Genomic DNA, 144,179 nt, shown 5'->3' with positions numbered 1-144,179 from the left:
ATTTATTTATTTATTTTTTTACTTTTATAAACCAATTTCACTTTCTTAACTATAGATCGAGTCTGTTTTCTTGATTTACAAGTCAAACAATTTGTGCAAGTTTCAATCTCTATTTTAGGTGCTTGATGTTAATTTTGGAAAGTGATGTTGCTTTATTACAAAACTAATCGGTAGTATTAGGACTAGTATTAGAACCCTTTGTATTTAAGTCACATTATGGTTTTATATCCTAATCTTCCTATGATTCTCTCCGTCTCTTTTTTTTGCACGGTTTTAATAAAACATAACAAATGTTACTAACTTTTCAATTTTGTTCCTAAAAAATAAGTGTTATTTGTACAAAGTACGATTGTACTTACCTCTAGAATTTTGAATATTCTAGTCAAGAAGCTCTTTCGAGAACATTGAGGCATGGATTTGAACTCTAGATTTTAGTTAAATACATGTCTGATTTTACAGTCCGTTTGGTTCGCTGAAAAATATTTGAATGGAAATGGAATTTAAATTTCATGGAAAACAAATTACCAGAAAAATATATTCCATTGTTTGATTGGTGGAAAAGAAATTATTGGGAACATAAATTCCATTATTTGATTGAGTTTAGAATCGTAAGGAATTATGAATATAAAGACTAATATGCCCTTAACAATAATATATATGTGTGTAATTAATAAACTTTAATGAGGATAAAATAGTTCAATTGTGTTATACTTTCTTCCCAAATCCTTTGGAAAACAAAATACCAATCCTTTGCTAGGATTTTGTTTTCCTTCACTTTGGGAAGTCAAGTTCCAATGGATTGGAAAATATTTTCACAACTCTATATTCACAACTGCAGAACTCTATAATCACAGTTACATAACAGTGTATTTACAATTTTTGATGTCGCTGAATTCTTTTGACAATCTTTTTTTAAAAAAAAATCTAATTGATGGAGAAAAAACAATACCACTAATATTACCGTTACTTTCGAATTATAGAACGACGTTGTATTGGACCCGTATCCACCTTACACAGGTCCATGGCATAGCAGTTCGATTTTAGTTCTCCCTTCAGTCTAGGCTGCCTTAATTGATTGGGCAAGTGACTTGGGCCGTTTCTTGGTGTCCATGAGTAATATCAAATTCTATTGGACCTTTGCACAAATAAATTGGGCAAATTCGTCATGGAGTTAGTAGCAAATTATTGTGGACCATGATTCACACAGTGTTATATGGACAATTAAAAAGTATATTTTTAATAGGGGAAAGTGTCAAATTGGTCCCCTAAGTCAAGTAGATAGTGCAATTGAGTCCCTTAAGTGAAAAAGGCTTCATTCAAATCCCCTAAACCGGTAAAATTGTTCAATTAAGTCCAATATGACTTGTTTAACAGGTTAAATTGATATGGTGTTGACACGTGTCTTTCTTATTTTATTTTTTATTTTTTATATTACAAAGGAAGGGGGATACCCATACAACCTATGCCTACACTGAGGCTTGAAACCTAAACCTCCCACATAAGGGAGCAATCCGATACCAGTGGACCACAAGCCACCGGTTCTTATTTTATTTTTTTAAACAAATGTTTTTTATTTATTAAAAATATTATTTATTATTAATTAATTAATTAAAATAATAATAATTAAAAAAAATAAACAAACAAACCAAAAAAAAAACAGCCAGTGGCTGTTCTTTTTTATTTTTTTTTAGTTTTTTAATTTTTTATTATTTTAATTAATTAATTTATAATAAATCAGATTTTTACTTTTTAATAAATAAAAAATATTTGTTTTAAAAAATAAAATAATAAGGACACGTGTCAACACCATATCGATTTAACCTGATAAACAAGTCATATTGAACTTAATTGAACAATTTTACCGGTTTAGAGGACTTGAATGGAGCTTTTTTCACTTAGAGGACCCAATTGCACTATCCACTCGACTTAGGGGGCCAATTTGACAGTTTTCCCTTTTTAATATGAGTTAATACTAGCTGGGGTCCTCCGAGTATAGTGACATCGCCACGTGTAGTCCTAAACTTTTAATTTAACCATACGTGGTCCTTCAAATTTAACAATTTGTGGTCCTTCCCTTAGTTTACGTAAGCGCAAAGTTAGGACCATGGTTGATTAAAAAATAAAATTGAAGGATCATGGGTGGTTAACTTGAAAGTTGAAGGACCATGAATGATTAAATTTGAAAGTTGAAGGAACACAGGTGGCTAAATTGAAAGTTTAAGACTAAATGTAGCAGTGCCACTATACTCGGAGGACCCCGACTGGTATTAACTCTTTTTAATATACTAAAACTACATTATTTGTATAGTGAATATACACTATACAAAATAATGTAATTTTAGTACTCAAATAATGTACTTTTCTTGAATATAATGTGCATTTTTAATATACTAAAAGTACATTATTTGTGTATTGAATGCACATTATTTGATAGTATACAAAATAATATATTTTCAGTGTGTTTGGTTAAATTAGAAGGTTTTAATGTACGCGGAAATCACCATCCCGGGGAAACCGGTGTGGAGGCTTACGTGTTTCTACGGAGAACCGGACAGAACACGCCGGCACATTACATGGAATCTCCTACGCCAATTAAAGAACCGTTCACTTCTGCCGTGGATGGTTGTAGGTGACTTTAATGACATCACTTGTCTATCAGAGAAAAGGGGACATCATACACATCCGACATCACTATTGGAGGATTTTAATGATGTGCTCAAAGACTGCCAATTGAATGATATGGGGATGACAGGAGGCCGTTTTACTTGGGTAAAGGGCCGCGGAACTGATGCATGGGTGGAAGAGAGGTTGGACCGAGCGGTAGCAACGACGAGCTGGCTGGAAATATATGATGATGCACAGGTCAGTCACACTTATATGCATGAATCGGATCACTGTGCGATATTTGTTGATATCGAGACAAGAGCCGTGCGCACAGCCTTGCGGGTGTTCCGTTTCGAATCAGCATGGCTCCTAGAGGAGGGTTGCGCAAAAGTAGTTGGCGAAGCCTGGAGAATATCGTCGGGGCAGAATTTTCAAGAACGGCTCGCGGTATGTAGCGAGCGGCTATGGCGGTGGGGCGGAGAGCATCATCGACGTTTCGGCAACAGAATACGGCAACTACGACAAATATTAGCCAGAGTGAAGGAGGACCGAACTGATACGGGGGTGGCGGAGTTTTTAGCCACTGAAGGTGAGTTGGATACATTGTGCCGGGCCGAAGAGATTTTCTGGAAGCAGAGGTCCAAGCAGCTCTGGCTACGCCACGGGGACGCTAACACGAAATATTTTCATAAAGCCGCAACGGAGCGTCGCAAGCGCAATACACTGACCCGGCTCAAGGATCAAACAGGTGCCTGGCAAACCGGGCCTGAGATGCACGCGGAAATCCTCAGGTACTACGATTCTATATTTTGTTTCGGGGCAAATAGCCCGGACTTATTTGGCAGTGTCCGTCAACGGGTTACAGAGGAAATGAATTCCTCATTATTACAGCCGTTCACAATAACGGATGTGAAAACCGCTCTTTTTGGCATGGCTCCTGAAAAAAGCCCCGGGACCGGATGGGCTGTCCCCGGCGTTTTTTCAACACTTTTGGCCAGTGATAGGGCATGATCTGTCAATGTTTATTATTAATTGTGTGGAAACCAAATGCCTGCCGTCGGGCCTAAACGAGTCAAACATTGTACTCATCCCGAAAAAAAGGGTCCCGGAGAAAGTTGCTGATTCGAGACCGATAGCACTTTGTAACGTTGTCTACAAAGTGCTGGCTAAAATGTTAGCCAATCGTTTAAAGGGGTGGCTGGAACGAGTGGTGTCACAATCGCAGAGTGCGTTTGTGCCCGAGCGTTTGCTAACTGATAATATTATAGTAGCCAACGAGATTGGACACTTTCTGCGGAGGAAAACTGGGGGCCTTATGGGTTGGGTAGCGCTAAAGCTAGACATGGCTAAAGCGTACGAAAGAATGGAGTGGGCCTTTTTGGAAGGTATGATGGGGGCGTTGGGGTTTGACAGGAGGTGGACAGAGCTTATAATGTTGTGTGTTACCACGGTGCGTTATGCTATTCTTGTAAATGGGGAGATTGTGGGCCAGGTGTGTCCCACCCGGGGTATACGCCAAGGTGACCCACTGTCGCCTTATCTGTTCATTCTGTGTGCTGAAGGCTTGTCTATCCTATTGCAACAAGCTGAGAGTTGGGGTGATATTCACGGGGTGAAGGTAGCGCGGGGGGCCCCGGCTATCACTCACCTTTTCTTCGCTGATGACAGCTTATTATTTTTCAGGGCTACACAGCACGAAGCTACGAGGATTAAGGAGTGCTTAGACTTATACTGCCAGGCTTCAGGTCAACTTATTAATTACGAGAAATCCAGTGCAGTGTACAGTCTTAATACGTCAGCCGATGTGAGAACGTCAGTTTCCGAATACATGGGTGTTCGTGCAGCTACCGATCTGGGGCGCTACTTGGGCCTTCCCTCTTTCCTAGGGCGCAACAAAACTGCCACGTTCAAGTAGGGGTGTCAATACGGGCCGGCCCGCCTCATTAGGCCCGCCCCACCGCGGTCTTTTTATTTGGCGGGCCGGCCCGCGAAGCCCGCGGGCTTGGAACTATACAACCCAAGCCCGCCCCATGCGGGCTTGCGAGTCTCACGGACTGGCCCGCGGGCCATAACTTAATTTAAAAAAAAAAAAAACATTAAATAGTATATAAACATGTTAAAACCGCTTGAAATATGGCACCGGAAACTTCCATAAAATTCATAAACCTCGCCCAAATATCCCTGATCGATACCGCGCGTTCAGCAGAACTGTAGAAGGGTGATCAAAGCTAGGGTTCAACAGCACACTCGATTTCTCTCTCAGCTTCAGATTTTCCCTCTACAATTCTCGTCTGTGTATAATACATATATAAATATGTATGTTTGCTTGACTTGGAGGCGATTTAGTAATTCATAAATATGTATGAATTGATGATTTAGTTTTAGTAATTATTTGATAGAGTTGGAGGCGGATGGAGACGGGAGAACCGAAGAACTACGTACTCTAAGAATTATTGAATTAAGAATTGACGAAGGATTATTGAATTATTGGATTTCTCCCTTTCTGTGTACTCTTAGATAGTTAGATCTACACATTACTTAAGAATTAAGATCTTATATATATGATTTAAAAATATATATATATTATATATATTATTTTTTTTTTTTTAAATATGGTCTAGCCCGCGGGCCAGCCCGCAACCCGCGCGGGCTCTGGCCCTCTGCGGACCATGCCCGTTAGGCCCGCATTTTCGCGAGCCTAATTTCTTGCGGCCCTAACCCGCCCCATTGCGGGGCGGGTGCGGGCTAACCCGCGGGCTTCAGTCCACTTTGACACCCCTACGTTCAAGTATATTGAGGAGAATGTACGAACCCGTATTGGCATATGGATGTACAAGTTCCTATCCCGTGCAGGTAAGGAAGTCCTTCTCAAAAGTATAGCCCAGGCACTCCCGATCTTTACCATGTCATCCTTCTTACTCCCCTTACGCGTTTGTGACACGTTAGAAAAATTATTCAACCGCTTCTGGTGGGGAGGTGGAGGGACGGGAAGCTGAGGTATACACTGGTTGAGCTAGGCCCGGATGTGCAAATCGAAAGCGGAAGGTGGTATGGGTTCAAGAGATTGCACGAGTTCAATCTAGCTTTATTGGCTAAACAAGGTTGGCGGTTGTTCATTTATCCAGATTCTTTGACTAGCCGCATACTAAAGGCAAAGTACTATCCCACCACTGACTTTATGAGTGCACAAATAGGCAGAAACCCGAGTTATATATGGCGCAGCATCATGGCTGGCCAACAAGTGCTAAAGTTGGGCATTGCGCGACGTATCGGAAATGGCCTGGACACGAAAATCTGGGGCTGGAATTGGTTGGCCGGAACTAATAATGAACCGCTACACACACCATGCGCAGAACACCTCTGGGAGGCTAGAGTTAGGGGCCTCTTTGACGCTCAAGGACGATGGGATGTGGATATTGTTCGCGACATATTTCTGGATGTGGACGTAAGACGTATTCTCTCAACACCGATCAACACCCATGTTAGCGACAATTGGCGGTGGCTGGGGGACATTCAGGGAAGGTACACGGTGCGACACGGATATGATTTACTGATGCATGCCGAACCTGAAGCCACGGAGCTGACTGACTTCCGCTCGTGGAACAAATTATGGGGGTTACCAATCCCACCTAAAGTTAAAAAAATTTTGTGGCGTTGCGTGAGAAACATACTACCCGTACGAGAGAATCTACACCGGAAAAATGAATGGATAGGTGGTGGCTGCCCGATTTGCGGTCATACAACAGAGACAATGGAACATCTGCTATGTGAGTGTCTGATCGCAAGTCGTGCGTGGGGGACCAATGACGTGTTACAAGGGAGGAGCTGTCTGATTTCATGGACGAAACAATAGGTACCTCAAGTACGATCGAGGCTGTGAAGCTAGCGACCATTTTCTGGACCACCTGGTGTATCCGGAACGAAATTGTTTGGCATGACAGTGCTGTGTCCGTGGAGGAGGCCTACAAGCGTATTTTGCACTCCCAGACAACCTGGATGGCAACTTACGCTCCGGTGCAACGTCCTTCTTGCCGCACTGCTGAACCCGAGAGATGGACACCACCTCCACACGGAGCCATGAAGTGTAATGTTAACGCGGCTACTTTCGACACCGGCGCCAGTTTTGGGGCGGTAGTACGTGACCATGGTGGCACTTTCATTGCTGCGAAGAGTGGCTGGTTGGAGGGGATTGATGATCCGTTTCTAGCTGAGGTTCTTGCTGCCAAAGAGGCACTCTCATGGATGAAGACGCAAGGCCAGGCAAACTGGTTTTTGGAATCGGACTGTTTAAACTTTTGTAATGCTTTTAATTCCTGCAATGTTAATCTTTCCTACGTAGGTCTTATTGTAAAGCAATGCTTATCGATTGCTACTGATATGGGCTCTGTAAAAGTGGTCCATACTAAGAGAACAGCGAACCGTGTAGCTCACGAGCTTGCTCGAGCGACCGTTTCGGAGGCTGTCTTCGGGGAGTGTAATATGATCCCACCTACTTGTATTGTTGATGTTTTACGTTGTTAATGAAAGCTGCTTCTTTGTTTCAAAAAAAGAAGGTTTTAATGTAATTTGTGTAATGAATGTACATTATTGTTATTTGAAACTATAAAAAAGTTTAGCAAATATCTTGTGGTTGGAAGCTCTTAACCTACTTATTGCCTTGCTGGTAAGTAATAAATGCAAGAGTTATTGAGGAGAAAATGAGCATTACTATCAATCTATCATCAATAAGAATGTCTTTCAATACTATTTTTGAGTGGTGATAGTGAATGTTGTTGGAGAATAAATGTTTTGCTAATAGCTGTATGTATACATGAGTTTATTCTATTTTTGGTCCTAGATTTATAGGTTGCAGTTCACTTTTAATCCTTTTTTACAGAACATCCCCTTTTGGTCCTAGTATTATTTTGACATGACTAATTTTGGCCATCTATCCAAAAAATCGTTGAAATTTCGTTAAATACAATGACATTTCTGTCTTCAATTATGAATTTTTTCAAAAAAACAAAAAAACAAAAAAAAACAAACAAACAAACAAAAAAAATTATAACGGGTCAAGCACTTTGTATTAAAAAGATCAAAATGTCATTCTATTTAACAAAATTTCAACAATTTTGTTGATAGAGGACCAAAATTGGTCATGTCACAATAATGCTAGGACCAAAAGGGAATGTTCTGATAAAAAGGAACTAAAAGTGAACTGCCACTTATAAATCTAGGACCAAAAATGGAATTAAGTCTATAAATACATTTATCATTTACATACAATTTAAAAAAAAAAATATTTCTACATAAATTTGACTTAAATTTATTCAAACGTTCATTTCAAATTACCATATTGCTCAATACCACACCTAAAATATAAATAAATTAAATGATAACTTTGTATTAAATTAGGTGAAAATTAGAAAAAAGAGTCACCTTCATCATTAAAATACGATATGAATTGAAAATCAATCTCCTTTTTGGTTCATCGCCTCTTTATTAAACAATTCCTTTAATCTGTTCAATTGTCCCGTCCATTTACAGAAAGTGAAAATCTTCATCATGTTTCCTTAAATATCAACACCAAATCCTTTTTTGGTCATATCACCAATGACTTCCATATTAACTTTGAGATCACATGTTGAACAGAGAAATGTGATTCTCGAAGAGGGTGTTTTCTTTTCAATTAAATTTATGAAAATGTGATTCTCAAAAATGTATTGATCAAGAATAATTTTTCAAAGAACATATATATATATATATATATATATATATATATATATATATATATATATATATAATAATTTCAACATGCCCTACTTAAACAAACAGTGGCAGATAAAAGGAACACAAAAATAAACAAAGAGGGTTCCATAAATGCTATGTTTGGTAAAGGTTATTTTAGAATTTATAACTTATTTTAAACTACTATACAAAAAAAATTATATGCATCCTCTGTATGATAAAACATGAAAAGTTTAAAACAATAACTTATTTTAAAATGTTACCGTAAATAAGTTTCAAAATAAATTAGTAGATATTGCTTTTAAACTTTAAGCTATCTTATAAGTTATGTAGGCCAAACAAAGCCAAAATAGATTTTAACAATAGTAGATGGGGGCATTGGAGGGGAAGAGAGTTACACAGGCAAGAACAAAAACAAAAACGTACGTACTTGATTTATAAGGTAGTATTTTTATTTTTATTTTTGTAAAGGAAAATAAATAATAATTAGGTAACATATTATAGCTACCGACAGAAAAGAATCCACCTCCTAAGTTGGATTTTTTCCCTTTACTTTAAGGAATTATTTTTCAAATTTTTTGGTGTTTGGATGTTCAAAAAAAAATCAAAGAAAAATGTTTATTTCGGTCAATGAAAATGCTCAATTTGGCAGAAAATATGTTCATAAATTTTTAATCCTAATACATTTTTTGAATTCTTTATTTTGTTGTCTCTCCCTTCAAGCTACTTTCCGGATTATTATTATTATTATTATTATTATTATTATTATTATTATTATTATTATTATTATTATTATTATTATTATTATTATTATTATTATAACAAATAATTATGTTTATTTTTCAAGAAAAATGAACCAAACAAAAAAATATATAATTTTTTAACTTTAAATCTAACAAAAAAAGTCTGTTTTTTGACCTTCAGTCAAATACTAAAAAATTAAAATATTTTTTTAAAAAATAAATTATTTTTTAAAATCATTTTTCAAAAAATATTTTCTAGATTTCCAAATGTACCCTTTGTTTAATTGAAAGTTTCCCAAGTCAAAGCACAAACCACCAAAAATAAGTTTCTCACCTAAAAAAAAAAAACCGCATCATAACAATGCAAATATGCAATAACCTGAAAGAGAGAACAATTAACATTGATTTGATTTTTTAAATAATTAGTACTAAATTGTTGTAATTAGTATTTTAATTTCAGTATAAATAATTATTAGTTTTTCATTTTAAAATTGCTTCCTACACTACAAAAAAGTAACAAAATACCTACAAATTTAGATATCAATAATTACAACTTAAATACCTATAAATTTCAGTGTTTTGCCTATAAAAATCTCTTGGTAATTTTTTTTTTGAATGCAATCTCTTGGTAATTAAATACCTACAAATTTCTTAATTTAATTACCTACACTTTTTCCGTAATTTTTTTTTTTTTTTTTTTTTTTGTAGTGCTATTCTCTTTACAGTTTACACTAATGATTAAATATCCTTAATTCCAAAGGGGAAAATGACATTTAAACAATTAAAAAATCACAAATAATTTTACTCAATGATATGATATTGGGTAAAGGCTTGGAGGATCGAATCAAATATCCTGACATCAAAATGTAGCATTGATTGCTACTTGCTAGGCACGTATAAGGAAATAAAAATGAATATTCATTATACTAATTATAACTTTTAGCGTAAAGATATGAGTTATATCCGAATCTAAATACATTTGGTAAGAAATCTACCTCAAAATAATGGACACTGATAAGTTGTAAAGACTTCTTAACAAAGGACCCTCTCAAAGAATTATTAGATCTCTAAGTTAAAAGCCTGAATATCAACTTATTCCTCTAATACTATACCTATCCACTTTAAATAATTAATTAATTGGAACAATTGGTCATTTTGTAAATGATCATGATCATTGGATCAGCATTCACCTTGACATTCGTTATGCTGTGCATCCGTGTGCACCATGTAAGGTGCATACAGATGCAAAAACGATGTCGTTTTGACTAAAAATGCGCGTCACACTTAAAAAAAATCAATTTCGATCCCCCTCAACATCATTATGTTGTTCATTCATTCTGGATTTTTAGTTCATAGATTCTGGATTTTTAGTTCATTGATTCTGAATTTTTAGTTCGTTCATTGATTCTGGATATTTAGACGTAAATCGAAACTGATTTTTTTTTTTTCATTCATGCTGGATATTTAGTTCATTCATTATGGATAGTTAGTTCATTCATTATGGATTTTTAGTTCATTCATTCTTTAATTTTAGTTCATTCATTCTGTATTTTTAGTTCATAGATTCTGAATTTTTAGTTCATTGATTCTGGATATATAGTTCAAATTATGTACAACATAATATTGTTGCTGGGAATCAAAACTGATTTTTTTTTTAAGTGGGACGCGCATTTTTAATAAAACGACGTTGTTTTTGCATCTGTACACACCATGCATGGTGCACATGGATGCACAAACATAATTTGCCGGAAAAGATGAACCATAGTTCTAAACAATTCCGACGTGTTTCAACATTCAAGATAGTGTGATTAATAGTTATTCGCACTATTTACTGCACACCTACAATCATGATGCACTTATTTTTATAAACGTACAGAATGAACTTATGTATCTACTACAGAGTGAATAGAAATAGACATGATATACTTGCAGTTTATTGTTTATGTGCATTAAGATCGATTTAAGTTTATGAACATATAATAAATATTATGAACATAGTTCAAAAGGAACGTTATTAAACATGATGTACTGATCAACGCCGTTAACGACTTAATATAAAAACTGTTTTGAACAGGGTCCACCATATAATTTGCAAGATTTATCTGTTTGGACTAATCATGTTGGTTTCTTATTGAATTAAAACATTTTTGTCCTAATTCTAAAACCTCAAACTATCATGATTTTCATTTTCTGTATTTGTGTTAAATATTGTGTCTAGATAATATTTCAGTATGATTCTGTTTGAGTGATTGACTTAGCACTGTCGTAGATCAGTCAGTAGATCAGTGAATAGTCTTGGTGCGGAAATCAAATAAAACAGAAGTAAAAGACACAAAATATTGTTTACCCAGTTCGATACAGTGTGTATCTACGTCTGGGGGACCACCATCAGTGAGTCCAATCCACTATCTCAACAGCAAATCAAACAGACGGTAAGAGAAACCTTCTCACCCAATGTGTGTTACACACCACACGCGGTAATATCCAATCTTTTGAAAACTATAGAGAATTGTCGAGCTCGGAGATCCGTCCTTCAGCGTCCAAAGTCCCTTTGGAGATCCGTGCTGTTGATGTCCGTCTCGTTGACCCACTCACCACTGTTCCCACAGTTGTATGGAATACGGTCCACTAATTTAAGCTCTGTAGAAATTCTTCCCAAGAGTCTTGTTAAACTCAGATCATCAATGGTGTCTTGAGAAGATGATAACTCAAAGTATTTTCTTTGTAATTCGTGGAGAGTGATTTTTTGACATTCAAATCTTGAAAGATATTTCTTGTAAAGCTCCTCTCTATTTTTTTTCTCTCTCACCTTTTTCCCATGTAAACAACTAGTTTATATAATACTTTGAGACTTGGATGACAAGTAATCTTCTAGGGTTTCCTTGTAGACCAAGATTACTTGCCATTTTTCCTTTTTGCCAATCCTGACATCATCACGAATGGTTTCTAAAATCATCAATATGGTAACTGCATTGCTGGTCACAAGGGCTGCAAAATCAACTGCTAATTTCCAAAACCCATCTGGCGTAGTGACTGTTCGGCAAAATCATCACTCAGTGACTGTAACAGACACAACTTGACCTAACTAGTTTTGCCATAATAATTTACCAATTACAAGTTGGGGTTTACAAAATTTAAACACTAACAATGTTCAATTAAAATTTTTGACTTTTTAAAATTAACACTATAAATTTTTAATTTTAACAAATTATCACAATTACATTTATATTAATAAATATAAACTTAAAATACTATTTGATAAATCAAATTAAATCTCTAATTTCAAATTGCAACTCAAAAGCATAATGAAACAATTATGAACATTTGTATAAAATATGTAAACAAAATTATTTTATATTAATTTATTTTTGTTTACAGTTTTAACAAATAAAAAATTAATTCATTTACATTTATAATATAATATTATAATATTTTTATTTTTCACTATTTATTTTCATAAAAATAACTTATTTTGTAATAAATTTATTTAAAATTTTATTTAATTAATAAAAAATAAAAACATTATTAAAGAGGAGCCTATGAACAATCTCCTTTATATATTTGTTCTACCTTGCTTGTTAAACAAAGGGTAGATTTGAACAAATCGAGCTATTAGGTCAAGCCATTAAATTTTTGATTTATCCCATCGAAAGTATTGACTTTATCAATTTCAGAATTTTCTTTTATTAGATCCAATTTTATTCCCCTCATATGGGACCTTGTGGTCTAATGACACCCAAGTTGGACTCTCATATGGGAGATTGTGAGTTTGAGCCTCAATGGATGCGTTATTGACTCTTTGTGCTTCCAGTATGTTGAGAAAGTAATTATGAGCAGATATTACATTGTAACAGAGTCAGTAGTATTCAAAAAAGATCCAATTTTATTAGTCCAAACCTATTATTAATATTTTTTTACTTTTTTCATGTCAATTCATCAATTTTGGGTTAAGATTGAAATTCCTACTTTTAGGTATTGTTTGACTATAATTGTATGAACAAGTTTTCTTTTGTCTTGAATTGAATTTTTTTTTAAATTCTTTCTAGAAAGGTAAATTTATAAATAATATAGCAAAATAATAGGGGGCCAAAAAAGATGCTGAATATTCCAAGCAATTAAATGAGTGCTTTGATAAGTCACCACCCATGGGATCCAATGTCCCAACTTCAACCAACAATGGGAATAATATTTTAATGGTGGAGATTCTCCATCATTTGCACATTGTGGGCCTCACACATTAATACCACATTAGATTGATGCAACATGTCCCCTCAATCCACTGAATCACTCATTGCTCATTTCAATTTTATTTAAAAAAAAAAAAAAAGATTTAACCAACATGTGCCTGCATACACATACATGTTAAAGATTAATTATTATTTCAGTTCTTTCTTTTCAATTTTGTACAATTTATTGTAAAATAAAATAATAATAATAATAATAATGACTTAAGTCAAAAGTTCTTTTAATGAATAAAATAACATTCTAAATTGTATGTTCAGACTTTTAGTTACTTAACATTAAAATGGAGTTGGGTATTTCACAATTTATTTATTTTTTTTTTTTGATTAAGGGTATTTTACAATTTATGAATATCGAATAACAAATTGTGTTAGTTATATTGTTTACCTCCATAGGTCATATTAGGTTTAATTTTTGTAAAATGATATTTGTTAAATTTATGGTTCATTATTAACTAGTAACATATAATGTACTATTCATTGACCATTTTGTATTAGAAGTGCAAAGGAGTCGAGCTCCTTGCAAGTCGTTCAGTCAAATTCAAACTCAAGTCAATTCGTTAACTAATTGAGTTGAGTTTAAACTTAAAAACTGTTGACTCGTTGAGCTAACTACACATGTGTATGCGTACAAGAACATATATAGTTGAACTTAAGCCAAAGTATAATTGATAAAACTTGGAATTCAATTTGAGCCAATCGAATCGAGCTTGAATTCAAACTCAAGCCTTGACTGTAACTATTTTTATTCTAAACTTGAGCCGGCCTGCCTAAGTTTGAGTTCGATTGCTCTCGTTGCACCCTTATTTTGTATATATGCTCAACATTCCTTTTTCATAAAGAAAATAATATTTAAATTTAAGAATAAGTATTGTTTGAATTCATATCACCATGAGACATATAATACTACTTTTTAGTTAAAATATAATTTATTTTGTATAAGTGCATAAAAGAGTATTATATTTTAACCAAAAATATTACACGATTCACTGAGACGATCTCACAGAAGACTTATTCTGCATTTAATTAAGTATAAATATTATTCGATGTGATAATTTTAATGTTATATTGAAAAGTGTAGTAAGAATAGTATAGAATTCTTCTTTTTATATCTTTTAGGCTTGACCTACTTAAAAAAGTCTAATTATGAGTGTAAAAGTAGTGAGTACAAATAATATATTCTTCACAAATAAAAGTAAGTACACTTTATTTATTTATTTATTTTGTCATAAAAATATGATAAACTTTATTTGAAAAGATCAGTGAATATTAATTATCATGCAAAAAGTTCTAAAACATCAGTAGACTTTTGAATTAAATTAAATTAATTATGGTATTAGGGTGGGGGTGAGGAATTTTTGCTTTAGTTGATATTGTTCACTTTTCTTGATTATAAATCTTAAAGTGGTCCTGTATCAACATGAGTGTTTGGACCAACATTGGTACATATCTAAGTGGCATTTCGGACCACCAACATTGACAAATATCCGTTCAATTAAAGTAGCGAAGGGTCCACATAACGACGAGATATATAATTCATACTCGTAAAATACTGAATTTTATATATAACACAAGACACATACACATGTTATATATTTACTTATTTTTTAAATTAGATTTGTGTTCATAGGCACATAATTTTACAACACAAGACACATAAATTCATAACATAAGACACAATTACTAATTTGTTTTGGATACAGAATTCATACTTTTAAGGTACAGAATTTCATAACACAATATACAAAAACTAACAACATAAGACATAGAATCAGTGTCCACCGTGCACTAGGAACCATGGTCCATGATATAAAGATTGAAGGCTAAATTAAAATTTTAAAATAATAATAATAATACTCCGTAATAAAACTCTGATCCAAAAAACTTATCCAGGTCGAAGTCACTTTCTTGATTTTAAGTCATCTTCTGGATTAGGAGAGTGACAAAGGGAAAAGCTGGATAGCAAGGTCTTATTTTGTTTTACTAACTTGGAACATATATCTAACTTATACATTTACAAAATATATAATTATTTTTAATCTCATTAATTTAAGAGTTCTCATATTTAGTTTTAGAATTATTCTCACTTTTAGTCTCATAACTACCAGGTTATTTTCATATTTAGTTCTTAAACATTATTATTTTTTAGATGACGAAAAAAATTCACAGTCACTACTCAGCTCGAAAATGGCACGGGGTAAATTTCGTTCTTATGTACTATCTCACAAATTACACAGAAGAGATAAACAGAAATTATAAATAATTTTAGAGAGGATAACATTACAAGATAATTTAATTTGAATAGAGAAATTAAAACACTTTTTTTTTTCTTTTTCTTTCAGAAATGAAAGGGATACAACTCATACAAGTCCATTGCATTCTGTCTGTCGATATTAGGTGTCCCAAATCTAAAAGTTCCAAGAGGAGCTATCTAAACTACTCATGCATGCATATCTATCTTTGAGAGGGAAGGATATGAATATATGATCAGTTGCTCTCTACCTCCCCAGAAAAAGAAAAAATTATAAAATCCTATCTTAGATTTCCATCATTTTTTATTTTAAAATTTTTTAATTTCTGAAAATTTGTGGGCAGCAAGAGTTGAAATCATGGGCTCATAATTATGGCAATCATATAATTAGGGTTGGTTTGGAAGAAAGCAGAAAGAAGCTAAAACGATAGATCGAGTCACATCGTATTATAGACCTTGGTTTAAAACGATATTCAGTTCTGTACCTAAATTACTTATAGTTAACATATTATGTACTTGTAAATAAACTGGAGGTACATAATATATGTAAATTGTAATAGATACTTAATTTATTAACTGAATGTACACAATATGTTACCCGCAAGTAAATAATACGTTAATTGCAATAAATACATAATTTACTAACTAAATATACATAATATGCTAATTAACTGCATGTTCATAAACGTTAATTGTACATAATTTATTAATTTATTAATTACAACATGTACATAATATTTTAATTGTAAAATGTACATAATTTATTAACTGAAAATACATAATATGTAAAGTATATATAAATGATCTGAATTATTTGGACCAGATCCATAATGCAAGGTCGACCTGATCGATGGTATAAGAATTGGAATTGAATAGGGTTTAGAAAAGGATGTTGACAGGGCAAGTAGTGCACAGCTAGGGTTTTGGATGCGACCTGTCTGCAAGCCACTACCATTGCATGCGGCCTCAAAATGTTTTAGATAATAGATATGAGTGATGTTGATATGGGAAAAAATTCTACATTACAACACCATATATATATATATATATATATATATATATATATATATATATATAGTCATATGTATAGTCATATGTATATCCACCCCTACCCCATTTTTGAATTGCATGTGTTTGGGTGTTTGGCAAATCAAATTATAAAAACTTTCTGTTTCAATTTCTAGTTCTTGTAGTCTTTACTATGAATTTAAACACATACGCCAAGCTATGGTACGGAAATATTCCGGTTACTGTTTATAGTTGAGTTGCGGTCTTCTGGTTAAAGTTCAAATCTCATCCAAATCAAGTTTAAGCATAATATTTTAGCTCGTTTAATTTATTATTGTATAACTTTCTGGCGAATGATATGTTGATACAAGTTTGAATTTTCTTGAGTATGTAATGACTCGAATTTGAACCTTATGAATATATAGAGTAACAGGAGTTGAGTAAGCTCTTTAATACTAGCAATTCAGATGACAATTAACCAATTCCGAAGCCGCATAAAGCAACCTTTATTTCCTTGCACTTACGTAGCACTTGCCTAATGTCAGGATCAAACACTTACTACATACTACCGTCAAAAGCTATAGCTCGTAGCGAATACGTAACTTTATTTTTTTTATACCGTCGCGTTTCAATAACAAGAGGTTAGACTCACTTCTCTGAGTGACTACCCAACACTTGGCAAGGGTTGCAATGTGAACTTTCCTGTAAATTAAAATATAAGTCATATTATCGTCCTAATATATATATATATATATATATATATATATATATATTCTATGAGATTGGTAAAATAATATATATTTATGTATGTACGGAAGTTTTGGATAACTTAGTACATGAACATTCACTTTAATATGAAATGACATTACTTGCAACAAAGGAGCTGATCTATGGATCGTTGTCGATATCACAAGCATCACAAACAAAATGGCCAAAAATGGAGTGACCAAGTATAAGTGGAGTTGGTCCATTGGTAAATAAAATCCAACTTTTTGGACAAAAATGATCTCCTTTCTTACAAAAGTTTTAATCAAAATCAGGCTATAAATATATGTTTACATTCGACACTTTGACATACCAAATAATGAAATAATATAATCTAACTTATGCCATTTTAACTTTATCAAAACTTTAACTTTTGCATTTCAGAGCCGCTTGATAAACATTAAAAAAAAAAAAAAAAAAAAAAAAAAAAAAAAAAAAAAAAAAAAGAGTAACAAATGGTAAGTTCTTGATTATTAAAAAATAAAATAAAAATTCTACCACTCTATTTCAAATCTTTACCATCATACTAATGAACTCTATATCAATTATAGAATTGAAAAATATTATTTTTTTCCTTCAAAATTTTCTCCTAATATTTCTCTCCATGATGTGATTTAGAGCATCCCCATTAGGGGGATTGTTCACATTTCTTAAGAAAAAATTGCCACTATGGATGAAAGAGAAGCAAGTGAGAGAATGCTAGAGGTCCTCCCGCAAAGAATGAGATTTTTATGGTCCCAATGCAAGACAAAGAATGTTATTGGTTGTTCTTTTTTCTTGCATTAAAAGTCTTTTTCCATTTTAGTTTTTTACTTTTTTTTCTTCTTCTCTTTCCTCCCCATCTTTTCTATTTGGCACCTAATAAAAAACCACACCAAAATCTCCACTATTGATGATACCCTTATAAATATTGAGTGTCATGAATTAACTGACCCTACATATTTTTAGTTAGACACTGCATGTAGTAATTGTAACTTCTCTCAAAAGGTTGAATCCCCAACCTCAGGCCCCACACACTATGATCCAATGTAACAGATCATTTGAAAAGATGTAGATTACGATGACTCAATAACTCAACAGACAGGATCGAATATTGGTGCGCACAAAGAATCTGCCCACTTTAAACATATCGTCTGTCTTTCCACTTTCAATACAGGTACGTAGTAATTGCTTGGATTAACTTTAGATACAAAGACTATAACGGCTCTCAGATTAAGTGCAATGGCTCTTGTTCAAAGTGCTTGAATTAATTCTCGACTCTAACCATTACTGTTAATGTTTGATTGCTTTAATCCCGTACGTCATACAGTTTTTTTCATCAATATTATTATGATATCAGAATTTATTCTTATAAATGAACACAAAATATCTAGATGATATTTTTTCTTAGTGAATATTTACTGATGGATTAAATTGACCAGTCTAGTCCGACTCAAATAACCAAATAATCAAGAGAATAATAAGAAATAAAGACAAATGTAGTATTGAGTAGACAACATTGTTGTATATATCAAGACTTGTGTAATGTTATTACAAGAGATTGAATGATAATAGAATATGTTGTTGTAATAACCGTACGATGCCCATTTTATACCGGAAAATCCTAACCATCTCCGCAAAACTCGTGGTTGGCCACGAGACTAAATCCAGGTTCATACCATGGTTCATGCGACTAAGTCAAGGACCACTATTTCGGGTCACGGGCTCTCGGACTCCGGATGTACATTCCGGGGGCATTTAAAATATCTCCATCATTTATAATATTACTTTTCTCACTATAAATTTATTGACCTAAAAAAAGATTATTTGTATAGACATATTAAGTCGTCAATCAATCTAAAACTCAAAACCTTATGCAATGTCGGAGAAAAGGCCTAATAATTTGGATTGGCAAAATTCATGACAGGTCGTGTGTGATGTATGCAGCAATGATCATGTTTAAAGAGCATTTTTTTTTTTTTTGTCATTTTTTATTCAAGTTCACATACATCTAAATTAATAAAATTTGCAACTAAACAAACACTTCCGAATGAAAATTGAAGGTCAAAATACTATTTTAATGTTAAACACATATACTAATTACAGGTATGTTAGCGTTGGCTTAACTAATGATTTGTGCGTTTTTAAGTAAATATAATAATTATTAGACCTTTTGAAAGGCCAAGGTCAAGGCTATAGTTTTTGACATAATGGTAAGAGATTGGTCCTAAGAGCAAGCCCATTAAGCATAATTTTTGACGAATTTTTGTCAGATTACAAAGAGAGAGGAAAGAGAGAACAAAAGAAAAAAAAAAACTGTCAGAGAGATTTAAAAGAAAAAAAAAAAATTTTACGCGCAGTTTGAATTAGATTATTTATAATTATTTTTTAACTATACTTGAATTAGATTATTTATAATTATTTTTTAGTGAAATATTTAATATAATTTTAGTGAATATAATATATATACTTAAAAATATGTTAAAATATCTATAAAAAATTAAATGAAAAAAATGAAGAAATAGTTTTTAAAAAATAGCAAAAAAAAAAAAAAAGAAGTTAATCTAAAGTCTATATTATATCTTCGTGCTAGACTAGTCCAAGTTTTATAATTCGTATCTCGAATACTTGGTTCACATTGTCATTTCTTCTCCAATAACAAGTAATACTTTCACAAATCCACACAACTTTAATTAAATAATGAGTTTCTCAAAATATATCTAATAGGAAAGATTAATGTTGTTGCCCCTTGCTCACCTCAATTGGAATAAGATTTTGTAACGAATTAATTATTTGGAACATAAAGCATTTTCTTCACATTATTATGTCTTCAAACACGTGGATTAGTGAACAACAATAATTACTCCGAATGAACTATGATATCTCAAAGGGAAATTAGGGGATTGATAAATCATTAATCATCATAGTGAGAGAAGACTTGGTGACTTGGGCGGTGTAGATCGAGCACTAAAGTGCTTTATGTTTTCTATTAATTAGCAATCATATATATGTTGTCACGTTTATAATTTAAATCATCCATCCATCTCAAATACATCTAACAAGCCTACAACACATTTACACATGGATGATGGATCTATAGAGAGCAAGAAATGCTGCTAAAAGTAATGTTATGTTTCCTTATAAGAATTATTTTATATATTTATTTTTTTGAAATGTCATTAATTAAGTGTTGTTAATGTATCTCATTGTTATATGGACTTTAAAAAAATATTAATGAAATATTCAATAAAGGAGAAAAGAAGTCGATGAAAAATGTTGGGTGCTAGAATTGAACACTTATTACTATGTCAAAAATTTACCAATTGTTAGATTGAATGTTTACCACTATGTCAAAAACTACAACTAGTAATGAATGCACAACTTTATTTCGTTATAATTAAGTAATAGTCATCACCATTTGATAGTATGATACTGAAAGTTTGGAATTGACTTTCTAAACCACCGCCCAACACTAAGTAACCCCCTTTGGGGGCTTTTCAAAGACTTGTTATATGGAATCTTTACTAACTCATTATGTGATATGATGAATTTAAGGATAGTCACAAATTTTCATTTTATAAAGATTATAGATAATGTCACATTAGGGAGAAAACGTTATTAGATAGTGATTTGAGTAAAGGATTTTATGCTAGTGTATACATACATACATACATACATACATACATACATACATACATACATACATACATACATACATACATACATACATACATACATACATACATACATACATACATACATACATACATATATATATATATATATATATATATATATATATATATATATATAGCGGTAAAGTTCGAACGAATTAGATTAATTAAGAACCAATCTCAACTTTATATCTGTAAAGTTCGGAGGGATTAGATTAATTGATAAATTTTAAAAAATCAATAATGAAAAAGTTAAATTTTAAATCTAAACCATAAATGCTAGACCCTAAGCAGTATTAAAAAAAAAAAAAAAAAAAAAAAAAAAAAAAAAAAAAAACCTTCAACCAGATTAAAAAAATTAGTCATAAAATCGAAAATTCAAACCCTAAGTGCAATGCTAAATGTGCCATATGTTAATACTAAATGTGCATTTTGTAAAGTTAGTGTTAATTACGAAAATATCACCGTATTTTTTTAAAATATGATCTGATCCGTCTGATTTTGGTGTTGATTTTAGTGTTCAAGTTTGCATAGTAGAGACAATATCTTCAGCTTTTTTTTTTTTTTATAGTATCAGGAAGTCTAACACACATTGTTTTAAATAAATATGCACAATTTATTCATTCAAATTTTTACTTATTTATATTATATTTATGCAACTGGCTTTTTTTTAAGTCTAAATTTCCATATGTACTGTTCATCTTTATAATGAACGAATGAGATTTATTATTATTTTTCACACGAACAACTATTTTGACATGATCTTTCACATACACACATACATGTACATAGGGGCACGATCAAGTGGGAACCAATGCCTATGAGAAAACTGAGAACCATTCTAGTTATCGATCTAGGAAGATCAATGTCTTTGAAACAAAGAAAAATACTGTGACAATTTAGTAATTATCACAACCGAGCTTTGAGTTCACTCTACAATACTACCAATTGCATTTCATGATACCTGCAAGCGCAATCGTCTTAAGTCCATTTTACATATTATCAAATGAATTTAATTTGTAGTTTTACTGAAATGCACTTTTAAAGTCACAGATCTTGATCGAGTCCACTTGTAATTTTAGAAAACGCACTTGGTACTATTACGAAGCTAAGGGCACTTCACACTAGAGCATGATTTTTTACCTGATCCATTTCGTATATATTATGTTTGAAAATCGTGTTAACAGTAAATAGTATAACCATTAAGATCGAGTTGAGCATGTAAGAAATGACAATGTATAATATAATGATACTCCAGGATATATATTTCATATGATTGTGGATTAACCATAGCACTTTGTTATTCGGCCACAATTGAATTTTTTTTTTTTATTGTGTAATTTTATTTTATTTTTTACGGGTAGTTTCTTGACCATATATATAAGATAAGTATTTATTCTACTGTAATTGTTTAGTATATATATATATTTTGGTTGAAAGTTACTACTCTATTACATTGTAATATCCGTTCAAACATACTTTCTCAATTTAATGAAACACAAAGAGCCAACAACGCCTCCACTGAGACTCGATCTCATGACTTCCCACATGGGAGAGGTTACTACATGTAATAATTAGTCTTTATTTATTTTAAAAGGAAGATTTAGTGATTTTTAATGAGTGCATACTAATAATATATTAATAGCAGTAATATATTTTATAGAGTAAATACTCAAAATGGTCCATCAACTATAGCTAAATTCACAAATTGGTCATCGACTTTCAATTTTAACCAATTAAGTCCTTAACTTTACAATTTTAACACGATTTGGTCCTCCGTCTATTTAACCATTTGTTGACCGTGATCTCTGAGGATATATATGTAATTTCATCGCCACCCGGCCTCCAGGATGACGCTGCACCGGTTCGGAAACACGTTGTCTTATTCGCTCTAGTACGAACTCAACTACATTGAATCCAAAGGGAGGATGAAGAAAGGCGACATGATTTAACAGATTGCTTTCGGCAGTGGATTCAAATGTAACAGTGCAGTCTGGAAATGCAACAGGAACCTTAAAAAACCTACGATGGACCATGAAATTACATATATATCCTCAAAAATCACAGTCAACAAACGGTCAAATAGACGGAAGACCAAATCATGTTAAAATTGCAAAGTTAAGGACTTAATTGGTTAAAATTAAAAGTCAATGATCAATTTGTGAATTTAGCTATAGTCAAGGGACTATTTTGAGTATTTACTCTATTTTATATATTGGTAAAGAAAACAAAGTCAAGATACCTAACTTCATCACTACTGGAAGACTCGATCTCATGACTTCTCACATGGGAGATATTATTACATGTAATAATTAGTCTTTATTTATTTTAAAAGATGTAATAATTACTGGAAGATTTAGTCATTTTTAATGAGTGCATACTAATCTATTAATAGTGGTAATATATTTTATATATTGGTAAAGAAAACAAAGTTAAGATACCTACCTAACTTCATTACTACTGGAAAACTCGATCTCATGACTTCCCACATAGGAGAGGTTATTACATGTAATAATTAGTCTTTATTTATTTTAAAAAATTTTAAAAGATGTAATAATTACTGAAAGATTTAGTGATTTTTAATGAGTGCATAATAATCTATTAATAGTGGTAATATATTTTATATATTGGTAAAGAAAACAAAGTCAAAGATACCTTGCTAACTTCATTACTACTGAAAGATTTAGTGATTATTGAGTATTACTGACTCTGTTAGAATGTAATATCTGTTCATACTGCCTCAACTAATATTTAAACCCACTACCTCTCATATAGAAGTGTTACTTGGTGTCACTAAACCACAAGGTCCTTTACCTTATCAATAATGTTTAATACTGTTAACACTGATGATTAGAATGGACTTGAACATGATACCTTATAAAAAAGTAATAGTTTTCTATCGAACCACAATATGCCTAACTTGACTACTGCATCTATTGATGTCGTAAATTTTCTTCATAAAAATATAGATGAGTCTTTATTATATTTAAAAATTATAAAATTTGCCACCAAAATACATACACGTATTTCCACGTGTAGGCATGTGATCCGTGGGAACTTGGTTGCTAAATTGAAACTATATGTATACAATAATATGGGCACATACAGGCATACATTTGCTATATATATATTATTCCATCATATCGCCCCTTTCTATTCTCTCTCATCTACATTGAAATATTATTATTGAAGAAGAAGAAGAAAGTAAATTAAGGCGCGAAGAGAAAGCTGTACTTCCGTGAAAATGACGAATATGCTCGGACACGGCGGCCTGAATCTCAAAGAGACTGAACTTTGCCTGGGCCTTCCCGGCGGCAGCGGCGGTGGAAATGAAAATGAGTCCATGAAGACCACCGGAAAACGAGGCTTCTCTGAGACCGTTGATCTCAAACTCAACCTTCAATCCGACGGCTCTTGCTTGGATCTCTCGGAGACTAAGATGCAAGCTCCTCCGGAGCCTAACAAGGACCCCATCAAGCCCCCTGCCAAGTAAGCCTCACCACTACACTAATTTTATTATTATTATTATTATTATTATTATTATTTTTTGTTAACGAGAGAAACTCGTAGTCCATACTTCCTGCAAACTTACCTTGTAATCTTAGTCGGCAAAAAATCTGAAAGAGGTAAACTAGTCTCGAATGTCTATACAGCTTCATTAAGAATCGAACTTGAAACCTTATGATTATTGAGTTATCATATTATTAACTTGTAGTTAGGTGAATTAGTTTGCAAATAATTTATCTTAAAAGACATTATATGGTACACAAAATAATGTTTTGCTAATGGTATAATTCTCATCGTTTTGGTAAAAGCATAAATCTAATATGCTGCTCCCACAAGCTATTGCTAAGAAATATAGATCAGATCAATATACTTTTGTTGAATATTAGTTTGATCTTACGAGATTACAAGTCTAATTAATTAATTACTAACTTTTTAATATAAGATCATTATATCATGTCATCGTAATTTACAAAAAGCATATTAATTTACCCGAAAAAATAGAAATATATGCATAAGAATTCACATTGGCTATATTTGGTAAAATAGTTAGTCTATCAGTCTATTTTAGCTTGTTTGATCGTTATTATCTATTTGACTTGGTTAAACAACCAATATTATTAGTGTTTGATTAATTAGCTTCTTTATAACAACTTATTGTTCCAAAACACTAACTCTAATGAAAATTATGAAATTTCCGACCACTTAAAAGTAATCTTAAATCAAGTCGAAAGTAAAAAGTGCTCGGAAATAGCAACAAAGGTTTTTTCGGATACCAAAAGTGATCCGAACAAGGCTTTCGACTTGATTTGAGATCACTTTCAGGTGGTCGGAAATTACATAATTTCCAGTAGTGTAAAAATTCAAAAAGATGCTCAAAGCAATTTTTTTGATCAGCTTTTTGAGAAAGTCATTTTGTATGTAATCAGCTATCAGATTTAATTAATTTACCAAATATTTTTTTACAATTAACTAATGCTATCAAGTAGTCAAATCCACTAACAGTTATCGACTAACAGCAATTTACCAGGCTCGTGTCGGTATTAATGTAAAAATATATATATTTATATAATAATGCAGGGCACAAGTGGTGGGTTGGCCACCAGTTAGGAGTTACAGAAAGAATGTAATGGCCCATCATCAGAAGAGCAATAATGGTGAAGAAGGTGATCAGAAAAGTGGTAATAATTTTGTGAAGGTGAGCATGGATGGTGCACCTTACCTGCGCAAGGTGGACTTGAAGGTGTATAACACCTACAATCAACTCTCTGATGCTTTGGCCAACATGTTCAGTTCCTTCACTACTGGTAACGTAACACTCCAATTATTTTTATGTAAATATATAAATCCATTTGCAAGATCCAATAATTTAACAAGTAGAGAGTTGGTCCGACGATTAATTTGGTAACTATAAAATTGTAAGTTTTATTTTGATGAAAAACTGTTTATTAATCTTTTAGTTTGAGTTTAGTCACTTATAAATAACTTATTTACCTCATTTTTTTATCGACTAGGATAACTAGACAGTTTCAGAGAATTGAAACTGCACTAAATTAAAAAGAGATAAATTCAATCTTTTACATATTCAAGTTGAAAAAAGTAGATCTTTGAAGAATCTGATGATGATGGACTTAGCATAAAATAATATGTAGAAAAATAATGGATGTAATCCCACTTGTGATTAAACTGCAGGCAATTATGGGGCCCAGGGAATGATAGATTTCATGAATGAGAGGAAACTGATGGATCTACTCAACAGCTCTGAATATGTGCCGACGTACGAAGATAAGGATGGAGACTGGATGCTCGTGGGGGATGTACCATGGGAGTAAGTTTTATTTATACTTAATTTCCCTTCAATCCTAAACTAGACCACAATTTTCTACCATCTCCAACAATATCAATTTCACGTTATATCTTATAGACAAATGTATCCCGTATAGTTATTATCAGTCCAGTCATAATTACAAAAATCGCACCTAGACCCTAGACAGTGGCTGGCTGCTGAGAAATTCGGCCGACCGCCTAGGCAGCCTAGGTGCTAACTAGGTCGCTGTTGACTAGGCGGCCTAGGCTGTTGTCTAGGCGTCCAAAAAAAACTTCTGAATATAAAAAACAAAAAAAACGGGCGCCTAGGCAATGCCTAACGATTTTTGCAACCTTGGTCTCAGTAGTACCAAATAAAATTTACTACACATGCATATTTATACCAGATATAATGCAAAATATTTTAATAATAATAATAATAATAATAATAATAATAATAATAATATAAGTAATGTATGTATGACATAATTACAGGATGTTTGTTGATTCTTGCAAGCGCCTACGCATAATCAAAGGGTCAGAAGCTATTGGACTTGGTAAGTTATATGCTCTTTTTGTATTTAGTAATTATTGTTAATGAAACATTTATTCATATTTCATACATGCATAAATGCATACATATTCTTCATTGTTGTGACCATTTTTCTTTTTCTTTTTTTTTTTCGGTTTACTTTAATGTAGCCCCAAGAGTCATGGAGAAATGCAAGAGCAAGAATAAGATATGAAGCGATTAATTAATTATATTTATCGTACAAGTTACTTGAAATTTATCAATTAAGTATAAGTTATAGTGAGAGATATGGTAATTGTATGTTATTGTTTAGTTTGAATGTTGTGTGTGTATTTTCATTTTATAGTATGTAGATAGGTACGCTAAACATGTTTTTGGACCATTTGTACTGAACAAGAAGTTGGCAACAAACATAAAAACCCAATAATAATTTGTTTCGGTTTTTAACTTTTTATTGTTGTTGTATATATTTTGTTATTCATTGCCTTGCTGTCATATATGTTATAGTATATATATGTATATGCATGTATTATATGTACATAGAAAAAAAGTTTTAAAATTCTTTGGAAGTGATGATCATGCATGCTTCGTCAGGCTCCAGTGGTGGCGGCAAGTTTGCCGCCGCCAAATCTCCATATATATATATATATATATATATATATATATATATAGGCGGGTTCAGGTGCGGCAGTGTCTTACGTTGCTGTTATTTCTTACGGTGCGGCAACACCAATAGTTCACCAAATATGCACCATCAACGTTAGAAAATACACCACACAAAACAGAGTAAACAAAGCCCTGCATCACCAAACACACACCATTAGGTGTGAGTAAAAACATCATACACTGTTCGAAAGTACACCATTGGGGGTGGTGAGTTATATGGTGTGTTTTTTTGAGTCTGTGGTGTATTTTGTGATGTTTTATTACATTTCAGGGTGTGTTTTTATTACACTGTTGGTGCATATTGTTAACACTGTTGGTGTATTCTGGAATTTGACCGTACCTCCGCACCGTAAGATCACGCCGCATATGAGCACTCTTCTATATATATATATATATATATATATATATATATATATATATATATATATATATATATATATATATATATATATATATATATGTCGTGACCGTACCACCTCCAGCACAGACAACCTCTGACAATCGCCCACCAAAAACCATGGTAACGAACTACATTAATCCCTATAAAACCGCACCTTGAGGGAGAGAGTTTCGATCTCTGTCTAATCTCTCTCTCTCTCTCGTCTCACTCTAAAACAGCGGTTTTATTCATTTAACTATTATTACTCAAATTATTTTTGGGAATACGAAAGTCTGTCGTCAGGGAACAAGTGCATGTGCATGTTCACGGGGTATCTATTTGGCCAACTTTTATTTTTTATTTTTTTTAGCACGATTTTGTGCCCATGTAAATATGTAATATATGTCTATACATACTCAAAGACGGAGCCAAAAGAGAGCACAAGAAGTGAGTTAGATTAGTTGGCAAAGCTTGTGTTTGGTTATAATGAAGGTCATGGATGCAAATCTTGGCATCAATACATTTTCACCTTTTTTTTTTTTGCTTCAACACAATCACATTTTTAATAATTTTTTTTTAAAATATTTAATACACACACATAACATTCTTTTATATTAATAATGAGATGTGTAATTTATAATGTGTTTTTCATTCAAATTATTTTATCAAATTAATTATGTTTCATATTTTGTTATGAATATTTTTATAAAGTTTCGATGAGTTTTATTTTTTGCTTATATCCAACAATATTTATACCTATATTTCTTAGATTTTTTTTTTTTCAAATTATCTCTTTTGTTTTAACGTTTCGCTTTCACTGGAAAAAATTTCTGGATCCGTCCCCGCTTCTTCGCCCCCCTCAACGGAATTCCTGGCTCCGTCCCTGTACATACTTTCTCAAATTAATGAAACATTTTGTAGTTGTGTTGAAATAAAATTGCAGTGTATATAAAATGAAATTTAATAATTTCATATATTTGAATGTATAGTGTCCAATGAAACTGTAGTTATATCGAAATTTAATTATGTTGTAGTGAAACTATATTGTATATAAAATGAAACTGAATAACAGTTTTACATATTTGAGCGTATAATGTTGAATAAAACAGTAGTTATATCAAAATGAAACTGTAATTGTGTTAAAATGAAACTGCAGTGTATATAAAATGAAACTGAATATGTTATACAAATAGAGTTACTTTTTGCAGAACAAAACATGTGCTATTTTTTTTATTAAAAAAAATGACACTATTTTGATGCTTGGACCACAATACATTATGGACTGCGATCCATAGTATAATTTGTGTTAAATACTCCCAATGAACACAGAGGATTCAAACAAACATAATTGGGCCTAGATTCCAGGTAAAAGCTCCAGATCAGCCCACAATGGCGGTCCGGTCCGTGCCACATTTGGGACCCCTTTTTTTTCAGACAATTTGATAAAATTTTATTTGAATAATATTTTTTTAGTACATCGTAATATAAATAAATAAAACTTAATGTTTCACTCCATGTATTCCGCCTCCATAGTGTTCATGTTTAGATGTCCAAATTTTCGGACATTCTTTGATATCAAATATTATGTTAAGTAGTCAAAAATATTAAGTTTTCCCACAATGAGTGTTATGGAATCATGTTGTTTTGAGTTGTTCCTCTAGCTTTATTAAAAAAAAAAAAAATTAAAAAAATGGGTGTCTCAAGGCATTAGTCTAGTGGATGAAAAGCTCACTTAATACTTACTTTGAACGGTAAAGTAAAAGTTCAATTTATACTCCGAACATTGAGGGTTTGAATTTTTGTTGGATTTCTTTACGCAAAAATGTAAAGTCTATATTTTTTTTTGAGTCATAACTACTTTTTCAATCTACTGAAACATAAAGAGTCAATACTGCCCCATTGAGGCTCAAACCCATGGGTACAATTGTGAAAGAGTACAACTATGAGCAGTACAGAGTGACACCATAACACATTAGTAATTCTAACATTTTGGATTAATTGATTTATTTTATTACAATATGCTTTTTCGATCACTTAAAGATCAAAAGTAACAAAATAACAATAAAGATAACACTTAAAACACAGAAAACAATAACTAAAAAGAATGCAAACAGTATACATATACAAAACATGGAAATGGGTCTTGAAAGGGATCCTAATTGGGGTCTCATCTTCAGCAAATCATACAAAAAGAAAGAAAAATGAAATTTTTATTTTTATTTTTGTGTGTGAAAAAAAATAAAAATATAACCTTAAAGAGTAGGAGGGAGTACTGTGGAGCTGAGGAAAACTATTCCATTAAACTATGATTTTTGGCAATTGTTTAAAAAGTTTAATTTGTGGTTGGGGGAGATATAGGGGGATGGAATTGAAGTATCCTACATCACACTACTTATGTGATTAAAATTCTGTTTGGTTTAACAAGTTGGTTTCACATCACACAATTAACATGGTACAATACATATATAAATATTTTTTTATGGTACAACTTAAATGTATTAATACATGGGAACGTAATCGGGGAATGATATATTATTATGCTCTCAGATCAGACTGAGAGCTCATAGTTTTAGTTAATGTGTGAGCTATTAGGTTTGTTAATCTATTGATATGTTTGATTGTGACGGATAGGTTTGAATATCATAACACGCCCAAGTCAATTTTTTGATTTCTCGATCATCAATGTATTAATCGCCAATTAATTAACTTCACCAGTGGCCTCGCTACATTTGCATTTAGAATCAACCAATATAATAGCGTTTCTTCTTCACTCCTTTGGCATACATCCGTCCGCATACCTCCAGTACCCACAACATACTATTCGACAACGGACCACATAGAGCCCTCTGCACTACTAGGCCCGTTTCGAAGTTGATAAAATTTTACTTTTAGTCATATAACTATTAAAGTATTGTTAATTGGGATTCACAAGTTTGAAAATGATCAATTTAACTTCACAACTATTCAATTTTTCTCAATTTCAATCAATCCAGCTAAATTATCGGCAATGTAATCAAAAAATTTTAACGAGTAAAATGCTAAAGGGAAATTTAGTCATTTGCTTCTTCTCATCTCTTTATTCTCATTGTGTCATGCCCACCACTTGATTTGCAAATGCTTTACAAACCTTCATAGCCTGGTTCATAAAATGTCAATATTTAGTGTTTTCACTTCCAAGATATATAGTTAATTTTTTATTCTTTTTTCGTTTAACTACAGATTTTATCGATCAATCAACTTGTTTCAAACCCTAAATCTCTAATTAAACAGGAAGAGATCTACATAATCTCAACCAAACCACATAGATTCGAGTTAATTTCTTATTACTATTCACATTTGTTCAATTCTATTGCTTATTACTTTAAATAAAAGTTAGGAAAATTTGCACTTCTCGTCCATAAGTTGTAAAGTAATTGTAGAATTCGTTTCTAAATGTTGATCATGCTCACTTTTCGTCTTTAAGTTATCATTGGTGTTGTACTTTTCGTCCTTTCGTTCTCACTTTTCGTCCCTATATTATATTAAAATTACAAATTTCGTCCCTAATATTTTATTAGTAAAGAGACGAAAAATACAATATAAATGATAACTTAGGGACGAAAAGTAAGTATGACCAACACTTAGGAAAGAATTCTACATTTACTAATAACTTAAGGACGAAAAGTGTAATTTTTTACTTATTTGAATTATTAACAGTTGATTTTGTATCTAACTTATTCTTTCATTATTTATTCCATTTCTATATTATTAAAATCAAGCACATTATGCCATAGGGTATGAACAAAATTATGTGAATCTCTTCCAACTTAAAATGTACAAGAAAATCTATTACCTGAGGGCATTACTAAAATTTCATATATATGTTCTGACTATAGTAAATTATAACATTAATGGGTTAAAATATTTGTTGCAGAGAAATTAATGAGCTGGCAAGCCTTTAACCATCAACATTCAACTACTTTCTGGTCTAATCTCTAATGGCAAAAGGTCAAATTCAGGAGAAGATGCAATGAATTGAAATTTAATTTTATCTTCAATTCTTATAAGCTTACGATTGCCACCGTTCATCCCCATCTGCCCATTTTCAGAATCACGCAATCAGATTAATTATGACCTCACCTATATTAACATTTAACACATTACAAATTTCTTGCCACATTTTTTGAAATTATATATTACTCCGTAATTAGGCAAATAGACTAGAATTAGTATAATGCTTGTAAGACAGAAAACGAATTTAATTCGACAAAATATGAAACGTTGCTGATTTGTCTTATTCGATATCGAGATAAGTTTAAATGTAACTTTAACGTTAAAGGGATTTTAATAAAATTATAGCTTTCTAATAAATGAAGAAAGATAACACCCTACACTTAATTACGTAACTCCGTAAAAGGTGCAATGCCTCCGCCCTATTTCTCAACTTCAAACTTATCTCGACTGCATTGTAGCTCAATTGGTCACAGTACTTAAGTTTGAAAACAATTATCTGAAATTGAGTCTCACCGGCAGTAGTTGAGGGGGCACCTTGTGCGCAGTAAGCACAGGTCTAACCTCTGTATTCAACTGAGTTACTATGATTTATATCTTCCCAGATACTCTATCGGGTCGGGGCGTGAGGGACCCTTAGGGTTCGAAATTCAACCTTTTGGGAAGAACAAATTTAAACTTTATCTTTAGTCTTATACCAAAAACAATCATATGTATTTATAGATCTTTTTTTTTTAATTAAATTTTTGTCCCTTAATTATTTTGAATGTTGGAATGTGATCTCCTAATTATAAGGTATATATATTTTTTGATATTTTAATTATATATTGACTTGTAGATATAATTCTTCTACTAGTAGAGTAAAATAAATCTAAATACTAACATTAAGGAGGGATGTTTTGATAATTCTGCATAACATTTTTTATTCTTTTTTCTTCATTATCATCCAGCTAAAAGTAGAGTAACAGCAAAACATCTTACCTTTTTATTAAAATTGATATTTATTTGTGATGTAAGTGAAAAGATCATAATTATGAGGGGATTATTTTTTTTAATACTATTGACCCTGTTACATGTGATATCTGTTTATATATATTCTCTCAACCTACTAAAATCCAACGAGTCAACATCGTCCCCACTGAAGTTCAAAACTATGACATCCCAATTGAGGGAGTCACTTCATGCCGCTTGACCACAAGATCTTTAGCATGTTAGTTTAAATATCCAAATGCAACCAGCTATATATGGACAACCTAAGCTTCCAATAAGAGCAGTCTATTAGCTTTTTTATTTGAGCCAATCAACTATAGATAATCTAGGTTGATTTACTTTCTTGTAATCTTTTACCGACTAAAATCACAAAATGTCATTTACTCAGTACAGACTTCTGAGCTGAGTAATAACTAAGATTTTACCTGATCTCGTCACTCAAAAAATATTCAAATGTGTCCATTTTATTATTTATGGGACATATCTTATCTACAATTAAGGAGCCAAATGCATTCATTTTTTTTTGTTTTTTTGAAAATAAAAGGCTAATTCCCTTTCAAAAGAATAAAAAGGCTAATTCATCTCACAAGTAGAAACGTTTACAATACAAATCGATAGAATGGTAATATATTCTTTATCGTCAGATATAGAAACAAATTTCTTAGCAATGCTATAGAAAACTTGGATCACAGACTGTTTTACAAATTTAAAGTCGAAGTTGTTGGATGAACTCGGCGCTTCTTCACAGATCTGGTCAAACATAGCCAAGTCTGACTCTGATGTGATCATTTTATCATTTCGCTTATGAAGAGAACTCGCCAGAGAAACAAGAGGAAAAAACTCGCTAAAGAAATGAGACAAAAATAGTCGCCAGAGAGACGAGAGAGAAACACTCACTAGAGAAACAAGAAAAAACAGACTAGTCAAAGGAACAAAAGGAAAGGGATAACTTACCTACAATCAAAAGAAAACAAAATAAATGGACACTATGTTTAAAATTAACTTCTTTTAAAGTTAAATAACTATGGAATTCTATATTTGCAACACTTGTCACTCCATTCACAAGAAAGTGAAACATAAGTTTTTATGTTTCACTAATGTAATCCTCCCTCCACACACAAGTGCATATATGCGTCCATATATAGAGTAGAAGTGGAATGAGGTTTTATTTTTGTTGCTCCGATAAGTAACGATGAGTGGAGGGGACGGATATGAGGTGCCGGTGGCCGGAGGCGGCGGCGGGGCGGCGTTGTTGAAGAAGAAGGGTGCAGTGGGGTGGTGGAGGTGGGTCCGGATGGAGGCGACAGGTGAGGAGAATGTTGTTGACGTGGACAAATACGAGATTCTGCAGCGCGTGAAAATCCACGCTCACGATCTCCGCATTCTCGACCCTCTACTCTCCTACCCCTCCACCATTCTTGCTCGTCAACGCGCCATTCTTCTCAACTTAGAGGTTCCTTTTTCTTTTTTTCATTTTTTTTTTTATATATTTCATTTTTCTTCCATTAGTTTTTTTTTTTTAATTAAACAACTTGTTTAGAAGCTTATAGTTTATTTTAAATTATTAATAAGTTATAAGTTCTATTTGATAATAATTTCAAATAAGCTAATAGTTTAAAATAAGAGCTTATTTAAAAAACTATCTTTAATAGCATTTCAAAAATAAGTTAGGAACTTCCTAACTTTTTATCACTTTATCCTTATTATTTTAAATAAATAACATCATTTACCTTTCGACATTTTCTCATCTCCTATATTTTTATTTATCCTCCACCGCAACTCTTCACCACCCAACAACTCCTCTTTAAAGTTCTAACTCCAATCTCCGGTTCATAAATAAATGACATCAAATTGCCCTTACCAATTAAAAACTTTTTTCCTTTGTTTTAATTTAATATATTTTATAAAACAATTTTTTTTTATAAATTAAATATATCTCATATATTTAATAATATAAAAACAATATAATAATCATATCATTTAAATTTTATAAAAATGTCATTTTAAGTCTTTTTATATTTATCAGCTTATCAAAAAGCTCATTTTACTAAACACAACTAATTTTACCAAACACTTTTAAGCATAATCAGCTAGTTAACAGCTCTTCAACTTTCAGCTTCTAACTTATAACTTTTCAGCTTTCAGCTAAGTTTGCCAATTATACCCTACTTATTACTCATATTTAGAAAATTATTATTTTCAACTCTTAACATTGGTTTTATAATAAATTTGTTATCCAACCTTGTAACATATAATGAAAAATTATATAGCCATGTTTGCATTATAACATATTTTTTTGTAGTCATATCTTTTTACGCTATAATAAATTTTTTATAGTCATCATCTTGTTGATCATTAACTTACAAATTTTATCATGAATTTAGAAAAATTAGTGAAAATTCTTAAGAGTTTACGTATCATTTTTATTTGGAAATTTTGTTTTTTTTTTTCAAAATTTTATGTTGTCGGCAATTTTGAAGTTGACAGATCGCATTAACTTCTGTGTTTTAACTGTTCATCTGGTTGACAATGGCAGCACATCAAGGCTATTATAACGGCTCAAGAGGTATTACTATTATTGTTTTGTTTTCATTTATTAATTACTTTATATTTTAAAAGGACTATTTTTATTTTTTATTTTTACATTATTTGTTCGTGGTTAATTCTTTACTGCACAGTTATTTCTTCGAGATCCATTAGACGAAAGTGTTGCTCCTGTAGTTGAAGAACTCCGGAGACGACTGAAGCCAGTAAATGGCAATCATGGAGATCAAGCAGAGGGCAAAGGTGAAGTTGAAGGTACTGACATGATATGAAGAAGATGTTAGGGGGGTTTGGTAAATACTGGTTAATTAGCTGATTGGGTTAGTGAGTTTGATTAGTGGATAGCATTAGTTGTAGAAAAATGTTTGGTAATTAGCTGTTAGCTGTTAACTGATAGCTGATTACATGCAAAATGACTTTCTCAAAAAAGTTGATCAAAAAAGCTGTTTTGAGCAGCTTTATGAATTTTAGTGTTTTGGTGTAATAATAAGCTGTTACAAAAACTAATTAACCAAACACTTATATTGGTTGTTTAATCAAGTCAAATATTTAATAATGATAAAATAAGTCAAAATTAGCTCATAAGCTAACTACGTTAACAAACACGTCGTTATATTATGAAAATGCGATTTTCTCAAAGAATTTTATACACAAATTTATTCTCAAAGAATTTTATACACAAATTTACGCAATGTGATTGATTATATTGCATGATGAGACGCAGAGTCCCCATTTGAAGTGAAGGCCTTGGAGGTTGCTTTGGAAGCAGTTTGCAGTTACCTTGATGCCCAGACAAGTGATTTGGAGGCTGCTGTTTATCCAGCATTGGATTTACTTACATCTAAGGTGCATCTTAACATTAATAATTCTCTTTTAATTTGTGTTTCATTAACCCATTAATGGATGGATGAATCATTGTTGGTTTCTTCTTTGTTATTTCCTAGATAGATGCATATACACACACACACACACATTTCACACAAGGCTAAGATATATATTACAAGCTTTTCCTCCTTATTAGTGTGTAACTTGTGCAAATTGAAACATGTGTTCTATCTCAACTACGAGGCTAAATTGATAGTTGGATTGCATATATATGTTTTATATTATATGCTCAACATTGCGAACAATTGCTACTGCAGATTAGTAGCCAAAATCTGGATAGAGTTCGCAAATTAAAGAGTCAAATGACAAGGTTGACAGCTCGAGTGCAAAAGGTAATGTATATATATTCCGTAGCATTTTGCATGTCCCCTCGCAGCCACTGACTGTCTACTGAGCGGCTCAAACCAAAAAGGCCAATAGGTTTAGGTGTCGAACTTATAATAACCTTATGGTTACCGAGTCAAAAGTCTGACTAACTTGGCTGGAGTTGTCCGATCCCCTAAACTACATTAATTTTGGTATTTGGATTGGTTGTAGGTGAGGGATGAGATTGAGAAACTCCTGGATGATGATGATGATATGGCTGATCTTTATCTGTCGAGAAAATCAGGTGGCGGCGGTGGCGCATCGTCTTCACCTGTAAGTAGTTCCTTTCTGTCTTCACCAACAGATGGGTCAAAAAGATGTAGGGCTAGCAGCGCAAGTATGGCAAGTTTTCATGGGGATGATGAGAATGATATTGAAGAGCTTGAGATGTTACTGGAGGTAATGAGCACAGGGGCTTCAATTCAATTCTGAGTTTTCCATTATTATCTCTCAAACTATCAAATCAAAAACACAAAAAGAGGTAAAAAGTTGTTTGTTTGCTTGCAGGCTTACTTCATGCAAATTGAAGGAACACTCAATAAACTAGTCACAGTAAGTGAACATTATATATATATATTCATTTGTTGTTATTCTTGTTCAACATGAACTGCAAGAAGTATAAAGAAACAAAATTTGGTAGTTGTTTGTTCTGAGGAATTGAGTATGAAATTTGCAGCTACGTGAATATACTGATAGCACAGAAGATTACATAAACATTCAGGTAAGCAAGAAACTTCGATGTTTAAACAGTGAAACACATACATTTGCTCTAAATCCACTGCTTCCTCTTCTTTTCAGCTTGACAATCATCGAAATCAGCTCATTCAGGTACACAGACTACGGGTGCAACTGATGAAAATATTAAACTTAGAGCAATTTAACGTTACATTTAACCTCACTACCTGCTAACTTCATTGTGTGGCTACACTACAGCTAGAGCTGTTTCTGAGTACAGGAATGGTTGCAATCTCTATCTACTCTTTGGTGACTGGAATATTCGGTATGAATATAAAATTTCCTTTGAACGAGGGTCATGGGTATATGTTTAAATGGGTAAGCTGTGATGTTTACTTACGTCTTCTAATGGCAGATTGAGTACTCATACTCATGTTTTGTTTTTTGGTTCAATGGCACGGTGATATATAGGTGCTCATTGTTACGGGTGCTGTCAGCACATTGCTTTTTCTACTTATTATCGCATATGCCCGCTACAAAGGCCTTGGCTTCTGAATCTTGCCAAATCACTCGATCGGCAATTTCATGTATATGATCCAGAGTTCTAACATTAGAATAAAGCACTTATTATCTAGCAATCTCAAATCAAGTTTATCAGTGGATCGACCTACCAAGACTGTTGTCAAAAGATTTATAAAAACTCACAAAGATTTCAAATGTATGGTACAACAACGCATAAATATTAGTCATAAAAGCAAATTGTTCATTAAACTAAAGTCAACACAACATGTGTGATCAAAACTGTAACAGAAGGTATATGGTCCATAGAGAAGCATTTAAATTCAGGTGCATGCATCACTTGAGAGGAATGAACCTGGAGGAGTGAGTAGCACCAATACCGGGCCTACCGTGCTTAACAGGCTTGTACGAGATTGAGAACTCGGCCAAGTAGTGCCCAATCATCTCGGGCTTGACTTCAATCTGGTTAAAGGTTTTCCCGTTGTAAACACCAATGACACTTCCAATCATCTCAGGAACAATAATCATGTTCCTCAAATGAGTCTTAACAGGCTCTGGTTTCTCACCAGGTGGAGCCTCGCGTTTCTGCAATATCATAAGCAAAAAAGGTTAGGTTCCAAGGAAGTGTGGTGAAAGTTCAACCTCAAACCAAGGATTAAAAGCAGCACAAATTTTTTATTTTTTATTTTTGCAGGAATTAAGCTTTAATAAAGCACAAAGGTCCAGTAAATGAGCCAGTACACTGGTCTTCAAATAAGCATAAGCTAGACTGGTGAAACTCTAGATCTTTATTTTGAATGAACCAAGGCAATCTCAATTCCTAACACTTTAGGAGCAAGATAAAACAGGCTATTTGAATGTAGCACCACACCCATATTCATATTTCACATGCCTACCACGTCAATGTACTACGGAGTATAATTTATAACCTTCCGCTTTCCAATACCATGCCACCTCTTCTTTCATAGTTGTATAGTTAAATCAAGCCAACCCCAAAACAAACAAATGCTTATTATAAACCCCAGTGCCCTAAGGCTGTCCTCAACCCAGCCAAGATACTCCTTTGCTAAGTGATATGGCATTTGCCACAAACATTTATATTTTTTTTATTTGCTTATTTGGATTGCAAATTTGCAATCCAGTACAAAAGCTGCCGCAGCAGCTTTTGTACTTTTTTATAAAAATTTTGTTTCTTTACCTTTTTAATATTTAAGTGTAATTGATATTAATATAAATTAATAATGTTATTTTTATATATTGGAACCCACTTTTGAAAGTTGATTGGATTTGCAGGAATATAGTGTGAATAGTAAATGATTTGCAAATTGGGTGATGTGGAAGTGGGACCCATTTGTTAATGTGAGACAGATTTGCAAATACGGACAGCCTAATTATGATTTCTTCTCTCAAAATCTCAAGTTGAAATTTAAAACTAAGGCTATCCTTATCCCTGCAAATCCCTCTCACTTTTAAAAGTGGATCTCACTCCCACATAACTCAATTTGCAAATCATTTACTATGCACACTACATCCGAGCAAATCCAATCAACTTTCAAAAGTGGGCCCTAATATATAAAAATAACATTATTAATTTATATCAATTACATTTAAATATTAAAAACAAAGAAACAAAATTTTTTTATAAAAAAATTCAAAAGCTGCCGCAGCAGCTCAGCAGCGTTTATACTGGATTACAAATTTGTTGCAGAAGCAAATTTGAAACCAAATAAGCAAAAAAATATATAAATGTTGTTACAAATGACACATCATCTTGTCAATTGCAAATTTGCTGGGATAATCCTAGCCTAAGGGGGTATTAGGTTCAAGGGATATTTGGGGGTAATGTAACATTCCCAAAAATCTCACATAACCTAAGAATGTGGAGGGAATGTGATTCCCATGAAAGCTACCAAACATGAACTAAAAACAAAGTTTGGGATCTCACATTCCCGGTAGTAATCTCACATTCCCTTGAACCAAACAAAGAAATCTGATAGTTTACCAAATTCCTGAACCAAGCAGCCCCTAAGAGTAATTCAACAAAGAAACAACACTGAGACAAAACTAATAGACGAATACAAAACATCCTTTACAGACTATTCTTGCTCAAGTATAACAAACATCTAGAGAGATAGGAAAACCAGTCTACATTTGTTACATACATGTAATAGAGTGGAAAGTACTTTTCAGTTCCATTCAACTACAAATAGGGACATCCAAATGCCACGTCAAACAATAATGATTTTTTTTTTTGCAAAGCAAGAGATTTAATAACTAAACATCACAATGATGCCTCATATCATATATTTCATAGGAAAATTGTTGAGAATAATATATCAAATCCTATACAACAACACATATGTAAGTAGCATATACTCAATCAAGCAAAACAAAAGAAAAATACTACTCAGACCAATAATATTTTCAAATGATATTAACAGAACAATCAGTAGTAATTACACATTCCAATAAGAGTATCAGACAGCAAACTGTATATATATCAGCACTTCAACAAACACATGATAATTTGCACAATTACTCTGCAAAATTCCAATAAACAAGCAATGTTTGATAATTAAATAAAATTAACATTAACAAAATTCTTATTCATACCGCCTTGCGAAGCTTCTTAATCAATGCCATTGGCTTCCTCTTCAAGCCCCTCGCAAACCTACAAGTATATTAACAACTTCGTCATATCAGTAATAGCTGGAATTCACTATCCAAAACTACACTCAGCATGCAGAAACAAATGTTTTACATATATGTGCATCAGGAATACCTTCTGCGGGCGCGAGCAGTGAAAAGTTTCACAAGCTCGTCCGTTGACATGTCGAGCAGAGTATCGAGATCCACGCCTCTGAAGCTGAACTTCTTGAACGTCCTCTTCTTCGGCTGTCCGGGAGCCACGTCGTGCTCTACGTCCGCCTATCGACACAGATTGAATACACATTGCTTAATCGGCGTATACACATACAGAAATGAACACAATAATGTAGAGATATACTCACCATTGTTGTGGATGCGAAATCCGAAAGCTGCAGGGGTGCTCTGGAACTCTGGAAGGGGACACAGCTAGGGTTTTAAGCGGAGATAAAGAAAGAGAATTTGTGGTGCCATATAGTAGTTATATATGGTAGAAATTATAGGTTTGGGCCTTTTTGAGTTTTGATTAGATCCAAAGAAATATAATCTAGATGGATATGGGCCTAGTTCTGTTGCCTTTCTTATATGGGCCTTATTTATTCATCCATGTAAAGATAAACTAAATTATAGGATAGCTATGCCATGGGCCCATGGACCCGTGTCCAAGATGGACACGGGTCCAATACGACGTCGTTCTGTAATTTGGGTGTAACGGTGCCATTAGTGATATCATTTTTCCTCGACTAATCAGATTTTTAAAAAAAAAAAATTGTCAAAAGAATTCAGAGACATCAAAAATTGTAAATATAGAGTAGGACCGGCCCAAAGGGGCAGGCAACATGGCACTCACCCAGGGCCCAAGTTGAAAGGGACCCCTAACTTGGAGTTTTAATTTTTGATAAATTTAAGAGAAAAAAGAATTCTTACATAAATAGAGATTTGAACCCACAACTTCAAAATTATTATTTAACATTAAATCCACTTAACCATTACAATCTTTTAATATAATAATTCAATTAATAGATACTCCATAAATATTAGAGAATATTAAATTAATTTATAATTAAATTTTATATAGGGGCCCAAAGTTTGAATGAGCACTACTACAAAATTAGTCCAACTTATTTTTTAAAAAATAAAATCTAAAAATTTCAAACTTATCCTCGAATTATTTTCAATTAACACAATCTTTTGAGATATATATATATATATATATATATATATATATATATATATATATATATATATATATATATATATATATATATATATATACATTTTAACTTTATATATTAAGGGCCCTTGTTTTTATTTTGCCCCGAGTCTATAAAATGATAGGACCAGCTTTGATATAGAGTTTAAGAATTATGAATATAGAGTTCAAAAATTATGAACATAGAGTTCTATAATTATGAACATAGAGTTCTGTGATTGTGAATATGAATTAATTACCGATTTGGTCCCTCGACTATGAGGATTTTACCACTTTGGTCATCGACTTTTAAAATTGACCAATTTAGTCCCCAACTATATAATTTTTACCTGAAATGTTCCTAGGTACAAACTATCGTTAATTAGACGTTAAAACTGAGGACAGAAACGTAATTTTACTTTAATCTCAACTCTATGGCTATGTTTGCAGAGCAAAAAAATTCCCAAAATCTAACCCTAATCGCAGGTGCAGCGCCTAAAACTGGGGGAGAGGGGGGAGCTGATGGCGATGCCGAGTGATCTAAGGCCATGCTATGCTTTTTGTCGCTTTGTTCTAGCGGTGCCGTTCATCTTTGATGTCTCTTAGGGGGTTATCAGTTGTTTTATTTCTTCTACGGTTGTTGTTCTGTGTTTGAATAGTTGGGTTGGCATGGAGATGATAATAGGCTTGTGGTACAATGGGCGAGAGGGCGAAAGAATCAGAGGAGCTAAGAGGAACAAGTGAGCAAAGCAATCCGCCCGCCGCTGCTAGCTCTATCTCTCAATAGGGTTGGTAGTGGCTTGTGCTCGAGAAGGTCCACTGCCACTGCCTGTACTACCTTCTTCGACGATAGTTCAGATTTAGCCATCCACAAAACCCAAGACCCTCAATCTGACCCAAATCTCAAATCGGAACTGGATAAGGTCTTAAGTTCAATCACTACTTTCGAAAAGCAAGTTAACGGCGAATAGAACCCAGCAGAGCGTTCCCGCGGTCTCTCTCTCTCCTCGGCAAACTGCAGCGCGACGGTGTAGGCAGAGCAGCTTCGGCGGCAGGTTTCGGAGTGGTGATGGCAGAGGCGAAGCTGGGCAGCAGCTGGGCGAGGTCTTCTCCCCTCTGTTTTCTGGCAATCTCAATGATATGGGCAGACTCGTATATGTGGCGGCGACGATTCCTTTCGGTGATACAGGCTCTCTCTCTCGTTCGTCGACTAGAAGATGAAGAATATTGAAATTTCCTATTTTACCCTTGCATTTTAACGGTAAAATAGTCTGAGGACCATTTTGGTTAACATTTTCATAGTTGGGGACTAAATTGATCAATTTTAAAAGTCGAGGACCAAAGTGATGAAACCCTCATAGTCGAGGGACCAAATCGGTAATTAACTCTTGTGAATATAGAGTTCAATAATTGTTAATATGCGTTCAAAAATGATGAACATAGAGTTCTATAATTTTGAACATATAGTTCAGTAATTATGAACATAGACTTCTAGAGTTCAAAAATGATGAACATAGAGTTCTATAATTATGAACATAGAATTTTGGTGCGGTGTCATTTTTGTAAATAACTCGAACTTTGGTGCAAGTAAATGCATTATTAAGTGCAAGTAGCTGGTGCACCTTTGCAAGTAAAAAGTACAGGTAAATTCACTTACAAGTGCACCTACTTTCACCTACAAGTGCATGTAATTTTGTCATGTTAACATTCAATGGTCTGAGTTCGTTCTGTTTTGCATCGCTTTTGTTCTTGCGGGGAGTTCAGAAGGTAATTAGTACCCGTGAAAACCACCCGCAAACATTCATGCACCTAGGTGCAACTACTTATAACTATAGGTGCACCTAGCTATAACTATAGGTGCACTTAGTACTGATGCTCAGTGTAAATTTTACTTGCACCTATAATACATTTTACATGCATTTGTAATACATTTTACTAGTACTTCGATGTTCAATTATTTACAAAAATACCACCGCATTTTTTTAAAATCAGCGTTTCTCATCCATTAGATCTGGACACGTGGACGAATAACAGGCATTCGCATTTTGCTCCTGGGTGAGCCATTCGCACCAGAGTGCAACTCTCTCTCTCTCTCTCTCTCTCTCTATATATATATATATATATATATATATATATATATATATATATATATATATAACAACCAAAATGGAGTTTATAATCCTTCTTCATATTTTAATTCCAACCACAAGAAACAAAGATGGAAGAAAGATGGTTAGTACGAATCGAGTGAAACAATATTTCCTTAAAATCTTATTTGCTACCCCCAAAAGTGCGAGTAGCGTTGTAGCCTAGGTTTCCTAGGAATATGAGTGCTTGATTAATTGTAACAACTTATTGCTTCAAAATGCTAAAATTCAAAAAGCTACTCAAAGTAGCTTTTTCGATCAGCTTTTCTAGAAAATCATTTTGTATGTAATTAGCTATTAACTAACAACTAATTTACCAAATATTTTTTTACAATCAACTAATCAAATTCACGAACTCAATGCTATCAACTCACAACCATTTACCAAACACCCCTTTGGCTTTCTCAACTTGTGTACGAGTCTCTTAATAACTCAACACATCACAACACGCATCGCCTCTGTACAAATACTAGCATAAGCAACAACATTAAAACGTGCTTTCAAAAAAAAAAAAAGAACAACATTAAAACGTGCTTTTTTTAAAAAAAAAACAACTTTAAAACGTTATATGCTAGCCACAACCCAAAAGTAATAATAATAATAATGAAAATAATAAATAGCCTAAATTGATGGATTTACATTCTGGACTGGATTTTCGATTTTTCGAATGATATTTCTCAACTCATCTTGCACACCAGACCTTGCAGGCGACATAATTTTGTCAAACCAGATTGAACCGGGTTGATGAATTGCGTCCAGATTGGAGTACACATCATATATGGACTCTGCTTCATCGTTCAAACTTTTTACTAAATCCAACCATTTTATTTCCTCTTGATCAACCAATAGCTTGTTGTTTCCATCCTTCCATGCTATCATCTGTATCCATTTCACAAATACCCAAACTTCATCTTATTTTCTTACTAATAAATAATATAGTATTTTTATATATATAATAACATATTATCATATTTTTTTAAAAATCTAAAATAAAATTGACGGGCCGTTAGTTAGATAACCTATGAGTAACCAATGTTAGTTTACTTTCTCATGGTCCTTTGTTGACTAGAATCACAATGCAGGATTTATAAAGCGTACACCCTCGAATAGTAGTTTTAGATTTTCCTCATTATCCAAAAAAAATTCACAACCTCACATGACGAGTCTTGGAGAGCGTTTCTTCTAAATCTTATTTATTTGGTCCAATTTTGAATTGTTAAAATATATAGGAAATAAGATGTCAACTCAAATGCGGTCATGTCTTAACGTGCGGTCGATGCGGACACACCATTAGTTGTGTAAAAATGTACCAATAGTGTTAGAAAAAACACACAACAATAAAATGTACAAACGCACTACACGCTCAAAAAAAAATGCATCATACCTCCCACGCCTAATTGTGCGTTTCCAAACACAGTGGTGCATTATTCATACTTAATGGTGCGTTTTGTAGTGATTGTGTACCTAATGGTGCATTTTTTAGTGCATTGGTGTATTTTTTGTTGTGTGTTTCTTAACACTATTGGTGCATGTTTGCATAACTAATAGTGCGTCCGCACTAACAACACGTTAAAGCCTGGCCGCACTGGAACTAGGCCCTAAGAAATAATAAGGAAAAATAACAATAGTATACCTTGGCCGGACCATCAAGGTCATTAGTGGAGTAGAGCTTAGCATTGTCAACAAGTTCACAATAACTTCTAAATGCAGTTGCAAATCTCTTGTGAGATTTCAATTGTGACTTCACCCTCACTGCCCTCCCAGTAGCTATTGCTCTCCTGCACCCAAAAATAAAAGTTAATGGATAATTCAAACCAAGTTAGTTAGGTTATTAACTTGGTAACCACAAGGTTACAAGTTTAACTCCGACATGAATGGTCTATTGTCTTTCTTAGTTTGACTGGTTGGTTTCAATTACCTGATGCCTCTAACAACAGCCAAATAGGCATCACAAACAACTCCCACCAACTCAACCCTATAAGCCCTCTTGGTTTTAGGCGCCTCTTCTTGCTCCTCCATTTGCTCCCAATATCTCTCTATCACCGTACCATCTTCTGCAATCTTGTAACCCTCCCCCATTCGATATCGGTGTTGGTGGACGTCTCGTGCCATGGCGATCGTCTGCTCCACGAACGGTTTCCATGAGAGGGTTCCATCCATGATCACATCGCGCCCTTCGTTTAGCGCTGTCACTAGAAGTGATGATGCAGCATCCGTCGAAGATTGATGAACCTTGACATATTATGACATGTATGTTGACTAAATGTCAATTAACACAAATTTATTCATCAAAAAAAAAAAATTAATACAAATTTAAATAATATTACGAGCTCAGCAATTTGAAGCATGTCTTGATGGTGGCCTCTAGAGCTAAGGGCTCTATAAATTACGTCTGTCTCCTTGAAAGCGTCGGCCTCCACCACCACCGCATTCTTTGCCGCTCCCGACCAAAATGAACTGCCAAATTAATTAATTAAACACCACAAATTATTAGTTATTTCTTGAGAACATTAAAACTATAATTTTTCACTTAAGCTACATGTATTTTAAAATTTAAACCCTGCATATTCCATGTTATAGAGTATAATAATTAATTAATTGCTTAGTATCTTTTCTAACTGAAACTTTATTCGAAAAGTCAATTAGACTCCGAAACTTTTAAAATGTACAATTAAGTTCATCAATATATAATTTTAGTGCATTAGAACTCGAAAATCAGTTATTGACCTGTAATAACAAGTCACTAGAGTTCCGTCGACACTCTGACAAGCTTCGAAGATTCGCCGAGGACTAACACTGGCGACCGGTGACTACTGAACGATTGTTGATCGCCTTTCAAGTTTCATCGAAGAAGGCAACCCGTGGTTGCCTTCTTCAAAAGCGACCGATAATTGTTTGGCAATCGTCGGTACGAGTCCCAGAGTATTGTCGGAACTCTAGTGTCACGCTATTACAAGTCACTAATTGATTTTTAGACTTCGATATACCAAAATAACATGCCAATGACTTAATTGCACATTTTAAAAGTTCATGAATCTAATTAACTTTTCGAGTAAAATTTAAGAGCCTGTTTGACCAGTTTCCCTAAAATATACTCCGTATTAATTAAAACATGTGGAAATTAAAGACATTACTCTTTAAGGATTTCTTTGAGAACAGTGCTCTTTCCGGCACCCATGCCGCCGCCCATGAGGAGGAGCACGGGGCTTCTCTCGCTGTGAGCCACCGGCACCATCACGTCCGTACGATTGGAGTCACTATTTGAAACTGGACCGATTATATTCATCTCCTCCACTAGTGTGCTGAACATCCTCGTCACTTTTAAGTCCTTTGTTATCTTCTCAAACCTCAGCTTCCTACCAATTCAATAATTATCCAAATAAAAATCAACACATATACTTTGTGAAGATCAATAATTAATAAAATATTCAATCGTGTGATAATACAACCAAATTTATGACATCTTAAAAATAATCACTAATAATTAATAACCCAAAAAAACCCATTTCCTTATTCTAACATATGTTTTGTTTGTTTTCCAAAAAAAAAAAACCATATGTTTTGTTTTTATTTTTGTGTTAGCAGTCTATTTGGACCACAAGATTGCGAATATTTTAAGAGTATGGACCGCCACGTTCTGTTCAGCCAAGTAGCCAACCACGTAACCACTGTACATTAATTATTCCATCACGGCATCACATATATGCTTGACTTTTGTAGATTATATTATGTGTTAGTTGAACAATACATGGTTTATCTCCATGTCAATAGCAACATCAAATTTTGGAGTATATATAATTTATAATCATGATTAATTTAGTTTGAGTTAAAAATAATTATTTTTTAAAAAGTATTACAATGGTAAATAATAAAAATATTGAATTCTGATCTATAAATAAGGACGATAACGTTTTTTGGATGACGAGGAAAAAACACATAATCAGAATTGAAGCATATGTTCCATCCAACTAAAAGCTTAAGTTGATAGTTGGAAAGTACATTTATATCTATATATTATATGTTCAATACGCTCCACACGTGTTCGGACTGGGCCGATTACGCAACACGTGGACTACAATTTCTTTTTCATCGGGTGACACGAATATTCGAACCTATAACTTTTGACATGAGATTAACTCTAATACCAAATTGAAGTATGCGTTCTATCTCAACTAAAAGCCTAAGCTAATAGTTGGATTGCACATTTATATTTATATCTTATATGCTCAACAATCAGTACTCGGTAATGTGCACTAAATAGTTGATATTTCTATTATTTAATATTGTAAAATTTCTTAAAGTTAATTTAAAATTTAGAGTAAATACCAGTAGACATCCTCCGACTTTGGTGGCATTGCCACTTTTAGTCCTCACATTTTAAATCAATCACTTCCAGTCCTCCTACTTTTTGTTTCTAACCATCTATGGTCCTTCCGTTACACTTGCCCATCTAATGCCGTTTTCTCAAGGGCAATTCGGTCCATTATTGAAATTAAAATTAGCTTAAAATTAGGCATTTTAATGAATGCAAGGCCCGTAATTTCTTCAAAAAAAATACTTAATACATTAATTATGAAAGGACCGAATTGCCCTTGAGAAAATTGCATTAGATGACCAAGTGTAACGGAAGGACCATAAATGGTTAGAAACAAAAAGTAGGAGGACTGGAAGTGGTTAATTTAAAAGGTGAGGACTAAAACTGACAGTGCTACCAAAGTCGGAGGTTGTCCACATGTATTTATTTACTCTAAAATTTAATAGATTCTTTATCAATAATCATTACTACCACACAACTTTACTATCATCATCGATGTAACAAACAAAGGTCCACACATTATTACCACACTTTTATATCATCGTTTCCACTATAAAAAATAAAACATTGCTAGTTTATAGATTAAACTATAAATTAAATTATTTTATAATTTAATTTTGTATAATATTGTGAATATAAAATATAAATATTTTAAAAATACATTAAAAGCTCTTTTAAATACAAAAATCAGAATTAAAAAACTATAATAAATTATTAAAGAAAATAATAAGCGAAAAAAATAATTAACTTCACCAAAATACATATAAAATGATTTTGTGTTTTTTTTTTTTTTTTTGAAAAACTAATCACATCGCTAACTCATTGATGGAATTACGAAACTCTACTTAAAAAAACGCTCTCATAGTCTCATGCCTATCCCTCACGATTTAATTAATACATTAATATAAATGTGAACCACACTTTATTAATTTAATTACTCAGTATATTAAATGACTAATGCATAGTTGGCAAATACATACTCGGAGATCTGCATATCATTCTTATATACTCCCCCACTTATTATTATAATTTTATAATTAAGAATGTATTGTCCCCTCCTCTGCCACCCCTCCCCCACCATATGGTGTAGCATAATAATATATACCCACAAATGTTTTTATCCGAAAAGCATATGTTACCAATTAAGGGAATAATTTGTATTTAAGCAATGATAAAGGAATCACCTTGTAGCTGCCATCACTGCATCCTTGAACTTTTTCTGATCAACATCAACACTCAAAACCTTCGGAAAAAACCAAAACATTTGCTTAATCCAAAACCGTTCAATTTCTTTTATTTTTTAGGTAACAAGAAAAACCTGCTATCACTACTCAGAATTGTACACTAGGTAAATTCTGCCTTGTGACCCAAACAAGCAAAGTATGTCGAAAAAATGATTTAAAGATAAAGAGAAACGAAGAAAAAGATTACCTGGCAAATCATCAAAGGAACCTTGCTCCAATGAAATGCAAAATATGAATAGATTAATGTATCCAACTCCTCCACCAACTTCTCACCCAACTTTATAGCATTTGGGTCATCTCCAAAATACTCAAAGATCCTCTCTTTACAACCCTTGGATCTCTTCAAGTATTCTTGGGCCAACTCCCTTAATTGGTGGCACTCTTCTCCCTCTTTGAACCCCATTTGCCTCACTACATCATAAAAAAACAAACAAATAAATCAATAATAAAATAATAAAAATTATATTTTTAGCCCCTCAATTATTCTATATTAGTTGTTTTAATCCTTAAGCTTTTGTCCTTGTAGTATACCTCGTATCTTTTGAAAACAGTTACGCTTTTAATCCCCAAAACAACAATATCATTACACTATATTAGAATTTTACTAAATGCATATGTATTTTCTTCTTTATAACCTCTTCAATTTCGATATTTCGTCTACAAAACAGAATTTGGCAACTTTCATCCTAAAATATCCCTCTTCATATGCAATAGTGCACTACATTTTTATTTTCTTTTACATGAATATGTTAAAATAAAGTTCTCTATTTTACACAGTGTTGTAAAACTCCCGCCTAGGCGCCGGCCAGTCGCCTTGTGTATCACCATAATCGGTGGTCTAGGCGGCCTCCTAGGCACCGACTAGGCTATCTAGTCGGTCGATTAGCTATTGTTCTTTTTTTTTTTTTTTTTAAATGATTTATTTCACTCCAAACGACATCGCTTTGAACGAAATAAGCCTAAATTGTTCAAACTCTAAATTTTTTTAGGATAATATTTAATATTTTAGTATTAACTATTAAAGTATTAAATATTTTATAATTATTAGTCTTAAAAAAATTTAAACATATCTTTAAAAAATTAACAATAAAATAAAAAATACACGAACGTCTAGGCACCGATTAATCACCGCCTAGGTCCCAGGTGCCCGAGGAGCACCTACCGATTTTTTCAACCATGATTTTGCATACCAAATACCAAGACTGAATGAGGATTGTAAGGAAAATACTACATGAACTCCTTCTTCTTACTCTCAATTTATACTCCCTCTTACAAATTTTACACGTATACATTTTTCCTGGGACCCACATAATAAAAATATCCTATCATAAGTTGTCACATCATGGAGTAAAAGTGAGGAAGTAGAATTTGAAAATACATGTAGTAGAACTTGGATTATAATTAACAAAGAAACATTTAAAAAAAAAAAAAAGTTATAATACTCGTGTATTAACTATTAAGTAAACCATAACAAAGTTTAAGAAGTCTTAGATCCAGGGACTAAAATTACAACTTTTTCAGAAAAGTTAGGGGTATAGTATATTATAACGACAAAAGATGAAGGACTAAAACGATTAATATAAAATAATTGAGGGGTTAAAAATGCATGTTTATTTTTTCCTAATAAAATATTTGGTAGGAAAAGCCATAGTTCGTTGACTTTGATGAATAATTGCACATATATATGCATAAGATCAGAAAAGAGTTTCCAATTAAGAAAAAATGGAAATGTAGTTTGGCTATGTTGAGACTGGATTTGTTGAACAAGTGTGTTAAAAGTTAAAACCACAATAAAACTAGAGTTAATTCTACCGGAGGTCTCTTGTTTTTTGTGGCAATTCTAAATTTAATCCCAAATTATTGTTTTTGCCATTTTACTTTCCAGACTATCATTTTTTGGACATTTTTAGTCATTCTCATGATTTTTTTCTATTTTTAATAAGGATATTTCTGTCTTTTCATTTTTTTTTGTTATTTTTCCGGTTTTAACCAGTTTAATTGGTTTAGAATTTTACTAAAAATTGGTTGAAAAATATGGTTACTAAAAATCAGAGGTTACTTAAAGTTTCAAACCAATTAAACTGGTTGAAACCTGAAAAATAACAAAAGAAAAATATGAAGAGACAAAAATATCTTTACTAAAAATAGAAAAAATAATGAGAAGGACTAAAAGTGTCAAAAAAAACGATAGTTTCGAATGTAAAATGACAAAAACGATAATTTGGAATTAAATTTAGAATTGTCACCAAAGACAGAGAAACTCTGGTGGAATTAACTCATAAAACTACTATACATACCAACGTAGATTGAAAACCTTTCGACCCGTCCCACACGACCGGAATCGGATGTTTCGAGAAGCAGCGGAGCGAGGAAATTGTGGAGGTGGTCATCCTTGGAGCGCTTGGATTGGCGGTGGCGGAAGTGCAAGGCTAAGGCGGAGATTATCCCCAGGAAGGACGATGCTCCAATTGTGTGGTTAGATTCTTCTGTTTACAACAAAAACCTTACACAGATGTATATATGTTTATAAGTGAAATTAAAGATGGAAGAGTATATGGGCTAGTTCTTACCTGGTTCCATTTCGTGGAAACTGGAAATGAGTGGGAGAATAGAATGGAGGACGATTTAGTTTATTGTCTGTGTGATAGTGATAGGGTTTGGGTTTGAATTTGTAGGGACTAGGGAGCTGAGGGGGAATGGGAATGGGAGAGAAGAAGAGTTGTTTATTTGGGTTTGGTAGATTTGATTGGCAATTTAATTTAAATATTAATGGTGGCACACCACCACGACAGCTACGGCAAATTATGCTGTGCATCCGCATGGTGCATACGGATGCAAAAATGACGTCGTTTTATTAAAAACGGGCGTCTCACTTAAAAAAAAATCAGTTTTGATTCATAGCAACAACATTATATTGTGCATAATTTGAACTAAAATTCCAGAATCTATGAACTAAAATTCCAGAATGAATGAACTAAAAATTGATAATGAATGAACTAAATATCCATAATGAATGAACTAAATATCCATCGTGAATTAAAAAGAAATCAGTTGCGATTCACGTCTAAATATCCATAATCAATGAACTAAAATTCCAGAATCTATGAACTAAAATTCCAGAATCTATGAATTAAAATTCCAGAATGAATGAACAACATAATGCTGTTGAGGGGAATCGAAATTTTTTTTTTTTTAAAGTGGGATGCGCGTTTTTAATAAAACGACGTCGTTTTTGCATCCGTATGCACCATACATAGTACATACGGATGCGAAACATAACGCTCCGTCAGCTACACTCTTTGTCACGTTGATTGTTCCATTTGGCATATACTAATGGCTTATGATAAAGAGTTTGCTACATATACTTCCTAATCTTATTTTTTAAATTTTATTTCATGATAGGGCGTCTGATAAGTTACTTTTTTCATGTGATCCCAATATAAGTAGTTTACATCAAGATTTTGAGTATGAGAATACAAATTGAGAGTACATGTAGCATTTCCTATAATAAATGAGACACAAAAGACGGTTGGCTAAGTTTGATAGGATATCCACTTATCCAGTATGTCAGTATCCACACCAGTGAAAGGGCTAGGGCATGGATTGTAAATTTAGGTAGTATGTTTCACTTTAAAAAAAAGTGATTATTTTTTTATTTTTATTATTTTTTTTTTTGTTTTTGAATTCTTATGAGACGGTCTTATAGCTCATGAATTCTTATTTATGAGATTAATCAGATTAATATAAAAATATATTATTAATTAAAAATAAATTGCTTGTTATTTATAATGAAAAATGTAATATGTTTAAAGAGAAATGTAATATTATTTTAAAATCAAAATTTATTTATGGGTTATATAATTACTCATGAGAAAAAATGTAATACTAATCAGGGATAAACTAATTAATCGTTACTTATGAAAAAAAATGTGTAATACTTATAAAGGAAAGTGCGATACGTATTTATGAAAAATTCTGACTCATCTAACTGATGAGGATCCATGAAACGGTCTCGTAGGAGATTTTGTCTTTACAACAAAATTATTTGCAATTTTAAAAATTTGAAATTTGATTTGTAAGATTATAAATGTACTTTTTGGGATACTTTTGTCTTTTTTGTAGTATTATTATTATTATTATTATTATTATTATTATTATTATTATTATTATTATTATTATTATTATTATTATTATTATGTGAAATTTGAAAGTGAGTTGAACCTGAATGAATGTAAAATAAATAGTAATAAATTGCAAATGCAATGATATACTTAGTATGAAGTATGAACTAACTATTGAAAATGAAAGGCTATTGCATGGGTGCAGTCTAGTCCTATAATTCTTATACCATGAACTAAAGTTCACAATGCACTGATGACTCTGGTGCATATATATTTGTCTTATTATGTTGGTATTTTTGTGTTTTGTGTTATGAAATATGTATCTTAGGAGTATGAATTCTGTACATGAAACAAATTAGTAATTGTCTTTTATGTTATGAATTTATGTGTCTCGTGTTGTGAAATTTTGTGCCTATAAATATAAATTATGTACCTAAATCAGATTTGAAAAATAAGTAAATATATAACATGTGTCTTGTGTTGTGATATTTTGTGTCTTGTGTTATGAAATCATGTACCTTCCAAATATGAATTTTATACTTCATAATTTCGATCTAGGGTTCATAATGCTATGTGGACCATGGTCCATGATATAAACTACGACAGTCCAGCAATAAAGTTAACAACAACTAAATTAATTAAAAAAAATACCTCTTATCCTTCTATGTAGTTTTCAATGCCAGACAAGATAAAGCCTAAAAGGTAACAACTTTGCTCTGTTTAGTAGTTTTCTTATTTGATAGGATTAGCTCAATTAATTATTTTTTTTAGTGACTTGCAGCAATGGAGGTTGAAATATTTTTATTTTTAAAAAAATCTCATGGTTTAATGTATCAGCTTATATTATTAGAAAAAATTTCAATAGTTTAATTAATCTTCTTATGTATTATAAAAAGAGACAGAAGTTGATGCTAGTTTTTCACCTAACTTTTTTGGAAGGTTGTTTTGTTAACCTAAAATTGAAGTGGTTGATAATTTCAATCGCATAAATTTGGGTAGGAGAGGTAAGAATTCTATGAAAATGGCATGATTAGAGTCAATCTCAAATACTACTTTAATTGTTCCAATCTTATCAAAATTGTAAATTGTTGCATATATCTTGCATTTGTTGACGAAGAAGTAGTGGATAATTTTTTTTTTTTTTTTTTTTTTTCAATCTATAACAGGGCATTTGGTTGGAGGGAATTTAAATTCCATTCCCACCTAATTTCAAAGGCCACTAAATTTCATGGAATTAAAATCCTATACCCCCTTGAGATTTAAATTCCATGGATTTTAGGAAAAAAAAAAAGATAATGATTAGACAAAATTACCCTTCTATTTTTTAAACCTAAAATTGATGCTTGACTTTATACTACTTATTCCCTTTCAATCCACATGTTTACTAAACATTAGAATTGAAATACTCAATAATTTTATTACTGTAAACCAAACACTAGAATTTAAATTTCAACTTTATTCCATGGTTGTAGTAGGCGCTAGGCGCTAGTCGAGCGCCCGGACAGCGCCTAGCGCCTAGGCAGCGCCTAAGCGGAATCTAGGCGGGCGCCAAAAAAACAGTGGTAGACTTGCAGTTTGACAATTTTAATGAGGTTGTTTTCAACATCTATATATATATAAAAGTAAAATCCTCCTATTTCATTTTCCCGCCCAAACTTTTGTAGTAAAACTTATTTGGTAATCAAATGTAAAATAGAAATTAAATAAAATCAATATTGTTTCCATAATCACGTATTAACCTAATTGGTAAATCTATTAATTGGTAATATTTTTTCCTTATATTCATTTACTCATTTATTTATATTGAGTAATTATATATAGAGATATAGATATGTATATTAACATATAATTGTTACGACTCCAATGTTTATCATTGCCCAGGATATTTCTCCATTGAAAACTTGCAGAGCTATTAGACTGCATTTGGTGCGCACCTGGCCTATATGAAGTCCCATAGAGAAAGGGGAGTGATTCCATAAAATCTAGAGAGTGCATGTTTCATGATCAAGAGGTATTTTTTTTTTCAATTTTGCTTTTTTCTACGATTGCAATATTTATCATTGCCCTGAATATTTCTCCATTGAAGACTTTCAGAGCTATTAGATGGTGATTGGTGTGCACCTATATGAAGTCCCATGGAGAAAGGGGGTGATTCCATAAAATCTAGAGAGTGCATATTTCACGACTAAATGGTATTTTTTTTATTTTGCTTTTTTCTAGAACTCGTGTTGTATATGAAATTTGGAAAAAGATGCATTCCAAAGCTGCTTCCTATACTGCAAAAATAAATTGCAAAATAACACTTTTCTTTTTTACTCCATTGTAGGGAACTTCATGCTCATATACCAAGGGAGCATGTTGGTAAGTACTGTAAGCTTTTCAAAGAATGAAAAGTGTATGCCATTAAAAAATGTACGGTGATAAGTAATTTCTATACTTACAAAAAATGCACTCATTATTTTATGTTGTAATTCAACTATGCTACTTTATTTAAAGAAAAAAAATGACAACTTTCCTAGACAAATTTATTTATTAAAATCATTTTCATCTTTGAAGTCTGTAGATGATAAACAGTTCGTTGGTAAGTTTCATTTACAATTGTAATCTACATCTGAATTCTCTCTCTTTTTTTTTATTAACATGTTTGACGTTATTGGTAGGGTCGTTGAAATATACTCCCCATTGAATAAGATCATTGCAGGGAAGTCCTCTTAACTTATTGATTTTCTAATTGTACGTGGATACAAAGTAAATTATCTAATTTTGTTATGTATTTTTTATTAAGTAGTTTATTTGTTTATTGGGACAATCAATTGAAGGCTACAGTGTGAGATCAACATATACCAAGCGTTGAATTTTTTTTTTTTTTTTTTTTTTTTAAATTCTGACCTTCCAAATCCTATGGTTGTTCTTATGCAATTGTGTAGAGTTAAGAATGATACAAAGAGTTAATCTAAACACAAGTGTTTTAACTTTTCTTTATATTTGAAAGTGTATGAATAAGGACAAGTAATGAATGTTCTTTTTTATTAGCCGGTTATAAGATATGTAACTCTTGATACACAGCTCCTTTTCAATTAGGATTTCCAGAGTTTTGTGATTTTCTGGAAAAGTAAATTTATTATGTCTTAATCATTATCATAATGTTTTTATCATTTATTTTTGTACATATTTTGTTTATGATTGTCATTTTTTTTTTTTTTGTTTTAAGTTTACGTGTTGATTAGAGTTTAACAAGAAGCAATTTTAGTGATTTTAATTAAATACACATACTTTTCAAATTCATGATTAATGTTAGTATTTGATGGAGGAATTGGGTTTGGGTCCGTAGAGTGAATAGAAAAGTGGTCTATGGAGTGAGGAGGATGTAGGTCAGGTTGAAAAGGTTCAGTGTACAAACCAAGCAAAGGAGCAAAAGCTTGGGGGTCCAGATAGGAAAGGGGGAAAGTTTAGGGGTCTTGGTAAGAACGGTCAAGAGTTTAGGGGCCTGAAGTGTAAAGACTAGAAGGGTGTGGTGCAAAATTCAAAAGTAATTTTGGTGTCAAGGAAAAAGGGTGCAAAATCAATGAGGGGCAAGATCTAAAGCTGAAAGGGTGTTGGATTGCATGCCTGTTGCACTAGGCAATGTCTAGTTGGTCGTACTGCCTTATTACCGGGATTCGATCTTATAACTACTCATTTAGAATAATAATAAAAGTGTCATCACATTATATAATAATTGACATTATTTTTATAGTAAAAGACATTTTTGGTTCTAGACTTATAGTGGCACGGATAATTTTAGTCCTCCATAAAAAAATCATACAATTTGTGGACACTCTTATTGTGACGAGAACAATTTTGGTCCCCCGTCTGCATTCCCGTTAGATGGTCGTTTGAAATGAGGGTATTTGTGTCATTTCATGCTATCTCCTTCTCTTCAATGTTAGTCTTGGCAATGCTGACTGCGGCTGCGCCCTTCTCCACTGTGTGCGCCTTCGCTGGCGTGGTTTCCAAGGACAGTGAGACGGTGGAGAGGGATTTGTCGAGCCTTGCCGGCCCCTTCGTGAACCACCGTGAAATCGCATTCCAGCCACTGTGATGTTTAGAGTAATATCAGAGGATTGAAAATGGTCAGTCTCGAATTCTTTCCCCATTTTCTCTAATGTTTTTTATTCTTAGTTCTTTCGTTGTTGTTGGATTCTGTTCAGATTACAAGGAATTGGTGTTCAAAGGGTGTGCGAACCAGAAATCCCAGGATGGACTAGGTTTTCTCTCAAAATCTGGAGACCCTGTTTGAGACTCTGGTGTCCCAATCGTCTGCCGCTATGTTCTACAAAACTGCCGCCGGCAGCGGCCAATCGAGCATCGCCGGACTGCTCCAAATTCCGGGACGACCTCTCCGCCTCCGATTGCAACGATTGCATGCAGAAAACCACCGACATGTCCAAGAACCTCTGCGGCGACTTGTTCGCGGGTAGAGTTCAGCTAGTCGGGTGTTACATCATATACGAGGTGTTTGGTTATGGCAAGTCAACCCCACCGAGCTGCTCTACAAGCTCTACGGGTCGACCTAGGCGAGCAGGTCATGGTTCGACGATAGAGTGGAGATGGCGCTTGGGGAGATCGCGAAGGGCGTGGAAACCGGAAACGGGTTCTACACCGGCGGTTATGAATCGGTGTTCGTGCTCAGCAGTGTGAAGGCGATTTGGGAAGGAGCGGCCTGTGCGAAGGTGATTTGAGAAGTCAAAGAGCAGTTGCGGCTCCGCCTTCTCTGCCCAGCTGCGACTCCGCCATCTCGCCCAGATAACCCTCCAAAATTTAACAAGATTTCCTCTATATTCATCATTAAAATACACCCATTAATGGTCATTCATCGGATTATAGGGACAACACATAACACTCAAAAGATAGTAGTCATTAGAAGGAGATAGCATGAAATGACGCAAATACCCTCATCTCAAACGACCATCTAACGAGAATGCAGACGGAGGACCAAAATTGTTCTCATCACAATAAGAGTGTGCACAAATTGTCTTATTTTTTTATAGAGGACTAAAATTGTCCGTGCCAATATAAGTCTAGGACCAAAAATGTCTTTTACTCTTATTTTTATTATCTCTCCAAAAGAAGACAAAAATATTATAACTGTTCCTAGCTATAATACATTTTACCCATAAAATGAATAAGATTTTTGTTGTTCATATCTCACTTTTTTCCTATCGTTTTCTAACGCAATTGGTGTAAGCAAAATAACGTGGCTTTTATTATAATGTAATTTTCATATTTGATCTTTAAACATTATAGGAAAATTGTAAAAAATGTCCCTCTATAATATGTCAATTATCAATGTCACCCCTGAATTATAAGTGGTGAAAATGTTGCCCCTCAATTATCAAAATGGTGCACATATAGTCCCTCCCGTAACGGACCTGTGGTTCCCCACAGCTGTCCATCGCTGGTACTTCGAATCGAGGGAGGGAAAAAACAACTAAATTACATATTTACTCCGACTTAACGGTGTCGTACACTAACGGGGAACCACATGTCCATTACGGGAGGGGCTATATGTGCACCGTTTTGATAATTGAGGGGCAACATTTACACCACTCATAATTCAGGGGTGACATTGATAATTGACATATTATAGAGCGACATTTTTTACAATTTTCTCAACATTATATTTGTCATATTTGGTTCACAATTGTTTTTGTAGTCAAATTTAGTCTTTCTAAAAAATAAAAATCTCTCATACAAAATAATTAGAGTGATCACATTTCTAGCTTAAAGTATATCGGTTTGAACACATTAGTGTTTTTAGTAAGAATATATATATATATATATATATATATATATATATATATATGGTTTTGAATTAAAATGTGACATATTTTGATATATTTTTGTATCAGTAATTTATTTGAAATGACTAAATATGACAAAAATAAAGTAATGTTTTGAATGTCTACGTAAAATAATATTTAGGAAACAAATATTAAAGTAATTTAATAGTTGTAAGGGTAAAATTAAAAATAATTAGTGAACAGTATCATGCTATATACCCTTAATTTTATCGCTCATAAACCAATTATTCTATAATGTGACAAAAATCCTAAACATTAATACAATTAATATTAAAGTAATAAAAAAAATAGAATACTAATGTCTAGGATTTTGTCATATCATAAAGTGATTGCTTTGTGAGTGGTAAAATCATGGGTAATTAGCATTTTCCACATAGTTACTATTATGTTAGTTTGTTTTTATTTAGGATGTATGATAAGATTGAACTTCAAACTTAAGAGCTCTTCATTGCTCCAACCATGAAGAAGATGTATATCGTGCGCGAGATGTGTCTGATCCACTAACCTTTAAATGGTTGTATAATAATATTCATAACAAAGTTAAATTCCTATCTCTCTTATTTTTGTTTTTTGTTTTTTGTTTTTTTTTTTAAATCATCATTGGCAAAGAGATTGTGGCCTTGCTCGTACGAGCTTAGCTCACTAGTTGAGTAGGCAGTATTTGGGAGAAGAGACCAAGGGTGTGTTTGGTTCGCACATAGGAATCGGAATCGGAATGGGTATCAAATACTTGGTAATGTTAATCGGTTTTGGTGAAAGTATTTAACATGTTTGGTAGTAGGGTAGAATGGGAATGGTTACTAATAGTAGTGGTTAAGAATGAATAAGGGAATGAAACCCTTATTGTATTTGGGTATGGATTTTTCAATTGATGGTGTATTCGAAACCCATAGTAGTGTTCTAAAAACCTATTAACCAAACAACAACAATCACTTTCATACCCATTCCTATGGGCAAAATCCACCAACCAAACACACCCCAAGATTTAAATTTTAATAGCGATAGTGTGGAGATTATGTCCAAAGTAGGTAGATATATTGTGCGCATTGATATTTAACCATGTCTGCTGAACTATTGAATTACGGTAATTTACATCCTTCCTATAAGACCGAAATGTGGGGCCTTGGGGGTTAGGGAATCAATCTTTTGGAGAAGAGATTGTGGCCTTGAGACATCAATTAATGTAAAGTGGACATTAAAGATAAATTGAAGTGTACGACGAAATCCACTTGATTCCCAGATTCATTTTAGAGGTATTGATGCTTAAAGCCTTAAAATATGAGGATAATGATAATATCCGGACACCATTATTACACTCATAATAATTACGATTATGGCTTTAAAATAAATTTTTTGTTCTTACAATTATTTTTAATGTTCGATTTTTAGATGTGATATTATTTATAATTACAATTTCTTATATACTACCCTAGTTATTTCCATAGTTGTTTAACTCTGGTGCGATTTTTGAGGGGATTTTATCAGTGATTAGGAAAGAGTAGATGGTAAGGGAGAGACCGGTTCCTCTTGGCACTGGTGGTTGGAGGAAGATAACTCTAACACATAGGTCAAGAGTTTGAAACTGGTACTCCAAGATGGTAAGGGAGAGAGAAAAAAAAAATATTTTTTTAAAAAATAATAATATAAAAAGAAGGGTTAGGCGCGCCTGGGCAAATTATGCTGTGCATCCGTATACACCATGCATGGTGCATACGGATGCAAAAACGACGTCGTTTTGTTAAAAACGCGCGTCTCCCATTAAAAAAAAATTCAGGTTCGATTCCCAGCAACAACATATGAACTAAAATTCCAAAATCGATGAACTATAATTCCAGAATCTATGAACTAAAATTTTAGAATCTAATCTATGAACTAAAAATTCCAGAATGAATGAACTAAAATTCCAGAATCGATGAACTATAATTCCAGAATCAATGAACTAAAATTCCATAATCTATGAACTAAAATTCCATAATGAATGAACAACATAATGCTATTGCTGGGAATTGAACCTGAATTTTTTTTTTTAAAGGGAGACGCGCGTTTTTAATAAAACAACGTCGTTTTTGCATTCGTATGCACCATGAATGGTGCATACGGATGCATAGACTACTCGCGCGCCTGACGCGCCCATGTGGGCTACTGCTGTGCGCGAAACACATTCAGCTGTTCCACCTTCCCGTGGCATTGCACTGTTCCATGCACTGGGTCTTTGTAAAAGAGTCTTTATTTACTTATTTATTTATTTATTTATTTATTTATTTATTTATTTATTTTCTCTTACCTATTTCTCTCACTTCCAAGTAGGATGCAATGTTTTAAAATTCGTGAAATAACCCCTCATGAATTCGTGATATGGATGCTCTAACTTTAGCAACAACCTTATCGGCATCTTGGCACAACAATTGAGGGTATAAATGCAGAGAATTAATTCTAAAATTTGTATTATAATTTTTCAATACATAAATTTATTTATTTATTTATTTTTTTGTTTGCAATGGTGCAAATATAATGTGTAACAATCTTGATTAATCAATAAATATTTTAATATAATAAATAAATATTTCCAATATATTAGTTGCAAATTACTCTGTATTACATTATCCTCTCAATCATCGAGTTCGACGCATATGCATGATTTTTCTGGTACAATTTAAAGGCTATATATAATATATTACATAATAAAATTTACTCAGTGTAGACACTAATCATATAATAATTGCATTAAGCTGTAGTTAAGCGCTTATATAAGCATTAGAATACATATATATTTTCTAAAACTACTGCTATAACATGGCCAAAAATATGTCCTATCATATTCACAAAATACAGCACTGTCAACAAAAATAATTTCTAGCCTTCCATATCTTATTACGTGTCCATATGTCTATAAAGGAAGCATCGCATAATTATTCGACCCTACTCAACATAGTCCTTTTATTTGCCTCACAATTTTTTTTTTCTTCGGTCTCTCTGTAATTTTTTGGGGATTGGAGCCAATATTTCCTCAGAAGAGTTCTCATTCATGGGCTCAAGTGTATGTTTGTAGGTCATTTGATATACCTCCTTTGCATAGCAATATTGGTCAATATAATCCTCTTGGTCTTTTCATTTGTCAAAGATGGCACATATAGCATGCAGACAAGGAATCACATGCACTCAAATCCCATGCTTTACAAGAGCATGTTCTAGCTTCAAGCTTCACTTTAAATTGATGTCCATCTTTCTTAATCTCGTATCCATCATCTCGATTGAAATCAACCTAATAACATACATTTTCAGTAAAAAATACCATACAAGCATTTCAAAAAAAAAAAAAAAAAATACACACACACACACATATATATAGATTTCTAATCAAGTGATCGAGAACAAGGTGTTAGGTGAGAACGTGTGGTCTTTTGTTGGTCCTTGATTTTGGGTGATCTAAGAGTTGATATTTACTGTGCAATATGTCTAGTTATTTGCACTGTGCAATATGTATAGTTGTTTGCACTGTGCAAATAATGAATTGCACGGATCTAATCATGGCCGTGCAAAATCAAACATTCAGTCGTGTGGTCTTTTGTTGGCCCTTGATTTTGGGTGATCTAAGGGTTGATATTTACTGTGCAATATGTCTAGTAATTTGCACTATGTAATATGTATAGTTGTTTGCACTGTGCAAATAATGAATTGCACGAATCTAATCATGACCGTGCAAAATCAAATATTCGATGGTGTGGATTTGACCACACATTTTCACCTAACACCTTGTTCTCACCAGATTGGGAACACACACACACACACACACATATATATAGTTCCCGTGCGCATTGTACCATTAGGTGTTCATAAATGCACCAGGGTGAAATGCACAAATACACCATAAAAATGCACAACCGTGGGACGTGTGCTCATGCACCATTAGGTATGCATAAATGCACCACAACATGTTCAGAAATGCTCAAAGGTGAAATCCACAAATGCACCACAAAAATGCACCATAACCTGGTGCATTTCTAAACTCGTTGTGGTGCATTCTTGCATACCTAATGATAAATGACCGCACGTTCGTATGGGCAGTCATGCTCGCACAGGAACCAGACCCTATATAGGGGATGGTTTATGTGCGAAGGAACTCCCAGGTGAAAATAGGGTAAGATCTGAACCGTTGATCTAATCTAGATCAATGACTCAGAATGAAGGAAAATTTAAAAAAATCGCGATACCTAACAACTGGATGCGAATGATCTCCTCCCACCATTATCAAACTAATGTACCTTAAAATTCAAACATATACACTTTAAGTTTCAAATTGGCACATGAATATTCCTAGGGCAGATTAAAATTGTCATTTCTAAATTTGATGTTGTAAGCATTGAAAATTTAAATAATATTGTTGGACCGTGGTGAATATTTAATTCTTAAATTAATTACTATGATTGAGCTAATTGGACTAATATTTATTTAATTGGGTTAATTAAATGGCCCATTAAATATTTAATTGGTTCAGTTACTTAATTAAATGTAATTGAATGATGGATTGTTCGGCCCGAGATGATGAAATATTTAATCGAGTTGGACCAGGCTGCTTGGATGAATTGGGTTGCCTAATTAGCGGGTTTGACTTGGTCTTGGCCCATCAAAATTATATGTGGATTATATAATTTTGAGAAATTTGAATATTTGATATTATTTGGAAATTTAATGAAATCATGAACCTGGACACGATGGTGTCCCGATACATTCCTTAATTTAATTAAAGAAATTAAATTAAATATGGAATTAAGAGTTGGTTGGAGATTTTATCTCACCCTCACCACTATAAATAGTGGTTTCATTTTCAAAGAATGAGAGCTCTGGAATTCCGCATATCGAAGCTCTGCCGAAATCTCTCCAGGATATCATTTGGAACACGCCCGCAGTTGTACTGCGTATTAGCCCTTCATTGAAGAACAAGCTACTAACTCCGGAGGCCCTTCAGCAAGGAACTACTCGAGTTCGGCATACTCTGAACTCGGCATACTTCCAGTTCAACATACTTTGAACTCGGCATACTTCTAATTTGGCATATTCCGGATTCGGCATACTTCCAACAAAGAACTACTTCAAGTTCAGCATACTTTGAACTCGGCACACTTCCAATTTGGCATATTTCAAATTTGGCACACTTTTAACAGACATACTTCTAGTAGAGAAATTAGAGGACTTCTCATATACAGAGATTGTACCCCTTCCCGTTTGATATATACTTGATACTTCATTGTAACCGATACTTTGAATTTTGAATATATACAATTCAAGTTTTTCGCGTTTACAGATGTGAAAAGTAAGTTATTAGTATTCTAGTTCTAATGTCATAGGTTCAATTCTTAGAGACATTTTAAATATTTTTATGTTAGCATATTATTAATAAGTGATTTAACAATTACGTCATTGCCGTGTCATCTACCACATAAGCATGTTTAACGGTTTAAAAAAAAAAAAAAAAACTAACAATGTTAATAATTGTATTTAATTATTCTATTCTTAATAGTACATGAACTAATTTGATCAATGGTAATAATTGTACTTAATTATTCTATTCTTCTCTTAAAAAAAAAAATATTCTATTCTTAATAATAGTACATGAACTAATTTGACTAATTTGATAGTAGAGTAGCAGAGACTAAATTGAACATTTTCTAAATAGTATAAAGACTAATGAAGTACCTAAACATATTTTAATATATAAACATGATATAATTTCATATATATCAGAGACTAAATTGAACATTTTCTAAATAGTATAAAGACTAATGAAGTACCTAAACATATTTTAATATATAAACATGATATACTTTCATATATTATCATGAATTACATGTTGCAATATTGTTAAAAAGAAGTGAAATTCGATCATTTGACTTGTATTATTATTATTATTATTATTATTATTATTATTATTATTATTATTATTATTATTATTTATTAAGGTAACGAGACGACAATACATGATTCACTAATTTTTTTATTTTTTTTTATTTTTTGCAGAAAATGATTCCCTAAAAATTAGTTGTGGAGTTAGTATACCACTTTATATTGCGAGTTTCATGCACAAATTAACTAATATCTAAGTAAATTCATTAGTCTCAAATTAAAATAACGTGAAAGATGTAGTTTGCTGCCATTTTCCAAATTAACAATACAAAAAAGAATTAACTAATAAAGGTATTGTGTTATTACTAAAATCGGTACATAAGAATATAAGATGCTGCAATTGCCTGAAAACCTCTTCACCTACGGTTTTGCCCTCTCCTAGCCAGTCTCTGCCCTGCCCCAAATAGCAAAGTTTTACCTATTAATCCTGTATGAAGACCACACATTACTGCCACAGTTCCTCCAATCACGAGTAATCGCCAGTCAATTCCACTGCCATTGTTCCGTTGTTGGACACCTGAATTCTGGGTTCTTGCTTCCTCGCTGGAATCGGGCTCCATGCTACTACTAGATCCTTCGTCAACTGAAATTTTGGTTGTGATTTGTGCCATCAATGCACACCTAGATGCTGCTGAGGCGTCGGATTTCCTTGTATTCTGATACGCCCGGAACCCAGAATGCAGCTTCTTAACAGTTCCCCACATGCCATGCCGAACACCCAGCTTTGCTACATCCTTGGGAATTCCCATATCTTCGTAGTGGATGAGAGTGACCTCGCATGCAGTGAATTGTCCGTCTCCTTTTCGTGACTCGACTATATAATGGTGTAAAGAGCAGGTTAGTTCTGGGAGCTTCGGTGAAGGGATGAAGCATAAATGAGAGGCATTCATCGATGTCCATAAATTAAATAACCTACCTGGACTAATAACCCAGCTTGAAAAGTAGAGATCCACACGCCTAGGTTTGTCCATCCTTGGCAAAGCTGGATACTGGACACCCTGAAGTTGAAGTTTATGTTTTAGAACATATTTAGATTCAAACATCCCTATGTATATGCCAATGAAAGGATTTACAGTTCAAAGATATGTAAGCATACGAACAATAGCTAATAAAATAATGGCTAATGATATATACTTCGGCTCCATTTGGGAGATGGTGAAAATGGAAATGTTAAAGCTGTGGTGGTGGTCAGATGGGAATAGTTGAAACTTTTGCGATTGGAGTTATGGACCGCTCCAACTGCTCTCCCAAATGCACCCTTCATCTCAAATGCGAATTTCTTGTTTTGATTTGCACTACTGTTAAAGCAAAATAATTGACTTGGCATACTAGAGTAAGTTTGAATCTTTTATGTGTCCAGAAAGTAGACAAGTACACTTTTAATTCCTTGAGTGATAATAATTTGTTCATCCCAAAAACTTTTTATTCAATAAGATGATTATAGGTCCAAGCAAATCCAAGCAAAAATACTCTCCCAAAACTTTCAAGTCCAAAATAATTCATGTTTGAGGAACTCGTACCTTTGTTACACAATAATATGTTCTTCCAGATTCCCATATTCTTTTACCAATAATGTATTCACGATCACTGCAGAAAAAGGGAAACTGCACAATTTCATGTAAATTTAGTATTAGATACAACTTGAACAGTGAAATCACCACAATTGTTTATCAGTAATACTGATTTAATATCAAAAAGACCTTTTTAATCCAGTGAAGTATCATAAATCCAGTATGAGGGCATTCGTGCAATATCTTGACGTATGCAAGCATAGGATCCCATCTAGGCCTAAACTCATCATCCCAAAAGAAATCTCTTACTAGTTCTGGAGTAGCATCCTCAAACACTGTTTTGCTCCGGAGTAGCATCCCATTTGGGCCCGTCTGGGAAACAAAAAGAAAGATCCAGTAGCATCCTCAACCATGGAATACATGATTTCCCAAATATGCAATTTTAAAGCTAATACAAATATCCAAACATGAAAGTATGAAATTATCTGTTATGTTCTCCCATCATGGGCAAGAAAACATAAGGAAAAATGAGTTGTATTTTACCCTATAAAAAGGGGAACCAATTTCAATGAAAGAAAAGCAGAAATTTAATCCCAAAAAGGGTCAAAGGGAGTTTTGGGTCTCAAGCAAACCCAATATTTTCTTCTCTTCCTTTTCCAAATGTTATTCTCTATTCATTTTTCCTTATGTTTTCTTGCCCATGACGGGAGAACATAACATTGGTTTCGTTGTCGCCCAGCGGTTAGGATGTCTGGCTTTCACCCAGGAGACCCGGGTTCGATTCCCGGCAATGGAACCAATGTTATGTTCTCTCATCATGGGCAAGAAAACATAAGGAAAAATGAATAGAGAATAACAGTTGGAAAAGGCAGAGAAGAAAATACTGGATTTGCTTGAGACCCAAAATTCCCTTTGACCCTTTTTGGGATTGAATTTCTGCTTTTCTTTCATTGAAATTGGTTCCCCTTTTTATAGGGTAAAATACATCTCATAGAATGTCTAAATAAGCTAAGTAATATGTTGAAATCTTAGCATGTATTATTATCTGCCAATAGGGAGGAAAAGTAAATGAAAGAGAACTAAAATAAATTATATTCAGACAAGTTAAAAATTCAACTACCCCTTCAACAACAAAAAACTAAAATATGAACCATAATTGAAATCCAAACTCAAGGTTTTTGAAATTATCATCTCAAGATAGAATTTCAGGTCCATAAGCATTGAGTTTGGGCTACACTAGATCCAAGATTCAATTACTTGAATTGAGGAAGTGTCACCATATTAACATCTATTCACAGAAAGAACCATCAGTCCATCACACATACCCAAAAGCTATCAATACTGAACATGTACCCTCACAACATGTGGATGAATCAATTATGTGGAAATATTTTGATTTTAACATGAGGGGATCAAATCCTAGACTTTTTGCTTGCTCTTGATACCTTTGTTGCATGAGTCTTTAAATCTAATTTTATTTTTTGGTCCTATCCTGTAGGGTGTTAATTCCATAGCTCATGAATTTTGGAGGTCACTCCAACATGACTTACAATTTTGTCTACTACATGCTTTGATAACCAACTTAACCAACTATAGAGCCCCTACCCTGCTCCCAAACAAACTACATTACACAGCATCAAGGCTCATTCACAAAATATGAGTTGAAACTCAAAAGCTCAAAATTGTACACCAATTTGTTACATATGGAGAAACTCAACTTTATCTAGTAGTCATAATCCTATCTCCCACCAATGTGGGATGTAACATATGCCCATTTATTATTTAATATTTATCCTCAACATTAACAAAAGGATTTTATATGTGGTCCGCATTTGCAAAGATGAAATTTACCTCACATTTGAGATCTATTCATATGTTTCTGGCTTGTTTTAAATTTCTAAACCACTGTTAAATATTCGGTTCATTTGGAAGTCCACCCAAGGCGTCTGTCAAATTCCAAGAATTTTAGCTCCATTACTCATTAGTGAAGGGATAACTACTCCCTTTTTGAACGAAACAAGCAATAATAGCATGGAAAAAGGGGCAGCATTATAAAAGCAAGCTACAGTTTTTAAAAAATTGCATAAAAATATGTTTCTGAAGAAGGGAGGGAAAACAAACATATCCAAATTAAAGTTAAAACAAACCTCAGACTCATGACGCCAAGCTTGGTATGTCATGTTTGATGTAGAGCGCTCCATCATGCTCTGCCATGCCATCTTCCCATCTCTGCCATCTAGAAGATGCAGTAAGTGTTGCAGATCATCCTCTGTCACCACATCTTTCCGTTCAGCAGTTCCAGTAATGTCCCTGCCAGAGGAACAAAACTAATATTAGACAACAAGACAAGAGTGCTACATTAATGCTCTAAACCAACTACAAGTGCATTGGAATATGAAATTTACAAAATCTTAATTACCTATAGCAAAATTATTGTGCCTTCATACATTTTCAGTAACTGTTAGATCATATTATTAACTACACAGTTCCAAACAGTAGCATAGTTGCTACATAGCAATCCATATTTGCAAAAGGTGTAAAAAGGCAAACGAGCCTCAAAATAAACCCCAAAATAATTATAAAACTGATCTGAAGGGGTTGATCTTATTTGAACTCACCCCTATATGTGTGTGTGTGTGAAGTAATGTTATTATCAATTATTAATTATATAATTAATATTTGAGATAGTTGTAGAGTTCTGAGTTCTAACTCCTAGTTTCCAGAGATTCTAGAGTGTCAGAGTGTGTATTTAACCTCTCCTATCTCTTTAGTCTTACTCTTACAGTGCAGTTCAAACTATTAATATCCATGTCTCCGAATCCCATTTTACTCAGTCCACACATTGATGCCTCAAAAACTGCCCTTGCGTGCGCTTCACCTGCACAAAGGATACGCCTTTTGCTCTGAGACAAGAGCGTATACCTTGGGGCGTAAGTGAGCGTAACAGCATCACCTCAGAGGCTCAGACTTAGGCAAGCCTCAAAACCGTCTTTTTAACTAATTCTCAACTTTTGAGAGAAAAATTGGTCCTGTCCTCATTTTGGATTTTAAAAAAAAATGCTAAATTGCTAACAGAAGCAAGCTAGAACAGAGGTGTGACATGTTGCATAGAACATAGAACAAGACACTACATCTAACATATAACAATCTCTCCCTATATCAAATAACCTATATCCTAGAAGAAATTATATTTTACACTAAAAAAGGTTGATTGATGTACCATAACATTCAAATGACAAACTATTTCCAAACTCCAAAGCAAAATGTCTTCAAAAAAGGTTGCAATTTTCAAATGAGACAAGTTGCATAAAACCACCCATATTCACAAGGTACAGGAAAAGGCCACTAACTTCACTTTGCCAAAGCCCAAAAGTCAAAGGCATTATAGCAAAGAACAATAAATAAAATAGAACTCAAAACCTACCCAAATAGGTGAATGGCAGGATTACCACAGACAGTAAGATGTTAACCACTAGCACAGTAGCACCTTCTATAATTTCTATTAGTATTCTTCTGCCTTTTTCTTCAGCAAGTCCTTGTTTGGCCCAGTTGGAGCTTACTGAGAAATAAGCTTTTTTAAACAGTCTCAACTACAGAACTTCTTGATATAAAGTGGTTTTTACCACTTCTTCAGTTTTAAAGGGGAGTTTTCTATGTGCTTGGCGCAATTTATACTTGTTAGAGTGAATAAGCTGTGACAAGCTATGGGTTAATGGGCCAAACAATCACTAGTGCATCCGAATAGGAATTGCATCTAATTGAAGTCAGAAAGTGGTGTTGAGCAATAATATATAAAACATAAATGAGGTCTAACCGTCTATCAGCTTTAGACTATTAGTGGAGAAGGAGCACATCCTTCAATTAGTGGCTAAGCCACTTTATTATTTGTGGTCATTTGTTGTGTTACCACTTACCACATCCTTTACCTTCTTCCCTCCATTTTATCCCTATAAGCATGATTGCCATTCTCTTTCAACATCACTAATTCTCAGATTCTTATGGAAGATGAAAAGCACCTTACAGTGTTTCATCGTCGTTTACTGCATATCTCTATTTTTCATTTTTCAGTTTTCCATTTCTTCAATTTCCCATTTCTCCAGTTTTCAATTTCTCTAGGAAAAAAGGGTTAGAAATGTTGTTGTAAGGCATTGAAGTGTAGATCTACTTTCTCCATTTCTCCAAATTTGGAGAATTAGTTAAATGGATTGTCCAAATTCTAGAAAAATGGAGAACGATTCTCCATTTTTCAATTTGGAAAAATTGTTTTAGTAAACAAGTTTGGACACAAGTGATTTTCCATTTCTCCACTTCTCTATTTTTCTAGAAAAATGACTCATTTCTCCAGTTTTCTATTTTAGAAGTCATGCTATGTAATTGACATACTTGTATAACATACACATTTATGTGAACATTCGAGTTAAACTGCTGAAGAAATGCAACAGCAAAATCTATAATGTGGACACAAGTGCCTAAAATCAGTTTGATAATCATTCTAGACAATGTACAGTGAAGCCTCATAGCATTCTCTGTCAGCAATATTTAGCGAAAGCAATTAACTCAGTTTCAATTGAACGAAGGCATAGAGCTACTAAAGTCTGAATCTTAAAAAAAGAAGAACCATAACAGTTTACAAATGGCAACAAAACCCAGGAGTAGAAACTCGCTTTGTAAATAACTATCCGCAGTGTAGATATTCAAAAAAGAAAATTACCTTTAAACATTACACAAATTAAAACTCCGTAGAACTTTTCACAAACAAAAATCTCAAATAGAATACATACCTGATTGAATCATCGCCGCTGCTATCCGTGACCAAAGACGAAGGCGGAACCACCAATGTAGCCCCCTCCGCATCATCTGTGGTGGACGGTTTCTGCGACCTACCGCGGAAATTAGTCCACAACCTCCGCCCAACTGAATAAGCCGAGAGCGCCGTAAGGGCAAACCAAAGCCTGCGAGCACCAAACCCGGGGGGAGCGGTCCATACGAGCCGATTCAGTTTCGAACGCAGGCCCAAAAACACGAGGCCAGTCCACCGCGGCCGCCAGGACCACCCGATCATGAGCCCAATCATCACCGCCACCCAAATCGGCACTACGCAGAGCAAAATGTCGACAAATGTTTCCATCACCGCCGGCCTATTGACCAGCTCCCCGAGATCCACCCACCTCCCAACCTCCATATTCGTCCTCCTAAGATTCCAATCAAATATAAGAAAAATACTTCAAGTGTGCACGCATATGCAGGCGTATTCATGTGCGTATCCGCAAGGATTCAAGAGATGGAGAATCATTGCAGCTACACGGAGAGATTTTTGCAGAATTTCGACTGGGGGATTGCGATGAGATCGATCGCTTGCCGGTAGGGATGAATACGTGGCAGAATCAGGACGGCTAATCGCCTCGTGTGGATTCCGACTGGAATTTAGCGTGTAAACGCAGGCGAGTTTTGTGGGATCGAGTATTCTTGTGGACAAGTAATAATAATTATTATTTTTTTTTTTGAAGAAACAAGTAATAATTAATTTCAGATGTTGCATTGTTGGATTAGGCTATCCTTCTCCGCAATGGGAAATTGACAAATGTGACAAAACCAACATACAATTCTCAAAATGTGACGGTCTAAAAAGGTGGACGATTTTAGAAAAATGACGTTTGGGACTTGGTTTGAGTTCAAAAACCAAAGTCCCAAATGTATTTGAATTTTTTTTTTTTTTAAATGTTGACTACAAACGCAAATGGGATTTGTATAAAATAATACATCAAACGCAATTCTCACTTGCGTATCTTGAACTTAGGAGCGAATCTTCACGTAAAATCGTCGGTTGAGTCCGACCACTGCCGCCACCATACACAGCACCCTTCACCGTCAAAACCACACCCCGGTCATCTCCATGACGTCGCGAAGGAGCCATTGTCGGATGACACTAGAGGAGAATCAACCTCCTCTAGCTGAAGTTGGTCGCCGTCGTCGCCGGAAGGTAATGGAGGTCACCAGATCTTCCGCTCATCAGATCTGCTCTATTTCGCCAAAACAGGGTGCGCCGGAGGTAGCCGCTGCTGCTGGAGAAGTACGACGTAGCTATACCATCGTTCTACTGTCCGATCTGCTGAACTCGCCGAAGATGGAGGCTACCGCGCCGGATCTTATACCACCACCATTCCAGGCACACACTAACACAACTCGGAATCTCTAAATATAGCGAAGATTTATACCCTTTAAAGCATTCCCACGAAACCCCACCCCACGTTTTCTTGTAAACCCCCAAAACCACAACATTTTATAAGCGCAGGATGAGAGAATTCCTTTGTTTCCTATTTTGCGGTATACGATACGTGTTTGGGTCGATAGAGATTGAGATGAAAAGGAATGAGAGAAAAATTGGGAGTGAAAAACAGTTGTATATTGCCAATTTGTAGAGCTCACAAGTCACAACAATAACCTCCACCACCGCTCCCCATTGTCGCCTGGATAATCCATCAAACGCAAGTGGGAATTGCGTTTGATGTATAAACGCAATTCCCATTTGCGTTTGTGGTCAGCATTTAAAAATAATAATTAAATTTCAAATGCATTTGGGACTTGAGTTTCTGAACTCAAACGCAAGTCCCAAACGTCCTTTTCCTAAAATCGTCCACCTTTTTGGACCGTCACATTTTGAGAATTGCATGTTGGTTTTGGCACATTTCAGTCAATTTCCATATCCGCAATACTCTCCTCATTTTCAAAACAGAGTATTATTTTCATATTATGTAATTCTTTCACTATTTTATTGACATTCATATACAAGTAATACTTTTCAGAGTTAATTTCATCAGAGGTCCCTTGTCTTTGGTGACAACTCCAAATTTAGTCTCAGACTATCGTTTTTGCCATTTAACATCCCAAACTATTATTTTTGGACACTTTTAATCTTTTTCATGACTTTTCCTATTTTTAGTAAGAGCATTTTTGTCTCTTAATATTTTTCTTTTGTTTTTTTTTTTTTTTGTTTCAACCAGTTTAATTGGTTTAGGACTTTACTAAAAACCGATTGAAAATATGGTTATTAAAAATCAGAGATTACCTAAAGTTCTAACCAATTAAACTGGTTGAAATCGGAAAAATAACAAAAGAAAAATATGAAAACACAAAAATGTCCTTACTAAAATTAGGAAAAGTCATGAGAATGACTAAAAGTGTCCAAACAATAATAGTCTAGGATGTTAAATGACAAAAACGATAATCTGGAACTAAATTTGAAATTGCCACCAAAGATAAGGGACATCTGGTGGAATTTTCTACTTTTCATATTTAAAAAATAGTCTTACTTTAATATAATATTAATTTTTTTTTACCTTTTATCAATAGAGACTAGTTACCACAAGCGCATTGCGCGAATAGTCTAATGCTCAATGTGTATTTTTAAATTAGTGTTTTAGAATTTATGTATCATTCAGTATCTTGGCGTATATCAATGCAAAATTATCAAATTTTTCAAAAAGTAGATTTTTCAAGAATGCATAACTATGACATATGCTAGAAATGTTGGATTAACTAGTGCAATAGCAATTTTAGAAGAAAACAACATCACTAGATAATACCCTAAGCATAGTTTTTGCAACACAAAACCCTATTGGTGTGATCCATGCTTCTTCTTGTTGTCACTTCCGCTATAAATGAATTCTTGATTTGATATTGGCCTTGTTTGGTAAGATAGTTAGCCTATCAACCAATTTTGACGTATTTGACCACTATTAATTGTTTGACTTAGTTAAAACATCAATATAAGTGTTTAGTTGATTAGTTTTTTGTAACTTCAAAATGCTAAAATTCAAAAAACTGCTCAAAACAACTTTTTCAATTGATTTTTTTTTAGAAAAGAAATTATACCAAACAACTATCAACAAACAACTAATTTACCAAAAACTTTTCTACAATCAGCTAATGTTATCAACTAGTTATACACTTTAATTATCAGCTAACAGCTAACAACCATTTACCAAACATGGCCATAGTATCTTAGTGTGCTTCACTGCAATTTTAGTGCCTTGGCACAATGCACCTTCAAAAACATAACCAAATCCTCCTTCACAAAAAAGACAAAGATAATAGACATAGTTTCTCATATGTGTTGAATATATATTGCAAATTAGGTGTATCGTTTCATCAATGCCCAGTGCGTGATTTTAATTAATTGATCAAAGTTCATGTTGAATTTTATATTGTGTTTTTTTAATGCAATCTAGCATATTCATATTTCATAGTATATGTTTAGTTGTTTACCAATTATGTCAATTTTGATTGGGATAGAATCAAAATAATATGAACATTCATTTCAATAAACAATTACACCAATATTTTTTAGTTCTCATTAGTGGTCTAACTTTATTGGCTCTTATTAAGTTTGTATTTGTAGATTAGGAAATGAATGGACTTTTAATATTTTTTAATACTATTAACTATGCACTTTTTTTTTTTTTTGAAAACCAACTATTAACTATGCACTTTTAATATATCAATTGTTAAAAATTTGTAATTTTAACCCCTAAAGCAACCAAATTATTAAACTCAATTAAAATTTTACTTAGAGTTAATACATGATTTGTTCCATCAACTATTAGACTATCCTTATCCCTGCAATACTTTCTCATTTTCAAAAGTGTGTCATATATATATAACATTAAGTGTTAACAAAAAAACACAAAAAACATAAAGGTATACGTTGGGTAGCTTTTGGTGCCATTTAGGGCGGGAGCGGGCCAGCCCGCGGGCTTCGGCCCACTTTGACAGTAGCATCTATCAATTTACTGGGTTTTCTTGTCTTTTGGACGAATGCCTTAAAGACATAACTCTTTAAGATTTTTCAAGAGTGACAAAAATTCTTTACTAGATCTAATTGTTGTGGATTCTTAATGATCGTGTTTTCATATTGCGTAAACGTGACATAAAAACATCAAGAGCCCACATTAAATAATTGCTCTCATCCAGGGCAAGCTCGGTAAATTCACGTTTGGTGATAGCAGCCATGATCTATATTCTCTAAAAATATCTATGTATAAAAGTCTAGCTAAACTCGAGGGTCCACTTCTAAAACATAGTCTATAGTCCGTATGATAAAAAACTATTTATGCTAATAGGACAGAATATGCATATGAACTCATATTAAACAAATAAATCTATATATCTATATATATAATTAAAAATAAAATCCTCCGTCTACCATTTTTCCGCCCTAACTAATTGTATTGGTCAAATTATTTAATTATGGTAGACTTTAGAATAATTAATGTTGGTAATAGCAATCTTAGAAGAATATAGAATAGAAGAATATTCTGTGCAACACACATATAACATTCTGTTTTTAATGTAACAGAATATAGAAGAATATTTAATTATGGTTATATTATTATTGTGCCTCACTGTTCTTTAAATAACTTGACGTGGAATTCATGAATATATATATATATATATATATATATATATATATATATATATATATATATATATATATATATATATATATATATATATATATATAACAAAATCCTCCTATTTCATTTTTCCTCCCAAACTTTTGTAATAAAGCTTATTTGGTAAGTAAATGTTAAACATAAATTAATTAAAATCTATTAATTGGTATATTGCATAATTGGTAATATTATGTATGATATTACATTCTATAATATAAATGATAATATTATTATTCAAGTATAATAAAAACCCTATGTAATAATGTAATAATAAAATAAAAGTACAATAACAATAACAATAACAATAACAACAACAACAACAACAACAACAACAACAACAACAATAATAATAATAATAATAATAATAATAATAATCCAAACAAAAATATATACAAAATAAAATTAAAATTAAAAAAAAAAAAGAAAAAAAGAAAAAACAAAGGGGAGCCCATGATGTGGGATCATTTTGATCTCACATAAAAAATGTTTGAAAAAGGAAGCTCTTGAGCTCCTCTATATAAGAGGAGCAATACTCATCTTCTAAACATAATTGATTGCCCATCAATGTGGGCAAGTATTGAGAAGCCAAAAAGACTCTTATTTAAGAAGTCTTAGCTTAATGAATTCTTATTTTAGTTTTTTTTTTTTTTTATTAGGGGGGTTGGGGAAAGATTAACCCAAAATGTATGTGTTGTTTTAGTTTTTGGTAGTTTGAAGCAAATTGCTGAGTTATTAAATAATATTTTTGGTGTTTTGATTAAAGACAAAATGTTAAAATGTTGAATTTGTTAAAATTTTGACGAATTTGTCAATAATATAATCAAACAAGGTCATTATCTAATTATTATTATTATTATTATTATTATTATTATTATTATTATTATTATTATTATTATTATTATTATTATTATTATTATTATTATTATTATGCCATTTAAAAATTAATTGTATAGATATTAAAATTCGTTTGAAAAGTAGGAAAATGATTTATGGAAAATGAGTTATTTTTCAGATTTTTTTTAATGTTTGGCTGTATAGCAAAAAATTGTCTAAAAAAAATTATATTATTATTATTATTATTATTATTATGTAATAATATAATAAAATGTAATAATAAAATAAAATTACAATAATATTATTATTAATATTAATATTATAATAATAATCAAAACAAAACTATATACAAAATAAAATTAAAATAAAAAAAGGCCCCCCTTTGTAAATGATGTTTGATCCCACATAAAAAATGTTTGGAAATGTCTTTGTGTATTTCGTTCATTTTTCAGAAAATGAACAGGAAAATGAGTAAAATTGTATACTTAAAGATTTTAATTGTTATATATATATATATATATATATATATATATATATATATATATATATATATATATATATATATATATATATATATATATATATATATATAAATGAACAGGAAAATGAGTAAAATTGTATACTTAAAGATTTTAATTGTTATATATATATATATATATATATATATATATATATATATATATATATATATATATATATAATTTTATTGTTTTTTTAAATAATATAACAACATTTATTTTAAATTTCATGCAACATAATTTTTTGTTGTATTCAGTGATGGTGGGCAGCGATGGGTGATTGGCTGCTCCACTACTACAAACGAAAAATGACTTCCTCCAAAAAAAAAAGGTGGGGAGGGGGGGGGGGGGGGGGAGTCATTTTCCAGAAAATTTCACTCTCAACCCAAACATTGAACACCCAAAAATGATTTATGGAATCACTTTTCGGATTTCCAAACTCACCTTTATTATAATTGATTAATAATTATTATGATAACTAAGCTAATAATCTATCTATACTTATTATTAAAAACAAATTCCTTCTTTCATTCTTGCCCAAACACTCCTTCTCAAACAATAGAAAAAGAAGAATGAAAAAGGAAACGGGATTAACTTAACAACAACAACAACAATAATAATAATAATAATAAATAAATAAATAAATAAATAATCTATATCTATATCTATATCTATATCTATATCTATATCTATACTATAATTAAAAACAAAATCCTATTTATTTAATTTCCTGCCCAAACAATAATAAATAGTAAAAGTAAATTAAAAAATGAACGTAAACTAAAAAAAGAAATATAAATATGTCGCAATAATATTCTACATCATCAATTAAAAATGGAACGAGAATTATGTAAATTTGAAAATGAAATGAATATTAATAATAGACTGAAAATTAAAAATGGAAAAAGGAATGGAAATTAGGTTAATCTATATATATATATATATATATATATATATATATATATATATATATATATATAATCCTAAGAGCCAAAATTTCCCCCCAAAATTTAGGGGGCATTTTTGTAACATCATCCAAATTATATATCTTTTACGTGTATATATGTATATTATATTCAATATTGTATACTTGCTTACTTACCAAAGCTTACCAAATATATTATTATTACCTTTATTCATGCCTAAACATAAATGCATGTATATGTAATCCAAATTCTCTTAATGCATATATATGTAATCCAGCGTTACTTCCGTATATAATTTTAACTTTAGCAGTTGTTTTTCTTTTAAAAGTCTGCCTTTGGTGGTTTGCTTTGACCCGTAGAATCTTCTGCTCATATATATAGATAAGGAATCATTTAGGATAATAATTAATAAAGGAAGGGATTAAATTAGGGATTCGCAATATAAGGAAAAGAATATTTTTGCAGTATAAAGAAAAGAATATTTAAGATATTTTCGCAATTGTACATGGATATTTCTCTATAACCGGCCACATAATTTGCAAAATCATCTTTATTTATACAAATAATAATGTTCCATAACCAGCCATAAATACTCTTCTATTCCTGAACAATTTTGCCATCCATTATTTTCTATTCTTCTCTGCTATTTCTCCTTATTGTTCACTAATGGAGATTCTCAATAAAAATCTGAAGTTTGCTGAAGGAGTTCTAATGGTTAAATTATCAAAAGCTCGAAAAGATGTTCAATCTGAACTTGAGAAACTAAGATAGAAGGCAATATCAAAGGTATTTTATATTTTGCAGGCTATGAGAATGTAATTTTGTGTGATGTGGTGTCATTTTTTATTTTGAAGTTTCATTCCAATGGTTAAATCATCAAAAGCCCGAAAAGATGTTTAACCTGAACTTGAGAAACTAAGACAGAAGCCAATATCAAAGGTATTTTATATTTTGCAGGCTATAAGAATGTAATTTTGTGTGATGTGGTGTCATTTTGTATTTTGAAGTTTCATTATAAGGTTAAAACAACTAAAATCTCACTACCCCAATAAGGGGTGAAAACGCAAGCAAAGGAAAGAAAAGAAAAAACATAGGGGGGAAATGGCTAGCAAAATAAATATGCTCCATATTAATGATGACACCATTTACTAATGTGATCTTTGGTTTTACAAGCAAAATAAGCATGTTCCAAAAGTGATAATGCAGTACAAATAGTCGTGAAGAAGGGATCAGTTAACATAGGTTGCAAGAGGAAGGAGCATATGGATGCAAATAAAGGTACCATTCTAAGCATATCTAATTTTACAGTTTTAAATCAATTACTAACTAGACTTACTTTAAAAATGGTAGCTATCACTAATTCAATCCTTCTATACCTTTTTATCATGTTCAATCTTAAAAACCTACAAAAAAATCATATATTGTTATTGGAAACATTTTATTATCATATGTACATATACATAATGAAAAATACAAAATATTTAAAATAAATTTACCCTTTTCTCAGTGTCGTTGTTTTTTCGATATCCAGAAACGTGATTTATTGTTTAGTATAAATGCACACAGGTCATTCAAGTATTTTGGAGTAATAAAAACATGTACTAAACATGTATTTTACAATAAGACGGTTCAAAGGCACCACCTGTTCAATGGATTTCCTCACAGGTATGCTATGGGAGGGGCTTCGAACTTGAAAGCGCTGAGGGCAGACAGCCGAAGACGCCTAGGGTGGAGAAACGGAATTGGAGAGGTTTCGAAACAGAGAGTGATGTTGAGAGCGTCTAGGCAGAGAGTGGTGACGCTGAGGCTGCGAGATAGAGAGTGACGATGAAAGAAGCGAGAGGCTCATAGTGTGGCAATGTGTAAGGGCGGTAAAGAAGATCGGTAGGATTAGGTTGTGTCTTGGTGTGATACAAAGTGCTTTTTAAAAAAATAGGATGTGATAAAGATTATTATTTTACATTTAATTTAGATTAATAATTGTTTAGTAATCATATGTGTTTAAATTAATTTTTGAACTATTTTTAAAATTTCAAATATAAGATAGAATTTAATTATTCGTGTCATGTTAAAATAGTTTGATTTTATTTGAATTTTTTATTTATTGTTTATATGGATATGCAAATTTTGGTGAAAGTTTAGTTAACCGATTAAATCAAAGAATTTTGGTTACCTGTTCTTTAAGTGAAATTTTTTTGTTGAATTAATGGTTAAATGATTTGTAAAATTTCAGTTATCAATTAATTCGGTTCAAAACTATCGGTTAATCTAATTATGAACAGTTAACCAAAATTCCAAATATATATAAAAATAATTAAATGTATATGGATGTTTTTTGGACTTTATAATTTGTGGTTTTATATTTATAATGTTGTTATGGTGTTGTGTTTGTATTTTTTTTATGAATTTATTATTATATATGTTATTTTAATTGAATATTTGAATTTATTATTTTAAACATATACACTCAAGTATATACGAATAATTAATATACCTTTAATATCTATATTAATAATTATTCTTATCACACAGTAATTCTTAATTTCTTATCAAACATCAATATTTATTGCAATCCTGATATATAAATAGAACAGTATATTTATATTTTATTATATTGATATTTTTTAAATAAAAAACTATATCTATCTATACTATATATTAAATAAAAGTAAAATCTTTCTATTCAAATTTCACGTCCAAACTAATAAGAATATTAATTAATTCGTAAAAAAGAGTAATAAAGAGATAAAAGGTAAAAAAATCATCAATTTCACTGTATAGATTTATATATTGAAATTGATGATATTTTTACCTTTTATCTTCAACTTTGTCTGTGAATTTTCCATTGAAGTCTGGACTTTAATAGAAAATTCACCAAAATAGAGCAAAATCAAATTTCAAATCGAAGTAACTAAAGGCACGAATTTTATTTAAAAAAAAATAAAATTAAACATATCTATTTCGGGGGAAAAGCGCCCTAAAAAAACTGAAACTTTAACTTAAAATTGAAAAACAAAATTACCCTTAAATACTATACCCAGAAATTATTATAGTAAGTGCATGTTAATGTCCATTTACATTCTTTCATGAAATTATTATGGTAATTTTATGTTAATATCTATATATATATTTATACTTAACATATAAAAATATAATTTCACAATATTAATACAATCACCAAATAATTATTATGGTAATTTAGAAATTAATTGCATATATATTAGTAGTACAATTGACTAATAATTAATATAGTAATTAAGCTAATAATTACATGAATATTAGTATAATCTATATCTATATTATTAATAAATAATAAAAGTAAAACCATTATATTCTCTTCAAATTTTTCACCCAAACTAATAAGAATATTAATTAATTACGTATATGTAATTAATGTTGTCAGTACACACACACCACGAAGAGTTAGTATTTTAATTTTTATTATTAAAATTTTCAATTATTTAACATTTTGACTAGGAGTAGTTGACGGGGAATGAAGAATCTCATTTGTATTACAAAATTAATAGTATATATTGACACACACACACACACGCACGCACGCGCGCACACGTAGAGTTAGTATTTTAATTTTTATTATTACATTTTTTAATTATTTAACATTTTGGCTAGGAGTTGACGGGGAATGAAGAATCTCATTTGTATTACAAAATTAATAATATATATTGACTACAATTTTATATGGAAATTAACTAATATATTAGAATTTCCTTGGAATTTTTCATGTCAATAATTAACTAAATTTTCTTTTTCAAATTCATTAAAATTCCAACGAAATTCTTTTTTTTTTTTTTTTTTTTTTTTTCATATCATTAATTAACTAATTCTTTTTCCAATACATTAGATATTAGTTAATTTCCATATAAAATTTTGTTAAGAATTAAGCTTTATTAATTCTTTTTACCAGTTAATTAATATTCATTCTTCCGAAAGGCTGAACCCTAACCCTAATGGCCCCCCACATCCCGACCCAACAGAGTATTTGGGAGGAACCAATTAATTAATATTCATATTAGTATAGATTAGTGTACGATAACTAATATATTACAATCCCATTTGTATTTGCATAAAAATGAAAGATTCCTTTTCCAACTTATTTGCGTAAAGATGAATTCTTTTTCAATTTTTTGAATACTAATTAATAGTATTGAAGTCAATATGTTCTTAAAAAGGTAAAAAAAAAAAAGAAAGTACACACTCCTGAATTCTTAAATAGTTTGATATTGTCTGGACTTCCTAATAATTCATTGACATTAAAGGTTGGTGCACCTTTTATGTTATTGCGGAATATAGACCACTCTCTTGGTCTTTGCAACGATATGCGCCTCATCGTCACAATATTGACAGATCACATTGTCAAAGCAAGAATAGTTAATGGGACACATCAAGGCCGGAAAACCAAAGTTCTTATCCCCCGAATGTCTCTCACCCCTTCTGATATGAGATTGCCCTTCAAATTCCAGCGTAAATAATTCTCGTTGATGCTTGCATATGCCCTGACTATATATCAACAAAAGTCAGGGCCAAACACTAACTCACGTTGGGTTATTGTTGAAAAAATCAGTCTTTAATCACAGTCATTTGTACGTGACTTTTTCCCGAGTCACCCATCCTGATGCCCTGAAGATGATGGACAAAATTTTGTTACTACTACCAATGTTTTCTACAAAGAGGTTTTCAATAATGTGTAGTTCAAACAAATGATATTATGTTTTCTTTTTATATCAAAGATGACAAAATTGCTATATATCTACATAGAAAATATATATTCCGTACAAATAATTTTCATAACTAAGTTGCTAGAAAACGAGCTAATTAGCATAATTAATACAAATCATAAACTCTGATATATAAAATCTCTAAAGTTTCAACACCGGATGCGTATATCTACACTTTAGATATTAATTGGGTAATTATTTGCTAGAATTCAAGCAATGATAACATTAAAAAACTTAATTGATCCAACTCAATTCTTCAATTAATAATGCACTTTATAATATTCGATGTTATAATTTATACAATTGTATATCGATCTAAATATTTTTAAAACATTATAACAAATTCATTCCGTGCAACGCACGGGCGCAAATAGTAGTTGAAAAAAGAAATGAATATTAATAATTGACTGAAGAAAAAAAAAAGATCCATAATTGACTAAAATGGAAAAGGAAATTGTCATATTAGTGCATTTTAATTTTTCACAATAATATTACACAGTAGAATAAATCAAATCACAATTATATCATAAATCTTTCACAATTTCGTCTACAAAGATGTTTCAATAATATGTAAATACAATCGTTGATATTATGTTTTTTTTTTAAATGACAAAATTGATATATATCTAGACAAAAAATATATATATCTTCCATATATACAAATGAATTAAGATAGCAATTCATTCCTATAACTGAGTTGCTAGAGAACGAGCACATTTGCCTAATTTTTTTTTTTTTAAAAACTAAACAATGATAAATAAAATCTCCAAAGTTGCAGCACCGCATGCGTACATCTACACATTAGCTATTAATTTGGGCAATTATTTGCTCAAATTCAAGCAATGATAATTGATAACATCAAAACACATAAATAATGATTCAAATCACACCTTCAATTACACTATATAATACTTGATGTTCTAATTTAAATAATTATATATCGATCCAAATATTCTTAATATATCACAACAAATCCATTCCGTGCATCGCACGGGCAAAATACTAGTTGCACAATAATAGCGATTAAATATATGAGCATATGCAATAATAAAATTCAAAAAATAAATTGAATAACAACCGTTACAAGATCAATTTATAAATGTGACCGTTACAGCAACCGTTACAAGATCAATTCATACTGTCCACAATGATAATATTTATAAGAAATTTTAGTAATTTTAATAGGTTTAGCACATATATGACAATTCATGGAAGGAGAGTGAGAAAATTTTGTGAAATTACATTGTTCGTTTGACAACTGTTGTAATATAACATTCATCGTAAAATATGACGGATTCTATTAGTAGCTAAATTAAAATCGCCAGTTGGTAGATAATTAAATGAGAAAATGTAAATACGATTATAATTTTTTGACCGAATTTAAAATATGACCATATATAATGCTCTAAATTGATATTTTTCCAAAAATAAATTATGAAATCCTTGAGAATTCAAAAGAACAATATCAATTTAATTATGAACAAGTCAATATAATTAAGTCAAAGAAATATATTACAACAATTATATAAGAATCATAAAAATTAAATTTATTGAGCCCGTAGTCCCGTACACACTTTTACCCATATATATGCATCTGTATATAATATGATGTCTTGAATGTTCAAGTGTTCGAATCCAAACCTCAAAACCTTCATTTTGCTTGTCTTTTGTGATAAACCATTATGTCAAACAACAATTGGGGTCGAGCTTTTAACTTTACATCGGGTGATAGGTTGAGTGGAGATTTTAACTCTCAATGGTTGATTGATCGAAGACCAGTAATGTGTCGAATATGCGATCAAGTTTGTCCAAATTCTATAAGTCTTTTACATCATTTTGAAACTCACCAAGTAAGAGATGTGATACATCGCAATGGTATACCAATACCTATTGATCAATCTCAATCAAATAGGTATCGGAATCCCTACCAACCAACCCTAATGCCCCAAATTTCTCAAAATCAAATTTATCATTTTGCGCTACGTGAAAATGTGATAGCTGTTTCGCATGGTCAAATTGGCATTGGTGGTACATTTCAGACGATGACGAGAATGCCCGGGAATCTTCATTCCCAACCTTCTTTCCATCCACCGCTAAACAACAATTCATCAAGAAACCTAGAAAATAACACTGGCATGTTTTCTTCATTTGTTCCGATTTTGAAGGGACCTTCAAGAGGAAACCCTTATGACATGAGCTCTATCTCGCATCTACCTAATAATGCTAAGAATTATGGTTTAGGGTCAGAAATGCCGCCCTACTCACCCTCAATTAGGGAGGATTTAGCACAAAATTGTATTGCTCATACTAGGCCTTTGATCATGCAATTAGAGAAGCCTATTGAAGAGGCAACCATCATTGGCAATGAAGAAGTTGAAGCTGGCATGTTGGACTTGAATTTAAAGCTTTAAAAATATTCTTAATTTGTATTAGCCTACCTTATTATGCATTTTTATTTAGTATAAATGATTATTTCAATAGTTAATTTCAATGTAAGGTTTTACATTTTATGAAGTATACTCATTTTGTACTTTAGAATGGGATTGGAATATAGAATATTTTTTAAAAAATATATATATATTTTTTTTGTCACTTTTATATTGAGATTTGAATCATGAACAATAATTTTTTTTTTTTTTTTTTGTGTTCTAGAATAAAACTGGGGGGGGGGGGGGGGGGGGGTGAGGTGACCGAAAATAGGGCATCTATCTCATAATGGGATAACAATGCGCCTGAGCAGGGGCATAGAGTACTCGTCCTCGTCCCTGTGAATCCACTCCACTCCCCGTCTCGGCCGAATAATAAAAACTTCTCCACATTCATGTCCTCGCAGAGAATTCACATCTCCATTGGAGCAAGTGCCACCCATCTCTTTCATAACATGAATTTCTATACATGTTTGGATTGATCTACTCCAATTTTTTTTAGGTTAAATGTTGATAAGAATTTTATTTATTTATTATTTTTATATCAATACCAATTTTTTTTTTCCTGAAGGATATCAATACCAATTTAGTTCAATTCTAAATAAGTATAATAATTGAATTAATGACTTGTTTTGGTCCCTCGACTATGCCGTAATTACTAAATTAGTCCCCGCCTATTAATTTTAATTTTTGACCAATTAAATTTCCAACTATCCGGAAAGCGGGTCCTCAAGCTGGGGGTTGCCCGTCGAATTGGTGATGGCTCGAGCACCTCGATTTGGGGTTGGAACTGGCTTTCGGACACCACGCATCAGCCTCTTCAAACCCCCTACATTCCACAGCTAGGCGATGCCAAAGTCCGGGGCCTTCTCACGGATCGCGGGGTTTGGGACGAGGACGTGATCCGAGATATCTTTTTACTTGCCGATGTAGCCCGCATACTAGCCACACCGGTGAATGTTCAGCTGCAGGACTGTTGGAGGTGGATTGGGGATATACGGGGGTGTTATACTGTTAAACATGGCTACCGTTTGTTGACTGAACATGCGGAACAACCTGCGATGCCTGGAGGTTTTCAGGGTTGGAAATCTCTTTGGTCGCTAAGTGTACCACCTAAGGTAAAGAATTTTTTATGGAGATGTGCTCGGGATATACTACCGGTCCGGGACAATCTGAGAAGGAAGCAAGTGTGGATTGGTGGTGGTTGCCCTCTTTGTGGGATGGTGACGGAAAATATAGAGCATCTTTTTTGCTCCTGCAGGTTTGCGTTAAGTGTTTGGGATACAGGAGATGTACTGTTTGGGAGGCATCTACCGGAGTTCATGGACTCTATGTTCCGCATCCACACAGCAGATATGGGAGTAAGAATGGCAGCTATCTTCTGGGTGGTGTGGCAGTCTCGCAACGCCGCAGTGTGGGAAAATAAATCGCCGAATGTCATGGCAGCGCGTGAGCAGGTACGGTATCTACAGAGGCTGTGGAAGGAGACTTATACGGCTCCGGAGCGGTCGGCTAGAGGCTCGACAGCCACTGTGAGCTGGGCGCCCCCTCCGATTGCGTCTGTCAAGTGTAATATCGACGCAGCTTTGTTTGGGGATATAGCGGGGTATGGAGCCGTTGTCCGGGAGCACGGTGGGAGGTTCCTTTCGGCAAAAAGCGGGCGCTTGGGAGGTGTTGGAGATCCTTTTGTGGCGGAGGCGCTGGCTGCTAAGGAGGCTCTTTCGTGGCTTAAAGGCCAAGGTTTTGATAATATTGTTCTTGAATCAGACTGTTTGAATTTTTGTAATGCTTTCAATTCTTGCAATGTTGATTTTTCTTATGTAGGAGCTATTGTTAAGCAATGTCGTGCTATTGCTAAGACCATGGGGAACGTCTGTGTTTCTCATGTTAGGAGATCAGCGAATCGTGTAGCTCATGTACTAGCTAGGGCAACCGGTTCTGTGGCTGGCTCAGGTGTGTGGGTTACTAACCCACCTGATTGTATCGTTGGGTTATTGAATGTTGAATGAAGATCTGTTGTTTTGTTTCAAAAAAAAAAAATTTTCCAACTATTAATTTCGTAATCGATTTGATCCTCTGTAATTACCTATGAAGTAGCCACACTTCATGTTTATATAGATAGATCTTTTAATTCATGCTCTTACATAAAGCACTTTGTCAAAAGATTTATTAATAAATAAATCAGCCTCTTTTATATGTAAGATCAATCACTTACCTTGGGATAAATAAAATATTATATTAATGCTTGCCAATAATAAATAAATATTCATCTTCATTGAACTATATGTCTAATGTCTCTCCCGACAAGAGTTGAACTTTCTTTCATTTATTATTTATTCAATGGGCTTAAGTCACATCCCTTGTACGTGATGCCTTATATACCATGTTCCTTGGCACATTGATTTAGTACATGATCCACTAAATTAAACAAGGATTGTTCAAAGTCAACTGCTACAATACTATCTTTGATAAGTCCTCACACATAACTATATATGTTTCACACTTATGTGCCTTGACTTACCATTATATATACACTTAGTTATAAGTCTTAGCCAAAGCAATAACACTATCACAATGTACCAAACTACCAATATAGGAGTCATTGGCTTAGGACATACCAGGATCTCTAATAATAAATCCCTTAGTCATTCTGCTTATTTACATGCTGACGCAAGTGCGATAAATTTCGAAACCAGTGTAGAGTCCATGATACAAGCTAAGTTTGCATCTTAGAAGCCCAGTAGATTGCACAACTTCCTAACAAAAATGTCGGAACGTTATGATGTGCAACTGTGTGCACCATGCAAGGTGCACACAGTTTCAATTCATAATTTCTATACAATAGATTCATAATTTCTATACTATAGATTCATAATTTCTATATTACAGATTCATAATTTCTATACTATAGATTCATAATTTCTATACTATCTATACTGTAGATTCATAATTTAAATATAGTAGATTCATACTTTCTGTACTGTAGATTCATAATTTCTAAACTGTATAGTTATCAATTATGAACATATACTTCTGTGATTTCTGAATATAGAGTTCAACAATTGAGAATATGAACATCGAAAATTATGAACATAGAGTTCTGTAATTGTGAATATAGAGTTCAATAATTATGAATATGAAGTTCAAAAATTATGAATATATAGCTTTATAATTATGAACATATAGTTCAGTAATTATGAACATAGAACAGTTTACACCATGCATGGTGCACACGATTGCACAGCATAATTTGCCCAAAAATGTCAAACCACTTTTTAAAGAATAATCTTATTGGTTGGAAATCCAACCTGCACCCAAATATCATTCTAAAATAGAAGACTCACTTGAATATACCAAACCATAATTCATGATTTTCTTCAAGTATTTTTGTACTCTTATTAAAGCTTGATAATGAGTCATACTAGGATTACTAGTATATCAACTCAATTTACCTACTGCAAATGTGATATCTGATTGAATACTAGTAATGACATACATTAAGCACACAATTAATTTTAAATATTCCAATTGAGACATCGGACTCCCATTATTTGGAACTAATTTTACCATGGAATTCCTTAGAGTATAAACCGGATCACAATCAAACTGCTCTAACTTCTTTAACACTTTCTCAATATAATGAGATTGTGTTAAAGAACTTATTTCATTATTTTTCTTTATCCTAATTCCTATGATAACCTCAGGCTCTCCAATATCGTTCATTAAAAAACTAGTGTTGAGATTATTATTATTATTATTATTATTATTTTTTACAGAATTTACATAGTCTAAATCAGTCTAAAAAATAAACATATTATCAACATATAGATGAATAATAATAACCCATTTACCTTAGTTATAAAAATTACTAGCAATTCTAATAAGTGCTTAATTTACTTAAATAAGATTAAAAATTCACTTAAAAAAAGAGTTTGCTTTTCATTCTTATCTTACTAATTTACTAGATGTAGAATATATGCATTAATGTATTATTACCAGCATAACATTCTTGTTTTATTTATTATGATTTCAATGTTAAAACTTTAATTAGAACAAAATCAAAAATTATCAAAAAAAATCATTTGTATTTGAAAAAAAAAAAAGTATAATCATTTTGAAACATAATATCTACTGAATTTAATGTAGTTTTAAAAAAATTATGAGATTCTTTGGGTTGAAAATATATTTGAGAAAGTATATAACATATATTACCTTGTAAAGAATTATGAGTATTTCAACCATAAAAAAAAAAGGATAATATTTCTTATCATTAAAAATTAAAATTTCATCTTCTAATAATTAAGAGATTTATGTGTTTGTTCATTTATTCTGATCATATAATTTGACTGTCTTTTTTATTTATTGGACATTTTTTAATGGCGCACTGTGCGTGTTTATAACTAGTATTGAGATAATTAAGCATGAGTTAAGGAGTTTGTGTCATGTACCCTGTCATGCTGATGTATGTTATAATATTGCATGAGAAGTAATAAATTAGAAAAAAAAAAAACAGAAACTGTGGAAAAAAGAAAATACATCAAATCTTAGATTTGAAGGCAGAACAAAAAGAAAATTTACCTTCAAAAACTAAAGTAAAGAGTTTTTTTTTTTTCTTTCTTTCTTTTGATCCTTTTAACTTTTAATCAATTACTATACACGATTAATAGTGAAAACATTATATATCAAAAAAAAAAAAAAAAAGACTTGAACCTTAATCTTAAAAATATGTCCCATTTTAACTATTAGATTAAGAGATCATCGACCAGATGACACAAAGGACAATTTCCGTACTTTTTTAAAATTGTGTTTGAACTAACACTTTTTTCTACAGAAATTTGCATTGAGTGACTCAAGCTAAGCTCCCACATTAAAACCCAAAAAAAAAAAAAAAAAAAAAAAAAAAAAAAAAAAAAAAGTAGTTTGCTAAAGTGTTTGAATGATCCATCTTACATTTTGCTGTGATGGCTTTATCCAGCAAATGGAACTGCTTTTTCTTCATACACACTCAAGTTGTCTGTCTCTCTTCCATATATCTTTTGACTCCCCCACCCCATTATATTAATACCACCATATATGCAAATTATTTTTCAATCCACACATTAAATCGTAAAAATGCCAGAATATTGGGTTTTTAGGTAGTATCTGATCTGTTCTATATTTTCTATATATATATATATATATATATATATATATATATATATATATATATATATCAATCTAAAGAATCAAACCCCACCCCACATCGGGGTTTAATTCTGTGAGCACAAGGTGTTTGGTAGGTTTAAAGAATATAAATAAATTAAATGCAAAAAATGAATGGAGTAAAGGATATCAAAAATAATTTTCTTTCCGTAATTATACTAACTTTGCAAAAATATAAGGATTTATCTTTGAAAGATGATGAGATACGAAAGTAAAGGTTTGATTTGAGAAAGAGCACGATATGATGCATATTGATTTGATATGAACGTGTTTTGCTTTTTCATTTTCATGATTAAAGATTGCCACATTACATTTATCTGGTTTGCCATCCCCATCATGCATTATATTTTTTACTGTTCAATAACCAATTATTCCAAGATTTTTTGTTGCATAAACGTATAATTTAATTTATTTGCATTTGCAATATCAACCAACCAATTATATATATAGAGGAGAAAGCTCAAATGAGAACTTGCACTAATCAGAAAATTGGAAATCAATTAAACTAAAGCCATTGATCTATGAAAATGTAACAACTTTAAAGTAAATGAGAATGAAAAAAGTATGATTGTATTTTTGTAAATAACTCAAACTTTAAAACACTGCAGAGTGTACCCCTGATATATGAAAATGTAATGAAATGGTTCACACTTTAGAATTTATGATTTTTTTTTATTTGGTTTAAAGGTTCACTTTTTACTAATTAGGGTTTAATATTTATAGTTTATCTTTAAAGTGTTCCTAGTAATATTATAAAGTGCACCCAATATAAGTGCAGTGCAATTAGGGCTCACTTATAATTTACGATTTTGTTTTGTTTTGTTTTACTTTGTTTTGTTTTTTTTTTTTTTTTTTTTGTTTTTTTTTTTGGGGGTTTGTTTTAGGGTTTAGTTGTTTTAATTTGATTTGGTCTTTCATTATTTAAGGTTTAACATTTATGGTTTAACCTTGAGTTTAACTTTTTGGTTTATATTAGGCTTTAAGATTTGTCAAGAAATGCACTTTATTATTTGGCTAAATGCACTCTAAAGTGTTGCAAAGTGCATTTTATAGTGTTACTAAGTACACTTTAAAATTTAAATTATTTATAAAAATGTAACTGTGTTGTTTCTCTAATTACTTCATATATATGTTATATCGTATCATCAGTTCTTATTAGTTCATAATTTTTTTCACATTATTTATTTATTTATTTTTACCATCTTATATACCCTTTTTAAGTATTAAATACAAAATTGCAATAGGAAAATTCTTCTTACCCCCTAATTATTTCCCAACCTTCTAAATTCCAATTGTTATACCATATATGCATTGTGAACCCAGCTTGGTCCAAAAATTATGTGTATGCAGTTAACACATTTTATAGCTACAGTAAATAATTTATCTATTTGTAAATAAATTGAAGCCACATGGTAATTACAGATACATGCATAACATGATAACTATAGACACATAATAAATTGTCAACTACATGTACATAATATGTTAAATGTAGACACATAAGATGTTAGTTAACATATTACTCACCCTGTCTCATTTTATATGTCATACTTACTATTTATTGGTTAAATAATCAATTATTTCTTCTTTGCTTATTTCTATTAGCATTTTCTTATAATTTTTTGTGTTTAATTGTACTTTTATTGTAGTTTCTAAATATATAAATTTTACATACTAATTATAAATTTAATATTATGAAAAATTAAATTATACTTCGTAAATAACTTCAGTTAAGCCTCGTTAACCGAACTTGACACATAAAATGGGGGCGGAGTGAGTATGTGTCTGCAATTAACATATTTTTGTACTTACAGTTAACAGTTTATGTGTCTATAATTATCATGTTATATGTATGTAATTACTATGTGATGTGCCTTCAATTTGTTTACAAGTACAGAAACGGTTAACTGTAGGTACAAGATTTGAAGGTTATTTTTGGACTATGGTCGACAATGCAAGGTAGACGTTGGTCCATGTTATAATTTGCAATTCTCTCCATGACATGACTTATAATTATTAATAGCTATGAATTGGCTGACCTACTAACTTTTAATAAAAAAAAGTAAAGTAATCAATCAAACAACGTCATGCATGTTAGGAGGAAAAATTATCAGAGGAAATCTTTTAGAGGTGAATAACATTACTCACTGTAATATATATTTCAAAATTATATTTTATACCACTTAACATGGTAGCTATTGACTACTAACCGACTAATATTATTTTTTAAAAAATTCTATCCGATTAATGGAGAGTGCTTGATGCCAAAGATATTGTGGTCAAGCGCCATGAATTGACTCTGATCTCTCAAATAAAAGGGTTCGAGCCAACAATATTATATTTAACATGTCATAGTACTAAAAAAAATAAAAAAAAAACAAAACAAAACAAAAGGAGAGTGCTTGATGAAAAAATATACATATTTCTATCAAACATTTTTCATTAGACAAGAATAAATTGGATATCAAAATTAATAAATAAATTTGACGAGAAGTATGATGTTAGAGAGAGATGTATCCGACAAGTATTGAATGAAGGAAATCATAGCAAAGAGGGGGCAACTCACCTCCCACGTGGTGTGGAAACATTTATCTGATCTTTGACTTTCTAAAAGTAAATCATAATTTTACTTTTTTTATTTCTATTTTTTAAGCTAATCTGAATCTTATCAACACACTTAATATACTGACAAATTTCAATAGCATCATATCTTATCTTCAAAATTATGTTATCGTTTGCAAATTATATAAAAAATATCAAAGAAAAATAGTATACTAATATGTCATTTTTCTAGAAGATGAGGGTATAGAAACTAAACAAAAAATAATAATAATAATAAATTAAAAACTAAATTTTCACAAGTTAAATGTTATTTTTGAGTAGTTTATGATAAGTTAAGCTAGTTTATTTACAAAAGACGAAATTTCTTTATTTTCAGGACCCTCACACCCTGCCTCGATATGATAGTAGATAATTAAATTATGATGACTCAATAACCTATTAGCTAGGTAAGAGAACTAGTGTCTGGTGTTCACAATGAGACCACTACATTAAGTGTAATTTTTACACTGCGACTATTAGGGTTTAATTATATTATGTGTTTTTGTCCACAATCTACTAATCAGGAATCAATTGAACTGCTAATGCTAGCTATAATAAGTTAAGCTATAGCCTGTAAGCAAACAAAAGGTATTTAAAAAGGGCTAATTGCATGCAGTTTTAGTTACTAAGATAAATAAGCAGTCAAATTAGTTTCTTTAAAACATTTTTTCTTTAAATTACCATATTTTAATATTCCCAATTAATATGTATAGGGTAAAACTACATATTAAATCTAGCTGGATGGCTTTTCTTTTTTTCTTTTTTTCTTTTTTTTTTTTTTTGGGTAGCTGGATGGCATTTTTTGGGGTGATATTTTATAATTTTTATAAGATCTGTGATTCATTTGATTGGTCACAGGAGACAAAAATCAGCTCTGATTGGAAGTCTTAAAGAACATTGTTCAGTCTGTAATCAAGTGGTTAATTAACAACATTATAAAAGTCCAAAAAATAAAATAAAATATTATTCTTTGTAACACAATGCAAGCAAAGTCCAAGGAAAAGACTCAATTAAGCTGTGCAAAAAGATGAAACCTAACTTTGTTTTTATTCCATTCTTTTTTTCTTTTTAAATTTTTTCTGCTAAGTCATGTTTTTACGCTACGAACACCAAAGCTTTTCAAAGAATTTGGTGAACATAAAGTGGGAACCCAACAAAGAGAGATGACCAAAGTTACATCCCATAACAAACTCCTAGAAATTTTTTTGGATTTTGTGATCCATTTTTATTTTTGGAAAGAATTGCCAAAAAAGTGAGAATTATTCAAGAAAATTGTTTAATTTCTAAGACTTGAAAATAACAAAAGATATTGTGGGTTATTATGACTATTGCGATTCGTGAATAATAATTTTTTTAATAATAAAATGATTGAAATATATATATATAATTATTTTACAAATAGCACGGCATGCATAAAAAGTGGAAACAGACAAAAATTCATGTGTGTCATATATAGTTATTTTAACAAGACTTGATTGAAATTTAAAGACCTTATGATTGAGCAACCGGTACAATCCTATCTCCTTCAACACTAACAACCCTAGAACCCCAAAAATATAAAAAATAAAAAACTTAATTGTGAAATGCAGCTCTTTTATGGGACATGTGACAAGGATTGAAAAAGATAAAAAGTTTAGGAATATTATAACTAATATTTCTCCTTTTTTTTTTCCCATTTGTAAAAGGCTATGTTACAAAATAAAAATGAATACCAATTATTGGAACAATGTAGTTAAATTTGGAATTCCAGTTGAAAACTCCCCTTTATTATATAATGGAAATGGTGATATATGGAACATATACTGGCTATATTATTGATGGATGCAGAACTATTTTGTCATCTTTTAATTTATGTTCTGTTATTTACATTTCTAGATTAGAAAATTTTATGGCGCATTCTTTAGCAGCACATGCTTTTACTCAGACTCATACGATGTACTGGGATACTATCCCACCAGATTTTATTACAGCTTATCTATAATATAATCACCTTCATTGGTGGCTTTCAAAAAATTAAATCATATAATCAACATATATTATATATAATCCTCATGAGATTTGTATAATCAAGCGCTTACCAAAAGATGAATATTGAAGGTGGATTTGGATATATAATATATATATATACGTGGCCTGGGCTTCTGCCATAATCTCTGCAATGGAGTTTCCTGAAACTGTACTGTACTGTGAAAAGTGAGAGCATAAAACAGGAATGGGTTGAAGATATGGAGGAATTTGGATCGTACGTTGGGGGGAATGAAGCCTGGTCCGAAATCATTCATTCCCAGATAACAAAACAGTTAAGTCCAGAGAATGGTCTCGAACCAGACAGCATTCCCCTCAACAATGTTGTCTGATCTTGAGAGAGAGAGAGAGGGAATGAATGAATGATAGTAATAATAGATATTATGGAATGGCCATGCATAGTTGTTGAATTGGTTTTTGATGGGCCCTTTATATATATATATATATATATATATACGTGAAGGAAGGGGCTGTTTTGTGTTGAAGTCAAATGATGAGTAGTAGTAGTATTGTATATATATTGTATGGTTTTTGTTCTTTTAATTACTTTTCTACATGTTCCAATCATTTTAAGGCTATGTTTAGCTGCACCAACTGCGCCCACTTTACCAAATCTTTTACTTCTTCCTTAGCTTTCTCACCTTAAAGGAAAACTACTATGTTTCCCAAAGTGTTTAATTGTAATATGTTTTTTAAAATTTGAATGTACAAGAAAACATAATGCTTAATTAAATGAAATATGAATTAATGGAGTCGAGGAGACGATGATGGCGACACAAGAAATGGTGGCTAGAGACTAGAGGGGCCGGGACGCATCAATGCCAGAAATAGTGGTTAGAGAAGGAGTTAATGATGCCCCATGGCCGGAGAGGGAGGTAATTCTGGATGTCTCTTGCATTAAATACAATCAAAAGTAAAATATAATAGAGATAATACAACTGACAACGTAACATCCTCATTGCGTCGATACAAACCAAAATCTTTTTGAATTATACACAGTATAAGAAACACTAATGTCAATTAATACCCTAAACTTTTCTATTATTTACTTAATATTCTTTAATTAATTCTAAATCTTAACTTTCAGCACCATTTTTCTCTTTTCCCCCACTCCTCCCCAAAATGAAAGGAAATGTCTAAAAGATTACGCCTAGCAGAAGCAAGAAAGAGTTGGAGTGGGGGGTATTGGTATTGGTATTGGTATTGGTATATGAAGAAAAAGTTGATAGAACAAAAAGGTTGATTAAATGATGGTTAACTGTGTAACATGGTGTTTGCCTGTTCCCACTTCACTTTCTAATATGCAAAAGTAAACCCACTTCAACAAATCTAAACTGCAATGTTTCTCATCATCTCTCTTTACTGCTTATATATATATATATATATATATATATATATATATATATATATATATATATGCTCTCAATATTAATCTAAACAAACTAATCACTTCTTTCATCTATTAATACCAAAAATAAAAAGTGTTATAGTATCTTTTCCTAAATACTGTCTACTGAACCATTGAGCTAAACTCGTGCGGTGAATGCCATCCAGAAAGAAATTCAAGATGTGAAGATTAAAGCTACAAGTGTTCAAAGTTACAAGTATTGAACTAGTTGCATAGTAAGGTGGAATAGAATTACTTTTTTTTTTTTTTTTTTGAAAAGGTTAAGAGTTAAAATTTAGTTGGAGGCATTAGTTATTATTTATTTTGTAAAGTTTGATATTAATGTATTAGTAATTAAATTAATTATTTTTTTAAGACTCTATTACAATGTAATATCTGTTCATGAATTAAGTACTTTTAAATATTAATACAACATATAATTTCCCTTAGTTATATCATTTTGCAACGTTGACCATGGTATAATAATTGATTAATTCTCCTGCCTTACACAACTCATAGCTAACTTGGTCAACCTAATTACTACCTCTAATAGCATCCTCAACAATTGCGATTTTTGATGACTTTTTGCAGATTTTCACTAGAAAAGAGAAGATGCAACAAAAAGGATGTTTAGAGCTTGTCATTAGAGTTTTATATAATAGCATCTTGATGTTCTTGAGGTTCTTGATGTTCTTGAACTACTATGTGTTTATTCTTGAGTCTGGACATGATTAGAGCTTGTACTTAGGATTTAATTGTCTTGTTCCTTGGTTTATTCTTGATGTTCAAGTCCCTATTGTTGTTGACGTGAATTGGAATGTGTTTGGACTTGAAAAACAGAAGATCTTACGCACCAGCTGGGCGCACAAGTTGCCACTAACGCGCGAGATCTGCACAGTTTTTTCTCCATGCAGGGCCCCACCTTTTCAGACCAAAAATCCATTTATCTTACAAGTATTCCATTTATTTTCTCTCCTCATCATCCTCTCTCCTCCGTATTATCTTTGTTTTCTCAATAACCCCATCAAAAACTACAGTGGGAATGCTCTAAGGCAATAACCAAATAATAAATTAAAAAAAAAAAAAAAAAGAAGAAGATGTAAAAGCATCCACTCCAACTAGCTGCAGCATGCCACCCAAAGTTGATAGACTAAATTAGGCAACTTGATTATCAAGAACTAAAAGTAAAAAAAAAAAAAAGTAAAAATGAAACTATATGGTATTATTGTATTAACTTTTATACATATAAACACCAAATTCAAAAATCAAAAGAAGAGATCAATTTTCAAACTACTAACTGTCAACATCATGCACAGATGCAAAATCTAAGACCATTACAGCACTAGAAAAATGCCCAATTTCTTCTGCATCTACCTACCTTGAGTTGAAAAGTTGACAAGTATATATATATATATATATATGAGTGTATTTTAATGATGTACTTTTGTATGTCAACTATGTATTATTGGATCACACCCTGTGCCTGCCAAAAAGGCCTCTCTAACTTCAACTCCCCAGTACCTTTCAGTACATATTCTAATAACAAAACAGTAGTATATTAGCTGACAAAGAATGAACAGCAATATTAAACTAACACAGAATAAACTGCAAATTCAAGATTTCAGACTTATGGCAAAATTAAAAGCCAGAAACCTTTTCCGACTAGTGATTTCTGCGCTCCATATATTTGGTCTCTAACCAAAAGGTCATTTTTTGCAGAATATATATGTACACAAGCGCTTCAGCATAACGTGCTTTACGCTCTAATGGCATCTTTCTCTTTTGCTTTACGAACTTCTCATAATGAGTCTTACCATAATTGTACACATAACCTAAGGTTTCTGCACCACTAAAGCACATCTCAATGGACCCTGCAACTCAGCTTTAATTTATACCCCCTTTTAAAATACGGGGGGCAAAGATCGTTGTAGGTTCTACTCCTCACTGGATATAGATTATAGAGGCACCCTATTGGTCGACTCACTAACTTTTCATCCCCATTCCCCGCAAGGAGTATTATCTTTATTTGCAATCCCAAATGTGGATGTTTATATCAATTATAAACACTATATTGTAGACGTTGATGCTCTTTACAACAGATAAAATTTACAAGAAAACGAATCCCTTTGGCCTTTACACTTCCATAAAATAAGTTTACTGAAATTAGGAGAAAAAAGGATTTCCCGCTTGTTAATTTAGAAAACTCACCATAGGCTCAAGATTGAACAGTAATATTGACTTTGATTTCTTGTGCACCCCTTGCCTGCCTAACAAATCTTTAACGCTTTATGTTGAAACTTGAAACTATTGTAACTTGTAGATCACGTTAACTTCGAAATAACAGTTTGAAGCTTCTCGATGAAAGGATATCAATAAATTACCTTTTTTAGTTCAGCCTTAGGTGGTGGTCCATCGTGGTAGAAGCTTGGCATTGGATTGGCCTTAAACACCAAACTCTTCCTCAGTTGCTTTACTGCTGCTTCACATTCTTCCTAAAACGTTAAAGATGTAACGAAAGCAAAAACGAGTAACATTACACCATTTCATATTTTGGATTAAAGAAAGAAATACCTTTGTCCTTGCTTTCCATTGAATTCTCTCAGCTTCTAAAGCTTGATGGTTCTCTTCCAATCTCGTGAAAAACTGAATTACCAAGAAAATGAACAGGCTAAGAATTTTAAATTCTCAACTAGATAGACATGTTTTGCTTGTCATGAACTCATGATCAGTACTATGTTGAATAGATTACTGTACCTGCTTTCTTCTCTCTGCTCGTTCAGTGCTTATTAAACATAAGTAAACAAATACAAGCGGGAAAAGATTTAATCGTCATCAAATCATTCAATATATGAATAAAAAATCCACCATGAATTAGCTGGATTGATAACCTAGTACATCTTATGTCATTTGATCAGTAAAGATACATATATACATCACAGGACTATATATGTGAAGATGCAAAATTTTATTCATAAGCTATATATAGATTTAGGTGGAACCAATACAATTATAGAAACTTAAAACATACAGAGATCAATATTAAGATCAAGATCAAGCAGAAAGTCCATATGTTTATTCATGAAAGCTTCTCAATGAGAATTTATATTAGTGATGTTCTTAACAATCCCAGTGGCTTCAATTCAAACAGTTACTGGGCATAGCTAAGAAAGTTCAAAATTTGATTCAATCCTCTAACCCATAATATGCTCCCCATCAATTCCCATTTCAAAACTACACTATAACCCTCAGAAAAAACTATTCCCAGCAAAATCTTGAAAATAAATGGAAAATCTGCATCTGAAAATAGAAGAAAAAAGACTGATTCAGGATCATACCAAATGCAGATCTGCACTAGTTTACAGCACGTCTTAATGCAAAGACTATTGAAAACAAGATCAGTTGAATTGATAATGCACACATAGATATGAGAGTTTGAATTCTAACTTATCAGAATTATCCAAAAGAAGACTGTTCTATTTTCTTCTTCAATGGTTACTGCATTTGTGGGTTTTGCCTTTGCCTTCCAATTTCCAATTTACAGAGCCACTACAGTCTCTCTTGCTCATATTTATATGTGCATAGCTTTTACTCTTTAATAATGAAAATAACATCAAAATTAAAAACTAAAAATCTATCAAAAAAAAAAAAACAAAAAAGAGAAAAAAAAAAATTCTTTTTGATCTCCAATTAATCAATTATACATCACTAGTTGTTTTAATCTTGTTAGCTCCCGAGCTCACATATTTGAGTGTATATTGTCCAATTAAATCATAGTTGAATTATAATTATAAAATAAATTCAATAGTAGGTCGATCTCACTGTAATAAGACTAGTGTATGTATGTATAATGTCAAATAAATTGAAACAAAGTAAAATTTTAGTTGTTCTGAAATGAAACTACAATGTATAAAATAAAACTAAATATGTTATATAAACAGAACTAATATTACACGGAACAGGTGCCATTTCTTTTAATACGATGCCATTTTGGACTGGTCCACAGTAAAATTTGCCACTAAAATTGTATAATTGAGGAATTTAAAACGTATTTTTCATTATACGTCCCTTCCGTATAATAGTTTAAGTGATTTATATTTTATCATGATCAATATCATTTTCAAGATGAAGATTTATGTAATTGCCTATGAATCCTTGAATTTGATGCTTTAGGTAGAAGAGTTAGATTGTCAAAACCAAAATTAAATCCCAACTAAATCATGATTAGAGAGGCAAATTAAAGCGATGTAAGGTGGACCATTCTTTGCTTAACACACTCTTTTGATAACCCTTTTGATAACCCCTCCACCCCCCCCCCCCCCCCACCCTCTATCTCTTAATCCATCTTTGTTACCAAATTTTCCAATTAATGTTTGTTTATTCTAATAACCTAATGTAGTAGCTCTTTAACAAGAAAGGGAAATGGAGAGGGAGATAGCTTTGTAGTTTTAGACTTTTTTGTTTTCTCCAAACTAATATCACACATTATATATATTTTGGATCACGACGTATCATGCACATGGTGAACTCTGGTCCAAATTATGTGCCTACAATTAACATATTATGTACCTTTAGTTAGCAAATTATGTACTTGTCGAATTTACATAATATATATTAACTGCAGGTATATAATATGTATGTGTAGGGAAAATTTCACAAGAAATTCGAAATAAATTATTTTTCAATAAATTTTATTTCACAAGAACCAACAAAAATTCAATGGATATGATACTCTCATACTCACACTTTTTCTAAAATTGATTCGCTTCCACACGATGGTGCTAGGAGAGTATAAAATTAAAGATTAAAAGTTAAAATGATAAAATTATTAAACTATTTTAATAATCTACTCTAAAATGACATAGGATTTAAAACTTACTAAAGCATCCCACTACTTAAAACAAATACTTCATAGTTTTTATAATATATGTGTGCCCACTAAAATATACTCCAATTTGCTAATGCATTATTCAGTCCAAGTATTATAGAATTGTCAGCCCAAAATGATGGATCTAGCAAGTTTGGCCCAATAGCTCATGATTCAATTGTTATACCATGGACCATGGTTCACCTTGTTTTGTAGATATTGATATAAAATGATATTCAAATTATATGTTTGTAATTAACATATTGGGGTGTTTGGTAAATAGCTGTTAGCTAATTGGGTAGTGAGTTTGATTAGTTGATAACATTAGATAATTGTATAAAGATGTTTGGTAAATTAGTTATTAAATGATAGTTGATTACACGCAAAATGACTTTCTCAAAAAACTTATCAAAAAAGTTACTTTGAGTAGTTTTTTGAATTTTAGTATTTTGGAGCAATAAGTTGTTACAAAAAGTTATATTAAACACTTATATTGGTTGTTTAACAAAGTCAAACAGTTAATAGTGGTCAAATAAGTCAAAATTGGTTGATAAGCTAACTTATGTTACCAAACAAGGTCATTATGTACCAACAATTAACATAGTATGTATTTGCAGTTAATATATTATGTATATGCAATTAGCATATTATATTCCTGCCATTAATAAATTATGTACTTATTATAACTACAATAATTAACTTATTACGTACCTACAATTATTAAATTATGTATTTATATTTAACATATTATGTATCTCAATTTACTTTTAGTCGTTTAGTACATAATTTGTTAACTGAAAATATATAATACGTCAACTACATGTACATAATCTAAATATTGTTTTGAACCTGGTCCACAAACCACAATGCAAGGCGAATCTTAGTCAACGGTATAATTTGTCCTCATGATTAAACTTAAAATAACATATTCAAGTTTGGCACAATAGCATCAAATTATATAGTAGACCATGATTCATTATGTGATATAGATTATGTACATTCAATTAATATATTATATATATATATATTCAATTAATAGACTATGCACTTGTAAATAATTAAATGTGTATAATATCTTAATTACATACACATAATTTGGATCGGGATCCAAAATGTGTAGGAGGACCATGGTCCATGATATAACTATTGAGTAAGAACCAGAGTCTACCATGTGTATTGTAAATTTTGATCTAGATTATACACATATAATTAATATATTATGTATATTTAAATAAACTGAACATAATATGTTATATAATACATTAACTTTAACAAGAAGTATATAATTTGTTAAGTCGAAGCTATAATCTAGACAGCATTCATAATTATTATGGTGTCAATAATAATATAACTATTGTAATATATATAATCTTTTAAGTTAGAAATAATTTAGACTGAATTCATAATGACTATGGTGGGTCCAAGTCAATAATATAACTATTGTAACATGTGGGGGTGGGGGTAAATCGGACCCAGATTTCAATAATAATAAGAAAAAAAAGTCTAACGGCTAGTTTATTAAATGAACTCAACGGCTAGTTTCTTTTGCCTGAAACACCTATCATATATTCTTCTCTTAAATGCATCCCTGCACTTACCAAATTCACTTCACACATCGCTTCTCATTTCTTTCTCTCTCTAAAATCTTGTGGTGAACGCAAATTCTCAGGCATCCAAGATGAATGATCTCATGACGAAATCGTTCACGAGCTACGTGGATCTGAAGAAAGAAGCCATGAAAGACCTGGAAGCCGGAGGAGGGGATCTGGAGATGGGGATGACGAAGATGGACTTGAACCTCTCGGCGTTCTTAGAGGAAGCCGAGAAGGTGAAGACGGAGATGAACTCGATCCGCGAGATCCTGGTGCGGTTGCAGGAATCCAACGAGGAGATCAAGGCTCTGCACAAGCCGGAAGCCCTAAAGTCGCTGCGCGACCGGATGAACGGCAACATTCTCGCGGTTCTGAAGAAGGCCAGGGCGATTAGGGCTGAGCTGGAGGAGATGGACCGCTCCAACGCGGTGAACCGGCGGTTATCGGGGTGTAAAGAGGGAACTCCAGTGGACCGGACCCGTTTGGCGGTGACGAATGGTCTGAGGAAGAAACTGAAGGAAATGATGATGGATTTCCAGGGGCTGAGGCAGAGGATGATGAGCGAGTACAAGGAAACCGTTGGCCGGAGATACTTCACCGTCACCGGAGAACAACCTAATGAAGCGGTGATTGAGAAGATCATCTCTAACGGAAACGGCGGTGAAGAATTTCTGTCCAGAGCAATTCAGGTATATTATAAAATCCAAACACAACTATTTGATTCACATCCTGTTCCATTATAACTTCATCAAATCTCATTAATCACATAATACAAACTCCTATTTTACACTTCAATCAAGTCTCGTTAATTGAATCTGATTAATACAAACTCCTATTTTACACTTCAATCAAGTCTCGTTAATTGAATCAGACACAAGAGAGTACTAATTGTTGTGATTTTACAGGAGCATGGGAGGGGGAAGGTGTTGGAGACAGTGGAGGAGATACAGGACAGGCATGAAGGGGCGAAGGAGATAGAGAGGAGCTTATTGGAGCTGCACCAGATATTCATGGACATGGCAGTAATGGTGGAAACGCAGGGGGAGCAACTGGATGACATCCACCATCACGTCATCAATGCTTCCCAGTATGTTAACGATGGAGCCAAGGATCTGAAGACAGCAAAGATGCATCAAAAGAGCAGCAGGAAGTGGATGTGCATTGGGATCTTCCTTCTCTTGATCATCATTCTTCTCATCATAATCCCAATTGCCACCAGCTTTGCCAAATCTTGAAACACTCACTTGCCTGTCTGTATTCTTTTATTCTTTTCTAGTCCTTGTCTTAGGACTCTATGGTGTATGGTATGGTTTGTGTAAGCCCCATTTCAAACTATATTTTGGTTTGTAATATGAATTTATCATGGAATGGTACTTCAATCTGCTTGTTGCATTATTCATTGTCTGTCAGGCTTTGGATGGGCTCTTGGGCTTATCAGATGACAATTTTTCTTACACTCGATCATTATATCGTGGACCATGGTCCAAAAACGGCGCCCGTATGGTTGATGTGTTAATTACAAAATGAAATTATAATGTATCTAAAATGTAATTGTCTCACAACTGTTATTCAATTTTTGTATTATGAAATCAAAACTGTAATTGAATTGAAATGAAATTATAGTTGTGTTGAAATAAAACCACAGTGTATATAAAATGAAACTGAATAACAGTTTTACATAATATTTGAGTTTATATTGTCCAATGAAATTGTAGTTATATTGAAATAATATTGTAGTTGTGTTGTAATGAAAGTGTGTTAATTACAAAATGAAATTACAATGTATCTAAAATGTAACTGTCTCACATATTATTTTTGTATTATCAAATGAAAATGTAATTGAATTGAAATGAAACTATAGTTGTGTTGAAATGAAACCGCATTGTATATAAAATGAAACTGAATAACAGTTTTACATGTATATTGTCCCATGAAACTGTAGTTATATTGAAATAATATTGTAGTTGTGTTGTAATGAAATTGTATTTTTGGTCCTATTATTATAGGGGTCATTCCAATTTTAGTCCACCATAATTATTTTTGCCACATTGCGTCCACTATTATTAAAAGTGTTCCAATTTTAGTCCACGAAAAATCTTAAAATGGACTAAAATTTGAACACTTTTAATAATAGTGGATGCAATGTGGCAAAAATAATTATGGTGGACTAAAATTGGAATGACCCATATAACAATAGGACCAAAAGTGTAATTCACTCTAAAATAAAACTGAATAACAGTTTCACATATTTGTATAATGTCGAATGAAACTGTAGCTATATCAAAATAAAACTGTAGATGTGTTGAAATGAAAATGTAGTGTATATAAAATGAAACTGAATATGATATATAAACAGATATTTACGGCACAAACGAGTGTCGTTTTTTCTCATTAAAAGAAACGGCACCGTTTTGGACTATAGTCCACAATGCTTTGTGGACTGCAGTCCATGGTATAATTTGCCGTAGTTTGACTGACCCATGGCTCTTCAGACTTGGTGACTTAAAAATTGGACAAGAAATCATATAGTCTATTTCCGACCTTACCTAACATATACCCAACTACTATCCATGCAACCCAATAAGCCAATAAACAAAGGTCTACAAGTCAAGCTACTCTACTCATTTGCTAAATTGGTACTACTTCTATTCGTACAGCCTACATCAAATAATATTCATAGCCAAAATTCTTCTTTAAAACATCTTGATGTCACTTGATCACAATAAAAATTTGATATAAGGTGTGGAGAAATCAAATCCTAACATCTTAACCTAAAGTAAAAATTTGATGTCACTTGATCACAATATCTTGATGTTATTTCAAAATTTTACCAGTAAGTAGTAGTGTGCGTGCAGTGGTATATATAAACCTATGACTTTAAGTTAGAATATCATACCTCATAAGCTTAATTCATAATCTCGTCAAATGTATCAAAGTTAAATATGTTATGTTCTGTATTATTTTCTTCAACATTTTCAAAAAAAAAAAAAGTATTATTTTCTTCAACAAGTATCTTTTTTATTTATTTATTTATTTATTTGCTATGTTTGTGTGTAATAAATCACAAACCACATAGGAAGGGTAAATAATTCTAAAAAAATCCTCTGCGACAAATTCAATCACTTCACATACGTGAATCATGCTCCAACAATTTTGGGACTATGAGTATCTTTTTCAATTAACTGAATTATGACCTTGTTTGGTAACATAATTAGCTTATCAGCTAAAATTGACTTATTTAACCACTATTAGTTGTTTAAGTACTTGGTTAAACACTCAATATAAGTGTTTGCTTAATTAACTTTGTGTAATAGCTTATTAAACAATTAAAAATAATTTTTTTTATCAACTTTTTAATAAAGTCATTTTGTATGTAATCATCTAACAGCTAATTTACCGAATATCTTTATAGTTTCTATAAACTATAGCTTGATCAGCACGTTAGAATCATAGTTAATACCGGCTAAATGAACGGACATGTCGAATTCATCATCCCTATTTGAGACAGAGAAAGAGAGGTTGGTGAGATTCCAAATAGCAAATTTCTTGGGCGAGAAGGGAAGGAAATAAAATAATCAAAGTCAACCACGTACCCTAAATCCAATTCATCAAAATTGTACTTTTATTAGCGTGTGATTTTTGTTCCACGTGGACTTGAATATAATTTTTCCAGAGTATTTGGCACGTTTAATGCTACTTAATTAGATGCATGAAGTCATCCACTTTAATGCGTCTCACCCACGACACAACTAATTCTCAGATCACTCGATCAGCTCTTTCCTCGTATTTTTCATGTCAAATAATTCTCTCCATAGTATTTCATAATTCATTTTCTAATTTAGAAATTAAGGTGGTGTTTGGTTGGACATATTGGCCCTGTTTGGTAAATGGTTGTTAGCTGTAAGCTGATTGGGTTAATTAGAAGGTATAACTAATTGATAACATTAGCTGATTGTAAAAAGGTGTTTGGTATAATTTCTTTTCTCAAAAAAACTAATTGAAAAAGTTACTTTGGGTAGCTTTTTAAATTTTAACATTTTGGAGTACAAAAAGTTAATTAACCAAACACTTATATTAATTTTTAAACCAAGTCAAACAACTAATAGTGATCAAATAAGGTAAAATTAACATATAAGCTAACTATCAAAGAGGACCATAGTGTCCTAACTATCAAATTTTATTCCAATTATTACACAAGCATCTTGGTGCATAGTAATTAAACTTCTGACTTCTCAATGCACTTCTTATACTACCTAGGGGTGTTAGCGAACAGAGCTTTCGGCAAACTACTTGTGTTTGTGTTCAATAAGCGTTCGTTTATTAAGGTAAACGAACATTAACAAACAAAATTTAGAGCTCGGTTAATAAACGAACAAACTCTGAACCATTGTAAGCTTGTTTGCTAAGCGATCGCGAACAAGCTAGCTCGTTTAGTATTCGCGAACAAGTTCGTTTAATGTTCGTTTAAGAATGTTCGTGAACATGTTCACAGACATATATATATACATACATATATATATACATACATATATATATATATATATATATATATATATATATATATATATCTTGTTCACGAACGAATTGTGATCGTGAACATGTGCATGTGTTTGTTTATTAAGTGTTCACGAACGTGCTTGTTAATGAACATGTTTGCGAACGTGTTGTTAACGTTAATGAACACGTTCGCGAACGTTAACAAATACTAATCAACGCTTAACAAACGAACACGGAACAGATTTTCAAAACCTTAACAAACGAACACGAGCACGAACAACCTTAGTTTGGAAACCATATAATTACAAATTCAACTCTCAGTGGACCATCAGGTAATGGTTGTAAGTTTTCTTCGTCACCCAAAAAAAAAAAAACAATTCTTAGGCAATAATAACTTTATTTTGATATTTTCCTACAATTTAAAAAGCTGTTATCTAATATTGTTTCTAAAAAATAATAGCAAAATTAAGTCAAGTAGTCAATAAAATAAAATAATAAATAATAGCAAAATGAAGTCAAGTAGTCAATTCAAAGTATTTGAAGTGGACTAAAGAAAAAACCTAGGAATTGAAGTATGTACGTAGTTTGTGATATCTATCCCATGCGGTACTATAATATGTCCGGCCACGCATTCCTTGCTCATTCCGGTGCTTGACCGGAGGCGTCAACTACACCTGAATTACAATTACTATACGCCCACACTTTATTACATCAATCACGTCGACTCATTATAACGACTCATATTGTTATAATTTTTTTTTAAATCACGAGATATACGTTATGAGTAGGCTTTAATTATATGAAATACTTTTAATAAACAAATTTTTGGTTTTCAAAAAAATAAACAATTTTTTGCTTTCAAAAAAGAAGAAGTTTTTGAATGCAAATTTTATAAATGATGTAACATAAGTCGAGAGAGCTTTCAAAATAAGTTGATAATAACATAATTTTTTAAAGGAATTGAATTAACGTACCATAACATCTCCAACACTTTTAGGGGGCGTTTGGTTCACAGAATGTTAAATTACCTTAGAGAATGTTAGATTGCTGGGATTGTTAGATTATTAGAAATGTTAAATTTCTGTGTTTGGTTTAAAACTAAAATATGTAAAAATAAAAAACAAAAAATAAAAAATAAAAATAAAACTAAAAAGACAACGGTAATAAGATAAATTGAGTTTTTTCCCAAAATGGTCCCTCGACTATCGCTTATTCTCAATTTTGCATTTCAACTTTTAATTGCACCCAATGTGGTCCCTTGACTTTTAAAAACTCGCCCAAATTGGTCCTCCGTTAGAAATTCCATCTATTGAGTGTTAAAATGAAGGGCATTTTCGTCCATTCACCTATTATATGCCTAATATACTCTAAAAAATAGTCGAGGGACCATTTTGGGTATAGTCGAAGGATCATTTTGAGAAAAAACTCATTTATTTATTTCCATTTTTTAACCCTATCAAATTATAATTTCTATACATTTTTTTTCTAAACGTACAAATTTTCTCCCTATCCCTATCAAGTTTTACAATAAATTTCGTAACATTCATAAATACTCATATATATATATATATATATATATATATATATATATATATATATATATATATATATATATAAAATCATATAATCATATTAAAACTTCAAAAGACAATCAATCACTATGTATTACATTAAATATTATTTTTATAGTTAAAATAATTTTTGTTTTTACGTACTTTGGTAAACAAGTTTAAATTTCAAATTTAAGTTTATTAACATTCATATATAAAATACAAACAAACTTCAAAATGACAAGAACTTGTAATATTGGTAAATGATGAGACTTTAGGTTTAAAATTGTTTGTTTTGTGCTAATTATTTTTGCATTTGGTTTATTTTACTTGTCCTTTAAGACATAAAATTGATAGCCATAGTTCTAGACTCTCTTTAACATGATGTAGTACTTCTGGGTAGATAGGCATTTGGAAATGGTAGCTATGGTTTCATTGGTTTGTACTAACTTTGGAATGAAACTAATGGCCTTACGGGCTAAGTTAAGCCAACTTTCCAAAAATATTTTCCAAGAAATTCTTATTGACCGAGAAGTGGCGCGTACTTCTCAGTTCGAAGAAGTGCCAGAGCATAGCGATTGATTGTAAAAATAATAATTTTATTTTCAAAAGGCATAGTGATCAAGAAGTGAAGAGTACATTTTGGGGATCTAATCTGATAAAAATAGTAATGTTATTTTCAATGGTAAAAATAATATTTAATATGATACATAGTGATTGATTGTCTATTGAAGTTTTAGTGTGTGTGTGTGTGAACATAAAAAGTATATGACTATTATATTTTTGAAATTTACAAAACTTATTGTAAAACTTGATAGGATTAGAGGAAAAGTTTGTATGTTTAGACAGAAGGAACAAATTTGTATAGAAAGTTTAAAATTTTGAGGTTTGATTGTGGATTTTAACTATTTATATTTGTAAAAAAAATGTATAGAAAATGGTAATAAATAAAAATGAAATAAATAAATGAGTTTTTCTCAAAATGATCCCTCGACTATTCCCAAAATGGTCCCTTGACTATTTTTCAGAGTATATTAGGCATATAATAGGTAAATGGACGAAAATGCCCTTAATATTAACACTCAATAGACGGAATTTCTAACGGAGGACCAATTTGGGGGAGTTTTTAAAAGTCAAGGGACCACATTGGGTGCAATTAAAAGTCGAAATGCAAAATTGAGAATGAGCAATAGTCGAGGGACCATTTTGGGAAAAAACTCAAGATAAATTGATTAAAACGTCCAAAGCCCAACATTACTAATGAGACAAGGGAATGTGGGTAAGAATATTAAGTTATATTAATAAATTACTGAAATATTCATTTATTCTTAATATAAATCAATTTTGTACTATATATATATATATATATATATATATATATATATATATATATATATATATATATATATATAAACAATTGTTTAAGTAATGATTTCAATTTCAATTTCAATTTACTATCAAATAAATACATTATTTTTATGAAACACATTTTAATTAATAATTATTGGATTTTTATTTCTAATGTTGGAATCAAAAGTCCAATTATATTATGTGGGTAAGAATATAATGTAATAATAAGATACAAGCTAAATCTCCAGGTCAACTGTCACACCTAAAAGGGGTGCTTACAATTCAGTGAAGGAATTAGTCACTGTGTTCGTCGGTGGAAACACTGAGTACAAAAAATATATATAATAAGATACAAGCTAAGTAAATTGATATTAATTAATCAAATACATTCCATGTGTTACTGTCTGATGAAGACTTGACTACATATATATAGACCAGCAATAACGAAATTGGATGGAAAGAGGGGCTTTTGGGGACTACGATACAAAACGCATGTTGTGACGATTACCGTGTGTTGAAAAAAAAAATGGTAAAAGGAAAAAAAAAAAAAAAAAAAAAAAAAGCATGGCCACCATCTTGGACCATAAGAAATGGGATGCATAATTGACAACAAACTCCAAATTCGAAGAGTAAACATTGAAACACTGAGCCACGTGATTTTATCCCACTCATTTACTAGCTAAATTCATAATTAAGATGCTCGGATTTTATTCAAAATGTATTTTTGAATAGTTATTGCAAGTTTTTTCGTAAATAAAAAATTATGTTTGTGATTGTCCAATTAAATACCTAAGATACTCATATTATTATGTTTAAAATCAGTCTTTAATTATTTAATGTGCACTTTGACCAAGCACTATTTATAGGTTTAAAAAAGAAAAATTATGCTCCAAAAAAGGTAGTCGAGTAAGTAGAGTATGATTTTCATACTTAGAGCCTGATAGTAGTGGATATGAGTTTCTTTTGTTTATCAAAACTTATTTATTTTTATTGGGACTTAATAAATACTCAAAAAATAATTAAATATAAAAAGAATAAGGGTCAAATAGGTCATCGAACTAAATACGAAATGCAATTAGGTCATTGAACTCAAATAATAATAATAATAATAATAATAATAATAATAATAATAATAATAATAATAATAATAATAATAATTGGGTCTGTGAATTACGCAAAATGATACAATTGAACAAAAAATGACATTTTTACCAATTAGTTTGTTGATGTGAATGTTATCATATTAAAAAATATTTTTTTTATTTTATTTTAATAATTTTAAATAACAAAAAAAAAAAAAAAAGATTTCCGCGCTCTCGTTTTTTTTTTAATTGTTATTTAAAATTATTAAAATAAAATTAAAAATTTATTATTTAATATGATAACTTCCACGTTAGCAAACTAATAGGTAAACATACAAGTCACTTTTAATTCAATTGCATCATTTTGCGTTGTTCAAGAATTAATTTGCACTTTTTTGAGTGTAATGATCTAATTGCATTTTCGTATGTATAGCTCAATGACCTATTTGAGGTAATTTATATTGTGCCCCAGGCGCACATTGCATTATGTGCCCTGGTGCAAAATGACATCGGTTTGTACTTTTTTTGAGAAAATTTCGCTTTCCATGTCTGCTGTTAACTTCTTTAAAAAAAAGTTCATGTTTTGAAAATATACATAATTACATAACAGAATGGTACATACACATAAACTTTTAACATAACACACATAAACTTTTAACTCTTAAAAAAATTTCATGTTTTGGATGTATATAATTGTATAAAAGAATGTACATAATTGTATAAAAAAAATGTACATAATTGTATAACAAAATGTACATAATTGTATAACATAATGTACATAATTATATACCATAATAGCATACACTCTGCCACGTCAACTCCCCCACACAACTTAATAAAACAACGTCATTTTGGAAGGCACGGAGCGCACATTACTATGTGTGTCGTGATGCACGGTATAACGATTGCCTATTTGATCCTTATCACAATATAAAAGGAATGTAATATGTGAACTGGCGAACTCACCTAAGAAATTCCCATATTAAATATTAATTGCCATTCTTGATACGTAAGTTGCAAATATGGAAAAAGTCAGTTATTGATAACTTCGTAGAGTGCTAATAGTCTAATAGATTACCTTTTTACTTTCGGACATGTTTCTTTAAACCACTGCTCCTTTAGGATTGAATACTCAATGATGCTTCCAAAAAAATTAATAATAATAAAAAATACCCAATATTCAATTACATCCTATACGCCCAAGTCAACAAAAATCAGATATTTGCCTAGTCAACTAATAAATTTAATATAGAAGAAAATTTTGAACAAAGTTTTCCACCCTTCTTGATCGTGATCCTCATTTCCTTTCACTTGAAGGTATTGGAGAGGTTATGAGTTGAGACTAGACTTATTCAAGGTGTGTATTGAATAGCGGATTGTTATGGTAACGTAAGTGATGCTAATTCATAATTAAATATAAGAAAATAAAGTTAAGATTTTGTTACTAATTATAACAGATAAATGTTTGATTTTGACAGTGTGGACTGAATGACAACATATAATATTACTCTTAACTTGTCCATAAAAAGCGAAATTTCTCTGCCCGTCACATTTTGACCCGACATGATAATAGAGGGATAAATAACATAACAGTAACTCGGAGACCCATTAGGTGGAAAGACAACCAAAGCTCCTATCTTGTGTCCTTACTTACAAGTTACAACTGAGCTATTCGTGCTTCTCATGAGGATTCAAAAAAATAAAAAATAAAAAAATTCCATCCTTTCCCCCTCTCTCTCTCTATAAATATAACCATTGTCCCCCCTACTCTCCAACCCATTTCCATCCTAACCTATCCTCATCATCAACTTTCTCTACCCACAAAGTGACACCAAAAAAAGAAAAAACAAAAACAAAAACAAAAAGAAAATACAAATTCGAAATGAATCTTCCAAAAGGATTCATTTTACTAGTATTGATTGTTTGCATGTTGTCGTCTCCAAATACTTTGCAAATTGCAGAAGCAATTAGGCCTTTGGGCAGGGAGAAATGGCTAATACAAAAAGCTTTGCTGTTGCAGTCGCTGCCGAGGGGGGACACGCCGCCGTCCGGTCCTTCTCCGTGCACTCAGATTCCCGGCGGGGGCGGCGGCTCATGCCCATAAACTTCGCCGCCGGCCGCCCAGCCGGCCATGTCGTCCCTGCAACCCCCGCTAGCTCCGGTCACCAAGGAAGCTAGAAGAACATCAACTTAACGCTCCGTCGTCGATAGAAGGAATTTATTATTTTTGTAAAATTATCTTATTATACCTTTATTATTTTTCCATTCTTTAAAATATTGTTTTTTTTTTTTTCAAATTTTGTTACGTGAAGAAAGCATTATAGGATGGATTGTGCATGTATCAGAAAAACGGTGTGACATATATAAAACCATTATTAAAAATTGGGAAAATGGCACTTTTTCCCCCTATGTTATATACTTATAGCACTTTTTCCCCCTCAATTATTTATGTAAGCACATTAGCCCCCTCAATTATTTTAAAAGTGGTGGTTTTCTCCCCTAATATATTAAATTGACATTTCTACCCTTAAAGTAAACATTTTATTTATTTTACTTCTCCAACAAATTATTGCGTATATGTAGCGATTACCACGGTTCGGTTCGAACTGAACCAGACACTATAGCAATCGAATTAAAAGTTTTCAGTTATGATTCAGATCTAGAACCTAATATTTGGATTTCAATTTATTAAATTTAAGAATAAAAAAAAAAAAAACTGGATCATGAACCGACGGTTCCGGATCCCGTTCGCGATTTTGAACCGTCTTTATTTTAAAATTTTATTTTTTATTTTTTATTTTAAAATAGTTTAAATTCAACAATAAATGTATTTTATTTTTTCAGTTTGGAACATGAACCACCCATTCCAGTTCGTGATTTTAATAAACTCTAAATATCGCGTTTTGATTATAAATTGTAATTGGAATATTTTGGTTTGGTTACTATAGTATCTGGTTTGAACCAAATTATAGTAATAATTTATTGGAGAATAAAAATAAATGAAATATTTATTTTAAGGGTAAATATGTCCATTTAACATTTCAGGGGGAAAAAGAGCCACTTAAATAATTGAGGGGGAAAAAGTGCTATAAGTATATAACATAAGGGGAAAAAGTGCCATTTTCCCTTAAAAATTTAAATCTTTGATCATTTCAAACATTACTATGATTTAAGCTTGCAAGGCAGGTATTTGACCTTGTTAGCTTTACTTGTACCTCTATGAAATTTTTGTAATATAATTTTATATACATTTGTACTCTACAGGGCCGTTCCAATAAAAATATAATATAGGTCTTGTGCGACATTTGAATTTGGATCTATTTTTACAAGAATATCTATTAATCTAGCATCTCAATTTCTTGGATCATATATGCCAAATAAAAACGAATTATTTAGTTATCATTTTGACCACCATCATCTAAACAACCATCAACATTCTTATCATTAAATTTTCAATAGAAATTATGAATCTATAATATAAAAATTATGAATCCAATTTTGTGTACACCATACATGGTGCACACGGTTGCACAACATAATTTGCCGAAATATTTTAAGGTTGTTTTTGTAATTAAAAATGTTGATACACGTTCTTTAAAGAACTGGATCAAGGGTCCATTAAAAGAAGAGTGATACTCCTAATATTCATATCTTTGCATGACAATTAATACTGAGTATATGATTGATTTCTTGTCATAATTAATTAATAAATAAATTTGTTTTTTTAACTTGGAGTGGGATCGATCAATTCACGATAACTAAAGAATGAAAAGATTTTCATTATCACTCCAAGAAATGATCATGCATTATGAGGTAAAATCAAGAAGAAAAAATAACACTTTTTTAAAAATAATAATAATTAATAATTTTTGGGTAAAAAGAAAAATGAGTTTTTTTTGTACCACCACAAGTTTCCTTGGCCCATGGATAGAATATTGACTTGTTATTTCTTCCTCAACCCTTATACACCTCTATATTTTATACTGTGTATACATGTATAGTGCCTATATTTTATACTGTGTATACATGTATAGTGCAGTATTTTTAAGAGAAAGTGTAATTTATGCCCCTCACAAATATACAAATTATTAATGTCATATTTCAATTATTAGTGGTGTAAATGTTTTTTCGACCCTCAATTTTCAAAACGTGACATATATTATATTACACTTCCCTTAATAGGAAGAATGAGAAACATTGTTGTCGGGAGAAGGAGAACAAACGAAGTAAGAAAAGTTGAGAAAAAAATATAGTCTTCGAACAGGAAAAACGGCGGATAACCACATTTACACCACTAATAATTCAGGGGATGGGCAATATATGTAACATTTTGAAAAATGAGGGACAACACATACCACTAATAATTTAGGTGTGACATTAATAATTGACATATTTGTGAGGGGCATAAACCACAATTTTTCCTATTTTTAATTATGAAATGAATTGACAATTAATATTTATATATATTTGTAAAAAAATATTTACAAATACACTCTGATATCTCTTATATTTACACGTTTTGCCTCACATTTTGTTTCTTAAAATTTTTAAAAATTATCATTTTCTTATATTCTACATGTTTCTTGTTTAATTTATGTGATGTCTAAATGACTAGTAGAGTATAGTATATGTTTGTTTTATTATAATTACATGATAACACGCCATCAAAATTGATCAACCTTAATATTCAACTCATAATTAATTAAGACAACATTATCTTCCATTTTGCCAATTATACATATATAAACAAGAAATTTCAAATGCAATACGCAACGACATTTGCCATATGCGTATCATATAACTATTGTTTTCCTAGTCATATGCCACTAAGAATTTTATTAATTAGTATAAAATGATTAATTGCCACTAAGAATTTTATTAATTAGTATAAAAATGGTTTAACTCTATTATTATATTGGTTTTTATTTTTTATTTTTTTGTTCGTCATATATTTAAATACCTCTTTTTTCAGCCACCCATTATGGACTAAGAAAAATATAATGACAGCTCTACTTAAAATGATTTGAGATACTCATGATTTAAAGGTTATTTACGATTCAATTTTTCATAATATATAGTTTGGTGTTTAGAAATTATATTTAAAATATTATTGAATTTAAAAATTATAAGAAAACATAAAATTTTGTGAGAAAAGAGAAGTTGATTTAAGTATTTAACTAGGGGATAGTAAGCATGATAAATGAAGTATTTATCAGTGTTAATGTATATGAGTTGCGAACTTGAGGGTAGTATACTTTAGCACAATTATTTATTGAGGATATTAATATATATGGGAATTTGTAGTTTTAATTTAGTCCATAATTATTATGAATTTGCAATAGCACTTCCCTAAATAATTACCAAGGTAATGTATTTAGTCTGATCTTAACATATGGATAAAGTTATTTTGGATGAAAACCTAAACAACACTAACGTAGAAAGGGGAAATTTGTATTTGCATATTGATTTTATTGAACAAAAACCTAAACAACACTAAGCAAGTTCCTATTACACATTGGAAATGATCTCCATGAATGATTTAGTTGATTTTAGATGGAGTAGAGAGCATTAGTTGGGGTTTAGAGTATTTGTAAACATAAAAATTAAAATTGTAATAGTTGAACGATTAGATATGCCACCTTGATGACTAATTAGAGGGTACTGTTACAATTTCATATTAATTGGAGACGAAAATTACACACACACGTGTGTGTGTGAGAGTTAATTCCACAGGGAGTTTCTTGTTTTTGGCGGCAATTACAAATTTAATCCCAGCTGAAATTGATGTAATTCTCTTATTGAAAGAAAGCAAAACTATTTCAGCGATTGAAAGTCATTTTTCTAGAAGTTTGTAGAAAATTAATGAAAGAATTGATTATAGAATAGTATATGCATGGAAGAGTAAGATACACTACCCTAGACTAATCCCAAACCCCACATCCCCTGTCAAAGAGTCGTTGGATGAGATAAATCGCGCGCGAGTCACCCAAGCAGTTCCTATTGTTGATTCTCTCTGTTCGCCGGAAAAAGTACAGCGACAGATCGAAAACTAAATCCGAAGAGGAGAGAACACTGCGCAATAGGTGTTGGTGAAGTCTGATGGACGCGGAAATTCTCTGGCCATAAGATGAGAGAATCAAAGAATGGAAAATGACTTCCCCCAAAAAGAAGGGGAAGTCATCTTCCAGAAATGAAGCCTCATTTTCCATTGATTATGTGTCATTTTCCTTTGACCTCTCTTTTCTTTGCATAGCCAAACACCAAAAACTCAAAAAATAATTTTCGAGTTTCCAAACACACCCTTAACTTATTGTCTTTTATCATAGATTTATTTAATTTATTTTCCATCTACTAATCGAAACACTACATAAAGCAACAGACTTATTTGAGTGAGGGAATAATGTGCAATGCGAGAGTGCCCTGTAAGCATTGAACAGCAATTAGACTTTCACTTTTTGTTCTGGCATACTGTTTTGCCATTTCTTGGACTTAATTTAATATAATACACAAAGGGAGGTCACCATTTCCTATCTTCTTCTTCTTTACTTGTTGATTCTGCAACCGTTGAAACAATGGAAGAGTAGTGTGGAGCATGAATTCAACGTGTACTGCAAATCATTAAGGCTACGTTTACAGGCTGTCATATCTCCACTCTGAATTAGAAAAACGTACAAGTTAACAAATTGAGGGTATTTGGTAAATAACTGTTATCTCTGATAGTTGATAGCTGATTGGGTTTGACTAGTTAATAGCATTAGCCAATTGTAGAAGAATGTTCAGTAAATTAATCGTTAACACCTGCAAATTGACTTTCTCAAAAAACTACTTTGAACAGCTTTTTCAATTTTAGCATTTTGAAACAATAAGTTGCTACAAAAACCTAATTAATCAAATTGTTTAACCAAGTCAAACAGTTAACAGTGGTCAAATAAGTCAAAATTGGCTGATACTTTCCTTATCAAGTTTCACATTACTCATGCATTAGTAAACCATACCATCATCTTCAATATAACTCACACCCCTTTGTAAAATTTGGCATAAAGCCTTGTTTCAGCTTCTAAAGTTTTCACCTCAAAACAGATTCAGCTTGCTTGCATTATTGACCTCTTGCCAAGAAGCATATCCAATTCATGAACAAGAATAGTATAGACTATATAGAGCAGAAGCATGTTGAATCAACATAGAAAGCATGAGAAAGGATAAACAACACCACACAACCTTTGATCACTCACCCCTACTACCAAGTGGGCATATATCATATATCATATATCATCAGTAAATAAAAGGTTAGACTCATTTGCTCTTATTTGGTCAAAAGAAGCAAGACAAGCATGAACTTCGCAAACATCAAATCCCCAATATGGGGGGCGATAGCGTTTTTAAAACCTAAAAGTTGTGAACATAAAACGCAAAATCACTCTTTACAAAATGTTGCCTTACCTTTTTAGGGTGACACTTCACTCCAAATCTAAGACCAAAGCATTCTTTTATCACAATGGGGACACCAGCCCATATATTCATTCCTAGGCAAAGCTGCATAAGACCCACCCTCCTTCAGAGCCCATTTGAAGGCCGGAACATTGTATAACCATTGAAACCACATGCCATGTTTGAATAATCAGGGACATGATACGGGTAGCCAACATCACTATCAGCACTCCTCATTCCAAGGTAAGATGCATCAGAAGCAACCATCTGCCATTGGCTAGGAATTATTCCATCCATCTGCCCATTCACATAACTTTGTGGACTAGGCTGCGCTATCATATCTCTACCAGTATCAAAATGGCCTCCCCCTGGATACCTATGTAGGAACCCATTATCATGATAGCTCAGTGTCCGCTCTAACCTACAAGAGCTAGTAGATGGACCTAGGTCAGCTGAACCAACATCACCTGGGAAGGTGAAATGCCGAGCTAGATGATGGTGAGGACCATTGCTAAAACTTTGAAAGCTTGGATCCAGTCCAGAAGCCATCCCAATTCCAAGATCATCATCCAGCAGGTCATTAATAATGTCAAGATGAGGAAATTCATCTGCCAGTACACTCTGGGACGGACGTCCAGATGTGCATGCTAGCGACTGAGCTGAAATATCATGGGTTTGACTGTTTGACGGCTTGTACATGTCAAAATTCCGAATGCTATCTATTACAGAAGGACCATCATGGGTTGCACTCCTACCATCCCTTTGTGAGCACTCCATCCACTGGGATCCATTCTGCAACAAATCATGATTCACCATTTCATATGAAAAGCTTGGTCTAATTGAGCTTGGTTCTGTTCTTTTTGGCCCCTGTGGCAGGAACACTGGCCTGGAAATCATAGCAGGTGGTTCAGAGTACGAGTGCGAGGAGTTTGTTGAACTAGGGGAATGAGGTTGACTAAAACCACCCAAACTACCAGTTACTGGAGAACCCATCATTGCATTTCGATAGGATTGAGGAAGATAACTGTGTGTTGCTGGTGAAGGGTCAGGACCTAAGCGACCAGTTGCACTCACTGAACGTGTCAGATGCAGTGATGTCTGAACATTGGAGACAACAGGAGCAGTTGGCCTAGGTCCAGTAACTATTGGAGCACTCAAGGACCTTGAGGTGGCAGGCATTTGTGAACAGGACAAGTCACTGGTGGTAGTAGGAACTTGATGTGCTGAGGGCCCATCTGCTGCAATAGGAACTTGCTGAGTAGAAGAAGATTTTTTGATAACTTGTGCATCAAGAGATCTATTACTATCTGTCTTTGCTACTACACTTTCCGGGTGCATTGCTGATTTGGCTAATTTATCGGTCAGCTTGGGGATATCTGGAGATGGGTTTTTGACTGTAACAGAAACAGTAGAAGGCAGGATCTTTGACTTTGACTGAAGTGTTGACGCGACTTCCTTGGGAGGACTCCTGGGAGGAGACAGCACACTTGTCTTGTACATTGAGGGTCCCTCCACATCAGTTCTATCGAGCTTTCTTTCCTGAGAAATGACTTTTTCCTGTTATTCAAAAATAGACCAGCTGCTCATTTTATACATACAATATATATACATAGGAAAAAACATAGCAGGTAAAATAAACGATGAGTCACGTTTTACATGCCAATTTCAGAAATTAAATGTCAATTCAAATCCAGTCATTTAGCACTTTCCTTGAAATTCTCCTCGAAAAGATTTCTCATAATCTTTTAGCTGTCATAGTACTCATAATAATGATGATACTAATATGAAATCCCTGTTCAGTAAGAAAATAATTTAAAAATATATCGCTTTGCTTGAAAATATATCGCAAATGTATAGAGATGAGTGATTGAGAGGGGAAATTTTCATCTTTCACAATCCCTTCTTTCCTCCAAAAGTCCATATTTAGTCGGTACGGATTGTTGAAAAAGTATTTGATTTAAGTGCAAAAGAAATGATTCAGCTTAACAATCATAATTTATGTGACATTTGTAAATAAACTAAATCAATTGAAATTTAAAAATTTTGAAATAAAAGCAATCTTCCAAAAATGTATTTTAAAAAATAATCCCTGATATAAATGTTTTATTAATTCATATTATAACTTCTATTATGAGCACTCTAATAGAGCCAATGTCCAGGAACAGCATGGTTGAAAAAATCGCTAGGCACTCCTCTGGCCTAGCGCAGTCAGGGCAACCAGGCGCCCGTGTATTTTCTATTTTATTTTTTATTTTAAAAAAATTTGTTTAATTTTTTAAGACTTGATAATTATAAACTATTTAATACTTTAATAGTTAATATTAAAATATTAAACATTAACATAAAAAACATCTAGAGTTTGAACAATTTAGGGTTATTTTGCTCAAAACGATGTCATTTTGAGTGAAATAACCCATTTAAAAAAGAATGGAACAATAGCTAATCGGCCGAGTAGACGACATAGTCGGTGCCTAGGCAGCACCTAGGAGGCCTAAGCGGTCAGTGCCTAGGTGGCTTAGGCGGCCTAGTCGGACAGCCGCCTAGACCACCGATTATGGTAATATGCTAGGCAGCCGGCTAGCGCCTAGCGTCTAGGCACCGATTAATTGGTGTAGCAGGATTTTTGCAACACTGAGGAACAGTAACAGTGATTCCTGCTATGTACACACACATACAAGGAAATAAGTTAAACGGTTATTTCCTGTTATGCCCAAGGACTCTGTAGGTTCTTTCTAAAACATATATTTACTTGTGCATATCACACACACACACACACATTTACACATGCATATGCATTGTATATTCAGTAGCTAGAGATGGATTTAGAGGGAATGAGATGCCTTCAGAACAACTTCAGAGATAATAGTTTAGACTTCACATGAGAACCATTATTTATGCCCATCAGTACTTAAATCACAATCATCCTAGGAGTGCCAGTAGGCAGTAGCATTTTTGGTATATCCTTATAGTCCATGGAATGAGCTATTCCTTTTGCAACAGGGATAGCCATTCCAAGGGAGGCATAGTATTAGCTTTTTCTGGCTTCTCAGAAATAGTCATTTTTATCATAATACCAAAAATGCCTCTTAAGCAGCTATTTGTTTCCTCATAGAAGAAAAGGAGAAGACAACCCACCTTCTTCACAACATGCTGCTCAGGTGAGGAAAGAAAAGTAGCCTGAGATTCAGGTATTGCCTTGCAACTCCCACTTGTATCACTCAGTATGGCTACATTAGAAACACTGTCTAATTGCCGACTTTGCATTTCATTCGCCCTAGCTGTATTACAAGCTGATTTGGCTCGATGGTTCTTCTCTCTAGTAAGTTGTAATACAAATATATATAAAAATATCAGGATCCAAACTATACACATATTACATAAGCATTTAATTGAAAAAACAAATACCAGACCTGCCGGGTGATATTTGGTTTTTATGATCTGAAGCATTTCCTCCATAATGCCCATTCATAACTGAGGGAGTTGAGTCTGTTGAGCAGGTTGATGAACTATCATCCATTGCAGAAAGGCTTCTCCTCCCAGCCACTCCATTCTGCGCAGATGCAAAGCCACTTAATTCACTGCAGCTGCTTTCTACGGGAGGATTTTCTAACGTGTCAGTATCCCAATTGACAGGGCTCACATCTCTGTCTTCTGATTCACGATTAAGTACTTCAGGAACACAGTCGACTGAATCAGAGATGTCTGAAACTTCTTCTAATATATCAGGTTTTTCAGGTATACTTTCTGGCTCCTCAGTGAAGTAGTCCTTCCCCTCACCATTTAATGGCTCCTCTTCAGTCTTGTCTTGCCACAAGACACCAGGCTTTTCATCCCTCAGTTTATCCTTTACTTTGCGATTGTTGCGTTTCTGTTTGCCCTGAAGTATAAAGTAAGCAGGAAGAAGTTTTATTTGTAATATATCTCATGTTGTCTCATGTGAAACAACCTCCTTTCTCAATGGTCCTGACACCCTTAGAATTTGTATTACACATCAGGAGAATTTATTATATTCAGATCCATACATCACAATCACCAAAACATTTTACAGAGTAATAAACTAGCTTTTGATAAGAACTGAGAACCAGTTGTGGAAGAACTCAAGAAAGTGCACTCTTTAATTCCCCACAAAAGAAAACAATGCATCCAAATAGAATACCTGCTTTTTCTTTGATTTTTTCTCCTTTTCAGATGCTCCACGTTTTGTTTTGAGCTCAGTCTCAGCCATCCATGCCGCCGCCTCCTCCTCACGAATGAGTTCCTCTTGCCTTTTTAAAGCAACAGCTTCTTGATAAGAAATCTCTATTTTACTGCAAAAAATAAAAATAAAAATAAGGTACCCATGAAGCGTTGAAGGATTAAAAATCATAAAATAATAATATCTAAATGATCCTGATAATAATGTGCATCAAAAGGAATGAATAGTATGATCCAACAAACAAGGCACCAAGAAACAACACCTGAGAAACAAGGAAAATATGTAGAAGATCTTATTTGCTTAGAGAAATTGGTAAAAGATAAGGCCAAGGCAGATAGATATCATAATTGAAGGAATGTTAAAGACAAAAGGACTATACACATGCATGGATTGGATTTTGTGGAGACAAGATAGCATCACTTACTTGTTGCATGGATATGTTATTAATTAAGTACAACAAAATCAGCTCCAACATTCTCCCTAACAATACCCAAAATAACAGACTTCACATTTGGTGCAAGAAATTAAGAATCACAGGTGAAAGAAGCTTTCAGTTTCCTCAGTAAGGCAGTGTGAAAAGGCACCTCAAAAGATATCAAAGACAAATGGATTATTGTGCTTGTGTGTGATGTTTCATACAGTAAATGGGTTGGTCAGTTCTTATACTTAATAGGTAGATTAGATAGGATTGCACAGAGGTTAAGCCTGGCTTTGCGCTGGTATTATAGTTGATAAGTCTGTGTAGATTTAAGGCTTGGTCCCTTGTGTTGCTATTAAGGCTTTGCCTCTTGTTTGGGATCACTTTTGGATCCATGTACAGAACATTTTGGATATTAATAAAATCTCTTTGTTAAAAAAAATGATGTTTGAAGAAGAGAAAAACACTACCTTGTTGCATCGATAAGTTATGAACAAACTTCCAAAAAAGCAATTCTGATATTTTCACTAACAATACCCAAAAGCTAGTCACATCCATAAAACAGAAAACATTCTCAGAACCAGGATAAGACTATGCTATTACTGAAGCATCATACACAACAGAAGCTGCCAGTTCCTCAACATGTGAGGTGATGCACAAGGAGGTTGTACACAAAACTAAATTTGAAAAATAAAACACAGCAGAAAATATAGTTCATTTCTAATGATTCTCAATGGCTTTTAGAAACATCTACTATAAGAATATCAATGAGAAAAATTAGATGTCAACAATAACAGTTAGCCCAAAAACCAGCAGATGGCTTTAAGAGTGAGAATTAGGATTAGCCAACACAACAGATTCTAATGGTTTCAATGCAGAGATAGAGATGTTGTCAGTGCAACTAAGGTGAACGACAAAGATCAGAAAGTGCAAAGTAAATTTTACCTGAAAATATGTGCCAGGACAAATATTTCAATGGTCCTACGACCCAGTTCAGTAAGGCGTCTTTCATCACGCTCGATGGAGTCTTTGTTGAAATCCTCTCCAGAAGCTCCATCCTTAAACAATAGTTATTTAGAATGAGAAACCAGAAATATTTTAATTCTGAAACACAACAGGGCAATAGTTGAGAGAGCAGAGCAAGACTTGCTCATTGACCTATATAATATACCTACATCCATCCACGCCCTATCTATGTTTCATGATGCCTGAAGCAATAACTATACAGAGTTACAGACAATCTAGTATCTAGATATATGCAATATACAGTTCAATCTAAAAAGTCTGACATATTCAGCATAATAAACAATAAGATAAGCATAGCCAGAAGTTGAATACAATAACCATTTAATTAAACTAAAAATAAAAATAAATGAAAAATCCTTTTTTTTCAAAAGACACTGAAATTTAATGATGTGCACTTACTATCTGGCATCAACTAATTGTGCAGAATGCTAGAGATATTCTTGTACACCTACAGCGTTTTGCTATATAAAATATTTTAGCACACATAAGAATACCAAGTAAAATCTTCTTCATGCTGACTCTTCTTATTAACATCATTCAAAATACCAGAACACATATATAAGACTGATTACTTTACAAGGAAAGCATTAGGTAAAAGTAGGAAATTCAAGAATGTCCAAACAGTTTATGACTTCACTATATTTCAGCAAACAATTAAAAGGCATAATTTTGCACAAATCTATAACAAATAGATGACATTACCTTGGTACGGTTCTGAGGACCTTTCTCATCCTTAGGAGGCAGTGGCTCCAGGGAAGCCCTCTCAAGTAATAAAAGCACATCATCCACCAAGATAAACATGTCTTTTTCCATACGTACTATAGGCGCTGGTTGTTCCTCTGAATCTATATGTTTGCCCTTACCTTTCTTGCCCTTATACTGACCCTCTAGGGCCCTGAGCCCACTGTACAAGGAGTCCATTACCAAAGTAGATGTGACTTCTTTTTCTACAAAGAAGTGCTTTACAACAACTTTCAATATTGCATCCATTTTCTCCTTTGACATGCGACGTCTGGAACTTTGGTCCATCCCCAGCCAGAAAGCACAGAAACTGAAATATAAGATATATTCCACATATTAGGAAGAAGGCTAAATACAAGTTTCAAAAATTGCTGCATATATGAGGTAGTAAAATCTGATGAATTGCTGAGAATTTTTCCATTTTGCACAAGGACAAGCAAGGCTAATACAGTAACCATATATCCAAATTCAGTGACCATAGATACTAGACTAGACAGTATATGGAAATTGAATCTCCACAAGTTGACTTTCAGGGAAACCTTCATGTCAGCATGATAATATAAAAATAACTGATCAAATAATTAAAAGAACTCTTACCCTGACCATCTAGCTTTATCCTCTATCAATTTTCCAAGTTTGCTTCGTCGTTCTTCTACAAAACGGCGGCAGATTTGCTCCACATTAGTTAAATAGACCCTAACAAGTTCTCGCCGGTAGTGACGGTCAAGACAACGAAAGGGACGATCAGCTCTCTCCCTACAAACAACAGTCCAAAATACTATTGGTGAGCATCAACATAAAGGTTAGAGAAAGTGTAGAGGACTAGGTGCAAGTGAAGTTAACCATAGATCATTATAATCAATCATAATTCATTTCACTCCATGAGATCCAAACAAACATGACAGATTTCTACATGCAGACCTCAAGGGCTAACTACAAACCTTAAACAATAGTAAACAGAAAACACACAACCAAAGAAAATATCAATTTCTTTTGGGATGTTTTTTCGGTGCTAACAATTCCCAAGTGACTCCATTTTGTATTCTTTATCTAGTCAAATCATCAAATACTAACAGGCAGAGTAATATTAACAAGAAGCAAAACTACATAATGAAGTTACCAAATTGGCAACTAATTATCATCACCAGATAATAATACACTGAGCACAAACCCTATTCATGTTCATTTGGTTATGAAATATGACCTTAAATTTGGGTGAGTGGGGGGGAGGGCAATTGAATGGTAAGAAAGATGACCAGTAAAACACCTTATAACTTGGACTTGAGCTTTAATTATCAATGTGTCAGCATCAATAAATCCATCCAGAACTTTTGACAGTTCCATAAATTTTTTCCAGCCCCAATCGTGTTCTTTCTTCCAGAAGCGATGTAAGGTATCTGCAGAAATTTGTAAAAGCATTTTTAATGCTGATAGTAAACAGAGTCAAGAGAGGTTACAAGAAATCATTAAATTAAATAACCTGAATATTTGGACTTCTTAGGATCTTTATTCACCACTGCTATCGTGAATTGTGCAAAATGACTCCATCCTGTTTTAACAAAATGAGAGAGAATATCAAAACGAGATAATAATAGAATTTATGTATCAAAAGAGATCAATGTGAATTACTAATATTGTCAACCTGGAAGAAGCTTGTCATGATTAGCCACACAAAGAAACAGAGAGAGATGATTGCAGACATCACACCCCTGGGGGTAAATTAAAATATACCTGCCACCAAACAGTTAATGAAAAGAATAAGAAAATATTGTTTTAACTTCGCAAAGAAGAACATAATACATGAAACACAACAGACAGTCATTCAGAGTTCAGATTGAGCTGATATCAGTAAACTGCTCCTTGACAGAAACTCCAGACTCGGAATCAATCAAGACAATCAATTATGCAGCTACAATACTTACAACTTAAATGGGGATATCATATAAAAATATAGCCAAAATGGGTGCATGCTTTTCTATATCGTAGTATAGAAGCTGTAATATTACAGAAGCAGCGGAAGGATGGCTCCATAAACAAGCATTGCTGTTGCACAACAATCGAAGGAGCACATTTGATGAAATTTTTTTGCTCACAGACATATTACCATTTATAGCTGCCAACCTCAAATGCATTACTCCGAAGTTCTCTCTTGTTAATTTGTGAAAACTTATCAATCTTCCATGTATATTTTCCATATAGTTCAGAAGGCTTGGGTCCTACGAGCCAGAAAATAAGATGATGATGACTTTAAATAAAATAAAAAACGAACACATAAAGAACAGAAAAGAAGAATAATCAATCTACTACACCTACATTTAAATCATCATTAATTATCACTTAAACAGTTACATACTGCTGAAGATGAAGAAAAATAAGTTAATCATTAGAAAACCATTCTCCATTAACAATGGGATTAGATCATAAATTGCAGTAAGTACTGAAAGAATTCTTATGGTCTCAAAGATGGTTATATGTTCTTGATGGCACTTCAAAGCACACTCGCAAAAAGCATGAGATTTTGATCAGAAAGTAACTCATCTAGAATAAATTTAATTTCACTTTGCTACAAGAATGTTCAGATAATCATAATAGTATAAGTAGAGTTAATTACAATTTTGGTCCCTTTAGTACAGTGGCAATTCCACTTTTAGTCCCACATAACACGTGGTCAACTTGCAAAATTGTTCTACATTCCTTTTGAATTTGGACAAAGCGTGAAATGATTTTGGACTGAATATAAAACAATTTTGTTAAGTTGAGGACCAAATGTGTCACAAGGGACCAAATATGGAATTATTGCTTTAACTCAAGGGACCTAAATAGGTATTTACTTGTATAATAAGTAGGAAACTACAAAGAAATTTATGTTCCATAAAAGTAACATGAGATAAAAGGTTATTTTCACCTCAAGCCCAAATCTTGGAGGATGTATTTTCAATAGGGAAAAGAATTATTAATAACAAAAGCATTCAATTAGAGGAATAGAGAATTTCAAATTCCCAAATGTTTCACGTCTGACATTTCCCTGTGTCCCATATCTCCGTTTCCCATTTCTGTGCTACCTAGACGATAGCAAATAATTTACAGATACAATCTAAGAGCTGTCAATGCCTGTTTTCATCCATACTCTCAACCGTAACAATTTATTACTTGATTCAAATAGTATTTAAGAAGTAATCATTTTGTTCTATATTAAGAATCTTGATCATATGAGACAAACATCAAACTAAAATCTCTGATGCAATGAATCAGCTGAGACAAAATACAAATGCTAAAAAAAAAAAAAAAAAAAAAAAAATTGAAAGTGATCAAAAGTTCAAAACCAATTGAGATGGCTGATGGCCTAAGCACAAACTGAGGCAGTGCAGACAATAATGTAATAGTTCAAATTTGAGTACATGGCAGTTCCCTATAGACATATTTGCAATAAAAATATTGGCTCAAGTAGACGAGTCGGGCAACTGCAATTTATTGTGAGTTCCATCCAAGTGTGGCCCAACTATCCAACAGTCAAGTATAATACCCTGCAGGTTATCATATATTCATATCTTGGCATAAAGTAGAGAATCTTTTCAGAGAAAATCACTAATCTTCTTTCAAAAATTAAACAACAAAGAACAAGCCAAAAAAAAGCTCTGAAAAATAAAAATAAATCATACAAATAAAAAACAACCACTGCCCACAACGTATCTGTCAATATATAGGGAAAAAATGGAAAACACAATTAATAACGGCATGAATATAAAATAAAAAATAAAAAAAATTAACAATACCACCGTTGTCTTCATCATCATCACTGTCCCAATAAGGTGGTGATGTTGAGGGAATTCCATTCTCCACCTGCTCAGAAGACCTCCATTCTGCAAGTGCTTCACCAGACTGATAAAGCTGCTGAGCACTAGATACTCCTTCCAAAGACCTTCCCACTCCTGCTGTTTCATTCATAACTGCAGCCATTTCCCACACCAAAACTACCACAACACAACTCCAACTTCACCTGTCTCAACACAAAAGTGATCAGCCCCAACAGGACATTTACAGACACAGAAAACAAAGCCAAGTAATTTATCCACCCAAAAGCAAACCCACACAAAACTCTAAACTCCCCAGAGAAGATATCCCAACATTCTGTATCTCAGACTCAGTATATCTTACTGAATACTGACATCTAAACTCCATTAAACATTATCAGTCTACCTAATTCACAGACATAACATCAACACCGCAAAACCATCACCATACTCCTCTGATTATCAATAAACCCTAATCACATGCTTCCTAAAACGAAAAACAAAAAATCAAAAACAAATTCGCAACATCAACACAGAGAATCAAGCTCCACATTGAATCAAAATAATTAGATTAAAAAAAATAATCAGTTAAATGCTGAAAAAACAAGTAAAGATTCAAACCCACACATGGAATTAAACTCAGGAAACAAAGTGTAAATTCAAAACCCCAAATTCCCCGAGAAGGGATCAAAAATTGAAATTAGTGAAATAGGCAGACCGAAAAAAAGAGAAACCCTAAAGCAAGAAGGCGAATCTGAGAAGAGTGTAAACAGAGGTAATCGGAAGGGCGGATCGATGAAAAGCGCAGACCTTCAGCAACGGAGGGAGTTTTATCAATAGCGAAAGCTGCAGAGAGAAGAGAAATTAGAAGAAGAGATTATAGACTCACAGAGGCAGCAGAGCAGAGGCGAGCGAAACATTTTCTTCTCCTTTTTTTTTAATATTTTATTTTAGTATTTATATATGTTTCACTGTGCGTGAAATCAAAGTGTTGCAATTGCTTGGTTTTCCTTAGCTTTTTTTTTTTTTTTTTTTTTTTTAATATAGAGAATTTCTTTCTTATAAATAATTTTATCTAAAATTCTGTAATATCAAGATAATTTGCGTCGATCAGATATAGATAATCTAAATTAATTTTACCTTATTGTGCCAATTAAGGTTACAATTGTTGGAAAAATAGCATTAAAATGGCATAAAATGACATGTTAAGTGGCTATTTTGTGGTACAATTATCAGTGGGGTCCACTTCCGATTTGGATCGGGTCAAAGTGGATTCGGGTTCTTCGTAGTGAGACGAAGAGATTGATATATTGTACGCTCAAAACGGATAATGGGTGAATGAGATATTGATTCTCAAAGTAGACTCATTGAGTTGGAAAAATGTAAGGGAAAAGTGAGCTTTGTCCCACATTGATTTGGAAAGAGGATTTCACCTCCCTTTTATACAAGAGCTCTTTTGGAGCTTGTAGAATTGTATAGCATAGAGGCTCTCTCTCTCGCGCGCGCGCGGGCAAATTTGCAAATTCCAACTAGAAACAGCACGGACCATTCGTTGGTTCTGGACAGTTACAGAATTAATTCCACCTTTTGAATTTTTGAGTTAAATCTCAATAATGGTGGCTGTTTCAGGTGTTACAAATCGTGGATTAAATGCTAAACTAAATGCTATTGATTCCTCACCTCCTATATAAGAAGGGGTGTAGCAGCAGTGTTTCAAAACAGACTGAAAACAACACACACAACACTGAAATCCTGTTTTCCCAGCTCCAAAATCTCTGCTCCTACTCCCTTCTTGTAGCTGTGTTCGTCTCATGCTCTAGTTCGTCAGGTTCGTTCGTTTGGGTGCTCAAACGTCGAACCTTTGTACGTTTTATCCTGGGAAACCTAGGCCACAATGCTCCTAGCACTTTTGGGAGGTGACAAATAAGGTTTTAAGGAAAGACAGGCACTTTGCCTAACTCGTACTTTCTTTCTTCTTCTTTCTTGTTTTGGATTATGCTCTAAGCAAAAATCTGTTCTTTCTTGTTGTTTTGGAATTATAATCTAAGGATTATATTTTCTTTTTGGTTGATATATATTGGTATATCTTTTTCGTAGATATACATGTATATATAATCGTTGAGTCCGTTTTATATATATTTGTGTGTATATATATATTTCGGATATATATCCAATAATATTTTATATATATTTCGTGTGTATATATATAAATATTATTTTACGGATATTAAATCGATTGTGGTTCATTATCTCCAACAACAATACCTCATTGATAATGGTTATAGATTTTCTTCGTCACTCATACAAATATCGAGATAGTAATAAAAAATAATCTTATTTTTTATTTACAATAATCGAACTCTCATCATTTACTCTGAGAATTTTGTTTGTTACTTGAAAATAAGTTATAATTTTCAGGATGGTGATATCGAATTGTATTTTGAATATTTTATTTTTATTTTTATTATTTTATCAATTTCAAAGAGAGTTTTTAAAAAGAACTATAATAATACCAAAATAAATTTACAAAAAAAAAAAAAAAAAACTATTTTATACATTTGTATCAATTGCCTAGTTTTGTACAAAATAGATGTAATCATAATAAATTTAACATGATCCCGAAGTGAATGTATGTTTATATGTGTGTGTGTGTTTTTTTTTTGTTTTTTTGTTTTTTTTTTTTCTTTATGAGAAACTTATATTTAGAAGTAATTTATTATTCATTTATTTAGAAGGGAAAATAAAAACGGAAAAAGGGAAGGAACATGAGGAGGAGAGAGAGTGAGGAATAAAGGACTTTGCTTATGTGACTCTCAATATATTTATATTTTAATTTTTAAAATATTAGAAAAAATAAAACTTTAAAAGATCAACAAAATCTCAAACGTAAACTCTTAAATACATTCACACTATTTTCTTTAAAGATACATCAATATTATTAATATCCTCTTATAATGATTTCCTAATACTTCCGAATGTAGCGGTCCTTTAATGAACCTAATCAACGAATGTGGGATGTGGATGAAGAAGAACTAGAATGCGCGGTGCCATGTTCTATGAGAATGGAATCAAGTTATTAATTGACTTACTAGGAACTGTGGTAGTGAGTTTGACCTTTCGATGTTGTCTTCTTGCCATCTTAGAGATATTGTTATGTGTATCCTGAGATATAACGCCGGGATGCTTAGTGTCATGTGAGATCAAATATTTTTATTTTATTTGTGGGGGCTTCACCTTTCCTCATTTTCCAAAATCGTAGTAATAATAATAATGATACTTATAATAATAATATAAACACCCAATTATATCATCCTTGTCGTTTGTGGAGTTATAAAACTTAGTATTGCACATTTATAGATTGGAAAATGTACTTTTATTAAATACAATGGGGAAAAAGGTTAAACAGACCATTGAACTATAAGTAAAAGTACAATTAGGCTCTTCAACTTGTTATTTTGACTCAAATAAGTCTAATAATCGATAACCAACAGGTTACGGGTAAATTATTGATGTTGACCGTCGAAAATCACTGTTGACTGTCGCAAAAAAAAAAAAAAAAAAAAAAAAAATCCACCGGAACGGTAATTTCCGGTCGTCTTCTCCCGGACACTGGAGAAGGCAACCTCGAGGTTGTCCTCTCCAATGGAGAAGGCGACCAGATCTGGCTGCCTTCTCCACCGCAGAAGACGATCAAACAGTTGTCTTCTATGGTAAGTCATCTTTTTTTTTTTTTTTTAATTTTGTTGTTGCCAGATTTTTTCGCTGGAAATGTCATCGGAATCTTTTTGACTGGTTATTGTAGGTGAATAATATGTTATTGGGCTTATTTGACTCAAAATAACAATTTGAAGGTCTTAGTTGCACTTTCTTTTTAAGTTGAATGGCTTAATTGTACTTTTGTCTACAGTTCAATGATCTATTTGACCCTTTTCCCAATATAATGTAATGCATAATAGGTTTTTATAAAAAAAGATGGGAAATTTTATTATGCACAGGCTTAACCATATTGAGATTGTATATTTTACAAAGTTGTATCATGTATTTCGTTAGAAGTACATGCATATACATAAAAGGAGAGTACCACTATCTAAAGTATACAGTACGGTTCATAAATTATGGCTTATTAGTAGGTTAAAATAAGGTATAAACTCTTAAATAAGTTCCGTCAAACAGAGTCATAGTATATTTATGATATGTAAAATTTTTTAATACAAATTTTCTAGTAAAATTATTTTATGTTTTTAAAATTAATAATGTGAATATTTGTCAAGCACCTTGTGCTCAGATGACACCTCTGTGGCACTCTTGGAGGGAAGGTCACAGGATCGAATCACTGTGGTGGGGTATTAATTATTTAGACTGCATTAATTAGAAAATGTTATAGAACTAATATTACCTTGTAATAGAGTCAATAGTATTAAAAAATAATAATGTGAATATTTAATTGTGTTAAATAATAGATACGTACGAAAACGGTGCAGTGGGCGGTGAGGGATGTGGAGATTGGAGAAGACTGAACCCATGGCTGTCAGTTATGCAGGGGTTTTTTGGACTTTCTGTAAAAGGTAGCATCTGGAGTTTGGGTCGGGTTTTCACTTTAAAAAAGAAGAAAAAAGAAAACAACAAACAAACCAAAAAATTTGAGGGGTATTTTGGTCATACTGAATTAGGACCAAAAAAAAATGAGATGTAATAAAATGCTTTGTCGGGCCGGGGTGTGGGGGACCCTAAGGGTTGGGGTTCAACCATTGGAAAATGTATATTTTCACGTATACTGTATGAGTTATATTACATGTACTCAAAATCTTACTCCCTTAAATTTATTTCCTAATGTAACGGGTTTTGATTGATTATTTTTCTCATGTGAGTCCCTGTAAAAGTGTCTACATCAATATTTTAAGTGTGAGAGTAAATGTAGAGAGTATGAAATAGGAGTATATGTAGTATTTTTCATACGGTATATATATATAGTTCTACAAAATCAAGTAAGGTTTTTTGTTGTCTTATGTGTCACATTATAATTGGTCATTATGAAAATGGATTCTTATTTAAATTTAAAAATACAAGATTAAACAAAAAACAAAGTATATCCAATTAAACTTTTGTATTCGTCATTTTGGGAAAAAAAAATAGGTCTATTGAGAGTTAATACCCAAAATCGTCCTCGACTATAGTGATTTTTCTCAATTTCGTCCTAAACGACTTTGGTGACCTAATATCGCCCAAGACTTTTGTGTTTCGCTCAATTTAGTCCCAGACTTTTGTGTTTTTGCTCAATTTAGTCCCTCATTTGTTATTCTGTCCATTTGGTGTTAAATAAATAGACAATTCAGTAATTTTAATATTGACATCTCTTTACTCATAGACATGTGAACTGCGAAATCTTTTTTTTTTTTTTTTTATGAATTACTCCTAAAACTGTGAATATAAAATTTGATTTGCAGGTCCGGGAGTAATTCTGGGTGTAATTCGTACAAGAAAAAGGAATTTCACACTTCACAAGTTGAAAGTAAAGAGAGATCAATATTGGCATTACTGAATTGTCCCTTTATTTAACACCAATTTGACGAAATAACAAATGGAGGACTATATTGAGCGAAACACAAAAGTCTGGGACGATATTAGGTCACCAAAGTCGTTTAGGACGAAATTGAGAAAAATCACTATAGTCGAGGACGATTTTGGGTATTAATGAAAAACATCTTAAATGTTGTATCTTATGACAATTATATTTAAATCTTTAAAATGTACTCCGTATCAACTTAATACCATATATTTGAACCTTTTAATAAGTATATCCAATTGATTATCACCCATCTCACAAAGTAAAAGGTTATTAACCGGGTGGCATAAGACGCAAATGGATCTCCTTTACTTATAGTGTAAGCTAAGTCCTCCAACTTATAAACTGGTCCACATAGCGGTCCGACCGAGTGGCTCTGATGGACCGACCGGGTGGGATTCTGCGGGTGCGATCCCAAGGGTAATCCTGAAGCGTCTTTAATCATCACTAGGCTTTTCAATCTTCACAATAAGCAACGCAATCGGTCACGAGCAATTGGGATCCAGTCAACTGGTGGTTCTAGCGTACCAATCGGGTGGTTCTTAGCGCACCGATCGGGTGGCTCTGACGGACCAACCGGGTGATCCCACAAGTAGTCCTTGTGCGTATTTATCCATCAAACATAAAGATAAAAAGAGATAATGTAGATGTACCAGTTATCAATTATCATTTTATACCCCTAACCCAATATCCATTATATATCCAAAATTTAACTCTAAACGAGTTGGAAAAACTATTCCGGATTTGGTTTCCAATTCTCCTCAAGCGGGTTTCGAGTCCATCGATCCAAGTTACTCGGGTTATGCACAACCCTAATTGTGACAGTTAATATCTTCACATTTTTTGTTTTACAAATTCAAGAGTAGCAATCAATGGCTAACTATTTTTTTTTTTTGTTTTTTTTTTTGAGTTACTGACTCTATTACAAGGTAGTATCTGTTCTATACTTTTTCAATCTATTGCAGTTCAAAGAGTCAAGACCCCACCTGGGGTTCGGTCCTGTGACCTTCCTTCATGGGGAGTCACAGATGTGCCATCTGAGCACAAGGTGCTTGGCCAATGGCAAACTATTAATTCTTTATAAATTTAAAAGAGTAATGGGTGTATTTGGTTGATAGGTTTAGCTATCAGGAATGAGTATCAAAGTCATTATTATTGTTTGGTTGATAAGTTTTTAGAACACTACTATGAGTTTTGATTACCTCTTAATTGAAAAACTCATTCCTTAATAAAATAAGGATTTCAATCTATTATTCCTCCTCATACATAATCAAACAACAATATTGATAATTATTCACATTCCACCCTACTACCAAACATGCAAAATACTTTCACCAAAACTCATTACCATTCTAAGTATTTGATATCAATTCCGATTCCAATTCCTATGTGCGAACCAAACACGCCCTAAAATTTGCTTCATCACTTGAATTCAAAATCAAGTTCAGGCTCGATCCACATTCAAAATAAAATTTATTTCGATTGCCTCTAGTGTGTATATGTAAGCATACTAACGAATGTCAATATATCATTACTTTTAAAAAATAATGTAACAAATGGATCAATTTATAAGTAAATGATCAAATGTGTCTAGAACAAACTAAAGTTGGTGGGCTTGATTTGTCATCATTGATGGCGTTATACGACAAGTTTACTAGCATGATAGTTCATGCTTTGGTCAAGGCAATCACAATAGTAGTTTTTTGAAAAGGTTTTTGAAGGAAAGGAGAAAGATCAGAATGAAATAGGTTATTGGCCCTGTTTGGTAAAAAATTGGCCTATAGGCCAATTTTGTAATCGTTATGCCTTGGACCCGTGTCCAGCATGCTTGCTGGACACGGGTAACAGTGCCGTTAGGCACTGTTATCTCCTTTTTTTTTTTTTTTTTTTTTTTTTTTTTTTAAATTTCAGATCACTTTATTATAGAAGTATATGTTCATAATTTTATTACTATATGTTAATAACTATACATTCATAACTCCATAACTGTACGTTCATAACTCTATAACTGTACATTCATAACTCTATAACTGTACATTCATAACGTCATAACTGTACATTCATAACTCCATAATTGTACATTCATAATTTTCGAAGCTCTATGTTCACAATTTTAGAGCTCTATGTTCATAATTTTATCACTATATGTTCATAATTGTAAGTTCATAATGTTAGAGCTCTTTGTTCATAATTCGATCAATAACTGTACATTCATAATTCCATAACTGTAGATTCATAATCTCATAACTGTAGATTCATAACTCCATAACTGTAGATTCATAACTCTATAACTGTACATTCATAATCTTCGAAGCTCTATATTCACAATTTTAAAGCCCCATGGTCATAATTTTATCACTATATATGTTCATAATTGTAAGTTCATAATGTTAGAGCTCTGTGTTCATAATTTCATAATTGCATAACTGTACATTCATAACGGCATAACTGTACATTCATAACGGCATAACTGTACATTCATAATCAAAAAAAAAAATAACGCCGTTAACGCCGTTAACGGCAAAACACGCGCGAATTTTTTTTTTTAATAACTAAATGACGCGTTTTTTTTTTAAAAACGACGTCGTTTTGGGCCCGTGTCCACAATTCAATGTGGACACAGGTCCAGAGCATAATTTGCCCCAATTTTGGCTTATTTGACCACTATTAATTGTTTGATTTAGTTAAAATATCAATATAAATGTTTGGTTAATTAGCTTTTTGCAACTCCAAAAGGCTAAAATACAAAAAGCTACTCCAAGCAATTTTTTCAATTAGCTTTTTGAGAAAAGAAATTATACCAAACAGCTATCAGCTAACAACTAATTTACCAAACACTTTTTTATAATCAGCTAATGTTATCATTTATTTATACCCTCAAATTAACACAATCAGCTAACAACAAACAACTATCAGCTAACAGCCATTTTACCAAACAGGACCATTGTACAAAAACCTAATTTTTTGTCTCTAAAGTGAACTCGCGCAAAAAGAATGTCCCTTGCCACGTGAAAAACACCAGAATCCGTCTAGCCAGATCGTTAATCTACAACTACTTCTTTTTTCAGATTTTGTTTTACTTTTTCTTTTTTCATCCTCTTATCTTCTCTTTTCTTTTTTTTTTTTTTTTTTGAAAATCTTATCTTCTCTTTTCTAAACATGTAAAAATTCCTCAAAATCTATGCCTATTGAAAATGTAACATTCTCAACTCGGAAGGTTTTACTAGCTTGTTAAATTAAATTTTTACTTTTTATTCTTATTTTACTAATTTGGACTAAGTGTAGGTATATATATGCAAGTGTATATGTTGTATTATCTCACTAGCTCCTGTTTATAAGTGTTGTAATCCTAAAAACTTGTACTTGAACTTAATGATCATTCTACAACATATACACTTGCATATATATACCTACACGTACACTTCACTTTTTATTTAACTTACATAGTGTATGTATTTATATACCAATAATGGTATTCATCGATCATTATTTTGTTAATAACCAAAGGTGGAATATATCATATCGCAAAATAAAATGAGTTGTGAAGTGATGATGAGATGATGCACAATAATTTTAAAGTGCATTCATTTTTTAATCTGGTATCACTACAATTTATCACTTTAGAAGAAACTAGATGACATTTTACCAAAGAAGTACTAAGGAATACTAGAAACGGTGAGATATGTGACATATCTCACACAGGAACCTCCCAACCACGATATGTTCTCATGATTGTGTCCGTTTTGGTTGTGGGTCATCGTTCCTGGTTCTGTAAGAGTTTCTAAAGAATTGAGTCTTATTCAATTCTCATTTGAACCTCACACATGACATTTCGAATCATTAAAGCATCAACGTGCTAACCTCGTACGGGAGACACGTTTCTAACGAGGAGTGGTAGGGAGTCCGAGACCCCCATAGTGACACGTTTTGTTCCATAATTTAGTTGCCCCATTGAACCTAGCTAGGTGCCAACTAGGTTGGGTATCCACTATAAAACTTTTATTCCAAAGGCTTTAGACTCATTCTTCGTGTCAGCATCCCCACAACTTCTTTACCTAACCCTTTGGTTAGCGGATCCGCTATATTGTCTTTTGACTTAACGTAGTCAATCGAGACAACACCAGTTGAGACAAGTTGTCTAATGGTATTATGTCTACGACGTATATATCTAGACTTACCATTATACATATGACTCTATACTCTCCCAATTGTGACTTGACTATCGCAATGCACACATATTGGAGGTACGGGTCTTTCCCAACTAGGAATATCCTTGAGAAAATGGCATAGCCATTCAGCTTCTTCGCAACATTTATTTAAGGCTATCATCTCAGATTCCATGCATCGTGGATCTGGATATCACCTTTGCTTTGAGGAGTTCCATGTAACGGCGGCATCGGCTAGTGTAAATACGTAGGCACGTAGCCACTCGTGAACTTGGAGTCCTTAATATCCAATATCCAGTTAGCGTCGTTATACCCTTCAAGTACAGCAGGATATCTCCCATAGTGCAAACCAACGTCACGTATACCTTAAGTATCTCATAACATACACTAACTATTGCCTTCCCGTGCATAACACAGTGGACCCCACTAATAATTGTACCACAAAATAGCCACTTAAAATGTCATTTCTTGCTATTTTATGTTATTTTTTTCAACAAATAATACTCCCTATATATAATTTAAGAAGGGAATCAAGTATATATATTATATTATATCATAATTAAAAGATCAAAATCACCACGTACCTTTCTAAAAAGTTTCAAACTTGTTGACCCAATGGAGTAACCTCAACTTCTCCATCTTAATTATTATTTTATAAAGGTGTGCCCAATCATAATAAAGATCTAAACACAGTTGCAGCTAGCCTTGCCGTCCTGTTGCACTAACGAACTTCAATTCATTGTAATTAGCTAGATATATAGACATGGTCATTAACGCGTAATTATGGCCGTCACCTGGAACCAGCTCAGCTAACAACATATATGGATTAAGGAAACAAGACATGTGTTTATACCAACGTACGTACAGCCAGTTACGTTGATGAGTTCAACAATTCTTGTTTAGTACGTAAACAATGTTAGTTGTACGTGCATCTATCTAACCCTTCTTTCTGAAATTAATGCAGCGTTTTGCATACGTTAATTAAGAACTTAAGACCTAAGAGAGCCATACAATGTTGCTCTTAAGATTAAGGGTGCATTGGAAATTTGGAATATAATGTAACTAGTTAGTCGAATGTCAAACGTACATGAAAAATGTTGGAACACATTTCATGGAAGCTGGTATATGGATAATTACAGGACGATTCTGATTACGATTCAGAACTAGAACTCAAAAGATTTCAATGGGTGATGTTCTAAAATTCAAGTGATAGATCCTGCAATCAAAACATGGTGATAACTACTATGCAAGGCGGTAAGCGATTGATTCTGGCAATTAGTTTAGCAAGTCACATGATCAGGTTCAAATAGGGAGCTATGAATATAGTTGGGTGGAAATGTAAATGACCAAGTCCAGTATTATGTTATTGAAACATGTCTGAGTAACTAGCTAGTTATAATTTATTATGTAATTAATGATAATCATTTGATCCTAATAAACTATCAAAATATTAATATATTACTATATAAATATTATATTATATTATAAGCCATTAAGCCACATATGATATCGAAAGAGCACATGTACATAGGTTATTTGGCATGGGCATATAAGTGCTAATTTTCGTGGGTATAGGAAATCCTTGTCCCTGAATAATCCTCTAAAGGGTAGGGATCAAAATTAGGGACATATTCCCTATGGTATCAACATCTTATTTGTATGGGCAAATTATATCATGGTTGCATTATGAATCTTATTTCAAAATAACATTCAAATTATGTATTTACCGTTAACAGTTTATATCTATATATATAAATTAAAAACACATAACATGTCAATTAGATACACATAAAATGACAACTACATACAAACACATAAACTGTTAGTTGTAGGCAGAGAATATGTTAATCGTAAACATATAATATTATTAATATGTTAAATGTATATTGTGCATCTATCTGTTGTTAACATATTTTGTACTTTCATTAACAATTTATGCGTATGTAGTTAAATATAATGTTATATATCTTTAATTTATTTACAAACACATAAACGGTTAATTGTATGTACACAATATATCAACTACGCAAACACATAATTCTGAGACTAGGATTCACAATGCAAGATTGACCTTGGTCTATGATATATATAAAAATTGATTTGTGTGCGTCCATACATGCAAGTACTACAAATTAAAGATCAGAAGAAATACTTTGTATGCTTGCACAGACTTAACTCACTGATTCAATATGCAGTATTTGAGAAAAGAGATCAATGTTCAAACCTTGACAATCACAGTGACTCAATGAATCAGTAACATGGCCAAATATCAATACCGGTGGACATAAGGAATCTGTCCATTTTAGGCATGCATAATTGTTGCTAAATTTGTTGCGCACTTACCTACATTAATTACACTGGAAAGTTCTTTAGAAAAATATGTATGACTTCCCAGTAGAAATGCTGCCCTGGCCTGAAACATCAGTGTAATTATATAATCGTATTTTAACGGTGGACGTCAACATGCCGGCCAAAGACTAGTAAACTATAAATACATAAAACAAAAGATCCAATTTTAATAATGTTGTCTATATATTCAAACGTAAACCTCTCGCCAAGTTGAAATATATATCTCCATATTAAACCCCAGATATTCACCAAACTGTGTGAAACCATCACTGCTAAAAACAAGCCCAAAATTCCCCATTATATTGTCATTTTCTTTCATACTCAGCCCTAAAATCATATCCCTCTAACAAAACAAGAAAATTTTTCTTCCTTCTTAGCTTGTTTCTCTTGGAGAATTATTGAAGCTGATCTGAACATGATGAGCAGCAGTTCTGACAGTTGCGGCGAGGAATCGGAGCACGTGCCGGAAAAATTTTCCGACGAAAACGCCGGCGTGGGGCGGTCGTACGAGTGCACTTTCTGCAAGAGAGGGTTTACTAACGCTCAGGCACTGGGAGGCCACATGAACATTCACAGGAAGGATAAGTTGAAGGCCAAACAGGCCTGCAATAATAATCAACAAAAATCTGCAGAAGAAATTTCCAGAAAACCCAAATCCAATCATCAAGTATATGCTGCACAGATCTCTAGTCAACAGCAACAAGAGCAAACTTTCTGCTATTCATCTTCAAGGGCATATGTTAAGTATCACCAATTCTTCTTCCCATCATCGTCGTCAAACCCTAGCTACCAATTCCAAGTGTTGGATCATCGTGGGCATTATCGGAATTTCGCCCTGCAGCATGGAGATGCAGATCTTAGCCTGAGAGTTGGCAGCCCAGATGATGATGAGGAAGAAAGAAAGGAAGGTATGGAGGTAAGTGAAGTGGATTTGGAACTCCGTCTTGGCCCTAATTCAGCGTTTATGTGACAGTTTCTTGATCTGTTTTGAATGACGGCTATATATACTACGATATGATATTACTTGTTTTCTTATTTACTCTATGTTTTATAAACACCAACTTTCTCGAAAAATTGTATGTATATACATACACACTAGTTTTGTTTGTGTGTATACATACATATTTGTGGGTATTATAGTTGATTTAATTTCAATATATCAATGAAACTAAGCTTTATATACTATGGGTTTTATTGAACCTGCCTGAACCTTGAGCTCTTTAATTAACTGGGAGACAAAACATGATGAGATTCTTAGTGTTTAATGTAATTATTTGAATGATTAGATTAAGAGCTACATACAAATTAAAACATGGGACGACTCATGAAGGTCCGAGGTACATACTGTCTTGTCCTATATCATTGTTAGTTTGCAAATAAAGCCTGCAGACTTTGAAGCATTCCAACTCCAAATTCAGACTATCCTGCTAGGATTACTATAAAATTAAATCCCCAAAACTTATAATCTTTGCTTTCTGAGTTCTACTACTTTGGTAGCATCAAGCATTTTTAATTTTATGAAATGATGTTTGCAAAAGATTTTGTAGTCTAAGGAATATAAACATGCATTTGATCATAGAGTACATATAAACTTATCACTTGAAGTAGTGTTTATTTATCATTTATTAAGAGTTATATTTAATCTTTGATCGGTAGATTGTTGTTGCATGCATTTGATATTATTAATTGTTACGTTAAAAGTAATTAAACGTCGGTAAGGGTTCAACAATTCAGTCTTTAAACTTAACTAGTAATTATTGTTAAATTGTCGTGACTTATTATATAAGTTTAAATGTTTAGTGGTAAGTGTATCTTGTAACACAGTTAAGCATCTATTTAGTTGTTTGTTTAGATCAAGATTATATTCTTGACTTATGTATTCTCATGTTAGTGGTAATTTATGAAGAATACATGATTAAATTAACTGATTTATTTTTTCTACAATTCCGTACGAGCTAGCTTTTAGTCATGCATATTGGTTATGTTGACTCAACTCGTGATCCTTTGTGCACTATGTGATTGAGATTTAATTACAATAATAAACAAATTAACTTTATAATAAGGAGTTATTATTGTGACTATGTATAGTTGTTTAAATTAATTTTTTTTAAAGAAAATCTTTGCTAGGCTTTGGTCTATAGCTAGTTTGTAGGAATTGTAGAGAAAATTAAAGGTTTGAATACATATAGATATTGAGGTATGTCAAGCACTTGTGTTCAAATGACATATTAGTAAAAGTAATACACAGACTGTTTTAATGACAAAATTATTGAAACGTAACTTATTATAGAAAGTATAACTAATAAAATGAGAACAAGACTTAGTATATGGTTGTAAGAACTTTGAATAGTTTGTCTGCATAGTGTATGCAAAATTGTTTTATATTTTTATGTTTTGCATGGCCTCGTACGATGCATATCCACTTCTTTCTTTTTTGAATGATACTGGCTCTATTACAATGTAGTATATGTTCATATACTATCCACTTCCTTCTTGATTTGCAAGTTTTTTTTTTTTTTTTTAAATAATTTCTTAGAAGGAATTTGTGTTAGGAATAATTGGAATTAATAGATTTTGATAAGGTTAAAGTTAATGTATTAGGAAATTAGATTCTTCAAATAAAGGTGTAATTTTCTCTTTTTAGAAAATTTATAAAAGAATTAATTTTATTTTTAATCCTTGATTTATAGGT

General features: G+C 32.4%; 9 protein-coding genes, 1 long non-coding RNA gene, 1 other non-coding gene and 1 pseudogene across 18 annotated transcripts; 7 read left to right on the top strand and 5 right to left on the bottom strand.

The window, feature by feature from the left end:
• Nucleotides 1-5,428: 5,428 nt before the first annotated feature.
• LOC109175412 lies at nucleotides 5,429-7,125 on the top strand. The gene is made up of 3 exons (XM_019324675.1): nucleotides 5,429-5,457; nucleotides 5,551-6,126; nucleotides 6,546-7,125. The coding sequence occupies exons 1-3, from the start codon at nucleotides 5,429-5,431 to the stop codon at nucleotides 7,123-7,125; spliced, it is 1,185 nt and encodes a 394-aa protein (XP_019180220.1).
• Nucleotides 7,126-24,121: 16,996 nt separating this feature from the next.
• On the top strand, nucleotides 24,122-27,286 carry LOC109175278 (auxin-responsive protein IAA14-like). The gene is made up of 5 exons (XM_019324515.1): nucleotides 24,122-24,481; nucleotides 25,577-25,803; nucleotides 26,189-26,324; nucleotides 26,798-26,859; nucleotides 27,005-27,286. Exons 1-5 carry the CDS (start codon nucleotides 24,237-24,239, stop codon nucleotides 27,046-27,048), a joined length of 714 nt encoding a protein of 237 aa, XP_019180060.1. The 5' UTR covers nucleotides 24,122-24,236; the 3' UTR covers nucleotides 27,049-27,286.
• A 6,663-nt stretch (nucleotides 27,287-33,949) lies between these two features.
• On the top strand, nucleotides 33,950-38,100 carry LOC109176265 (magnesium transporter MRS2-I-like). The gene is made up of 11 exons (XM_019325726.1): nucleotides 33,950-34,312; nucleotides 35,396-35,425; nucleotides 35,538-35,658; nucleotides 36,128-36,249; nucleotides 36,546-36,620; nucleotides 36,826-37,053; nucleotides 37,162-37,206; nucleotides 37,331-37,375; nucleotides 37,453-37,482; nucleotides 37,588-37,707; nucleotides 37,801-38,100. Exons 1-11 carry the CDS (start codon nucleotides 34,052-34,054, stop codon nucleotides 37,882-37,884), a joined length of 1,161 nt encoding a protein of 386 aa, XP_019181271.1. The 5' UTR covers nucleotides 33,950-34,051; the 3' UTR covers nucleotides 37,885-38,100.
• On the bottom strand, nucleotides 37,994-40,959 carry LOC109176266 (40S ribosomal protein S15). The gene is made up of 4 exons (XM_019325727.1): nucleotides 40,860-40,959; nucleotides 40,631-40,776; nucleotides 40,462-40,519; nucleotides 37,994-38,433 (listed from the first exon to the last, which is right to left on the bottom strand). Exons 1-4 carry the CDS (start codon nucleotides 40,860-40,862, stop codon nucleotides 38,185-38,187), a joined length of 456 nt encoding a protein of 151 aa, XP_019181272.1. The 5' UTR covers nucleotides 40,863-40,959; the 3' UTR covers nucleotides 37,994-38,184.
• A 3,253-nt stretch (nucleotides 40,960-44,212) lies between these two features.
• On the bottom strand, nucleotides 44,213-52,111 carry LOC109176054. Of its 2 annotated transcripts, none has more exons than XM_019325473.1 (10): nucleotides 51,963-52,111; nucleotides 51,690-51,878; nucleotides 49,580-49,803; nucleotides 49,333-49,391; nucleotides 46,968-47,189; nucleotides 46,161-46,290; nucleotides 45,752-46,065; nucleotides 45,467-45,611; nucleotides 44,390-44,712; nucleotides 44,213-44,320 (listed from the first exon to the last, which is right to left on the bottom strand). In XM_019325473.1, exons 1-9 carry the CDS (start codon nucleotides 51,970-51,972, stop codon nucleotides 44,455-44,457), a joined length of 1,551 nt encoding a protein of 516 aa, XP_019181018.1. In that variant the 5' UTR covers nucleotides 51,973-52,111; the 3' UTR covers nucleotides 44,213-44,320; nucleotides 44,390-44,454. The 2 variants fall into 2 exon arrangements, with proteins under 2 accessions (XP_019181018.1, XP_019181019.1); XM_019325474.1 differs by having other exon boundaries at nucleotides 44,213-44,329; nucleotides 44,399-44,712.
• Nucleotides 52,112-57,393: 5,282 nt separating this feature from the next.
• Nucleotides 57,394-58,397, top strand: LOC109175411 (annotated as a pseudogene).
• A 7,046-nt stretch (nucleotides 58,398-65,443) lies between these two features.
• Nucleotides 65,444-72,253, bottom strand: LOC109176055 (stAR-related lipid transfer protein 7, mitochondrial-like). The gene is made up of 6 exons (XM_019325475.1): nucleotides 71,550-72,253; nucleotides 68,916-69,078; nucleotides 66,958-67,140; nucleotides 66,778-66,861; nucleotides 66,174-66,255; nucleotides 65,444-66,071 (listed from the first exon to the last, which is right to left on the bottom strand). The coding sequence occupies exons 1-6, from the start codon at nucleotides 71,948-71,950 to the stop codon at nucleotides 65,614-65,616; spliced, it is 1,371 nt and encodes a 456-aa protein (XP_019181020.1). The 5' UTR covers nucleotides 71,951-72,253; the 3' UTR covers nucleotides 65,444-65,613.
• On the top strand, nucleotides 67,493-67,564 carry TRNAE-UUC. Its single transcript has one exon. It is a non-coding gene; the product is annotated as a tRNA-Glu (tRNA).
• A 27,006-nt stretch (nucleotides 72,254-99,259) lies between the features above and the next one.
• Nucleotides 99,260-99,665, bottom strand: LOC109175262. The gene is made up of 3 exons (XR_002053267.1): nucleotides 99,630-99,665; nucleotides 99,447-99,518; nucleotides 99,260-99,367 (listed from the first exon to the last, which is right to left on the bottom strand). It is a non-coding gene; the product is annotated as an uncharacterized LOC109175262 (long non-coding RNA).
• A 3,752-nt stretch (nucleotides 99,666-103,417) lies between these two features.
• LOC109175261 (syntaxin-related protein KNOLLE) lies at nucleotides 103,418-104,723 on the top strand. The gene is made up of 2 exons (XM_019324499.1): nucleotides 103,418-104,020; nucleotides 104,237-104,723. The coding sequence occupies exons 1-2, from the start codon at nucleotides 103,418-103,420 to the stop codon at nucleotides 104,564-104,566; spliced, it is 933 nt and encodes a 310-aa protein (XP_019180044.1). The 3' UTR covers nucleotides 104,567-104,723.
• A 13,451-nt stretch (nucleotides 104,724-118,174) lies between these two features.
• On the bottom strand, nucleotides 118,175-130,356 carry LOC109175937 (MATH domain-containing protein At5g43560-like). Of its 7 annotated transcripts, XR_002053331.1 has the most exons (15): nucleotides 130,220-130,310; nucleotides 129,392-129,615; nucleotides 127,723-127,834; nucleotides 127,261-127,349; nucleotides 127,099-127,167; nucleotides 126,886-127,015; nucleotides 126,216-126,374; nucleotides 125,580-125,928; nucleotides 124,797-124,909; nucleotides 123,395-123,545; nucleotides 122,649-123,115; nucleotides 122,374-122,554; nucleotides 119,251-120,795; nucleotides 118,761-118,831; nucleotides 118,175-118,463 (listed from the first exon to the last, which is right to left on the bottom strand). XR_002053331.1 is itself a non-coding variant. In XM_019325322.1 (13 exons), the coding sequence occupies exons 2-13, from the start codon at nucleotides 129,573-129,575 to the stop codon at nucleotides 119,365-119,367; spliced, it is 3,435 nt and encodes a 1,144-aa protein (XP_019180867.1). In that variant the 5' UTR covers nucleotides 129,576-129,615; nucleotides 130,299-130,356; the 3' UTR covers nucleotides 119,080-119,364. The 7 variants fall into 7 exon arrangements, 4 of the variants coding, with proteins under 4 accessions (XP_019180867.1, XP_019180866.1, XP_019180869.1 ...); XR_002053332.1 differs by lacking the exon at nucleotides 118,761-118,831; XR_002053330.1 differs by lacking the exon at nucleotides 118,761-118,831 and having other exon boundaries at nucleotides 118,175-118,418.
• Nucleotides 130,357-141,902: 11,546 nt separating this feature from the next.
• Nucleotides 141,903-142,457, top strand: LOC109175410 (transcriptional regulator TAC1-like). The gene has a single exon (XM_019324674.1). The coding sequence runs from the start codon at nucleotides 141,903-141,905 to the stop codon at nucleotides 142,455-142,457; it is 555 nt and encodes a 184-aa protein (XP_019180219.1).
• The last annotated feature ends 1,722 nt before the right edge of the window (nucleotides 142,458-144,179 follow it).

This window comes from Ipomoea nil, unplaced genomic scaffold (genome assembly GCF_001879475.1).
Source record: "Ipomoea nil cultivar Tokyo-kokei standard unplaced genomic scaffold, Asagao_1.1 scaffold0688, whole genome shotgun sequence".
Taxonomy (NCBI): Eukaryota; Viridiplantae; Streptophyta; class Magnoliopsida; order Solanales; family Convolvulaceae; genus Ipomoea; species Ipomoea nil.
This window is presented reverse-complemented; position numbering and strand designations above follow the sequence as displayed.

Coding starts and splice junctions, on each gene's coding strand:
- LOC109176055 (XM_019325475.1), bottom strand. CDS start 71,950: ATGGAGGTTGGGAGGTGGGTGGATCTCGGGGAGCTGGTCAATAGGCCG. Junction 69,079..71,549: donor AGCGGCGATGATTCAATCAG/GTATGTATTCTA, acceptor TTCCTCTGGCAG/GGACATTACTGGAACTGCTG. Junction 66,862..66,957: donor TACTTCACTGGATTAAAAAG/GTCTTTTTGATA, acceptor GAAATTGTGCAG/TTTCCCTTTTTCTGCAGTGA.
- LOC109175278 (XM_019324515.1), top strand. CDS start 24,237: ATGACGAATATGCTCGGACACGGCGGCCTGAATCTCAAAGAGACTGAA. Junction 26,325..26,797: donor GTGGGGGATGTACCATGGGA/GTAAGTTTTATT, acceptor ACATAATTACAG/GATGTTTGTTGATTCTTGCA. Junction 26,860..27,004: donor GTCAGAAGCTATTGGACTTG/GTAAGTTATATG, acceptor ACTTTAATGTAG/CCCCAAGAGTCATGGAGAAA.
- LOC109176265 (XM_019325726.1), top strand. CDS start 34,052: ATGAGTGGAGGGGACGGATATGAGGTGCCGGTGGCCGGAGGCGGCGGC. Junction 37,207..37,330: donor CACTCAATAAACTAGTCACA/GTAAGTGAACAT, acceptor TGAAATTTGCAG/CTACGTGAATATACTGATAG. Junction 37,483..37,587: donor ATCGAAATCAGCTCATTCAG/GTACACAGACTA, acceptor GCTACACTACAG/CTAGAGCTGTTTCTGAGTAC.
- LOC109175410 (XM_019324674.1), top strand. CDS start 141,903: ATGATGAGCAGCAGTTCTGACAGTTGCGGCGAGGAATCGGAGCACGTG.
- LOC109175261 (XM_019324499.1), top strand. CDS start 103,418: ATGAATGATCTCATGACGAAATCGTTCACGAGCTACGTGGATCTGAAG. Junction 104,021..104,236: donor TTCTGTCCAGAGCAATTCAG/GTATATTATAAA, acceptor GTGATTTTACAG/GAGCATGGGAGGGGGAAGGT.
- LOC109176266 (XM_019325727.1), bottom strand. Junction 40,520..40,630: donor ACTGCTCGCGCCCGCAGAAG/GTATTCCTGATG, acceptor ATATACTTGTAG/GTTTGCGAGGGGCTTGAAGA. Junction 38,434..40,461: donor TTAAGAAGCTTCGCAAGGCG/GTATGAATAAGA, acceptor ATGATATTGCAG/AAACGCGAGGCTCCACCTGG.
- LOC109175412 (XM_019324675.1), top strand. CDS start 5,429: ATGGATGTACAAGTTCCTATCCCGTGCAG. Junction 5,458..5,550: donor CAAGTTCCTATCCCGTGCAG/GTAAGGAAGTCC, acceptor GTGACACGTTAG/AAAAATTATTCAACCGCTTC. Junction 6,127..6,545: donor CTGGGGGACATTCAGGGAAG/GTACACGGTGCG, acceptor TTGGCATGACAG/TGCTGTGTCCGTGGAGGAGG.
- LOC109175937 (XM_019325322.1), bottom strand. CDS start 129,575: ATGGCTGCAGTTATGAATGAAACAGCAGGAGTGGGAAGGTCTTTGGAA. Junction 126,375..126,885: donor GCTCAAGTCCAAGTTATAAG/GTGTTTTACTGG, acceptor TGTTGTTTGTAG/GGAGAGAGCTGATCGTCCCT. Junction 122,555..122,648: donor AACCAAATATCACCCGGCAG/GTCTGGTATTTG, acceptor ACAACTTACTAG/AGAGAAGAACCATCGAGCCA.
- LOC109176054 (XM_019325473.1), bottom strand. Junction 46,291..46,967: donor CTCAAAGAAATCCTTAAAGA/GTAATGTCTTTA, acceptor TTAATTTGGCAG/TTCATTTTGGTCGGGAGCGG. Junction 45,612..45,751: donor GCTGTTGTTAGAGGCATCAG/GTAATTGAAACC, acceptor TTTTGGGTGCAG/GAGAGCAATAGCTACTGGGA.